Here is a 109730-nt window from a genome sequence, read left to right on the forward strand (position 1 = left end):
AGCAGGAGCAAACAGTCCTTCTCCTGCCATCCAAATGCAATCCGTGCCCTCAAGCACCCACTTTCCTCTGCAAGGTGGAGAATTACATCCTCCAGAAGTTTTTGCATGTTTAAACAGACCGCTAATGGTGGCTGAACGATTTTACTTCTAAATAGGCTAATTAGCCTCTCTACTTACTGAAGCTGACAGGATCATCTTCTTCTAACATTTACTTTAAAAGATATGATTTCTGTAACAAACAATCCACATCTTTTGTTGGTTTTTTTGCTGTTTGCACAGTGGCAATGAGCAATCAGGTATCATGAAAAATTGACAGGAATCAAAAGCTTTTTAAAAAGACTTGACAAAATTAACATTCCTGATTCCCCAGTTACAGAGCAAGGGCAGAGTCCTGCCAGGCCCATGGAGGTTTAGGGGAATAAACATCTATTTCTATTGCACAGTCACAAAACTTGACTTCTGCCTTCTCTTTTTTCACTCTGGAATTATCTGTATGAACCAACGAAGAGAGACCTCACCGTTTCTCAAGCTCACCATTTCTTTCTTAAGACATAGTATAACAGAGAGCAAAAGGATTGTTTTTAATGGAGGGCATTTAATAAATTAGTGGACAAGCTGCTTACACTGATGACACACTTTCCCAGAGCAGTGCAACTATGTTTCTGAAAAGGCGGATTGGGTTGTTTCTCAGCACAAAGATGGTTTACACACACCAGGATGTAAAGGTGTGTTTGGCCACAGATGATGCAACTCAAGTAGAATTTGCTTCTTTCTCCACGTCATCGTCGTCGTCAACAACCTGAAATCAAATCCAGAAGTGGTTTAGGTAAACAGTTTAAACTCTCAGTCCTGCAGGATTTATTACATCAAAGCCCTGCTGGGCCTGAGAAGAACAGCAGTTATCCCACAGCCTGAACGACAACAGGCATGTGAAGGATGTGAGAAAAACCTGCAACCCAAAATGCCACAGGACACGTGGCTGAAATAATGGAAGCTGGTCAAGTTACCACAAAAGCCAGGAAAACAATCACTACAGGTATCAGAGATTTCATGAGAAAGCAAAAGAATCTGCGTTCCAGGGGACAGAAGCCTGTTGCTTTTTATCAGGTAAAGTCAGCAAAGCACATGGGGAACTGGAAACAGTGTCCAGGTCTGGGCTCCTCGGCAGAAGAGGGACATGGGCATTTTGGAGAGAGTCCAGCAAGGGCTCACGTCCCTCAGGCTGCTGCCAGCACCATCAACAGCTCTGCCATGAGGCACAGGCTGCTCAGGGGCAGCCTGGCACCCTCCAGCACCAGGTCCTTGGCTGCCACGCTGCTCCCCAGCCAGGCAGCCCAGCATGGGGGCTTGGACAGGATTTTGCAGTGTTCCATATCCTTTGCCAACATACAGGTCGTGACTTGGAAACCCTGACTTGGAAACCCACATCTCTCCATCCTGTCCTTTCCCTGAACTGCCAACCTGTGCAGGCTGGAAAGGGCCAAAGCCCTCCTTTTGCACTGAAAAGAAAGCAGCTCTGACCCCTGCCCAACCCACCTGCTCCACGCCTTCCACCTCGGGGATGTAGAACTGCAGCATGTTCTGGATCCCGTTCTTCAGGGTGATGATGGAGCTGGGACAGCTGGTGCACGAGCCCTGCAGCTTCAGCTGCACAATGCCATCCTCAAAGCCTTTATAAATCACATCACCACCGTCCTCCTGCACCGTCGGCCTGGTGGGACACGAGACTCAGTTCACAGCAAGTACACCTGAAATATGGATCCTTCCAGAAACCTTCAGGAAAGCCAAATGTAACACACACAAAATACAGAGTAACTGCAGCCCTCTTTCTCTACAACCACATGGTTCAAATTTCCAACACCTCCTACTTTGCTGGGCTCTCTCATGTTGACAGAAACTGTTTTTCCATAGGACATTGAGCAAAATACTTTTGCAATGAAAGCAGCAGTGTATGAAGGAATCACTGCCATTTTAGGGGAGAGGGTAAACAAACACCTTGGAGCAGGGCTGGATCCAGCCTGCACAGACACACGGGGCTGCCTGAAGGTCCTCACATGCAGGAACTGCCCAGTTATTGCCAGCACTGCTGGGGTGTGTCCTACCATGGGGTGCATGTGCAGCTGGCACCTGTGATAAGGAGTCCTGAAGTCCTTCCATAAATAAATATGCAGTTCTCCACAATTTACTGAGGACAGAAAATAACTGCACCTATAAAAGCTTAATCCTGCTCAGGGGTGAAGGAGCCAGCCCTGATAAGCTCCCCCCAGTGCCATTAGCATTTCTGCAGCCTGCTCTCCCCCTGCCAGCCACAAATGCCCAGCATTGTAGCTGGGTCCCCATAGCAACATTTTTCCAGACCAAGCTAAAACCATCAAGTTACTCTAACAGAAGCTCTTTATACTGATTTCCAAAATAACTCTTTGAGAACTACAGTCCTAAGAGAAAAATCCGTCAACCTGACACATTTATTAACTCACCACAGCAAATTATCTCCGTTCCAGAAAGCCAAAGACCACGATTAAAAATTCCATTTTTCTTATTTGAATTAACTTTAACACACTACAGGACCTTTCAGATTGACATTCCCTCCATCCTGCACCTTCTGACAACTTCTATGCATGTATTTTTGATTGACTGAACAATAAATGCTCTGTGTGTACCCTGGTTTATATATAACCTCTGTCCACTACCCTGCTATGAAATGAAGGAAGATACTTCACTGCTGATATTCTCATCAACAGCTTCTTGGTCCACCAAGGGGTACAGGGGGAAGGAAATGAAAGAAAGAAAAAGGTAGGAAAACCAGAAATTTGGGCAGAAATTCTGTGCCTGTTGCAAAAGGGCACTGGGAAATCAGGGAGTGACATATCACAGGGAGCTCAACCCCCCAGGCCCCCAGCACGGGCAGGGCCTCCTGGATGTCACTGTCACAGCTTTACACAACATCATTCTGCTTTCAATGCCTGGGACATACGCTTGGGAAAAATGTTCCAGCTTTTTTCTAGTTTTCTTCCTCTTTCAGGAAAACTAACCATGTGTCAGCTCTGAGATAACTGAATTTTTGAGTAAAGTGATATCACTTTAAATGCAGCATCTAAGAAAAAAACAAAAAGGCCCAAGTTCATCATAATTTCCACAATTTTGACCCACAAACAAGTTTCTGGTTCCTGCAGTCTGAGCTGGGGAAGATGTCACCATCAGATACCACAGCTCCACAAACACATCAGGCATCTCCTCCTCTACGTAAAATGTCAAGTTGCTTATTCCTTTCAGTTCCTTTGGAAGGCAATTAATGAGCACAAAAATAGCCTTCAGGTAAACAACAAGATCCAGAGCCACTCTTGAGACTTCATTAGTTACCACCAGTTTGTAAATTCGAGCTGTGTTAAAGCACCAATAAAATCACAACAGAATGGAGGCACAAAATCCACTGAAGCCCAGACAGAGAGGGAAACCCACTAGTAAAGACTCCTTCAGATTATGATAGGAGAGTAAAAACTACTTTGGGATACTTGGAAGGGAAGGACGAGAAAAAAGTAAGAACAGATATTAAAACAGAGAAAAAAAGAAGTGCCTCTAACAGCAAATATTGTGTAGTTTTCATCATTTCAACTGCATCCTCAGCTGGGCCAGCTCTGCCCTTTAACCCCCCCAGGTGCTGAGCCAGGAAATCACACACCCCAAGGAAAATCCCACTGCTCCCTAAATAAATCCAGCCCAAAACTGACTCACTGATCCAACAAGGTTCCCTGTTTACCTTATCCTTGTATCCAGCAGCTCCTTAATCATCAGCACAACTTCATCATCTTCTTCAGAAGCAGCTTGGGGAGAGAAAGATGTGCAAGTCAGGACCTGGAGAGAATTCCAGGAGGATGCTAACCCTGGATATCCATGGATTCCAGGAGGATGCTAATCCTGGATATCCATGGATTCCAGGAGGATGCTAACCCTGGATATCTCTGGATTCCAGGAGGATGCTAACCCTGGATATCCACAGATTCCAGGAGAATGCTAACCCTGGATATCCCTGGATTCCAGGAGGATGCTAACCCTGGATATCCCTGGATTCCAGGAGGATGCTAACCCTGGATATCCACAGATTCCAGGAGGATTCTAACCCTGGATATCCACGGATTCCAGGAGGATTCTAACCCTGGATATCCACGGATTCCAGGAGGATTCTAACCCTGGATATCCACGGATTCCAGTAGGATGCTAACCCTGGATATCCCTGGATTCCAGGAGGATTCTAACCCTGGATATCCACGGATTCCAGGAGGATTCTAACCCTGGATATCCCTGGATTCCAGGAGGATGCTAACCCTGGATATCCATGGATTCCAGGAGGATGCTAACCCTGGATATCCACGGTGGCAGAATGAAACAGCAGAAAACACTGCTGAGATGCCTGAAACCGAAAGGCCGAAATCTCATTTCAGAGTATCTTTTCCTGCATTATCCTTATTTGCATCCCAGGCTTTTTCTGGCAAAACCCAGCTGGTTCAGAGTTCTCAAGAGGCAAAGGCCTTGGCAGAGAGCAGCGGTTCCACTTTTTAAAGGAAGCAACAACTAACATTCCATAGGGATGCAGGGGTTAAGGCAGGGTCCTCGGAAGGAAGGCTTTAGCAAGCTAAAAAATTCAGCAGGAGAATTATGCACATGTTAGGGTTTAGCAGCTCTGGATGCAATCTGATCTCAGTGTTAGACTCATAGAAGCATTTCTGAGAGAACCTTTTCAATAAAATAAAGGTTATGTTAATATTAAAATTAAATTCAGATGTAACAGAGAGCAATTCAATTGCCATAATTTTCCTTAAAACACTGAAAAAAACTTTAAGTTGGTAAGCTGCAAATGAGAAAATAAAAGGCAGAATACTACCCTTGAGTTAAATTGTCAGTTACTCTGTTACTTTCTATTACAGTTTGGAAAAGACCTCTTACTATTTTCGTTCATTTAAGACCCCAAACCTATCATTAAGGCACTGTCATTAAGGCTGGGCACTCCTTTTTCTATTTAAGGTGCCCATATAAAAAGGACAGGCAGCAACCCCCCAGGGCTTTCTAAACTCTGCCTCAGTACTTGTAAACACATCTCCCCTCCTGGGGAGCACCAGCACAGGCCCAGGTGCCAGGCCAGCCAGCTCAGCACAGCCCTGGGATGTCACACACAGCACAGTTGTGGTCATGGCTGAGCAGCTCCTCCAGACAGGCTGCTAATTCCACTGGAGAGGGTTTAAATTTAAATTCCCATTCTCTTGCTTGCTCTCCTGAGGCTCTTCTGCACGTCACAGAAGCTGAACCCAAAGGCAGCCCCCGGCCTCTTGCCCAAGTTTCATTTACCCGTATCTGTCCTGGGTGCCTCATCAGTGACCACAGGCAAACCAGAGGCAAAGAAATCCATTATAGCTGCATAAATATCTGGTTTCAGTAAGTTCCAATCCAGGTCTTCACTCTCCTATGGGAATTAAAAGGAAAAAAAAAAAGGAACAGTAAAAAGAAAGTATGAATACCTGCCTCCTAATAGTAATAAGTTACACAAAGATTCTTCTTACATTACAAATACCCTCATGGGCTCACATGTTTACACATGGATTTGATTTCACAGTTTTGTTAAGCCCAGCTTTGCCAAAGAAGTTTAGTAAGAGTCAATTTATCACAGTAAACAAAACAGTCCCCTTGTTTGCAAGCCAAGTGCTATCAGAATATTAGCTAAAAAGGTGTGAAAGTCTCCTAAATACATTATTTGACAGATATTTTTACCAAACTGTTTCAGAGACCCAAGGTTATCAAATTCTCACTCCCTGAATTGCCCTGTGTTCTTCACAGTCAGAGCCTGCCCAGTTCCTAAGGAACTCCTTATCTCTCTGACAGGAGCTCCACACCTTGAGCAAACACCACAGGACCTGCAAGGTTCCCCTCCTGGTCCTGTGCCATCGGGAAGCATTCCACAGGTCAGCCAGCCAACTTCCACCAGGAAGCATTCCACAGGTCAGCCAGCCAACTTCCACCAGGAAGCATTCCACAGGTCAGCCAGCCAACTTCCAAGCTGACCATGTGCACAGGCCCTCAGTCAGTCCAGTGCTGACCATTCCCAAGATCAAAGAATCCACAGCTTCCCTGGGTAGCCTGTCCCAGTGCTTAGCCACACGTTGCAATGATTTATCTTCTTTGCATCAAAGGCAATTCCCTTTAGTCACTCGTGGCCATTGCCTCTGGAACTTCCACTTGCCTGTCCCAGGGCCTGGCTGGATCAGCTCTGTGGCTGCTTCCAGACAGCTCAGCTTTCAGCACAGCTGAGCCTCTGCCCTGCTTACCTTGGTGATTGTGATGAAGTCTGGTCCAAAGAAAACACTTTTAACTCCTTCAATCCTGAATAACTGTCTGTTCAGGAAACAACAACAACAAAAACATGGCAAAAATGCACCCACATTTCAGGCAAACTCGAGATTTATATAATCTGTCACAGAAGTTCTAGAATACACTTCTAGACAAAAATAAGCACTAAACCCAGAGCCATTAAGAGAAACTCCAGTTACCTCCCCATGGCTTAGGCAGAGCCCAGAGTAAAACCCAGCACACCTTACAGGGCTTCCCACAAGACATGTCAGACCTACTCTCTCTCCAGTTCTTTGGGGCAAAATTATATTCTGTGTATTACAAGCTATTTGTTCAGCACCAAAACCAGGAGGCACCTGTTGTTTCAGGCAGGACTAGTGCAAAGACAAGGGAAGTTCCTTAAAGTGATCTGAAGTCACTGACCTCAATAAAAACTGCCACTAAATACAAGGGTTAGTGCTGAGCAGCTTTAACACACCAGCTCACCTTGGGAGGCATCTTCAGTATTTTCAGTCATTAGCAAGGCAAGGAAAAAGGGCATTTAATAAAGGCATAAGACTCATGGTAAACTGCCTGGGGTGGCCCCATATAGAACTCAACATCCAGGTGGTGAATGAGCACACAAGAACTTACATGATAGGAAAGAGCATATTTTGGACAATGGTTTAAGTACAAAAATGAAAATGAGAATATATAACCCAATATTCATAAATGCTTAATGAAAACCCAACAAATTCATCCACAGAAAAAATAAAAAAAAATTAAACCCAAGATGCACTTGGAGGTCAATACAGCACAAGGCTGTAAGAGGGCTTTTTGCAGTTATGGGGGAAAAAGATAAGATATTCTCCTGAAAGACTGCAAAACACCAAAAATGCAATAAATGAAGGAATTGGAAATCTTATCACAAAAATACATGTGATGGAAAATGACAAAAGAGATTTCAGAATACCCCCCTGAAAGAATCTCTACACATGGGACAGTTGCACTGGGTGTTTGCAGCACTAAACCAACTGCATTTTGAAATTACTTAAACCATGAAATTGTGCAAGTGCACCAAACCATCTGAGATCAATTAAAGAATTCTCTCCCCTCCCTCCCCTTCAGGAAGTGTTTATTAATTATTTGGAAAATTAATATTCCCTTTTAAAATAAATGAGTATTCCCTTTACAAAAAACATAATCTGGGCTTTAACAATACACAGAGCAGACGATTCTTCCCATGAACCTGCACAATACCCACCCCCAAGCTGCCACAATATGCATTCCAGCACATAAATAATCTCTGATTAAATTGTCTATTTGCAAATACATGACAACAAAAAGCCACTTTCTGACAGTTGATTACATTCTGCAACCTGATGCACCCTGGCACAGTGAGATCCTACAGCTGCAGCCCTCTGCTAACACATGTGGATGTCCTCAGAAACCTTTCACACTGGATTTATGATTTTAAGTCACGGAGCTTTGCTTGCAAAGATCCTCTTTGCTCTCAAACAACCCTGCAAGAGACAGAGCTGCAGCTCCTGGAGGCAAAGCCACGTCCAGCAGCTCCTGCTTTTGCCCACAATCCTTCCAATCTAAAAAAGATGCCTTAAACTGGTGACATACTGTGGCATTTCTGGATCTCACCCCCACACTGAAGCCCCTCCACCCAGAGAACACTGAGTTTATTTTCAGAGACTGATGTGAAAGCACTGACACACGTGCACACTCCCAGAGACTTGTGAGGGTGCTCCAAACCCCTTCTATACCAAGGTGATATAAACAAAGTCTGTGCTCAGTGGTTCTTACTCCAGATTATGCATTTTGGTACTGAAAGTTGCACTCCCAGGAGCTGTTACAGACCCAGCCCAAAAGAGGGGGCAAACCTGGCCTTCCTTGAAGTGGAACATAAACCTTCTGAAGTTCAGGGCAGCCCCAACACCTGCCAAGGGGAGCTCCTGCATTTATTTCATGGTATTTGGGGACTGTTCACTGCCTGTTTCCCAACTCTGAAAAGTTACATGATTTCCAAGTAACTCCTTGAATTCAGAGTGCTCTGATGACAACGAATTTGTGAAACTGGGGCCAGAGGTCTCGCTGGTGATGCAGCAGCTGCTCACAAACACTGATTTATAACATCTTTCAATCCAGTTGCATAAACTAGACCATGGTGCCTTCTGCCATGACAGAGCTGAGGGGAGGACACATACACAGAACTTCAGCAACACCAAGCCCCAGCTGTAACCTTAAGCACAAGTAAAGCAGCATTAAAAACTCAAATCCAACCAAGCTGCTTCTAAAGAGGAGCAGAATGATCAGCAGTTGTGCTTAAAAGCATCAGTTGTAGGCACAGAGCCCATACCAGCCCCCAAGCCCACCAGGATGTGTTCAGCAATACCTTGCTAAAGGTGAGCAAAACGCTGCAGCTGGTGTGGAAAACTCCATCGTCCTCGACTCCAGCACCTCCCTCCCTGGAATAAACTTCAGGCTATTTGGATTTGGTGTGTCCTGAGTCTGAATAAACATGCCTCTCACTGGAAATACAAAAACAAAGGAGAAAAATAATATCATCAAACCTAAGGAGCTTCAGTGAAAAGTCAAGGCCTGCTGGATCCCTCTGCTGCAGCAGCCTGGGCAGCCACGGGGCTCCGACACCACCACGGGCTCCAGGGAAGCCTCCAGACCCACAGAACACTGGAAAACACAGGCAGGTCATCTCACAGGAAAACCTGGGTTACATGGAACCTTGTCTTTGCTTCTTTTGTTAACTTTTATTTAGTAAAAAGCATCCTGCTGCAACAGCATCGAGCTGCACGAGGCCAGGGCCAGCCTGACCTTCTGCTGAGGGCCCAGAGCTGCACCCTGCAGGTCTCTGCTGCCTTGGCTTTCTCTATTTTATGATCCTCAAGCACCATTTAATCCCCTTTCCAGATTAAAGCAGAATCAGTTTTGCTAACTCTCTCCTGAAGATGCACATGAGTTATGGGGTTTGGGGTTTATCTCATTTTTCAGCACTATAGAAAAGAAAAACCAGTGTAACAAGAGTTACGGTGAAGTAGACCCAGCTTAGATTTTCCACAGGGTAAAAAATTACTGTGAGCCATCACTTACCCTCCAAAAACTGAACTGACCAAGCAATTTACAATAAACTATTTACCATTCACTGGCAAAGTTCTTTTAAAGATACATTTTTACTGAAATTCCTTTTCCAACTGTGTCTGTCTCACTGGAAGAGTGTAAAAAACCCTGATTTTAACTAAAATTTAACACTCTACATTTAATGGTGTACATTTAATAGTATTTTTCTGTAGACATGCCCATGCAGCACATGCCTGATGTCCCACTGAAGGTGAACATCAGTTAGGGACAGTCTCTCTCTCATATTCTAGTTCTTCTTCCTACTCCCTGCACACCCAATAACACAGTGAGATACAAACATGCAGGAAAGAAAAAAAAGTGCATTTTAAACCAAAAAAATCTTCAAGAGCTAATATTTATAAATCATATTTGAGAAACAACCTCACATAAATTTAAAAAACAGACACTAGAAGGATTTAAAGCAGTAAAAAGAGCTGACATTTTAATTTTTCTAAAGTGCCATTTTGCTCATGACTCCCTGGCATTGAATGGCAAATCACACTGTTTATAAATTGCCAAATTGTTGCTTCATGTGTCTGTCATGGTGACAATCCCTGTGACTCAAACATACACAATGGTAAATACGCACACACTCCATTTTCTCTATGTTTTTTAAAAGAAAAAAAAACAAACTTAGGAAGGAAACAGTTTTAAGATGAAAAGAATACTCCTGATAGAGCAAGCAACTAGATTATCCACGGGGATAGAAGAACTGCCCATCTTCCAGATCCAGCTGGCCTCCAAATCCCATCTGGCACAACCCAGACATGTAAATTTGAGTCCCTCTCCCTGTGTTTTGGAAGCAGTGGGACACTGACAGCCACTGGACACTGCTCATCCAGGTGTGGTCCAACACCCCAACCACAGCCAGCCAGATCAGCCCTCCCAGCAGGTGTCCAGGAGGGCAGGCTCTGTGTTCTAAGGTGTGCTCTGCAGTGAAGAGCTGCTTTCCTAAGAGCAGCTTTGTCAATCATTACCAGCCTGGGGAGCTCCTCGCCCAGCTGTGAGGAACTCCCTGGGATTTGTTACTCACAGGTTGGTAACTGGCTGGGTTTGCCTCTGACAGCTGTTCTCTGGAGCCTCTGCAGAGCTCTGGGAGTACCTGCTTGTTATCCTGTTCTCCAGGTGAGGGAACAAACCAAGCTGAGACAGCCTTTACCAGGACACGGGCAGGAAAGGTCAAACACTAAGTCTACTTATGAGAAACAGGTAAAACACCAAGTGTACTCACCAATCTGCCTGTTGTTAGAACTGAAAGAGAGAAAACAGTGCTGCAGCTGCTAAGATTGGACTCTCTGAAACCAAAATTAAAGAGCCTTCTGCCTGAGCAGACTCATTTAAATAATATTTCCATCTGTGACTAATTCCATGCAACAGCACCTGCAGAATCTTTATGTCTCTACACTCCTCAGGCAGCTGCAAAAACATAGTTTTCTGTGGCACAAGTTTCACAGGTTTTTTATATTTTTCTTCCTTTCCTGAGCTTTGCAGCCTACCAAAAAAATGGCAGGTACAACACACTCATCCTCAAACATGGCTTTTTCAGGGTAACACCAAATTGCAGATGTAATATTACTGGAGAATCCAGCTAATGCACCACAGATGGATGCACGGTCAAGAGGTGGAAATTAAAATAAAGAAAATATTGCAGCTCTGAGAATGAAAAGCTTTGCTTTCAGCCTTCCCACGTTCTACCTGGACAGTCAGCAACGTCACCTGGCAGAGTCAGCAGCTGCAGCAGCACAGAAGGCAGCACAAAGTCTTTCCCAACGGACACATTTACACCAATATAGAAAATAAATTCAGAAGTGCAGCAAAGCCCAAATAATGTTCTGCACTAACAAAGTCTTGGCAGCTGAATGGTATAGAAAAACACATATAACCAGCACACAGTGAGCCTCCACATCTCCCCGAGCCCCAGATGTCCAGATGCACCAGCACTGCCTTAAAACCCACCCAGGAGCTGTCACCACACTCGGGTTTCAGAAAGAACAGCAAACTTCCAGCACTACCAAAAGACACAGAAACTCAGACCCTGCTCATCTGTTCCTTTTTAACTGGCACTGACTTACCTGCACGATGCCACACTGCAGATGGAAGAGATGGTTTCTTTTGCAGAAGTTGGTGGAAAGGCTGTCGAGTTGTCCAATTATGATCTTTTAACAGCATCTGACAGAACCTAAAGAAAAATAACTTTACTAAGGATTTCCAAATCCCACGTCTGCACTGCCCCACTGAAAGGGTATTCCACGTGCAACCCCAGGACTCTCCAAGACACACCTGCCTTAAACCTCTCAGGTAATGCAGCAAGTTTGAGGCTGGATCACAGAACATCCCTTTTTTCCCTTTTCAGTGCTGCCTCTCTCTCATAACAAAACAGACATAACTCTCTAACTTTAGCCACCAAAAAATTAACCCACACTCTTTCAGTCACTAAAACCAGGCAGATCACCTTACTTACCTATCACAGAAGGGGATAATCACCCAGAGGGGGCCTCTAGTCTTCCTTTTAACAGTCCTGAGCACCTGAAAATCTCCCTTGGACTAAAAACCTAATTTTCAGAAGATTCCAGATAGCTGAGATCAATCCAACCCCAAGCACCCGAGAATTTACTCCTGTGCTCTGTGGGCTTAGCTGGTCACACCTAAGGGTCTTAGGCATGTAGAGAAGAGTCTGCAAGACTCTTAGAAGGTACAAGACAGGCTAAAAAGGTAACTCAGTAGCTGGTCTTACACAAACAATTCTCATAAGAAAAAAATACCAAGACAGCGCTTGGGTAAAAGATATAAAAACTCTACTAGGAACAAGCCATACCTCAACCCCTGTCCACCTCTCTGTATTTATTCCCTACGGGGAATAAATAAATTCAGTATATTCCTGTACAAATACTGTCCCAGAATTAAACCAGACCAGTTAAAATGAGGCCCTGCTCCCTACTGGCCACATAACTTGTGCTAGCAGTGAGAACAGGGATGGATGAAGGTAAAAGGGGAAGAGCACATAGGAAAAAACCTGAAAACAATAAGAGGAAAACAAGTGGAGTGGTGGAATAACAACAGGCCTCACTTTCACCTGCTTGCACACCTGATTTCTGTAACTGTGTGCACAGCCAACAGCACCCAGGTGTCTGAGAGCAAACTGAATGTCAGAAAATGAAACCAAAACCCACCTCGTGTCACAGATGAATTACTACATACTGAGGAGCAATTATTACCTGGCTTCTCTCCCCCTCATCAGGTACAGATGAGGGGAAAGCAGGTGAACTACATAAATAGCATCTGCAGGGGCTGTTGTCAGAGGAGTCTGGTTCTTTTGGGGGTCATAAACCCAAACACAAGCACTGCAAGAGGCCCAGATTCCTCAAACATGGAACAGGAAAGAAGCTCTGCCTCATGACACTGCTGCAAGTGAGGGAGACATGAACACGGGAAAGGTCTAAATCGTGTTATTTGCTTATTTTTGTGCTCTTTAAAGCAGGTAGGGACCGCAACAAGGTGTGTGAGGAAGGTCGTTCAAGAGAAAAGTTCTCTTTTCTCCCTTTAGCTTTGGGCAATAATGATTACATCCCATTTCGGTGCTCAGCACAGGGCAGCTGTGCCCAGCACTACAGGGTCCTCTGAATTCCCCCTTATTGCTTGATCCTTAGCAACTTGGGAGGAATTCCCTCTCATTTCAAGGCCGGAAGGACACAGATGTGAGGGGGTTAAATGCTCTTCATAGCGTGATCCTGAGCACACGTGGGGGGGAGGAATCACTCCTTCTACCGTGGTCCTGAGCACTTGTGTGGGAATTACCCCTCACTGCGGGGTTCTGAGCGGGTGTGTGTGGAATGGAATTACCCCTCACTGCGGGGTTCTGAGCGGGTGTGTGTGGAATGGAATTACCCCTCACTGCGGGGTTCTGAGCGGGTGTGTGTGGAATGGAATTACCCCTCACGGGAGGGTCCTGAGGTGGGAATGGCCCCTCAGACACGGCGCCCCCGGGGGCGCAAGGCTGAGCCCCTCAGCACCTAACTAACTACTCAGGGGGAACTAACGCCTTGCTGCTGGAAAGGACCTGGGGGAGAGAAACAGTCCCTCCCCGCCCATCTGGAGGAAAAGGAACAACCTTCACCGCCGTCCGCCCGGCTGGGGCGGGGAAGGGAAAGGGAAGAGCGAGGAGCGCCCGGCGCGGCACCGCTCGCTGCGACACGGCCCTAACCCTAACCCTGACCCGCGAGAGGGGAACCCTGCGGGAAAACAGCTCCGTGAGAGCCGTGCCGGGGCAGCGGGAGCCCCGCGGTCAGCGCCCACCGGCGGGGCCCCGCGGTCAGCGCCCACCGCCGGGGCGGTCAGCACCCACCGCCGGGGCCCCCGCGGTCAGCACCCACCGGCGGGGCCCCGCGGTCAGCACCCACCGGCGGGGCCCCGCGGTCAGCACCTACCGCCGGGGCCCCGCGGTCAGCACCTACCGCCGGGGCCCCGCGGTCAGCACCTACCGCCGGGGCCCCGCGGTCAGCACCTACCGCCGGGGCCCCGCGGTCAGCACCTACCGCCGGGGCGGTCAGCACCCACGGCCGGGGCCCCGCGGTCAGCACCTACCGCCGGGCCGGCGCCGCCGCCGCGCTCAGCCGCCGCACCGCCGCCATCTTGGGCCGCTCCGGCCGCGCCCGCCATGGCCCGCGCGCGGCGGCGCCCCCTGGCGGCGGCGGGCGGCAATGGCGGCGCCTGAGGGGCCGGGGCAGGGCCGGGACCCCGGGAATGGCGGCGGCGTTCGGGGTGAGAGGAACCCGAGCCCACCGAGCCCGACCGCTCCCCCAGCACCGCCAAGGCCACCCTAACCCGTGTCCCCAGGTGCCACAGCCACACGCGTATTAAATCCTCCCAGGGACGGGTACTCCACCAGTGCCCTGGGCAGCTGTGCCGGGGCTGGACAGCCTTTTCCATGAAGCAATGTTCCCAATGTCCAACCTGACCCTCCCCGGCACAGCTTGAGGCCGATTCCCCTCATCCTGTCCCTTGTTCCCTGGGAACAGAGCCCGACCCCCCCCGGCTCCCCCCTCCTGTCTCTCTTGCAGAGAGCAAGAATCACAGAATCAACCGGGTTGGAAAAGACCTCCGAGATCAAGTGAGATCAAGTGCAACCCTTGATCCAACCCCGCCGTGGTTACCACACCATGGCACTGATGTCACATCCAGTCTCACCTCTCTGGGCAGCCCATTCCAATGTCTGATTACCCTCTCTGTAAAAACTTTGTTCCTCATATCCAACCTAAACCTGCCCTGGGGCAGCTCCAGGCTGTGCCCTCTTGTCCCACTGCTGGTTCCTGGCAGCAGAGCCCGACCCCCCCCGGCTCCTCCCTCCTGGCAGGGAGTTGCAGAGAGTGAGGAGGTCTCCCCTGAGCCTCCTCCTGTCCAGGCTGACCCCCCCAGCTCCCTCAGCCTCTCCTCACAGCACTTGTGCTCCACACCCTTCCCCAGCCTCGCTGCCCTTCTCTGCCCCTGCTCCAGCCCCTCAACATCCTTCCCAACCTGAGGGCCCAGAGCTGGGCACAGCACTCCAGGGGTGGCCTCCCCAGTGCCCAGGGCAGGGGCACAATCCCTGCCCTGCTCCTGCTGCCACACTATTCCTGAGCCAGGCCAGGCTCCATTGGCCTCTTGCCCCCCTGGGCCCCCCTGGCTCATGTCCAGCTGCTGTCAGTCAGTCCCCCCAGGGCCCTTTCTGTCCCCCCACTCTGGCCCAGCCCGTGGGGCTGCCGGGGGTTGTTGTGGCCCAAGGGCAGGACCCGGCCCTTGGCCTTGGGGAACCTCAGCCCGTTGGATCCTTCCCATGGATCCAGCCTGGCCAGGTCCCTCTGCAGAGCCCTCCTGCCCTCCAGCAGATCCACACTCCCCCAGCCTGGTGTCATCTGCAAATTTGCTAATGTCCCCCCTGAGCCTCCTTTTCTCCAGGCTGAGCCCCCCCAGCTGCTCCTGCTGCTCCAGCCCCTTCCCAGCTCCCTTCCCTTCCCTGGACACACTCCAGCCCCTCAGTGTCTCTCTTGGGATGAGGGCCCAGCCCTGGACACAGCCCTGGAGGTGTCCCGGCAGTGCCAGCACAGGGACGGGCCCTGCCCTGGGGCTGTGACACCCCATGGCTGGGACAGCCCAGGGGCCATTGACCTCCTGCCCCCTGGGCACACCCAGGCTCGTGTTCAGCCTACAGTTGTGTCCTGTCCACAGTCAGCCTGTTGCCAGAAATATAAATACAGAAATATAGACATATAAATAAAAATACGGAAACCCTCCCCCCCCCAAAAAAACCCCAAAGAACCACCCCCAAGGGTAACAATTATTTCATTAATATTTACTTTTTTCTCAGCCCTGCAGCACGTTCCAGGGGGATGAGGCCCCACGTCCTTGTCCCAGCCCTGAAGGAGCAGCACAGTTACCAACAGTGCTCAGAAACAGCCCCTCCAGCCCCCATTTCACCTCCGAGCCTGGTAACACACAAAAAGCCTTTCTTTCCTCCCTCCACTCCCCTCCAGTTCTCACAAGCCATCAAAAATTGCAAATTTACCCCAGTAACATTCCAGACAGGGTGGCTGCAGAGGGAGTTAAGAGGTAATGCTTTTATTTTGATCCAAATGTATTTGAAGTGGAAGCTCTTGGTGCAGGGGCCAATGCTCTGGGCCCTTGAGCAAGAAGAAAGAAGAGTCTTCCCGGGGAGGAAGGAGACACCTCCACAATGTCAGCAAATTAAGAGATCCCAGGTCATGTCTGGGCCATGGCTGCACGTCCCCCCGTTGGTCTGACTACAGTCCTGCCCATTTTGGACCAGAAAGTCACTTCCATCGGTCCGATGATCGCTGCTGCTTCTCGTACAACTACAACAGCCTGAAAACCCCACAAAGTTCCCTGAACAAAACCTCAGCCTGCTTCAGTCATTCCTCACTGGATCTGCTGTACCTTGGCAGGAGCTGCACTCACAGAACACACGTTTTCCTGGGCTTTGCCAAAACCTTTTCCTGGATCCTGTCATTCTTCCCCCATGCCCAGCTTGGCTCGGATGTGGCCGTGGAGCGTTCCCCTCCCAGGTGCTCTCTGGGATGGGTTCACTGTGCCCCTCTTCTCCTGCAGCAGCAGCTCCAGGCTTTGCAGGGTTTTAAATCTCTGGGGTGCAAATTTCACAGCTACTTGGATTTATTTTCTTTCCTGAGCATTACAGGCTACCCAAAACGAACGTTCAACAAATCAACCTCAAATGTGGCTTTTCCAGGGGAACACTAAATTACAGACAACATTAATGGAGAATGCCATTAATGTGTGTCCATGGATGCATGTTCAAGAGGGGAGAAAATTAAAAAAAGAAAATATGGCAGCTCTGAGAATGAAAAGGCTTTGTTTTCAGCCTTCCCAGGCTCTGCTGTTACCTGGGTGTTACCAGCAGCAGCTGCAGCAGAGCAGAAGGCAGCACAAAGTCTTTCCCAATGGACACGTTTACCAAGATGGAAATTAAATTAAGCAAAGTCCACTCTGCAAAGCACTACCAAAGCCCCTTGTAGGTCTTGGCAGCTGAATGATCTAGAAAAACCACACATCACCAGCACTCAGAGACTCAACATCTCCCAAGCCCTGGATGTCCAGATGCACCAGCATTAAACCCACTGAGGAGCAGCAGCTTTGCAGGGAGAGCTCAGTTGCTCTGTGCTGTTTGCAGCTGCAGCTCTGCCCTGGATGGGAAGGACTCTCTCTGGATATAAAAATTGGATATAAACTGGAATATCCACTGCTTAAAGCAACAAGATCAGTTTGACTTCACAGCTGCCAGATAAAACAGCAGGGCCAGACCCAGTTCAGCATCTTGGTAGAAAAAACTCATTAAAACCCAAATTCTCTGTATCCAGCAAAAATATTTTGCAAGGGGAGGGGATAAGGAATGCACAGAGGAGACAATGTAGTGTCATCAGATAGTGTTTTAATAAAATGTACAGAAGTTTACAAGTCAAACATTTCTTCATGATTACCAGAAACAGATGATCCCACCTGGAGTGCAAAACTTGGCCCCACTGATGTGCCAGGCTGAGGTGGCTCCACGGCTGCTCAGGGACCACACAGAGGGGAAACTCTGCTCGTGGGACACGAGTCAGGTTTGTGTCACAGGCAGGGGCCCACAGACACTCCCAGCTCCCCTTCCCGCTCCACGTGGGAACAAGGGAGCTTCCTTCACTCCTGGACTGGGTGAGGGTGCTCTACCCACTGCACCCTACACCCGAGTGAGTCCCCTGCCCTCCCGCCCCATCCCTGGGAGGGATCGGGAACACTGGATCAACATTATCCCTCCAGCTTCACAGGGAGCATTTCTAGGTGTGTGTGAGGGTATTTACCCACCTACAATGGAAACTACAGGCCGTGGCTTATTTTTAGAAACACTAATGCAGCTGTGATCAGGCTTCAGGAATGTGTTTCCCAACTGGACCAAGACTTCACTGTCAGGACACTACTGTAAAAATGCTTTGGAGTCTGTCGGTGTGCTGAAAGGCCTTGATTTAACACCACGAGGAAAACAAACAAACAAACAAAAACCCAACAAAAATTCAACTCCCCAACAGAAGAGTCTTTGGTGGAAGCTGAGTTAAAGTAACCGATTACCACTTTGGAGTGACTGACAGTTCAGCAGCTGAGCAGATCCCGCCCAGTCTGCTGCTGTCCCGGAGGATCCGGGATGTCACGATGCTCACAGGGGTCGAGCTCAGCATCACCTCTGTGCTCCAGGCAGGGTGTGCACCCCAGGCTGGGTGTGTGCTGGCTTCAGGAGGCTGAACTGTAAACTTAACACCAGGTGTGACGATGCCGAGCTGGCTGGAGGGAGAGGAGACACGGGGAAAGCCCCCGGAATCCTGCAGAGCCGGGCAGGACACAGGTCCGGGTCCCCCCACGGCGCTGCACCAACGTCACGGCAGTGAGCACAGAGCCAAGCCAACTGCTTGCTCTATTCACACAGAAACTCTGATTAATCACTTTGAAAAGAGACTTGAAGTGCATTCAGGGAGTGAGAACCAAGAACCAAGAACCACTCCCTCTCCCAGCAGGAATCCCAGATTGTCCAAAGGATCCCTGCGAAACCCTCCGACCGTGCACGAGGGCTCAGGGCAGTGAACAGGATTTACTACAGCTTTACTAAAGAGATGAAACCAGTGCTCCTCTTCAGAAAACTGATTTCAAAACACTGCATTGAGGCTGTACTAGTCTTACTTCATTAGGATCACTGGTTGTGTGGCAAATAATTAGCATCATTCTTCCCTGTTTTAACATTACAACAGCAAGCTTCAGAGACTAGAGAAATGAAATTTCCATTTATAACTCATCACACTGAGGCTGCAGCAGTGGCAGTGCAGGATTAGGAGGAACACAGGCTGGAAATGAGAAGGATATCAGAGTAACAGGCCCTGAAATTGAGTCTTATGACCATAACCAGAAGTCCCATTACTTTATGAGCCACATGCAGAGATACAAACGAGCTGCCTCCACCCTCAGAAGAGATTTAAAACCATTTAAGCACTGGATGTGTCTGGCAGGATTGTGAGCTCTAGGGCACAGTCAGCCTGCAATTTGTGTAAAGTGCCTGAAGGACAAAAAAGCTGCCAAAATGCCAGCTGGAAACTCAGCCTGACCCAACCTAACAGGGCTGGAAATGAGCCCAGACACCCCAGTGTACCTTCCCTTTGAGCACAGAGGAGACAGGCTAATACTCCTCCAGCACCAGCTCCATGGCACCTGGACGTGGCAAGACCAGAAACTTCACAGAATTATCCAAAAGCAATTTTTCAAGTAAAAATGAAGGGCAGGAAGAACCTGAATGCAGTGAGCAGAGGGAACACCCTGAACCCACCTGGGGTTCAGCAAAGCATGTCCCTGTTCCGCAGGTTCATCCCACACTGCCAAGGCCTGGCCTCCCTTCCAGCAGCTTCTGAGTGAATTTAAGAGCTCGAGGCCAAGTGCAGCCTCCTGGCTCAGTGTGGCTGCAACACAGGTTGGTGTTGGGACAAATCTGGGCCCTCACACTCCCCCTCCTTGAATTCACAGTTTGCTGTCACAGTCGCTCTCAGGGCCTCTCACTGACCCTATCCAGCAACAACCAACTTGGGGATACAGAGATTTAAAACAAAAAACAAAACCAACCACCTTTTGGGTGTATATTTAAACAGAAAACTAAAAAACAAAACATAATAAACAGCCTCAGCTTTGCTGAATAAACATCTCAAGGGAAACCCAGAAACTTCTTTTACAGTACTTCTATTTTCAAGAGGTGGTGATGGAGGACAGAAAGCCCCTAAACCACCACTATGCACCAATATTTATTAGCTGTGAGTGCAGCAGAGCAGGGCAGAAGGTTCCCAGCTCCACAAGCTCCAGCTGACCTGTTCACCAGGAACTTGTGCAAGCCAACGTGGCCTCCCTGCTTTCCAGTATTCTCCCTGCCCAGCCCAGGGCTCTCAGACCTCAGCCCAAGCATTTCCCTCTCCCTTCCAGGCAACCCCCGTGTCCAGCAGAACACCTGGCTCATCTCTTGCAACTGGAGATATTTTGGAGGAGATTCAAATTCAGGGAGGGGAAAGGGAACACTGAGCAGTCGGTGATTCCCACTTGCAGACGCTTTGCAGTCCCCTCCCAGCACTCAGGGATTTTCCATCCACCCCTCCATCCTCCCGCTGTGTGGCTGGGATGAAAGGTGAGCAGCGAGTCTGCCCCAGACTGTGCAATGTCCTCTTTTTTTCAGCCTTCACACACATCTTTTCTGTGCCCCCTGTGTTCCTATAACACTTATTATTTGGACCTCGGACAGAGCCATGTGCTGGAAGTGGTCTCAGGGTTTTTTCTCTCCAAACTACACCAAAGTCTATTTTCAGCTGCAGCAGCTCCCCAGGGTGTGACTCCAGTGAGTCAGGAGGAGCTACAGCTGATCCTTCCCTCTCTCCAAGGGCCACTACTCAGGAACACTACTCACAGGACTTGCTCTCTGAGTACAAACACATCAGCAAGTGGACAGGGAGGAACCTGCTCTGCACACAGCCAGTCCTGACCTCAGAGACCAACCCACGGCTCCAACAATTCCCCTGCAAACGTCCAAAGACCACAAACCCACTCGTGGGAGACCCCCAAACACAAAGTGTGTCCTTTACCCTCAGCACAAGGCTCCAGCTTGGACTGGGAGCTTGGACTGGCATCCCACAGAGCCCTGATAACCAGGTCTTTGAGAGCCAGTCCACTCTCACAAGCACCTCTGCAGGCCAGAAACAGCAGATCCAGGGCAACTCCTGCAACCAGGCATTTTGCAAAATAAACATGGGAGGTTCCACTCTCCTCTCTGTCCTCCACTAGTGAGCAGAGCAGGGAGCACAGTCTGCTCTGGGCCTGCCCAGTGCCTGCCCAGGGGATTCTGCCTCTGAACACTCTGGCTGCTCACACAGTAAGTACTTGTCCTTCTCTTTGGGACTGGCATAGAAAACATAATACTTCAGAAGGAGAGCGAATGGATTTTGTTTAAGTTCATCCTTAATCAACAAGAAAACAAAAGGCAGAATTTACTCTGAGTCGAGCTCTGCCAGTACAAACCCATCTAACAGGGCCAAGTCACACCACGTGAGGTACATCAGCACAGCTATGGAGCTGTTTGCATCATAAATTTCCCCCAAAGGTCTATTTTTAATACTGTAAATACACATCTCTCCTTCACCAAGAGCAGATTTCCGGGTCCTACACTTTGGCATAGACCAGACAGGAAATACATGTGTAAAAGTGAAAGCTTTGCCTGATTGTTTGCACAATAATTCGATTTTCCAGCAGCAGGAACAGCCTGATTGCCTCACTGGAGTTCCCAAGACTGAAGGCACTGTGAGTCCTTCCCTGACTGGTGTGGCCCCAGCCCGGGCAGCACTGCCACGTGTCCCACCCCAGGGAGAGCAGAGCCACGGCTCTGCTCCCACCACCCTGCACAGCCTGGCCCCAGAGAGCACTGCAGGGTCTGCCTGGGTGGGCACATCACCCCCAACACCCACCCAGAGCCACAGCTGCCACGGCCACACCGCTGCTGAGCAGCAGGAATAGCACTGACGGCAAAGAAGTCACAATAAGCCTTTAACCTGTGAAATCACGTCCTTTCCAGAGCATTAGCAAGTCCTGCTTGACTTGCTCTGTAATTAATAAACCTTTTAATTCATCTTATAATGCATTTCTCTAGCCAGGACCAGAAAATATGGAATACTACTAGTTTGGAAAAGCATCTAAAAAAATAAATGGGGGGAAGACAGTGAGAGGAGGAAGGTGAGAAAGGCTCTGAGGATCCTGAGAGCCAGGCATTGGGACTAACATAACTTAGAGCGGTTCCACTACCTATCACTGCAAAGAGAGTTCTGACCAAAAATAATAATTATTTTATACATATATATTGCTATGTCGTTCGTGTCGACGCAGAGGCCCGAGGTGCTGTGCGAGGTGTCCCGCAGGAAGCACAGCCCCAGCCCCCAGCACGTTAAGGCTTCTGCTTCCCCGCTTTGGAAGGGAAGGGCGCCGAGGAGAAGGGATCCGCGCCGGGCAGCTCCGTAGTCCTGGAGGACGGCGGGACCACAGAGACAGAGCCCGCTATGGCCTGCCTGTTGGTCTGAGACACCACTTTGTAAGCAGCTATGGGCTTGGCCTCGAGGCCTGGCCTGTCCTCGGGGCTGTAGTGCCGGGAATACTTGGACAGGGACTGCGGACGGAAAGGCTGGTTCCCCGCGGCGCCCAGCGCGGCGTCCGGGGGCAGCGCGGGGCCCTGGCTCCTCTCCCCAGCCACGTCCCCCTGCTCCGGCAGCCCTCCTTTGGCAGGGGAGCTCTCCTGGGCCTCCACAGCTCTCCCGGAGCAGGGATGGAGGCTGCCTGGCTGAGGGAACCCGGCAGGAGGATACTGAGACCTCGCCGAGGCCCCGTGCGCCGCCGAATCCAGGCTGGGGAAGAGCGGGAGAGCTCGGCCATCGCCCCCTTGGCTGAGGAAAACAGGTGCTGGGAACGGCTCCTTATGGGAAGTCAACTCTTCCATGCTTTTCTTCTTAGTGAAAGGGGCTCTCAGAAACACATCTGCTTCTTCTGGATGTCGCAGAGCCACGTTGCCCTTGGAGAGAAAAGGAGCTTTGGTAAAGACATCCCCCTCATCCGGCACTTTCCTGGAGCTTCGGAAAGGAGCCGTGGCAAAAACATCCGGTTCGTTAAAAGCCTCCCCGGCGTGCGACTGGAAGGCTGGGAACAGCATCTCCCCTGCTCTGGACTGGGAGTGGGGATCTCCCTTGGAGGCCTCGTGCCTCTCCCTGGGCACAGGCTGCAGGAACCCTGGGCACAGCTTGCACGTCTCCTCTTCCTCTTCCGAATCCATCAGTAAAGGCCTGGACCCGCTGCAATCCAGAATATCTCCCTCATGGTCTGTCCCCTCTCCTTCACTGCTGTAGAAGGAGCTGTTGCTTGAAGGACCATCTCTGGCTAAATATTCCGACTCCGAGTTGTGCTGCACTTTCACCTCCAGCATCTTGGACTGACCCTTGTACAAAGCGAGTCCGTCACTGCCAGAATCTGCTTTACAGAGCTCAAGAGCTACAGCTGGGAACACGCCTGGATCCCTCTGCAGACCTACAAACACAAGAGAAGAGTGTTACTCAACCAGCTCCATGCCCTTGGTCATCAGTCAGCATGAGAGGTACTTATGACACAAGAACATCACACTGTTCAGATGGAAACCACCACCACGCATGGAAAATGGGCGGGAGAGGGAGGGAAACCAATGGAACTAAAAATGCCAGGAAGGTGTTTACGACACACGAGCTGACACACAACTAACCCAGCCTGGGGACACACAGGCACCACTGCTCAGAGGTGGAGGATGTCTGACACACGCAGGGGCACACGCAGCACTCTCAGCACCACCCCATTCACGTCCCAACGCTGCTGCCCAGAGTGAAGCTCCAGCAGACAGACAAGTTCTGTCACTGCCTGCTGCCCTGCTGGCTGCCCTCTGAGCACAGCCACCGCTTGGCACAGCCTCTGTTCCTGTGAGCCAGCCCACGGATACGTGGAATTACACTCAGGCTTGGAAAATACACAGGAATGCCCCTCAATCTGCTAAAATAACATGGCCCTTTCAAAGACTGAAGGTCAGCCTACAGCTTTTAGTGAATCCTTGTAACTGCAGCAGCATCATTTTAAACTACTGCCAGAGAAACCATTTTTAAACATCCATACCCTGACTTTAAATCAAGGATCATGACTACAATGACCTGGCTTGTTTCTGGATTTGATAACAAGACAGTGCAGGGAGAGGCTGCCCTGCCCTTCTCCAGGGTTGGTTTTGCCTCACGACTCACACAGACAGAACAGAAGATCTCTTACCTTCACAGAACTACTGGCAGGTTGGGAGTGTGTCATTGGACTCATGTTAGCAAGAGGACAGGAAAAAATCACATGAAAACTAAGCAGTAGGAATTGCAGGAAGAACGAGGAGGGTGAGGAGGCTGGTTGGTGCCCACGGACAGCAGGGCACTAACCCACACACCCTGCTGTGCCAGAGCAGCCTCCTCACCCGGGGAAAGCTCTGCCCAGGTCAGTCAGTCATGTTTGCACACCCATCACAGCCCTCAGGGCACTGCTCCATGAGCCATGGACACACACAGGTTATCCCCTTCTCCAGCACCTCTCACAATTAAAGACACAGCAGGCGTTCATTAGGCATCAAAACTGGTATTTATTGGGAAACTCTTCACTTGGATACATGACACTGCTAAATAAAGACAGTGCAGATATGTGAACATTTGACCAGTTGCTCTACAAAAACACCCTCTGTCTTTCCTGAAGCCTCCGTTGTCGCACTGGTTTCCCCTGAGATGCCACCCTTGGATCACAGGAACACAAGGCCCTGGAGGTGGGTACACACTGCCCAGGTGTTACTGGCACATTCTGGGCACACAGGCTGAGGCAGAGCAAGAGCAGCTGCCACATCTCACAAATGCCTCCGAATTCCCCATGAACTACAGATTAAGGAACCAAGGGAAAAAGGTATTTACCATAGAGAACATGATGCCAGTGCAAACCAAGGCCCCCTCTGCACAAGAACAGCACAAACACCCCGTTGGGTCGGTGTTCCCTGCCTGGTTACGTGTGTCAGCAGGTGCCTGTGCCCACGTAAGCCAGGACAGAGTCAGAGGGGGCAGGATCTCAGCTCTGCTCAGGGCAGGAGCAGCACGGCTCTGAACGGGAGGCACCGGACGAGAGGCAGAACACTCTAGCTCAGGAAAATGGCTTTTTCCAATGCTCTCTCTGCCCATCCTAAGAGAGAAGGGCACTGAATGCCCAGAGGCTGTTTTCTCCCTTGCCAAGGCCCGTGCAGGAGCTGTAAGTTACTCTGGGAGATAAAACCTAAGTGATGGCTCAGCAGGAGCCATTTCAGTCAGAGCTGCTGGGCAGTACCACAAGGGAAGGGCCCTGGTAATTTGAACACAACAACAATGGGCACAGAGATGGTCAAGTGTTACCTGAGAGTTTGGGAATTCACTGGCAGGACCGGAGCACCAACTGCACTGCCAGGGTCTGTGTCTCTGATCCTGAACAAGGGAGACCTGGCACTTCCAGACCCCTCCCACTGTAACCCATCTCAGCAGCTTCCTTCCCACATTTCTTGGTTCCCTCAGCTTTTCCTTTGGCAGAAAGCAAAGGAATGGTCCCAGAGGGAGCTATAGCAGCATCCCTACAACAAGGAAGACATCACACCAGTGTTTTACCTCAGCAAACTGTGTGTGTGGCTCAGACACCTCTCACAGCAGCTGATGCCATCTGGTAAAAAAGGCTCTGAGCTAATGCTGGCACTGAGATCCCCATCAAACCCAACCCTGCCGTGGGAAGGGCAGGGCAGAGATAACAAGACCAGGCCAGTGCTTCCCATAAGCAGCCACAACTATGGGTCTTGCAGACCATCATTCCAGAGGCTCCTGTCCCTGACTCTCAGGACAACAGGGAATTCCAGATGCTCCAGCGGGGCTGAGATCAGAGACCAGGGGGGCTGAGGTGCTCCAGGGACAGCTCCCCATGGAAAGGCCTGGATGGCCAAAACAGACACTGTTGTTCTGTTACAGGGCAGGACAGAAGGGGTCACTGCACGACCTGCTGACAGCAAGAGTGAACCCAAGTCTAAATCTCATCAGACTAAGGCAGTGCCTTTTGGTCCCTCCTCCATGGGCACTGGGCCCTGTTCACGCTGCACAAGGGGCCTGAAAAGAACCAGGCCTGGATCTCTTGGGCCAACACACAAAGCACCACAACCCCTCATGCAGAGATGTCCCTTTGGCAGAGGCAGCATTTCCCAACACGTGCCTACCCTGAGCCAGGCTCCTTCACTGGGAGCTCCTTGGCTGTCCCCTCTTCCTGCAGACTCCTGAGGTCTGGGTGTTCCTCCAAGGGGAAGCATCCCTCAGGTTTTCCTTAGTGCTCAGGTTTAAGGACTGCACACTGCAAACAGCCACAAGCTTTACAGCAGCAAATCTTTACAGAAGCTGGAGCTTACAGATGAGGTTTCTCCCTGCCCCTGTACAACACTGGTGTATAATATTTTATTCCAGGGTCAGACATAGGTACTAAAGAAAATTCCAAACTATACTCAAACTCTCTTTCCACAGGGAGAACCATAAAAATAAAACCACTTATCACTCAGTACTCCAGAAATACACCCTTTGTGTATCCAGACAGCAACCTGAAGAAAAGGCCATTTACCCCAGGTTACAGCCCTGACACCTGGACTTTCCCCAGCTTCCAAGGAAAACAGTGCCTTGAAGTGGGAGAGTACTGAAATAACCAAGAGCAAAATTAGAAAATATTTAGTCCCTAAGGCAGAGCAGTCGCCACAGTGATGAGGACCTCACTTCTGGAGCAGAGTCCAAAACAAAGTCAGAGGAGACAGAAAACTCTCCTGATTTCAAGCCCAAGTCAGGAAGGTCTCAGCAGTAACTGTGGCTAAAGATCAGCAGAATTACCAGTGTGCAGGATTAGTAGTTTGGCACTTAAAAAGGGTCAAAAAGCTTCTCCTTCCTTTGTTCTTGCACAGTGGAGTCTTTTCTTGCATCCCAATTCCTAGAAGCAATCTCCTTAAAGGCAATACAGAACCACCCCCAGGCAGCAGTTCCACAGGAGGTGCTACAGCAGGGCACCAGAGGTCAGTGTCACCTGTGTCACTGCCCAGTGCAGACAGAACTCCGTGTTTCTGCCCAAAGCCACTGCACAGGAGGAGACCTGGAGGCAGAGCCAGGGCCTGCAGCTCCACAAGAGAAGGAATTTAATGCCCTAGTTTGGGCACTCATGTACAGCCACCTGCACCATGACAGTGAGACCAGGCATGAGCTACACCAAGCCCAAACCCCACATTCCAGCAGTTCCCAAACTAACACCCTGGACACCAAGAGCATCCTTGTGCTCCCCCCTCACTGGGCTGTGCCCAAACCAGGAGTTATGGACACGAGTCCTCTTTAAGGTACAGCCACTGACCCGCTAAGGAAAACACAAGGCGAGTCCCATGGGGTGAAGGTCCCTCCTGTGCCAGGCAGGAGTCCCACAGCAGGGATGTCCCTGGAGCAGCCCACCCTTCCTCCTGGGAACAGCAGGATCTGGAGCCTGGACCAGGGCTCCTCCCAGCACAGACAGGGACTGCACAGGAGCAACAAATAAATACAAGAAACCCTTTTTTAATTCCCCCCCAGGTCTGTGTTTCCTGCTGGAGGGCAGCAGCTGAGTGTGCAGTGCCCACACACCTCAGCACAGAGACAGGGCACCCACCTCGCCCGACTGCCACGACCCAGCTGAGCATCAGCTCCCTCATCACTCACTGCCCCTGTCCCAGCTCCCACTGATTCCCAGGGGAGCTCCTGAACTAGAGAAGCTGGGCTGAACTTCCACATGCCCCCACTTCAGCTGCTGCAGCTGCAGCACATGGGGCACCCGATGGCGTTTCCTGTAGTTCCCCTTCCACAAGCTCCACATTTCACCTTTGCTTGGATACCCCAAAAGCTGCTGAACTCTGCCCCTGCTCTGAATCACACCTGAACTTTCACTGTAATAACAAATTTTAAAAAAAAATCAATTTTCAAAGCAGGTGTTTTTGGACAGCCACTGGAGGGAACACCCTGCAAGCTTTCAGGCCAAAGAACACTTTCGTTGTTCCTTTGCAAGAAGCCCCCACTAAAAATAACTTTGCTCTGCACAGATTGGCTCAAGCTGCCCTTCACCTGTGGTGAGTGGGCTGGGGGATGATGCAGGTTTGCCATAAAGCCAACGGTGCCAAGATTGTCCCCCCAGCCCAGACTGCCCCAGCTGCTCACACAGCACCCACTGCCCTGGCCAAGGAGGGCCCACGGGACCCCAGGAAGTTTGGACAGTCCAAACCCAGGAAGCTGCACCTTCTGGTTTGGGATGGATGCTCCCAACACAGTGGGTATTGTCAGAAACAACACAATTGGCTGATCTCTCAACTGTGGGGTGACACTTGTGCCCATCTGTTGAAAGGTGAACCAGAAGGTTTCCAAAGGCAGGGGCATTTCTCAGCCCACGTCCCCCCCGAACAACCGAGAACCAATATCGAAATTCCAGCTACTCTCTGAACATTTCCCACCCAATCCCAGTTTGTTCTTGCACCCACAGCACAGCCTTGACGGGAAGGGAAATGGCTCCATGTCCTGTGGTTGTGTTTGCAGTTCCCTGCCAGGAGGATCCACCAGAACAGTCAATGCCACCACTGCAAGCCCCAGAGCCCTCTGTCATCCCAACACTCAGGAACAGCACCGGGCAGAGAGGAGAACACTGCTGGGATTTCACTGACTGTAGGTTTGTGCCATGTTACCTAACACCTCCTGACCCCCCAGCCCTTCAAAGGGGACAGAAACATCTCCCTCAGCTTCAAACAAGGCTCCAACCAAGCTCCAACAGCCTCACTGACACCACCTGGGCAGCACCAGGTACCAGGCACGTCCCACAGGGACACGAGGGAGGTTCAGTCTGTCCCCCCCCAGCAGCAGCTTCCACTCAAACTCCCCAGCTCTGAGCAGCACCAACACCAGCCAGTGCCTGTAGGACAGTCACAGTTTCTGGAGTTTAAAATGAATCCCCAATCTCCACTCATCTCATCTCATCTCTCATCTCCCATTCGCTCCGCAAACACGTGGCGAGGATTTGCTGATGAAGGAGGTCAAAGAACAGACATCTCTAAAATATCATACTTCCACCCACACCCACGAACAGCTACTTGAAAAAGCAATAAAATAAACATTCACATCTGCTTATTTAATAGCATTATTAACAACCCAGTGCATTTGTCATTTTTTTCCAGAACCCTTGAACAAGCGCCATTAGATTTAAAATCTTAAACATTCTTTAAAAGTACTTTAATTCACAGAAATCTTTGTTTCTAATATACAGTAGATGGTTACTTTTTAAAATCCATTCTCTTTTCATATAATCTCAGTATCTGACTATACAATAACTTTCTATCTATAGCGTCTTCATGTTTTCCAGTCCAGCTTGCCTGTGCTTTAGGAATATAAAACAAAAAAATAATAAAGTTCTATCCACAATTTTACTAAGGTCATTTCCATAGTTCTCATGTAAAGCTTCTCTTGGAAAGTGCAGTATACACATGTAATGATACAACACACTTAAGCAATACTTTTATTATTAAGTGTAGGTTTTAAAAGAAGAGTAATGTAGAGACACAACCGATGGGAGATCTATGTACAGAACTGGTTAAACGGAGTGTTGGGGGGATGGAGGGAGGAAAAGGAGGAGTCACAAACTTGGGTCTCTTCCCTTCTCAGCGAGGTCAGCACAGACATTCAGTCGCTCGAACTTTCGCACGTGGGAACTGCACTGTTACTAATACAGCTACAAACACAGACACGGGGAGAGCAGGAAGCTGGGAGAGTCCACTACAGAGGGAGGGACAGTCCTTCTGGGCAGAGAGAGCTCTCAAATACAAGATAGAAATTCCGCACTTCGGGATAAGCCAAGGAAAACGAGGTGAGCGTATCCAGCAAAGTTGACCAACTAAGCATGTGGAGGGAAAAGAAAAGGGAAACCCCATCGAGCTGTAGCAGCACTGGTTTCAAACCACCCGAACCGAGTGCATGCGTGTTCAGAGACCGGGGAGAAGGGCCCACAGGAACCTCTGCTACTGAAACAAGGGGTCCACACTGACCCGGGTGCACCACAGCAGTCACGGGAGAAAGGGGAACCCAGACCAGAGACCAGAGGCTGGACCAAAACCGGGACTGAAAACGGACAGAACGACCGCAGGACAATTTGTTTCATACACAATTTACAGCAGGTCGGGGGGATTTTTTTCTTTCCAGTCAAACACAGAAATCACAGAAAATACATCTGCTGCTGCCACAGTGCCCTTTTCACCCAAAAAAAGGTCAACAAAATGCCAGTCACAACCATACTCACATGGATTTGGTTCAAAACCTCGTTACGTTTCACCTAAGGTCATGTCTGCAGCTTTAACAATCTGGTTTTTTCCTCTTTTTCTTTTCTCTTTTTTTCCTGGTTTTCCCTCCCCCAGGAAGTGCAGTTCATTCCCGAGCAGGATTGTTAAACAGCAAACCATGGGCTGGGGGCAGCTGGAAAACTCTTCATCTGCACCATCACCAGAGTATGGGCTGGGCTGTTTCAGAGGAACTCGGGGCTTCCTCCTCCTCTGAAGCCAATTCAGAGCCATGAGCTCTCCTGACCTGGATCCTGCAGGTGAGGGACGTCCCCACCACTGTCCCCCGGCCCCTTCCTCCTGCCCATCCAGGGAAAACAGGGACAAGCCCAGATCCCAAAGCACAAAGCAGAGGTTGACCCACACCGTGCCCCCCTGCTCTGGGCAGGGGAGGCTCTTGCAGGCAGGGGCCCAGAGCAGCTGCTGTTCCCTGCTCCCCACGGTGCTCCCTGCACACGGGCTACGGGGAGGAGCAGAGGAACCAGAGCAGGCGTTCAGAGCTTTAGGGAGGACAGGCTGCCTGGAGAACTGAGACAGAATCCTTCCCAGGCCATGGGAAGACACGAGAAAGGTGGGTGACTGTCTCCTGTTGGCAGATTTTTCTTTTAATTAAGAAAAAAAAAAAGAGCAAAGCCCCAAAGAAGCACAACGGGAGGAAACTCTTCTGGCAACGGGACGGAGGGTTGGGTACGGGACAGAAACTGCGGCTGCTACTGTGCCACTGCTACAGGTCTATCAGCTGATCCACCAGCAGTAAAGACCTGGCTATGTTGGGAAGACTGGACTCAGAGCTTCCACTGTTGTTTCTAGAATGCCCACCTGAAAGTGTGAGAGATAGGAATTCAGTATTGAACAGGACACACACACACGACAGTTTCAGAAGTTCAAGATCAAGCAAGAAAGAAAAAAGTCAAAGCAAAACAGAAAATTTGCTCAAGCTCTTCTCATTACTATCACAACAGCAACAACAACCCCTCCTTGCTCTTCCACCCTCTCCCCCCAAACCAACCAGCACAGCAGCCAACAAATCCCTACAAACACCAGCTCCTTCCCTGAGGTTTATCCAGGCTGCAGAATCCTGTCCTTACTAAAGGGTCACTAAAGCAATTCCAAGGACTCCCACAACCTAAAGACAGTTCAGAGTTTTAAATCTTGAAATTAAGTTGCTATTTTAAGAGCATCTTTGGTTTGCAGCCGCTTCCAGGAGAGCTGAGCTCTCATGGGGCTTTCTGTAACTGGGACCTGGACACATAAGGAAAGGATCCCAGAACAGGCTGGGGTGGAAGGGACCTTAAAGACCATCTGGTTCCAACCCCTCAAGAATCTTCTCTGTACTCAAGGTAGCCTATCCTGGCCCAGATTTGGGAGAAATCTCCTCTGACTTCCAGCAGGAGCAGGGTTTGTAATGTCTGAACTATGTCTAACAAGTCTTTGAAAGCCAACACGGGTGCAGAGCAGGGGCACAGCACATTCCTGCTGGGGCCAGAAGTGGGAGCTAGGGAAGCCAAAAAGTTCTGTGATCAAACTGAGGGAAAAAAAAAAAAAAAAGAAGAACCCTAGAGTTGTCTTTAAACCTTCACCAGTACACCAGAAGCTGTAATCAAAACTTTTCAACAGTGTGACCGCAGAGGTAGGACCCACTTCACTGAGCAGGCTGTGAAACGGTGCCTGATTCTGTCCCTGAAGAGCTAAAAACACAGCACTGTTGTGGCTTTAAGCCAAAAGTGCTGCTGCTCCTCCATAGCCCTGTGTGAGGCTGGAAGTGCTGGCCAAGAGCTCCTCAACTGAGGGGACACCACGGTCTGAAGTCCCACAGACTCTCCTGCTCAGAGCCCTTCAAAGGAGGTGGGGACCATCAACCAAACCTCACACTCAGTTCCCACAAGCACCTTTGAAAAAGCCCCAATTTCAGCAGGAGTTTTGGGATTATAAAGGATCATTATCATCATCATCAGCCCGTTTGTTGTTCCTCATGCCAAGCTCACTCAAAAGCCAAAGGATCTCCTTTATTGGCCTGGACAGCAAATGGGAACGTGGGAGAGCAGAGTTCTCCCAGCACCTCAGCAAGAGGTGTCTGTGCTCTCCTGGCAGGCTGGGAGCAATGACCTCATGGGATCTGAAATCCTTGCACTTCTTATCTTTTTGGACATGGAATCCTCTCCCAAACAGAGAACCTACAGAAATTTCAAGGCCAGCGTATCTCAGAGACAGACTAAGCTCCCTAAATACCACACTGATGTATCTACAGTTTAGGGTTTGGACTAGTCACACCTGCTGCAGCACCACTGCCCCAGAACTAATTTATATGTTCACTGTTTTCCTTTTCTCCTTCCCTTTTTCACCCCCACATCCTGGCTTACCTTGTGAATTTTTGGATATCAACACTGGAATTGGGTCAAACTCATCTTCTGTCACTTTTTCAGAGCCCTCAGGAGCATCAAAGCCTGATATCAGGTTAGTATCTTCTGCAGCATAGAAGAGAAAGAGAGTAAAGAAGCAAAGACAGCAGAGAGGCTGGTTAGCATTGCCAGGAAGGGTTAGAACATCTCTATGTTTTCAGAAACAGGGTTCAGAAGCAGGAGTTTCATTTAAAAGGTGAAATAAAGTTGGTAAGTCTGGGTAAGAAGGTGGAGAGCCAATTAAATACAGAAGTAGAGGGGATAAAACCAAACCAAACGAAGCCAAGTCACAAGAGCCAGAACAAAATCTGGCCAGTCTGAAGGCTCAGCTGGAGAGTTCAGAGCTGTGGCAGAGGCCTGGGGTTAAACTCCCAAGGACTGAAGGTGTTCTTTGCCATTAGCATGGTCTGAGAGCACAGTCTGGCTCTCTGGCTCCCAGCTCTCAAGCACAGGGAGAGGAAAAGGGCTGGGAAAAAAAGAACACAGAGAAGAAATTCCCATCATCTCTGAGACAAACCCATGAGCGTTCACCCACGGCACTAAAACAGCAAGTGAACATCAAGTCAGATTTCCAAGGAGTTTACACACCTGAAAATGTAACCAGATTTAAAGGCCCCTCAAGCAGCTCTGGGAGATAAATCCACTGATTTCAAACCACGTCAGCCACAGCTCCACACTTGGTGGGAGGCACTTTCAACCATCTCCAGAGGAGATGAACCATTTATCCACCTTATCAGGCAATTATGTACCTTCAGAGGCTCCCTCACTCACTGTGCATCACTGCTTGTCACTTCAGACACCTAAAATACCTTCCAAAATCTGCTCCTCAATTCCTACGTGAAAAGCCCAGCAAGGACACGCACAAGCTGATGGTTTTCACAGAACAGGAACATTCCTGTTGGACTCCTACTGGGGAAAAAAAGCTCTTTACCCAGAGCTGACAAAGATGTTAACAGGTTTGGGGTTGGCTAATGCAAGAAACCACTTGTGGAACTACACTGTGCCCTGGAGGATCAGACCCAGGAAGGACAAACCTCAGATCACAGATTGAGTTAGGCTGGAGAAGACCTCAAGTCCAACCTATGATTGAACACCACATCCTAACCAGACCATGGCACGTTCAGCCCTTCCTTAAAATGTTCCAGGAGAGCAGTGCCAAGAGTCAAACACACAAAGGTGCTTCATCCTAACAGGAAGTCTCATCTTGTCATCACTCTGTCCCTGGAGAGATTTGTTTGTGGCTCTTCCCAACCTACCCAGGAGCCTCTGTAAGCATCCCTTTTCCAGGGCATTTACACCCCCAGCTGTTCCCAGCCCCAGAGGTGCTGCACGAGGTGCTGAAGGAGCACAGCTCAGCTCTGCCCTATCCTGAGGAGAGGGAAAGGCTGGAGAGTGTCCCTGCTTGGTACAACCCCTCCGAAAGCACTGGAGCTCAGCTCAGTGTCACCGGCAGGAGAAAAACCCTCCCCCTCACACACAGAGCTCAGGGCTGAACCAGCAAAGGCAAATTCAGGCACCCTGAAGGCTGAGCACAAATTCCAAGGCCAACAAACAGCCCAGTGATGGACAGAGGAAGGATCCTGTGGAATGGCTGCAGCACCAGACCCTGCTGGGAGCAGGGCTGCTCTTCCAGCCCTCCTGGTCCCACTGGGAACAGGCAGAGCTGCAGCTCCACAGGCTGATGGTGCCCAGGGACAGCAGCTCCTGCCCCAGGGGGGTTTCACATCATCCCCACCAGGACTGGATAAACAAATCAAGGACTGAGACTGATGCACAGTTAATAACCACACCCAGACCTAGAGAATCAGGGGTTGAAAACAAGCCATAAATTAGTTCTGGAAGTTATTTTAATAACTTGCCCCCTCACCCCCTCTCCTGTGCTAACAGAGCCTCATGTTCTCATCAAACATGATCCTTTCCCATCCCAGAGGAAACAGCAGGGCAGCCTGGGAGGGCCCCACAGGAGCCTGTTAATTCATTTTCTCATTAAGCCACACCAACAACGTTTGGGCTTTGCTGTGTTCCAGGAGGGAGCAGGAACTGCTCCACACACAGCTCAAGCCATTTACACAAAATAAAGTGGCCCAGAAGTGTATTACAGCACTGAGCAATTAGAACAACTGCTTGTTTAACCCAAAAGCTCTGTGGAACACACAAACTCATTCTGAAGTGCCATCAAGTGTAAAAATTGATTACAGACTGTTTTCACAGCAATTCCTCTGAGGACAGATCGTTTCTATTGCTATAGGGATACTCACCAAAGGAGCTGAGCACAACCCAGCACCAAGGGGCACCCAGAAATCAGCACTGCTGCTCGGGGCCTCTCTTTTCAAGGCAATAAATAGCCCAGAAGTCCAGGCTTTCCCCCCCACCCGGGTATTATCCAATATTCCCTGCAAGCCTGGCTTAGGTGAGTCAGCCTCCAGCCCCTGTCACTGTCCCCAGGGGACACAGGCCCTTCTCAGAGCTGCTCCAGCCCAGGACAGGGATGGGCCAGAGCAGGAGAAGGTCCTGTGCACACCCCACTCCAGCTGACAGCTCCTCACAGCATTCCTGTGCCCCTGCTCCAGCCGTGGAGAGGGCCTGGATTTCAGCTTGGGAAAAAGAAAAGCCATGTGAGCTCTGCCCCAGCTCCAGGGTCCCCCAAGTCTTGTTTAGCAATGGCCAGAGAGCAGAGCTGTGATCACTGCCCAGCACTGCTGCACTGCCAGGGCTGGCCTGAGCTCCTGGGATCACCACACAGATGCTCTGCTTCTCCTCTTCCCTCTGCTTTGTGCTCCCAGGACACTGTTCCCTTTCTCAGCTGGACATTGCACCTGGGCTCTCCTGTGTGTCTGCTGGGACACTGCAGTCTGACTCCAGAACTTCTCCTGATATCCTCTGGCAAGGAAAACATTCTCTAGAGCTGGAAGAGCTCAGTCATGTGCCTGGGATGGCAACTCCAAAAACCCCACCTTTTGATTCAAAACCCTGGGACAGATGATTATCAGGCTCCCTTCCAGATTTAGTCATTTAGCATAAAAACAGGCCTTAAATCCCATGTGGAAAAGCAAAAGCAGAGTGCATTCCCTGAGGAAGGGCTGCACACAGAGCCCACCCTTCATGCCTGCTGGATCCCTTCTGCTGGGGAACTCCCTTCCCTCTTCCATGAGAAATGTCACCTACTTTGACAAACCCTGTCTTTACAGTCAAGCTGAACACTTTATGCTTTTTCCCTTAGTACTTCAGTGTACATTCTAAGTTTGGGAAGAAAACAAAACAGTGGCTTGGGGGAAAGAAAAGAAACCACCACCAGAACATGGGGCAGAGCATCTGCCTGTGTAAACCAGTCCCTGCCTGTGCAAACCAGTACAAGCTTTGCTTTACATCAGCTCCAGCCCACACAGAAGGAGGGCTCAGGGCAGAGCAAGGGGCCACTTTACCTTTGTGAGGCTGAGCTGCAAAAGCTACAGGAGCAAACTCATCCAGGAGATCAGCAGCAGGGTTAGAGAGCAGAGAACAGTCAAGCAGAGAGTCTTCCCCAGTGAGAGAGTCTGGATCCAGGTGAGCATCCCAAGGAAGCATTGAACAGGACACAAAGAGTGTTAGGCTCACATTCCCACATTCCCATTCACACACACTTAGAGCAGAGTTTCAATCCAAGCCATTTCTTGTGATGGAAAACATTCCCTTCAGTGAGGGCAGAGGGGCCCAACACCTCCAGAAACATTTCCCACCTCCTCTGGGATGCCCTGCCCTCTGAAGCTGAACAGACAAGGAAGTCCCACAGGGACAAGTTCAAGGGGGGCTGTGCAGGGAGGGGAGAGCTGCAAACCAGACATAAACTGCCTGTTTTCAGAGACCTCTGAGAAGAGCTCAAGTCCATCTGCTGTGAAGAGTGGCCTGCTCAAGGCCTGTATGGTGAGAAAGGGGCAGGAACTGGCTGTGGCCATCCTCCCTGGGACAGCAATCAGTCCTAAAGCAGCTCGTGGGAGTGATGCTCCAGCACCTACAGGTCTGTGATGGGGGCTCAGGGAATGTCCATGGGAGCCATGGAATGTCCTGAGCGGGATAGGACCCACAAGGATCATCCAGTCCAACTCCTGGCCATGCACAAACACCCCAACAATCCCACCCCGTGCCTGAGGGCGCTGTCCAAATGCTCCTGGAGCTCTGGCAGCCTTGGTGCTGTGCCCAAACCCTGGGGAGCCAGTTCAGTGCCCAGCCACCCTCTGGGGGAAGAGCCCTTCCCTGAGGTCCAACCATTCCTCACAGGCAGACCAGTGACATGGACCTTGGAGGAACCACCCAGAACCCCTCGCGGGACACAGGGCAGGCCCAGCTCCTGCTGGTGGGCAGAGCAGTGAGAGGGAGACACTTCCACGGGCACAGCCAGTGCTCCCTGGCTGCCAGTGCTCCCTGGCTGCCAGCCCCCCTGGCCCCAGCCCATCTGCCCCACCAACCTGTCCTGGTGGAGGCGACCGACTCGCTGTGGGACACGAGGCGCTGGGGCAGCGGCGCCTCCAGCCCCGGGATCAGGCTCTCCACTGCCACGTCGGGTTTGCCTTCCAGGGGGCACAGCAGGGGAGAAGCCAGAGGTTAGTTTGCAAGGACAGGCAGAAGTAGGAGCTGAGGCAGCAGCTGTCTGAAGCCCTTAGTGACCCTGTAATTTGTGTCAGCACAGGAGGCTGCAGTCCAACGTTAATTTAATCAATTTAATCACAAGGGAAGACTGTAACTCATCAGTGTTTGGGGGTGAGTCTTTATTTGAGTTTATTTATTTGTTTTAATTTATGCAAGCCCAATTTGAAACACCCAGAGCACAGAACAGCAGGTTAATAACACCTGCCCTGCAGCCAAGCAGGAGACTTGGGGCTGGGCAAATATCCACAAGATCCTTGTCCAGGAAAAGGAGAACCCCTGACCATGACAGAGTCCCCTTGCAACAGGAGTAACAGGGCTTAAAACACCTGCTTTGGAGCCCTTAGCATGGTCCCAGTTAAGCCTGTAAAAAGCCAAGATGTGGGATCTTTGTTCCCATTTAAGGGGCCAATGGAGCAAGGATTGCAGAGCCAACAGGGAGGTGACAAAGTTTTGGAACTTGACATCTCACTGGAAGGCCCAATCCCCAGTATCCATCTCACCCATCATGTGGAGACAACAGGAGATGTTTACAAAGGCTGGATGCAAAGATTTGGTTTACAAAAACCCCAAAGGGAGGGGAGAGCCATGGCAGGTACCTGCCACAGCAGCCACATGCAGTGACTGTCTGGGTCTCCTCAGGGACCAACAGCAAGGCAATGATCACATTAAATTAAAGGACAAGGATGCACCCAAATGCTAGAAGCAGAAATGGCCTAACTGGTCAACCTAAGAGAGATTAATGACCATTTCTGTTTTCACAGCAGCGTGTGCGTCTGTGATTTGCAGGATCATTATCTAAGAGCATTCAGACAACTGCCAAAAATTGCAAAAGGGAGTAGAAGTTTTACTGTTACAGTGACTCATTTCCTTCCTCTCTATTCCAAGCCACAGGTTGTAGCCAGCTGGCCAAGGGACCCCGGCTGGGACCCCAACCCACACCATCAGCTGATGGCAGCCACTGAGCCTGCAATTATTTGGCAAGTAGATGAAAACAGGATTCTGCAACGCTCCAGAATCTTAGTCCTGCCTGATGCCTCCTGCATCCAGGCTCACAGCCGCCTAGCATATTATTCCCAGCATTCCCCAGGCCTAGGGAATGCTGTCCTTCCTCCTCCTGCTGCTGAGGGTCCATGGAGAGACAGACCAGCTCAGTGCCCGGGTTGTGCTTGAACACAAAGTCTTGACCAGAAGGGGAGGGATTTTTGGCATTTCCCCTTCAATCAACAATTAACTTTCTTCTACCAAGAGAACACACAAGGCACAGCTGTGCCACGTTGCTGTGCCAGATCAGTACCCCTGGATTCCAGACACAGACACCAAACCTTCACTCCTCAGGTGTTCACCTCATGGAGAAAAGGCAGATCTGTCTCAGCACAACCCACAAGTTCCTGCACGTGTTTCACCAGCAGCAGGGGCTGGTTTGGGAGCTGGGGGGTGCCTGTGGAGTTACCATGCAGGCCAGGCCAGGCCAGGCCAGGCCCAGGGGAGGCCCTGGGTGTGTGGTTACCATTGCCAGCGTCGGCCGTGCTGCCGAAGGGGTCAGCGAGGGGCAGCAGGTCGGGGAGCAGCAGTGCAGGCTCAGGAGATTTGAGTCCCTCAATCAGTTTTTCTGGGTTAAGCAGGAGAAGGAGCAAGGGAGGCAACAGAGAGAAAAAGCAAAAAAACAGAAAAAGAAAAGACAACATTAATGAGGTGCTCAGTCCAGGGCTCACGTGGCAGCCTCAGGAGCATCTGAACCACTGGGAGCGAATGGCTCCAGCACGGGATCCTGGGATGGGATGGGCTGGGAGGGACCTTTAAGTTCATCCAGTCCAGTTCCTGCTTTGGGCAGGGACACCTGCCACTAGCCCAGGGTGCTCCAACCTGGCCTTGGACACTTCCAGGGATGGGGCAGCCACAGCTTCTCTGGGAGCCTGTGCCAGGGCCTCCCCACCCTCATTGTAAAAAAATTCTCTCTTTTATCTAATCAAAATCAACCGTCCTTCAGTTTAACACCATCATCTCTTGTCCTTTCACAACAGGCCCCGCTGAAAAGTTTGTCCCCCAGTATGAGACACACAGAGGGCAGCTGCTCTCCAGTGGCCAGGTCACCTAAGGCAGGTGAGAATGTCCTCCCCCTCTGGGTGCTGCTCTCCCCAAGGAGCTTAACCCCCTACCCAGAACCTTAACATGACCCACTGAAGCCCAAATTTAAACAATTCTCCCCCCTCTCCCCTTCCTATGCTGGGGATTCCTTTGTTAGTCTTCATCTAATGAGGAGAAACAGCAGAGATGACCAGCTCAGGCATGAGAGCCACAGCTCTGCTCAGGAAGGGAACCTCAGAGCCCTTCAGAGCTGGAGCAAAACCAGAGATGGAGACCCTCCAGCTCCAGCCCTCAGCACCCGCCCTGGGGTCACAGAGCTGCCCAGTCACCAGGCAGTTACTTCACTCTCAGATTTAAATCAGACACTCTCAGCAGCACAACTCCTGAGGCTCCCATTATCCCTCACACAGAGACACCCAGATCACCTGGGCAAGAAGTTAATCTCAGTTATTCATCAGGTGGATGAGTGATTTCCCAATCACTAACCAGGTTTGCAATAACCAGATTAATTACTCGGCTTTCACAAGGGGTGCTGCACAGAACAAGAGGATAAAGAACAATGTCAGGACTTACTAGAAGTAATCACCTGCAGTAGAACAGCTCTGATAACATTTGCTCCACATGGACAAATCTGGCCATTTCAACTTGTTGAAATTACTCCCATTTATAATCTAACATTAGAAAGTTACAAAACTGTTACATGTATATTTTAATTCTTGAGTTCAAAGGCTGGTGTAATTATTTATTATCCAAAGAAAACATGCTCACAACTGCACAAAAGCACAGGAATCCTGCTCTATAAAAGACTTACCATGCTGAGAACACCAAAGGAAAGCTGAAGTTGCACCGTTATATATATGGTAATAATACCCATGGCTTTTATTGCCCTATAGAAATAATAAAATAACCTGGAGGCTTTGGAACTGCTTATTCAAAGCAGGACAAATTCTACTCCCCATGAAAACCTTCACAAGCCAACACACTAAAGCAACCAGGAGGGGAGGGAAACCTAAAAATCAGCCCAAGAGGCAGCTGTTGGATCATGAAAGGCCTGAAAAAGGTCAGCTGATGGGAACAGCAGCCTTAATGTGTCTGAACCCCTCCCACCTCTGTGAGGAACACTCCATTTTAAAAGGTGGAGTTGCCAAAGTCCCTCCAAGTGCAGAGGAACCATCCCTGGCTTCTGTGGCACCAAGAGGGGCTTTTCCCTGGGATGAGGGGAGAGGCTTGGGAGCAGGGGCTTGTCGACAGGGAGGTGTTAATGCTGTCCAAGGGGGGCCAGGAAGGGTGGAATGGTCACGGTGTGCTGGGAAAACAACCCGGGAAGGAGCCGTGGGGACAGGGAAGGGAACAGCCCAGCTCAGAGCAGACCCTGCCCAAGGCTGTCAGTGCCCAGCTCCTCCCAGGGCACTGCACCAACCTGCACCTTCAAACCCACACAGCCAGCACTCATTCCTTCCTCATCCCATTCCCAAGGGTCCTGCTCCTGGAATTCTCCCTCCTCCCCCTCCCATCTCAGCAGTGTCCTCCTGTCTCACAGCACAGACTGTCCCTGTGGCACAGTGGCACAGTGGCACTGCCCCTGGGCAGGCACTGGAGCTGCCTGGTGAGCTCAGCCACGCTTCTGAACCACACACAAATCACAAGAACAAACATGCTCTTCTCCCTACAGGTTCACCTTCCCTCCTGTCCCCCAGGCCCAGCTGGTTTTAAGCAAAGCTTTAGGCTGTCAGTGGTTCTTTGTCTGATTTTGTTACTTGTCTCATGAGATCTCCTTCTCTGCTTCCTGCACTGCTGGTGCTGAGCTGTCCATGCTGCTTCAGGCAGCCACTGCAGCCCTCAGTGCACAATTAAAAGGAACTTTTATCCCTTTTGAGTGAGGCTGAGGAGTCCAACAAAAACAAGAAGGTGGCAGGAGAGATGGGAAAGGAAGTAAAGTAACAAAAACCAAGTGCCTCAGCCTATCTTGAGGCCCAGCAGTTCATTCCCTGGTTTCTGGGCTGTGTTGCATCTTGTACTAACCTGTAGGAGTAAGAGATGAAGTAAAGGAACAGTTTTGTTAAGTGGTGTGAACTTCACCTTCAACAAGGAGCAAAGGAAAGGTTAGAGAATTCCCAGTGAAATCCATCTGTGTTAATCAGCAGGAATTCCTTCTCCACAGGAGTGAGGGCTGCTCTCCTCAGCACAACATGCTTATAAAAACACCCTTGCTAAAGCAAGGTTTTCTGAACCCACAGCAGATGCCCAAGCCCAGAACACCTCGTGCCTCTGCAGTGCCAAACAAGCCCAGCTCCAGCTCTGCTTCCCCACAGCTCCAGCATGGGAGGGACCTCCTGCTCCTTCCCTGGGCACAAACACGGGCAGCTGCAGTTTAACCACAGCCACATCTGGAAAGATTGTCACAATCCCTGGTGACAATGAATTGCAGCTTGGGTCCTGCCACCCAGGGAATTCCCTTTAGTTTCCAAGGGAAAAGCTGCTCCACCTGCACGTGGAGTCCTGGCTGAGATGAGGAGAAGCCAGCAGGGACCAGAGTGAGTAAAGAAAGAAAACTGGGATAATTACTCTCGTTCCTGTGACCTGTGCAAAGACAGCAGTGCCAGTCACATGTGCTCAAAGTGCCCACCAGCTGCAGAACAGACTCCACGGGCAGAGCCCCAGCACGGGGCACATTCCTGCCTTGGCAGAGATGTGGGTGACAGCCTGGGCAGGGACTGCTCTGGAATATCCCCTCCCTCCTGCCATCCTCACACACACCTTGGGCAGGAACATCCCCTCCCTCCTGCCATCCTCACACACACCTTGGGCAGGAACATCCCCTCCCTCCTGCCATCCTCACACACACCTTCTGCTGGGGGAACCAGCACTCCTGGGGGGGAAACCAGCACTGGGGGGAAAGAAACCAAGAGAGATGTTCTGCCACTACAGCCCCAGTTTCTGTTGACTCCTCAGGTGTGTGGGCACAACCCCAGGGTGGTTTTAGGAGAGGTCATGATGGCAAAGATGCAGCAAACAGCAATGGAACAAGAAATAAGAGTAATTCCCTCGATGCTGCAGTTTCAGGACTCATCACAACCAGTTCTGTGCATGGATGAAGCTCAGAGTGGAGGGTGACAGGACAACACCATCTGTATCAATCACCATGCAGGGAAACTCGGGGGTTTGGAGTATCACAGGTGCCTCTGCCTCAAATCCAAGAGACAAATGCAGATCATTCCCACGCAGACACACGAACAAGCCCGAGGATAAACAAGGTTAAGACAATGTAACCCCACACAAAGGTGTTTGATCTCATACAGCTCCTGGAGAGCTCCCAGGATGGGCTTTCATCAGCTGGGAAAGGTGAGCTTTAACCTACAACTGTGTTCCCACATGGAGCTGCCTCTTGGAGACATCCTCAGTCAGCCTCCCAAAAACCTGCCAGATGCTTCCCAGGTCACAGGAACCGACCCTGTCCCAGGTTCAGGAGAAGCTGGCCAGGGGTGTTTCCTTTGCTGTTGGATTTTCTGCCATGCCCATTTCCAGCCCTGCCAGGGCTGTGCAGCCCCAGTGAGGAGCAGGGCTGGGCAAGCAGGGCATTAGCAAGCCTTGAGAAGGTGTCTGAGCTTAGAAGCACACAGAGGGATTAGAAAGTGCCCCATCAACCCTCTCCAGAGGTAAAGCCCAGCCACACACTGCAGCCTTTGGATGAATATTTCACGTTCTTCCCAAGTTCCATGCTCCTCACAGTAAGAAGTGCCAGATTGTTTCCTGTCAGAGCAAGGAGAACTCTGCAGACAAAGCAAAGCAAGATTTTACAGCTAAGGGGTGTGGAGGACCCCCAAATGCCTCATGCTGGTGGCTTCAGGGACTGGAATATTAAATCACTTCCTCCAGGAATGAAAGCAAGAGCCTTTCCTTTGATTTGTACCAACATAAGAAGGAAAGGAAGCCACTGAATTAACTATGGATTCGTATCTTGGAACAAGCAAACACGTTCAAACACCATGCAGTGGTTGAGAAGCACAGCTTTGGACCATCCACTGAGAAAATGCTGCCCTGTGTCTTCAGATCCCTGTTCTACCACATGCACAGGTCTGACTGAGGGTCACCATCAGTCAGTTTGCACAGACTTTGCATCTGCAACACCACCACTCCAGACTCTCCACTGACATGCTGCAGTTATTGGGGGCCACACACCCCTGAAGCAACAAAGAAAATGCAAAAAGCACTTCAAGAAGGACTAGAGTTAGGAAAAAATATAAATTAAGAGAAGAGGGAGGCAAATGGGCTTATAGTCAGAGCAGGCTATTAGAGAGAAAAAAGATTCCTGAGAAACTTGCAAGTTAAAGAGGGAAGGGAGGCAAAAATGTGCCCCGAGCTGAGAACACACTGAGCAAGATGCACCATCTCCAAGGCAAGGAGGGGCAGCAGCACCACACACAGCAAGGCTGTTACTCACTGCAGGACTGGAGGGAGAGCAAAGGGAAAGACAGCTCAAGAGAGGACACAGCAGAGTCCTTTTCCTCGGGTGGCAACTGGGAAACAAAGACAAGGTTGTAAAACTGCTGCTGGGTGAGCTGTGCTGGGAGCAGGAGGGCAATCACCCCGTGGGCAGGGATCAGGCACTGGGGATGTTTCTGCCTCCTGACTGAGCCACTGCTACAGATTAGAGGAGGCCCTGAATGTTATTCAGCAGAGGACTTGGGCTGACCAAGGAAGGCACTGGAGTTTAATTTTCCTAATGGGCTTGCTGTGAAATGGGATTGTTTCTTACAGAGCACAAACAGGAAGAGAAGCTGAATAAAGGCAACTGGAATGCTCCAAATACACAGGACTTTGTAAACACCATGGAGGATAACTGGACAACATTTAACAGTGGCTCCTTAAGAAATCAAAATCAAGTAATTTTAGTTTCACACTCAGGATCTCAAATATTTGTAAAATAATAAATTATACCCCCTCAGATCAAGCTCAAAGCCCTGGCAGAACAACACTAGATGCTGTTTACACCCATTTAGTTGTGATTCCCAAGGTCTGTTGGCCCCAAATCACCACAACACCATACTGTCCTCTCAGTTAATGCAGCAATTAATCCATCAAGTTCCCAGATGAGTAACTGCCCTTTTGCATCTTCCCAACTCAAGATGCAAACTCAGATCATTAGTACACACCAATATGTGGCTGTGCATGTCTGTAATTACTTTATCTCAATGTGTCATCTTGGGACAAATAAATTCTCACTGGAAATACAGTTTTTGTTACAGTTGCTGTGAACACTCTGACATAGATGGGCACCCAGTTATCAGAATTTATGGGCCTGGGGCAGAGTTATGCTGATTAAAAACATCTCATCAAGTATTTTGTGCCACGAAATAAAAGACCCTCCTGCATTAGTAACAGTGGCCCTGTCACAGCAGCTGAACTCGTGTGTTTTGACAAGGCTGTCGGTGCTTTCAGTCCCAGCTTGTGCTTCCAGGTGCCACAAACTGCCACTTCCAGCACCCTCATCTCAACACTTCACAATTCTGTCCCACTTCCAGCTCTTCAACCATTGCAAAAGCCTGACCCTCCCCCCAGCTCTCTGGGCTGCCCTGGGACAAAGCTGGGGCCCAGCTCCTGAGGCTCCTGAAGGCCACACATTCAACACAGTGAGAAGAGTCATTTCTTTGCTTAAAACTCTGCTTTTTGAAGCCAATTCCATTTTGAGCAGGAATGGTTACCAGGGCTGACCAAATCTCTAGATCAGGGCAGGGGTGTGGGCATGTTTTGTTTGGAGGTTGCACTGCAGGACATCTACTTCCTTACCCTGATGAGCATCCTCAGGGTAACGTGGAAACACACCAGTCCATGAGCATTTGTAAGGAACAGAAGGCAAACATCATCCCTAAAGTGCTGTTTAAAGGCTTTGGAGAACCCCAACGTGACACTAAGCAACAGTGTTTGCCCTTCCATGAAAACCAAGAGTTCAGTGTGTGCCCAGCTGGCACAGACCTCCTTCCCTGGCCTGGGCATCCTCCCCAGCTATCCCTGCATGGTTTCTGAGCTGTGCTGGATGTGGAATTCCTCTCAGCTTGTATTTTTTAAGGGCAAGACAACGTGGCAGAGGCTGGTTGGTGCTGCTGCTCCTCAAACAAGTCAGTCCCTCCACCACAGACATGTCTGTCTCTCAGCTGCAGCTGATGCTGAATTACTGCAGGGAGGAAAGGGTTGTGTGAATTCACAGAGAATGATCAAAGCTCTGTTAAAAAAGGGGTGAAAAAGATTGACTCCTGGTGCCACAGCAGCATTGAACTCAGTACTGACACGGAGTTTATCTGGAAATAAGACAAGGAGGAGACGCCCCTTCCACCCCAAACCAACCAACCCCAAACAACTGAAAGGGACAGTTTTAGCAGTATCTCAGAGGGCATTTCCCTGGGCCCAGCCAGCACTTATCAAAATCTTGATGTGAGCAGATGCTTTTGAAGTCAAAAGGATGTGTGTGAAACCTCATCTAATGGATGGCTGACGTGGGTAACCACATCAAGACAGCATTTAACACTCCAACTGCAGTGGGAAATAAGGGACATGGGCCAGAGCAGCAGCACCAGGGGCTCTGGGTCAAACCTCTCAGTCAAAGCTCTGCAAAGCAGGTTTAGAAATCCCAGACTTGGGACCACTCAGGGAGTGAAACCTCAAGGACAGAGACTTGTCCTGAACTGAGTTTAATTTCAGGTGCATAACTCAGTTGAATTCCTCCAGAACACCTTCTGCAAAGAGCAGCCCCCTGAGCTCCAGGAGCTCGATTCCTGGGCACAGACACTCAGTGGCCCCACGCAGAGTCACCACTGATCAACACTCCATTAGGATTAGTCAGTGCTGACTCCTGCAATAAGCTCATTAAGAACAACTTGGCTCATTTTCCTGCACATACACAAGGAAAAATGTTTTCAGCATGAATATTTAATTCCTCCTTATTTTAACAGATGTTTTACCATATTTTCACATCCCCCTTGCCAGCTCCTCTCACTAGTTACAATTCCATTAAGAATTGCAGCCAGTCCACACTGGAGGAGGAGGAACACACTGAAAACCATCCCACTGCCCCCGATGACATCTGTCCTTCTGAGCACGCAGAGGGAAGGGGAGAGGCCCAGGAGGGCTCTGGCCAACACCCAAGTGATGCCACCCACACCTCCAGGTGCCACAGGGAGCAGGGCTGTGCTTTAGGCAGAAAAAGCAGCTGAGCCTTAGCCAGTCCTTCAGCTGCTGCAGGTCTGGAGGGCAGAGAACTCCCAGAGCTGGCTCTGTGTGACAAACAGGGAAAACACCCAATAAAACCTCACCTGGGTACTGAAAGCCCTCCTCAACAACACTGCCCTTGCCAGCACAGGGTGAGGGCTCACACTGGAACTTCTGCAAGGGCTGTCCATCCTCCCAGCCTAAGGTAAAATGTTTTCAAAGCAAGGACATTCACTATTATCAAGGTTTTCTCAGGAATAAAAATACTCCAAATGAAAGGAAATATTCAGTAAGCATTCCAAGAAATTCAGCTGCTCCTGCAAAGAACTGAGGCAGCTTGGTGAGGTGCAGCTGGAGATGTTGTGCAACTGGAGGTGAGGTGCAACTGGGAGACTGGAGTCACTCCCAGCTCTGCTGACTCACAGGGCACCACTAAAACTCCTGTTCACCTGCAGTCAGCACACCCCCCTCTGTGCTGGGGGATGGTTCTGCACAGGTAACACAGAAGAACAAAGAGGACTCTGTCCTACGTGACAGACACAGACTCAAAACCTGAGTCCAATCCCAGGATTTTTATCTTTTCTGTTGAATTTACAAGTGCAGGCAAAACCCTCTTGGTTTTGAAAGCTAAGGGTAAGTCCACAGATGTGGCCCTTGAAAACACTTATGAGCTCCTGGCCTCAAGTTTTATGTTAAAAGGTGAAAAATAAACGAGAGATGCCTTGGCAGGAACCTGCAGGAAGCCAACACAGCCACATCTCCTGCATCCCCTTGGCCCCAGGGAAGGGGATCCACTGAGCTCAACGGGACCAGACACGGGGAGAGCAGCAAGAGAGCACAAGCACAGCCAGGCAGGGCCAGCCCTGTGGGCTGAGCAGCCTGGCACCACAGGAACTGCACCAACTGCTGCTCTGATGAGCTGCCCCCAAGGGCAGGGCTGGCAGGCAACTCCTCCACAGGGTTCCTCTGCCACAGAGAATTCCAGAGCTCCCCCAGCTGGAGCTCACCTGCTGCTCCCTGGGGCTGTGCTCCGTGGAAACGCAACAGGCAGCAAGGAAAACGTCCTGGGGTGCAACTGTGAGAGCTGGGAATGGTGCTGGCAGGGAATTACACGGTCTGGGTGACAGACTTCAACCAGGAAAAACAACATTTCCAATGGCATTTCAGGGGGGAAGGAAAATGTGCAGTCAGGTGCCTCCTGTGGGCTCTTTTCAAGTCACAGCTGGGCAGGTCACTCCTGGCACGTGCCCACACAGGGGACAAAGCCTCCAAGTTCCTTCTACCCTCAAACTGCAGCATTTATGTAAAATCCCTTTTGGACCAAACCACACTCCTCATGCTCTTTGAGCATCCACCAGAAGGAAGCAAGTTCCACAGACTTATGGACAAAAAGGGATTTATTTTTCTCCTGAATTGCTCAGCTCTCCATGAAGAGATGCCACCTTCACAAAGACATTTTGGTTTGGGTCACAGCCCCAGTAATCCCCAGCCTGGGCTAAGGACAAGGGTGGGAGCTGCCACGAGCACTTGTCTGGGGCTCAGTGACAAGGGACCTGTCACACACAGTCACTGGAGGCTTAGAGAGACTCCAAGATAAAAACATTCCCATTTTCCAAATCCCACCAATTTGCAAATAAGCTCCTAAGCACTTACATAATCTTGTGCTAAAAAGTGTTGGCTGCTGCAGGCAGAAATGTGCACAGAGGAAAGACAGAAGCAGCACTGCAAAGGAAATGGAAATAGCACCAACTGCACCAGAAAACTTTGCCAAATCAGAAAAGGTCACATGTAACTTGTGCTTCACATGATGCACGAATTGGTAGCAGACTGTGGAAGCCAAAGAAACATGGACTCTCCCAGGAAAGAAGGATTAACAACAATAAAACCTACAATTTCAAAGCTGGAGACCAATTTGAAAAGAGCTTAGGTCAGAGGAGGTGATTAATTACCTGATGGTTATTTTCCACAGAATCATGGAATGGTTTGGGTTGGAAGGGATTGTAAAGCTCATCCAGTTCCAACCCCCTGCCATGGACAGGGACACCTTCCACTAGCCCAGGTTGCTCCAAGCCCCATCCAACCTGGCCTTGGACACTTCCAGGGATGGGGCAGCCACAGCTTCTCTGGGCGACCTGTGCCAGGGCCTCCCCATCCTCAGAGAGAGGAATTCCTTCCCAATATCCCATCTAACCCTGCCCTCTGGCAGTGGGAAGCCATTCCCCCTTGTCCTGTCCCTCCAGGCCCTTGTCCCCAGTCCCTCTCCAGCTCTCTTGGAGCCCCTTTAGGCCCTGGAAAGGGCTCTCAGGTCTCCCCAGAGCCTTCTCTTCTCTTCCCCCAGCTTTCAGTTTTTCCTCCTAGGAGAGGTGCTCCAGCCTTTGAATACTGAACCTTTAAAGACACCAACACTGGCATCAGGAACAAGGAGACAACCCTGGGGTCTGCCAGGAAAACCAAGCACACACATCAGCACTGCCCCCAGCTCAGCCCCACTGGCTGAGCCCAGGATCTCAGGGTGCCTGGAAACAGAACCAGAACATTAGGAGGACAAAACCAAGCCCAAGACTCTGCCCCCCTCCACAAACTCTGCTCTGTTACCTGGCGTGTCGGACAACGGGAGAGGAATGAAAGGATCAGGCACAGTCAGAAGAGGAGGGCTAGAGTCCAAACTCAGAATGTCTTTCGTTTTTTCAGCTGGGAGAGAAAAGGAAGAGAAAAGGCAGAGTGAGAGAGAGAAGAGGAAAGCAGAAGGCATCGAGCAGTCTCAGCACAGGCACAGCTCAGTGTCAGAGCCCAACAACAGCCTGACAGAACAACACACACACACTCAAATCCAATTTATGTTGCCAGTGAAAAGACTAAAAAACCAAACAACAAAACCAAACAGCTATTACCATGTAGCTCTCCAACACACTTTAACCAACAGATCTCAAACCACTCCCTGGCAGGGAAGGCCTGTTATCTCCCTTCACAGCAGCACAAAAGGTGAAAAGCCTCAGCAGAGGATACACAGCCCACGTCAGGCCTCTGTGTCTGCAATAAAAGATGCAGCATCTTGTACCAGACAGGCCTGGAGAGACTCCTGTTTGAGGAAAGAAAGAGGAGGGCTGGAAGGGTCCAGCCCAGCACCGAGGTTTCCAAGACACCTTCCTGTGCAAAGCTCAGGACAGGAGAGTCGAGGGCACATTTCAAAGACAGCCACTGAAAGAACTGAACACAGAACAGTGACTGGAAAGCCCAGAACGTGCAGAGGCTCCTCAGGCTTTCAGAAGGTACATTACAGCTGAGTCTGGGGCTGCTGCTACTCAACACCCCTCCACAAAGGCTGATGGAACACCATAAATTGCTCACAGCTGGACAAACGCAGAAAGCAACTCCCCAGAGTGCTCCTGTTCCATGGACTTAACTCCTTCACTCTCAGGTAAGAGCCGACAGTACCAAGCTCAGTTACAAGCTCCTCTGAAGCTCCTTTTATAAACAGAAGTAAGTGTAAGTGGATCTGTCACTTCTTGCCCCACAAAGGATTCTTCAGCCTCTTCCCAGACTCCTCTCACCAAGGGCTGTTTTGCTCTCATGGGGAGGCATCAAACAGCTGCATTTGTCACCAGTAACAAGGGCTGCCCAAGGCAGGGAGAGGATCACTGGCATTTGGAGCTCCTGAAGCAGCTTTCCTACACTGTGCTTGGCAGGTCTGGGCTGCACTCAGTGAGAGCTGATGCTGAACAACTACAAACAAGCAGCAGCACTCACTGAGGTTTTTGGGCTGCTCAGGGCAAAACCTTGGGACCCAAGGACCAAAGGAGACCCCAGACAAGGTCCCACACGCAGAGGCCTCTGCAGAGTAACCCCTCAGACCAGCCAAGGACTCGGGGCCTCTGGACCCACACAGCACAGCCAGTGCAGAACTCACTGCCTTCGTCATTTCACATGTCAATTATGAGACTGTGCTGTCCTCTGAGGACTTTCCCTGCTCACTCATCCCTGCCAGCCTCCTTCTGCAGCAGAGACATTCCTATCCCTGCTCCTCTCCTCCTTCCAACAGCTCGACAGCTCCAGCGTGTCCGACCAACATCTCCGAGGCCAATTCCCTCAGTGCACAAAACATGTTTTACCTCTAATTATGAGCTCCATGGAACTCCAACACCCTAAGGAGCTTTCTTGTGAACTTAAGGGGCTCACTTAGTTTCTTTCCTCACCTCTGCCTACAGGCAGTGCCTCCTGCCTCTGCCACCCACCTGTGACAAGGACACACACACCTTTCCTTTCTCCTGCAGTGCCAACCTATTCCCTACAGCTCTTGGTGCCAAGGCCCAGCTCAGCTGATATCAGTTTTACTTCCCTTTCAAAGAGATCATGACCAAGAGCTGCTGTTTTCCTGCAGTTCATGTTCACACACTCACCTGACCCGGCGGTGAAGGAGGAGCCCCCGAACGCGTCCGCCTGGGCTGCAGACGAAGCCGGCTGGAAACCTGGAATCAGGTTCTCTGTGGAACTGCCCACCTTCTCTGGAGCTTTCCCTGAAATGCCAGACACTGAGTTAGGGGAAAAACTTCCATTCTGAAAGCAGGCTGCTTATCTATATTGGTTAGGACACTATTTCAGTGTGTGACTTAAGCCCCTTCCTGCAAATTCCAACTTGCAGATGAAGCAAAGTTTAAGCTACAGCTTCTACAGACAACTGAGCAGGGCCAGTGTAAAAGCAGCTGGTACCTCTGCCTTTGAGGTACCACTGAACTGCTGAGCAAACAGAAGGGAAGTGGGAAGGAGGATCACAGTAATAAGGAGCACCTAAGGAACACTGGACCAAAGCATCACCATTCCCTTCCCAGAGCAGGAAGTTAAACCATCCCCACGGACCTACCATCACCCAGCTTTGCAAAGTCCTTGTTCAGCAGCTCCTCAGCTGTGAGCTTGGAGAAGTTATCATCATCAAACGGGTTCCACGTGGACACGTCGGGTGGGTTGTAGACATTCTGCTGAGAGGTCCTTGGGGAGCCCGAGGGTGTGGTGGAAGCAGATCTGGATGTGATCACCCCAACCAAACAAGTCATTAATAACCCATCTGAAATCCTCTGGCCAGCACTACCAGCTGCTCCAAGCTACTGCATTGTAATTACTTCCTAACTGAAACACTCAGCACCAGTTGCTGCACTTGCATGCCCAGAAATTCGGGAACAGTTTAGCCTGAGCTGCTCCTCAGCTGGATGAGCATCCTGGTCTCAGGGGTTAAAACAAGCATCCCCTTAGAAACAATCACCTGCAGTGCTCAGGTGAAGGTTTCTTGCCTGCAGATACTACAAAAGTGACCTGGCAAGTACTCCTGGGGAATTACAGAATCATTAAGGTTGGAAAAGACCTCCAGGATCATCAAGTCCAACTCCCAGGAAGCACTGATGCCAAGCAGGAAGCGTGAGGAGTGCACCAGGGCTACTGGGGAACAGCTGAAATGACACCGGCTGATCCATGGGAAGGCCCTGGGCTTTGGGAGGGTGTGGAACCCCCCAGAAGGACTTCTTGGCAAGTTTTTCAGCAACGTTCTGCCAAGCCCTGAGCTGGTTTCTTGGGAAGGCAAAGACTCGTTCAGCCCTCAGAGGTTTGTGCCCGCCTCCATCTCAGAGGCCTCAGAGGCAACCAGAGGCTCCCCAGCCCCCTCCCTGCCCTCTGAGGCCACATCCCCAGCACCTACTTGGACTTGTTGAGGCTGGCCTCGGCGGCCGCTGCCTGCAGGAGCTGGGTGGACTTGCTGGCGGGGACGCCGAACACGGCGCTGTGGGTGACGTCGCTGAGGATGCGGCGGTGCCCCGCGCGCTGCGCCTTGGGCGACGACGGCGGGGTCAGGGAGCCCAGCTTCTGCCCCTGGGCCGTGGGAGACGGGCTGCTCTGAGCCTGCTGCTGCTGCCTCAGCTGGGCCTGGGCCTGGGGAGAGAGCAGAGCAGGGCGGCCTCGCTGGGGAGCTGCAGCCTCGAGGGGAAAGCAGGGCCGTGCTGGAGGACAGGCTGGGGACGGCTGGAGGGGACAAACAGACACGCAGGAGAGTGGTGGCGGGGGGGATTTGCTGCTTTGCAGTCTTTCAGGATTACCACGGTTCCACAGGCAGAGACTTTCTCCCCTTGCTGTGGTGCAGCTCTGGAGGCAAAGCCTCCATCAGCATCTGTTAAAGGCTGGCTGGGCTCAAACTCGCTCACAGGCAAAGGGGCAGAGATCCAGAGCAGAGGTAAAACAAGAAATTAGACCACAGCGCACAGGAGGCTTCTCATGGGGACACAGGGAATGGGGATTTGGTGAAGGGCAGCACTGCCTTCAGCAGGTAATGTGTGACTGGGACCAAATCCCTAAGGGGGGGAAGATTTGTGCAGAAATCTTGTGCAAAAAACTTTCTCTTAAGGGGAAGGAAAAAAAAAAGAAAACAAAAGACCACAGGAGCACCATTTATCATTAAAATCTGGAGGAGAAAACCAGGCATGTTTGGTTTAGGTGTGAGCCAAGACAGCCCACCTACAAACCCCTTGGAAACTGAAAGGGGTTTCCTCACATTGATCTTATTTTTCCATTGCCTCAGTCTTGTGTTACACTCACAAACCCATAAATACTTCAAATATGGTTTTGTAGTGATAAACAACAGCATCACTTCTGATTGTGTGGTTTTTCAGTCTGTCAGTGAGGTATCATGGTTGGATTTAAAGCAGGAAAACTGGAATGCAAGGAGCAGCAAGCTGTGCATGTCACCTCCCCTGCCTGGCTCCCTGTTCCCAGGCCATTTCCAACCAAGATGAAGCACTTGGAAAGACCTAAGAGGGCAACAGGAAAGTTACACCCCCAGGGTGGTGCTGAACCTCAGCAGGACAAGGCAAACAATGGTGGGCTCTCCTGCTTTTCCTCTGCATTTCTGGCAGACCCAGTCCCTGACCTGCCTCTCCTGGTCACCCACCTCATCCCACTATGTAGGTCACTGCAGAACAGGACATTTGGTGCTGAGAGATAAAAAGGCATCACTGAAATCACCAGAGAAGTGAAGGCAGAGTTTATTAAGTTGAAATCACCCAACGTGAAAAGGTTTTGACAGGTCCTGGCTTGGTATCTTCTGCTCAGAGACTCTGCTCTGCAGAGACCAGGCCTCACTATCATTTTTCAAATGAGCCAACCACTGTTTTTCCCTCCTGACTGCAGGAGTGGAAGTGTCCAGATGTGTCCATTCTGATCAGCCTACCAGGGGAACAAGGCTCATTTTCAAGCCAGCTGATTTAATAAAATTAAGGCTGTTCTCGTGCTAGCAAATCACAGCAAAGCTCCTGATTCAATGCTCCATTTCAGGCACTTCTGCTCTAAAAGGAACAGGGTAATAATGGGCCTCACTCAAAACCTGTCTGCACATGCTGAAAATCTCCCACCAACTTCAATAAACTGACCTGCCCTGGGTCATTCAGCAGAACAGGAACAAGAGCAGGAACACAACAGCTCCAAGTGTCCCCCACTCACAGCACCAGCTTAGGGCTGAAAATGCAACAGCAAGGGGGGGACATAGCAGAGCCCTGAGGCACATCAGGGAGCAGAGCAAACTGCTCCCCCAGCACTGCCCAGGTCAGGGCTGATGGAGCTGATTAGTCAAATGAATTCCTGGTGTCACTTCAAAGGAACCACTGGAGAGATTAATTCATTGGCAACTCACGAACAGCAAGCACAGAGTGACCCTCAGCCTGGGCTCCAACAGTGTGGAACAGAGTCATGGAATAGTTTGGGCTGGAAAAGACCTTAAAGATCATCTTGTTCCAACCCCCTGCCACGGGTAGTGATGCCACTCACTAGCCCAGGTTGCTCCAAGCCCTGTCCAGCCTGGCCCTGAGCACTTCCAGGGATAAGTACCCGAAGCAGGTTGTTATCAGATACAGTTTGTTGTACCCCTGCAGCCTGGCACAGCACAGTAACAGGGCTGCTCCCTCCTGCCTGCTGGCCATGCTTTCCTCCCAACACACCCCTAGAGTTAGGGACACTCCTCTGAGCTCCCCAAACCAGGAGTGGATCAGATTGCACAGGAATGGAAACAAAAGCACAGGTTCCCCCCACAAGCTCTGCAGAGCACTTTGGCTCCAGGCTCCTGCCCCTCTCTGTGGGCAGCTGCTGGTTCCTCCTGCACAAGGCCATATTTTCCATCAAGTAAAGAGCATTTATTTTGGATGCACTTTCAGATGATTAGTAAAGCGGATGATTGATCTATTTATTTTTAGATACGGTGCTTTCAAAAGTCTCCTTTGAAAGGTCTCCTTCCCATAGCATTCATTAAAAAGTTATCTCAATGCTGGAAACAGCCAGGAAGCTGTTTTGTGCCTTCCTCTGAACATCAGACAGAACTTTTCCAAACAAGGAGTTACCTCAAGTAATTCCTTGTGCCTGGTGCCCATCCTGATGTGTTAAGTACAACTAATTTTTAAGAGAGTTTCTCACATGCCTTCTGTGGCAACGTGACAGGGTAGGGATGGAGAGAAGCTGCATTAAGCAGCCACTTAGATCTTCTCATTTGCTTTTACTCATCCATTACTCATCTTCTTTCTGTGGACCCAGAGCACAACTCTGGAGTCCAGTATACCATTGGAAAAAGAAATCCAAGCAACTGCACATCTCTGAGGCGGCAAGGTCAGTGCTGACACGTCAGTATGAACACACTGGGGCCAGCAGGCTCCTGAATCATGGAATGGTTTGGGTTGGAAAAGCTCTCTAAGGTCATCAAATCCAACCACTCTCCAGCACTGCCAAGGTCACCACTAACCCACGTCCCCAAGTGCCACATCCACGTGTCTCTTAAATCCCTCCAGGGATGGGGACTCCACCACTGCCCTGGGCAGCTGTGCCAGGGCTGGACAACCCTTTGGGTGAAGCAATTCTCCCAATATCCAATGTAATTCTCCCCTGGCACTTACTGCCTGGGCTCTGTGGGTCCAAAAAGAGCTGGATGTGGCACATACCCAGCATACAGGACCTGGCAGAGGAGCGCCTGCTAGTGCCCCAAATCCCACTGCCCCGTTCCTTCCCACAGGGCTCTCCCCAGATCCCAGTGCCCCATCCCTTCCCCCAGGCTCTCCCCAGATCCCAGTGCCCCATCCCTTCCCCCAGGCTCTCCCACCTGCTCCTGTGGCTGTGCAGGCTGGGCCGTGCTGGGCTGGGCCTGGGCCTGGGCCGGGCTCTGTTGTTTCTGCTGAGCTGCTGCCACTGTCTTCTGCTGCATGGCTGCCTGCTGGGCCATCAGCTGCTGCTGCTGCTGCTGCTGGTAGTAGTTCTGCATGAGCTGCTGCTGTGCAGGGGCTCCTTGCTGCATCCCTGGGAACTGGGAAACAACCGGCGGTTGAGGTGCCTGAGGTGTGCCTGGGAACTGGGAACCACCAGCAGGACTGGGGGCCAGCACAGCACTGCTTACAGGCACTGCAAGTGGCTGCAGACCCCCTGCAGAGGGGTGGTGGGACACGGCCTCCTGCTCTGAAATCAGATCCTGTCCCTGCTACCCCTGCCCAGATGGAGCTCCCCCAGCACAGACTGTCCTGTGCTCCCCAACTCCCCCAGCACAGACTGTCCTGTGCTCCCAAACTCCCCCAGCACAGACTGTCCTGTGCTCCCAAACTCCCTCCTCCACATTTATTGACTCTAAACCTTTCACAGAATCATGGAATGGTTTGGGTTGGAAGGGATTGTAAAGCTCATCCAGTCCCACCCCCTGCCATGGCAGGGACACCTTCCACTAGCCCAGGTTGCTCCAAGCCCCATCCAACCTGGTCTTGGACACTTCCAGGGATGGGGCAGCCACAGCTTCTCTGGGCAATCTGTGCCAGGGCCCCTCCACCCTCACAGCCAAGAGTTTCTTCCTAACATCCAGTCTAACCCCATCCTCTGTCAGTTTAAAACCATTTTCCCTGTCACACTCTGCCTGTATAAAAACTCCCTCTCCTTCCTTTTCATAAGCTGCCTTTAGGCCCTGGAAGGGGCTCTAAGGTCTTTCCAGAGCCTTCTCTTCTCCAGGTGAACAGTCCCAGCTCTCCCAGCCTGGCTCCAGAGCAGAGGGGCTCCAGCCCCCAGATCATCTCCATGGCCTCCTCTGCACCTGCTCTAACAGGTCCACATCCTTTCCCCAGGACAGGAAGATTCAGACTTCCTTTGCTTCCACTGTTAAACATCCTTTAGCAGAGATCTGTGCTGCTATGAACACCTCAGATAAGCATGTGAGTGTCATCTCTGTGTAATACATCATGTGTTCACAGACCTTCTTATCACCACAGTCTACCAAAAACCAGACCAAATCTTACCCTTGAAGAGGCACCCCAGGCTTCTGGAAGCACAAAAAGGACATAAATTGTACCCTCTGCTCATCAGCTGAGCACTGAAGTGTTTCAAGACCCTGAAACACTTGGAGCTGTAACATCTCAACCAGCACCGCTGATTTTATGTTTGTACATGACAAAACTATCCCAAGGCCTTCCACACTGACAGCTAAAAATGCCAGTCTTGTGTAGCACAGGATCATCAAGTCTGGAAGAGACCTTCAAGATCATTCAGTCCAACTGTGAACACATTCCACGACCTGACTACTCATTCAGTGAAAAACCTTTCTTCTAATATCTAATCTGAACCTCCCCTGGCACAACTTGAGGCTGTTTCCTCTTGTCCTTTCACTTGAGACGCGGCAGAGGAGACCAACACCCACCTCACTGCAACCTCCTTTCAGGGAGCTGTAGAGAGCAAATCTTACTGGAGAACTGGGGCACTCGAAAATGCCTAAAACCTGCCCCTATTCCCCCCCAACATAATATACCTCTGTAAAATGCCATAAATACAAGGACTCAGCCCTGCAGACGCCGCAGGCACACACCGGGCCGGCCGCGCTCACCCACCTGCTGCGCCTGCATCATCTGCTGCTGCTGCTGGTAGTAGGCAGCTTGTTGCTGCTGCTGCTGCTGCTGCAGGAGCTGCTGCTTCAGGAAAAGCTGCTGCTGATGCTGAGGGGTGGCCTGGGGCTGTGTTGAGGGGACCTGGGGTTGTGCCTGCGGGGCCGGGGCCGGCGCTGCCTTGGCCTGGGGCTGGGCCGGGGGCTGCTGGGGGGCTGCTTTGGGCTGGGGGGTGCTGGCAGGGAGCGAAGGCTGGGCACTGCCCAGGGCAGCCGGGCCTGCAGCTGGGACAGAAAACCCAAAAGGGTGTTAGATCGAGGTGCAGCACAGCCCTGGGGGGCACAGGGTCCACAGGAAGCACAGGGGGAGAGAGCGGCCTCACCTTGGGGCTGAAGGGCTGCTGGGGCCGTGGGTCTCTTCCTGGGTGTCAGGGCTGGCTGGATGGGCAGGATCCCAGGGTTGGGCTGGGTCTGCCCTGCTTTAGGTCTCTGCCGGGGGGCTATGGATGTTTCTGTCGTGGGGATGGGATCTGTGAGCCTGGAAGGAAGAAAAGGAGAGCACTGAGAGCACAGCCAGTGCATGGAATACACACCAGGTTAAACACTCCTCCACACTCCAGCTGGGTGTGCCCAGGAAAGGGGAAACACTCGTGGGCATCTGGACACACCACGCACAGCAAAACCTCCCGGATGCACTCACAACAATTAACCCAACACTGGCGCTCTGACTTCTCTGCCAGCTGTGGCATCTTCTCCTGTTGGACAGCTGGGACTTGTCAAAACCACTCAGTTCATTCAAATATTTGATACAACATATTGTTAAATCCACTCGGAGTTCTGAGGGAGCAGATGAAGGACACAAATCAGCTCAGGAGCAGCTGGTACCTTTGGGCAGGGTTGTCTAAATTGCCATCTTTAGATGCACCTTAACTTTGGTACGTTTACCCCAGAATGGGGTCATTGGACTCCTCTGAGTTTACTGAGCTCCAAAAATGCAGAGCAGGAGAGAGAAGCAGCCTCTGCCCTTCTGTGGATACAGTGGCTATGACAGGAGATTGTTCCTGACACCTAACTGACCTGACCAAAGTGAGAGTAACTGCACTCAGTTATGAACCCAAACACACCATGCTGGGACTGGCAGACAGGAGACATCCCATTTCAGAGCCTGAGGAGAGCAGCTGGGTTTGGAGTGCCCACTGTGCACTGCTCACTCTGCACCAACACCACACCCGAGCTTTGTCCAACACAATTTACAAGTCTCAATCACAGAACCACAAGCAGAGCAAGCAGCAGCAGGAGAGGATAAAACCCACAGAGTACAGTGGTTTCCCCACTAACTGAGCACTTCAGATGGAAGCAATTGGGCTTTTGTGTTTTCCCCCAAAGGAATCACAGGACTCTTGCAGAAATCCCAGTCATTTCGTGCAGTAACTCCTGGCTCAGGTTATGGTCTGTCGAGGGTCAGACTCAGCCACAGTCCCTGCTGAGTCTCTCAGCAGATCTGTGTTCTCTGGGGCCATTCCAGGCCCGCTGCAGTCTCTGCCCTGACTCTGCTCTCAGGTATTCCCGTGCCTCTGGAAGGATGGCATGCTGGATCCATCCAGGTGCAGGAGCTCCAGGAGCTGCTGTGGAGCAGTGCCTGGGGCACAGAGAGCTGCTGAGTCCTGCTGAACATCCCCCGTATCCCACCCCCTGCAGACAAACCCCCCCATATCTGCATCTGCTGCCCTCAGATCAGAGAGCCCGGGGTCGTTCCTGCTCTCAGGACCGTGGTGTTTGTCCCCAGGGGAGCAGCAAACACACCCCTGCTGATCAACAGAGAGACACGACAGGCACAACACAGAGGGGAGCACAAAGCAGGGGGTACCTGGCCTTGGGCTGACTCTTCTTTGCAGCAGCTTCACTTGCTTTAACCGGGTCTGGGAGTTTAGCAGGGATTGGAGAGTTCTGCAGATCCCAAAAAACACCCAATTTGGTATTGTGAGGGCAGAAAACAGTGTCAGAAATAATTTGCAAAAGCATCATAATAAAACAGGGAGATTGGGGGATCCCCAAAGCAATTTTTCCTCATGCTGGACACACGACAAACTCCTCAAAGTTCATGTCATGGGAAGACAGTAGATTGGGAGAGTCTTTACAAGGGGGAAAAGAAAAGGTTCATCTTTTTGACCATTTACTACACAGGGAACACGAACACAAAGGTTCATAGCACAACCTGGGCATTTTTAAAAGAAAGCCTGCTATAAAACACAGGCAAAATAGTACCAAAACCATCTCTTATTCATAAAGACCATAAATAACCACCTGAACATGGGGAGAAAAAAGCAGGTTTCTATTTACCTGGAAACAACAAAATAAAATGTCTGTCACAGGTGTCCACAACACCGTAAGAAAATAACTGTCAACTCTATTTTTCAGTTGAGCCTCTAAGAACACACTGAGAAGGGGCAGATGGCTGTGCAAGGACTGATGCAATTGAAATACAAGTCCCAGCCAGCCAACAGACCCCAAACTGCTGTGTTTAAACCCAACTGCACCCAAACTACACACGCTGTGACGAGTGTGCCTAGAAATCAAATTGGTTTCCCAAGCATGGCCTAATTTTCCATGTTCACATGCACAAGATCTCTTGGTTGGCCTCCCACTTGGTGACTGGGTGAGGAGGTAAATCAGGGACAAACAGGAATAAGTAACATATGAAAAACCCTGATTCCTGCCCTCATCCTCCCAAAAATCTAAATCAAACAGCACTGATAATTACAAACACAAAAAAAACTACTCTCCTAATTGCAGAACTGGGGAATAACCTACAGAATACAGCAAAATGTTCAGCATTGAGCAGCTGCCCCCCAGTCTCCTCCCACAGAGGCCTCCCTCAGTCCCCCCTCTGCTCACCTGGACGTTCTGCACTGGGCACTCCTTCTTTGCCAGTTTGAATGCAAAGTAGGAGACCTGATAAATGTCAGGTCTCTTATCAGGGTCTGGCTCAAGCATATACCCTGGAAGAGGCAGAGATGTGACATCAGAAACAGAGCAGACAGATGCACATGAGCCAGCTGTGGCAGCTCCTCAGACTGCACAGAATGAAGGAATTTCTCGGGATTGGGGTGGGGAGGCCCTGGCACAGGATCCCAGAGGAGCTGTGGCTGCCCCATCCCTGGGAGTGCCCAAGGCCAGGCTGGACAGGGCCTGGAGCAACCTGGGACAGTGGAAGGTGTCCCTGCCTGTGGCAGGGGGTGGGACTGGATGGTTTTAAGGTCCCTTCCAACCCAAACCATTCTGTGATTGTACATTTGGTACGAGCAGGGCTAACAGGGTGCTCTGCCTCCTTCAGAGCACCTGGTCAGGTCAGGGCTCAGCAGGGCTGAGCTGCTCGTGGGCTCAGCTGGGAACGGGGCAGGACAGACAGCCAGGATGGACCAGGACACGTTTTCCAACACAGCTATGACCAATCTGCCTCCAGGGCAAGGAGGGGAAATGCTGCCTGCTCAGGGAATAGCAACTGGGTTTGACTTTGTACTTCCCAGTAAACCCACGGGAGAAGAGCTTGATCCAGCCCCGGTGTGTCAGGGGGGCAGGAGGACAAGGCAGCCACAGACACCACTGCACAGATACCCCACATGAGCAAAGAAAATACCAGGCTGCTCTGCAAACACATCCAACTCTGCATGAGTCAAGATTGTGGCTAGGAAGAGAAAAAATCAAATGCTGTGCTGGAAACAAGAGAGCTGCCCCAGCTTTGCCAAGAGTAGTGCATTGTACACTTAATTACACATTCACTCTAGTCAGTGGGTTATTTATAAATCATTTCAGTTCTGCTTCCCAGTTCACAGAAGATGAATTCTTATCACTAGTCTAAGTCACTGTGGTTCTTTTCAGTTCCTTATCCAAACAGATTTATTACTGGAGAAATACGTTTCTGCATAAATAGGCTTATTGTGCAAGTTCCTGTAGGACTCAAACCAAACGGTTGTCTGTGTTCCTGCCCTTCCCCAGAGCTCACCCCAGCCTGGCCAAACAGAAACCCCTTTGTCACAGCTGGCCCTCCAAGAGTGATCTCCTAAGCTTCTAAAAGATCACTTTAACCAACCCCTGGGCAAGCAAGTCTCCTAAAAGGAGGGGAGAAGTGCTGGTTTTCCTGTGGGAGCAGGGAACACGAGAACAGAACAGCTGTGCTGGGTTTTGGCCCCTGGGAGCTGCCTGTCCCTGTCAGCCACTCACGGATGAGGCAGTGCATGTCCTGCGAGTGCCGCGAGTTGTCCGGGATGGTGAAGGTGCCGTCACAAATGGCCACCTGGCTCTCCCCAAAGGGCAGGGTGAAGTAGCACAGCTTGTACAGCAAACAGCCAAGGGCCTGGGGAGAGAGAACAGAGCAGGGACTGAGCAAACAGCCAAGCACAGCTCAAACACCACGGCACAGACAGGGAGGGGGCTCCAGCCTGGGTATCCAAGTCCTGTGTGATGTCAGGCCTGCACCCAGCACCCCTGGGATGGACCTGGAACACGGGTACAGGGCAGGACACACCCATGGAGAGCTCGGCTCTCCCCTGTTAGGGAGACACTGCTCTGGGGGACTGTGTATCATCAGCCCCGCAGGCTCCGCAGAGCACAGCCCTTCATGTCACTGAGCAGGCAAAGCCTCTTTCTGCCACACACTGAGAGGAAAAAGCAAAGGAACAGCACAAATAAATGGCAACCATCATCATTAATACATTTATTCTGACAAAGAGAAGCCCAAACTGTTTCCAAGCTTAAGTTCAAACAACCTTTCAGCTGTTCTAAATAAATGCCAGGGAAATACAGCTCATTCTGCAGCCTGCCAGGCTGTACCACCCTTCCCTCCACTGCCGTGCTGCTTTTGGCAGCAAGAACCACCACCTATTGCAAAAGAAAACACAATTTCTGCACAAAGGGCTAATTATGAAACACTCCCACCACCTCAGAGGGGAGAATAGGAAACATTTCCTAATCCTAAACTAGTCATCATCAGCTCATCTCCTCTGTCACAGGGTTTCTCAATTAAACTGCTCTCTGGTTTACAATCACCTCAGCAGGTTTGAAGGGAAGGGAGGTTTTCAGCAGGACAAGCACTGGAACAGGGCTGGAAGCTGAGGCTCCCTATGCCCACCAACACACACACTGGTCTGGACACTCCAAGGGTCACAGGAACAGAATTCCTACCATGCCAGGAAGAGCAGAGCCCCTGGATCTCCACCTTTCCCATTATCAGAGGAAGGAGTGCAAATCCTGGCTCTCCTCAGGCTGCCTCTGAGGCCCGGACTGTCCTGTCACAGCTGGACCTTCCCTCTCCACTCCCACCCAGTGCTGTGCCTGATCCCACAGATCCCTGCTGAAATGTGCTCCCACAGGAGCTGCTGCTCCCAACTCCAGCTGAGCTCCCTGAGAGCAGGGGACTCTTCCCAGCAGGTGTCACACCAGCAATTTTCCCTCTTGTACATGCACAGCTATTGTACATCAAAACCCTTTTTCTGCTTCTGCTGTGTTACTTCCTAGCTCAGGGCTCCAGAAACCACACAAACACGCTCCCAGTTACCGCTTTAAACACTTCCAGACACATCTGCTGAACTGCCTCTACGCTCCAAACAGCACAGACTCTTTTCCACCACTGTCCCACCCGAAGGGAAGCCTTCCACCCTGGATCAGGTTAGCCAGGAATGGATTCCACTCCAGCTGGATTCTGCTCTCGCCATGAAGAGCACGGCAGGATTGCCCTGATCAGCAGGAATAGCAGTGCAGGAGTTTGGCCTTTGGCCAGTTTGCCAACCCAGCCCTGTGTTACACAGGATCACCCACTCCTGCTGTGGGGAGCAGGTCCATTTGCTCGGGTTTCTATTCAGTTCTGAACAGTAACCTCTATCTCACATGCCTACAACCCAACCCAGGCACGAGAAACTAAAATATTCCAAATTTTCTGCTTTAACTCTTCAGATATGAAATCAGGTTTGCCCTGTTCAATCCTGGAGCTTCATACATAAATTCAAACCACACGAGAGGAGCACACACATCTCATCCAGCAGCCCCCCTGCTCAGCAGGAACTCAGACACATCAGCAGAGGAACTCTTCACTCAGAAATGCCCAGGCTCTTCAGGAAAGCAGGTTAGCCCAGTTTCCTGCCCTCATGGCAGTGAAGCAGCTGCAGCCTGGCTGGGGGTGTCAGTGGTTTCCATACGTACCCATATGTCTGCTTTTGTGGTGATGAGTTTGCCACTGTACAGGTTGACCATCTCTGGTGCTCTGTAGGATAACGTAGTGTACCTGCAGAGAAACATCCATCAGGGAGCTCAAAAGGGGTATCAGAAGCATTTTCACTGTGTCACAGTTCCAAATACATCCAAATTCTCTCTTTCCCTATTCATTTTAGGGAAAAAGATACTAAAGATATCTATTTAAAAAAATCTTTAACAGCATCATGTGCTACATACCTCAAACACTACCTCTACCTCTAACAGTAAAACACCCCTGCAAACTGCCCTGGAAAGCCAAAACAGTAACCACAATCCATTCTAAAACAAGGAATTCACTCACAAAAATGCACAGTCATTTTATGAACTACAACAGAAATATTCAAGGATGCAAAGTATTAACAAGGTCAGTAATCAACTGTCCTCTGCAGTGTCCTCACTGCAGGGCTGTGGCCAACTGTATCACAGATTGTAACTGAATATGTGGCTCCTAAAAAACAGATTTCACACCAGGACTCCTGCTCAGAGCCACTGTAAGCAAGGGAAGGGCCATTGTGTACCTCAAACCAGAGCTGGAATCTGCCTCATTTGATCAGATCCCCACAAACAGGAGAGCTGGAAACTGCACCAGAGTTTAAGAGACTCTCCTGATGAGATTTCCTATCAGCAAGTCTGTAATTTCTGCTGTGGCACTTTGCCTGCTGCTTACCTTGATCACAGGAAAGCATCACTAAAGGCAGAGGTTTTGTAGGCTTAAGGGTACAAACAGGGCATTCCAAAGGGACTGCAACACTGGATTAGGAGAGCTCTGATGACTCCAAACAAACAAATCTAGGAAATCCAAGCAGGTGTAGCTGCATTCTAACAAAAAGGAGGCTCTGCACACATCTCTAACCAGCCAGGATGTTGTACTGACAGAGATGGCAAGTTGGCAGCAGTGATGTTGTTAAAACTAAAGCAAGACCAAGGACCAGGAGTGTGCTCCATCCCTGATCCAGGTCCTGCTGAACTGCAAGGGAAGTCCCCTTTGCAGAAGCACCCAGGAGCACCAGATGCTGCCAGGACAGCTGGCTGTGGATGGGACAGGAGAAGGAGCTGGATTAAACCCCTTCCAGGGCTTGACACTTCCCATGCAGAGCCGAGATGGGGCCCTGAGTCATTGCACGGGTTTGTGAGGAAGGACAGGGATTGTGTCATCCCTGCCTGGCAGCTCAAAGGAACCAAGAGAGATGAAGGACAGAGACAGAGTGACCCCACACAGAACAGAACAGGTCACTGCCTGCAAGGTGGGGCAGCTCCTCTGCATTACACACTCAGTCCTTCAGCTCCAAAGCAATTACATCAAACTCAATTTACTGTTCCACCTTCCCCCGGGCACTCATTTACCTGCAGCACACACTGCCATGCAGCACGGCCAAGCTGCTGCAGCAGGCCTGAGCAGAATTAATCCCAGCACAAGACAAAATTATCCTTCAAACACAAACTAGGCCCGAGCTGAAAAGGCAAAGCACACTTACTTTTTGATCTCCTCCTCGACCGCGTTCACCCCCTCCGTCTGGGGGTTCTGGAATTTGTTGGTGGCACTCCCGAAGTCACACAGGACATAGTGGCCACGGTCGTGCAGCAGGATGTTTTCAACCTACAAGCGTCACAGACAGACAGACACAGAGTCTCTCAGACACAAAAAATATTCCGGGTTTTTTTTCCACAAGCCAAGGTTTTCAGTGCCTGAAGACATCTCAGACACATCTGACATGAAGGCGTAACACGACAGCAAAGCAAACAGGCATCGAGCCTCTGCCACAGCCCCTAAAATAGAAGTCAAATGATGGAAGCACAGTTGTAACACTGCCTTCCATTCTGCCACCCCTCCCTTCTCCTCCTGCAAGCACACTTCTGCCTCTGCCAGGACTACCAGGACAAGAACAGTGGCCTGGCATCTCTGGTGCTCAGTGTCCTTGTGCTGCTGTGCCCCTGCTCTGGCATCTGAACGGGGGACAGCAAATCCAACTGTCCCCAGCTGTGCAAAGGGCTGTCCACGGGACAGAGAGGAGGCAAACACATGACAGCACACACACTTCTGTACTGTATGAAATTCAAACACATCTCTAGGCCTTTGCTTGCACTCCCCCTGTCCCTGAGGGTCTCGTTCCAAAATGCTCACACTTTAGGTGCCCCTTCTCAGAAGGTGTTGGGTACCCCTGAACAGGGGCTGGAACAGCCAAGGTTCCTCCAGGCTGCTGAGATGATCCCTTTCCCTTCAAATATTATATGGTACCTTGAATCAGGCAACTGAAACAAACACCTGGGACAGTTGAAAAAATAAATAAAATCAGCAGAAACACTGCCTTTCCCTCAATACTCACACTTAATCATGCATTAACAAAAACCTAGCAAACTGCCTGAATGTTTCAACACAGACTTAAAACGTGTAAAACCCTGGGTTCAGATCTCTGCTTCGGCAGAGCAGCCCTGTGTTCCCACTCCTCATCTGTACAGAGGCATTAACAGCATGTTCTCTCGAGGGAACACACAATTTTTCATGTCTTTATCTTCAATCAGTGTCAAATGCTCAGATACAACAGCGAGATAAGACACACTGCTCACACAGTTCAGAAAAAAAACCACATAAGCGTTTGCTAACAAAACCCTTTGGAAGTGGAGCTCCCCACCAAGGATGAGCCTTACAAGAAGGAAAGAAAAAGGAGGAGTCAGCATTTTAAGCATCAGAAAACGCAGCCAAATTAGAGCAGCTGAGGGGGAGAAGGCTGGCTTGGAACCAAGGGTTAAACACCCCCCTTCTCCCCCTGCCATCCATCTGCTTTGAATAAAGCACTGCACACAGATGTTCTCCCCAGCACATCCACACTGACTGTTATTCCCTCTTCCCTGCAAATACTCCTCAAGCATTGCCAGAAGAGTCCTCCCTCTTTATCTGGTTGAGAAATCTGAGGTGATTTTTCACTGAAACATCCTACAAGGTTTGTTAAACATCAGCACTGGACTATCCAGCAACCAGGTTTGGTCAGTAACTGCCAGCAAAAGGAAAAAATAAATACAGCAAAACAAAGCTCCTGAATCACTGCTACTGCCTGCCAGGCCAGAGAAAAGCATCTTTAAAAGGAGTATGGAGGTGTCTTCTTCTGGTCAAACTCCCCAAAAGCTGCACTCCAGCTCCCAGCACTGCTGAGCATTTACAACTCTGGCTGCAACCTTCGACACAAAGTCAGACTTAGACCCCAAACAAAAATCTTTAAGGGAAACAATGAGTTGCTTTAAGTTTTGTTGATTACAGAGCGTAGCTTCAGTCTTTCCAAACTAAATGCTTCTTTGCTAAAACAGAACTCAAGTATAAAACCCCCTGCACAGACATGCTGGGAAAGGATAAGGACTGGGGCTTTAAGTAGTAAATTCAACACCCATTACCCTCTCCTGAGAGCAAGGGCTTTAAGGCAAGTATTCCTAAGCTCAGGTGGTGATTTGGGAGGGATGCATGACCAGGGCACACTTCCTGACTGCTTTCCAGCACCTTCAGATCTCTTCAGAGATGTTTCAACTGCCCTTTCTCCCCTGGCACCGCTCACTGTTCCCCCCTGACAGCTCATGGAGCATTTCCTGGCACGGAGAGAAAGCCACGTGGAACCTCAGAGCACTGACTGATTTTGGCACAGGAACACTCCAAACATGGCCAACAGGAGGGTTTTACCATTACAGGACTGAACAATTCTACATATCACACTCCACAGATCCAGCCAAACAAATCCCAGGCTTGTTGGTGGCATCAGGGCAAGACTTGGCATTCCAAAGAGTGATGGAAGGCAGAGAGGTGACAGCAGCACAGTGGGACTGTCTGATCACACCACACAAGGGCTAAGAGGAAAGCAGGTGAAACTAAAGCCTTATCCTGAGAGCACAACCCCCTGGGCATTGCAGAAAGCAGGGGAAGGAAAGGAGAAAGAGGTTTGCATCAACAGCATCCTCTGGGCTGCCTGACACGGTTTTTAGTGCATCCTGCTGTGTAGCTGCTACAAGGGAAATCATCTGCTCATCTGCCATCCAGTCACCTGCTCCTGGAACCGGGGGGTTCAGACCACCAGAAGCACCACAGGTAGAAATGGGTGCAGAAATCCAAGCTGGTTCTAAGCTGGTGCTCTGAACAACAGGAGTTATGAGATGTGAGATTGGAAAGACGAGGTTAAATATAAAATAAGCCACGCAAACAACTGCCCCAGGTACGGGGTAGTTGTGTAAATCAGGATCATCAGCCCTAGGCAGATTTTGCCCTTCCTCCACCTCACTAAACCCTGCTCCTCTGGGGTCTGACAGGTCTAGTTTCTTACCGAGATTCCAACACAGCAGCAGAGACTTCCCAGCCAGGGTGATATAACAGATTGCCATAAGGTTTGGCCATTTGTTCTGCACTGTCAGAAGGCCTAAACTAAAGATACAGGAATTGATCTTACCCCAGAAAGGAGAACAAAAATAAACTTTTTAGGACTGACCTGCAGCAGCAGCGGCCCATGAACCCTAAGGGTGAGGAAAGTCCCTGCAAGAGTCAGTAAAGATTATACTGCCAGTGAATCCTCCTCAGAGGGGTCCGGATTGGGGCACCAGCAGCACACAAGAGGCTTCTGCATTTTAGGGAAAAAGCTGCATCAATATACACCTGGTTTTGTGGCAACCAAAGCAGAAGAAATGAAACATCCCAGCCTGAACTGGCAGCTGGCACAGCACCTGAGTTACTCAGACCAGGCAGGAAAACCTTAACACACAGGGGTGACACACGGGATCCTCTCGTGGCCCTCACTCGCAGTGAGATGGCCCCTTTCACCTACAGAAACTCTGGGGAAAGGTGCTGTTGTCCCTTGGTCACTTCCCACCAGGGAGACTGTGCCAACAGGAGGTGGTTCTGCTGCAGGCAAAGGCTGTTGGGTTAATTCAAAACCAGAGCCACAGGCCACTGAGACTCCTCCAGCTGCGCTTGTCTGAAAGGGCTGAGAGCTCATTCACAGGATCCCTGCTGCTGGCAGGAACCTCCAGCACCAGAGTCACATCAAAGAGCTGCAAGGCAACAAAAGGCCTCCAACCCCCAGGCAGCTGCCTCCAAAATCAACATCTGCGCCCTCTTCAGCAGGGTTGTGTTCACCCCAAGAAAACACCTAAGGATGGACACCCTCCTTGCACCCAGAGCCTGTACAGATCTTCTTTGGCCCTTAGTCTCTCTTGGCTTTGCAACTCCCCCTTGACAGTTTTAACTCAAATAAAGTCAAAATATATATAAATCATTAATTCTGCATTCGTGCCTAGATCCCCAGAGGTCCCCACGACAGAAATAGTACACTATTCAATCAGAAAATGATTCCAAGCAGAGAAGAGCCAACTCTGACTCTGGGCACAGCTTACCAAGAGCCAGGCCTAGCAAAACCTCCCCGATCTAGGCAGTGGGAGCTGGCTATCAGACCCCAACAGCCCATTTCAACTGCAACTCAGGGCAGAAAGTAACACTCAACTCACTAACCCAGCACAGATGTCCCAGATTCATTCCCAGGCCACACAATGAGTTTGTTCTTTGTGAAAAACCCCAGGGATTCACTAGAAAGGTAACAGCAGGGGTTGATGTCAGCTGGAGAGGTTCCTGTTCCTCAGAGGATGAGGTTCCTCATCCTCTCATCCCAGTTTTCCTGGCCTACACAAACTTCTGCAAGATGCCCACAGACTTTACCAGCTCTAAACCCAGGCCTCAAACTGATAGGAGACCACCTGTTTCCCTCTGGAAAAACACACACAGGAGTTATTTCTCTGTCCAAACCGACTGAGCAGTGGGGTCCCCATCACTTCCAACGTGCCCACCCACCCCAGAGCCCGCGGATTCCTGCCCCTGCCCCACCTGGCTCTCCCTGCACACGGGGCATCTTTGGCTCCCACAAAACAATGCGGCACAAACAAACATCTGTGAGGGCTCTGAAAATAGAACCTGCCCCACAAAGCACATCTGAATTTCAAATCTGCTCAGCAGCCTCCTTCCTTCTTGGCTGAATATTTTATTCCGGCATTTTACAAGCTCGTTGAGAGGAAAGGGAACATCTTTTTGTTTGCTTGATTACAGGCATGGGATTTTTCCCAAGCTCTCCTTGCAGGCCCAGCCCTGTTCCCAGCTAAGCATGCACAGTTTTACAACACACTTTCATGGTCAGGGCTCTAGAGGCCAGTTCCAAAAGCTCCTAACAACTCCTGCCCCACGGCCAACACCTCCTTTTAATGTGGGTCCAGGTAACAACCTCATAGCATATTTTTTGTGAACAACCTTAAATCATCCAGGGCGTTTCAGGGGGTAGAAAGTCACTGTGAATAATTCATCAAGTACACTCTGGCACGTGTGCAAACCAGAATTATTCACAAACATTTGTGTTTAAAGAGATCTATAGATGGTAAACATATGGTGAGCAGCAATGAGAGGCTCATTTCTTTTTTTATCTTCCAATAGAGAGGTGTATTCATGCCCACTTTTCCTCATTACTAACGAGGGAAGCACAGCACTGGCACTGGCGTAGGCAGCAGGCAGACAGTGAGGATCACAGAATCACAGAATGTGCTGAGTTGGAAGGAACCCACAAGGATCATCCAGTCCAACCCTCAGCCCTGCACAGGCCCATCCCCAAGAGTCACCCCCTGTGCCCCAGAGGATCAGCCAAACCCTCCCTGAGCTCTGGCAGCCTTGGGGCTGTGCCCACTGCCCTGGGGAGCCTGGGCAGTGCCCAACCACCCTCTGGGGGAAGAACCTTGTCCTGAGATCCAACCTGAGTCTGCCCTGACACAGCTCCAGCCATTCCCTGGGTGCTGTCACTGGTCCCCCAGAGCAGAGCTCAGTCCCTGCCCCTCCTTAGGGAGTTGGAACTGCACTGAGGTCTCCCCTCAGTCCCCTCTTCTCCAGCTGAACACACCAAGTGCCCTCAGTGTTCTCACACAGCTTCAAATCAAGGTCCTTCCCCATCCTCGTTGCCTCCTTTGGCCACTCTCTAAGGGCTTAACATCTTCCTTATATCCCAAACTGCCCCCACATCCCGGGTTATTCCGACATTCCCTGCTGGCCCCTGGAGCACAGAGCTCACCTTCAGGTCCCTGTGGATGATGGGAGTCTTGCACTGGTGCAGCCTGGCCACGGCCTCACAGGTGTCGCAGAAGATCTGCAGGACCTCGCTCTCGGAGAAGCCGGTCTGCAGGCGCTGGTTCATCAGGTTCACCACCTGCCCTCCTGCACAAACAGCACACAGGGTGAGCTCCCATCACACAGGCACAGGGTAAGCTGGGACAAACAGGCACACGGGGTGAGCTCAGACAAACAGCACACGGGGTGAGCTGGGACAAACAGGCACACGGGGTGAGCTGGGACAAACAGGCACACAGGGTGAGCTGGGACAAACAGGCACACGGGGTGAGCTGGGACAAACAGGCACACGGGGTGAGCTCCCATCAAACAGGCACACAGGGTGAGCTCAGACAAACAGGCACAGGGTGAGCTGGGACAAACAGGCACACGGGGTGAGCTCCCATCAAACAGGCACACAGGGTGAGCTCCCATCAAACAGGCACACGGGGTGAGCTCCCATCAAACAGGCACACAGGGTGAGCTCCCATCAAACAGGCACACAGGGTGAGCTCCCATCAAACAGGCACACGGGGTGAGCTGGGACAAACAGGCACACGGGGTGAGCTGGGACAAACAGGCACACAGGGTGAGCTCAGACAAACAGGCACACGAGGTGAGCCCCAGTGCCCCAGACACCCTTGTCCTGCTCTGCTCCCCACACTGGGGCTCTGCAGGTGGCACATGAGGAGCTCATGAGTTCAAATTAAGCTCATAACAAACCTTCCCCAGTGGCTTTTTGCAGTCTGCTTACTCAGCTTGTTTTGTTCTCATCTCCTCCCTTAAATCCCAGGGTTTGCATAACGTGGGCAGGTGCTACAGCTCACCTGGGCAGGTGTTACAGCTCACCTGGGCTCCAGGCAGAGCTTCCAGAGCATCACACCAGCTCCCACAGCCCACCCTCCCCTGGCTGTGTCAGTATAACTCAAGTTATACTGACTAAGCCACATAATTTTCTCTTTTTCTTCCGAGTAAGACTTATTTTGTCCAACTAGAGGAATAAAAGGTTGAATCTGGGGCATCCACAGCCCACAGATTAGCTTGCCACATGTAAGCAAGAGGAGGGAGGGAAGGAGACACTCAGAAAACCCACACACTCAGTGGCTTGGCTGAAGTTGTCAACTGGCAAAGAAATTAAAAATCCATCTGTAACAAGGGAAACTCCAGACAAACAAAACCAAGTTTTCATGAACGAGTCCTGAATTGGCCTCAACTTTGAGGTTTTGTTGCTGTCAAGGCCTTTCCAAAACAATCCAGAGGTTCTTTCCCTCTCAAAATGCCCCATATAGACAAACTCCCTTCTGAGGCTTTGGCCAAGCAGAACTGTATCACTCCACATCACAAGTGTCGGAAAACTTCCATGGTAGGAAAGAAAAACTCAGTTTAATAAATAGTACAGCTGTGAACATTTTACACTCAAAGTGAGTGTGGTTCTGCACACAAAGACACTGATTTGGTTTGGAAACCGTTTGCCACAAAAGGAAAATCCATGTGTAACAACCATTCCAGTCTGAGTGCTGCAGACAGAGGCAGGCCTGTGCTCAGCAGAGCATCTGGCAAGAGCAAGCCACGTCAGAAATGCCATCTTGCAGCTCTCCTCCTTTCAGATGGAAGGAAACTCCTTAGAAAGATGGATTTTACTTATCAGCCCCAGCCTTGGCCAATGCAGCTGGAGGAAGTGCCTGTGAGTCGCTCAGTTTGCAGTTCCCCCCACGGTGGGCTCTGCACATGGAGCTGGGCAGGGATCCCCTGGCACTGCCAGGCCCACTGACCACACTATTCCTTGGGAGAGTTAGGTTTGAGCTTACAAAGAGCTTACTGAATGATTCCTTCAGCCAAACTACACAGTAGGGTCTTCCTTTCAGCACCAAACAAACCCAGTGCAAGGCACTCAAGATTCCTGCATGACCCAAAGCAGCAAAGAGGACATGGCAGAACAGAAACCTGCACTGCTCATGTTTAAAGGCATTTTAACATCTAGATGCCCTTGCTGCAATGCACTCAGCTTCAGTCAAAAGCCAGACAGGCCCAAAAATACTTATTTGCATTGACTGCCACCATCCAAACCAGCCACAGACTTCTGAGGTCACCTGGCCAAAACATTATTTTTGCTAAATGCTCTTCCTGAGAGAGGCACCTGAGCCCAGCACACACGTCATGTTCCAAGCACCACATCCCAGCCACAAAGATCAAAGCTTTGGGACGGCTGGAAGAGCCTGTCTGGCTACAGAAAGCCAAGCAAAAAGGTCAGAGGTAAGAGGAATGCTTTTTGGCTTCACATTATCCATGTCACACTTCTTCCAGAACAACCCTCAGTCAGGCTGAAATGGAACAAAGCTTGCAATGCAACATAAAGAGAAGAAAAATTTCATTCCACAGTCTGGGAGCTTTAGAAGAGCCACTTCTTGTGTGGACCAGCCTACAGACAACAGCAACATGTACTTTAGGGTTCTCCTTCACAATGGAAAGGATCCAGGCCTACCCTGGGCAGGAGTAAAGGTGGTACCAATCCCACGAGTAGAGTCCCCACAGCCTCACATGTCAGTCCACTTCTCCACCCCCAGTTCTGGCTTTGCTTTGTTCAGAACAGCTTCCTGGCAGCCAAGAAAGGGCCAGGCCTAGGAACAGCTTTTATTTTTGAAGGAAGATGCTGTGCAAGTTCCCTGCAGGCACTGAAGGAGCAGCCCACCCATGGCCAGCACGCCAAGCCCACACTCACCCCGACAGAAGTCCATGAGGATCAGCACCTCCCACACGTCCCCGCTGCTCACGGAGTTGATGCTGGAGTCGATGTACCCGACGATGTTCTTGTGGCCAGACAGGTCCCGCTGCAAGGCACAGAAATTCCAGCCATGAGCCAGCCATGCAGGGCAGCAACCTCCTGCTCTGGTTCCTCCACGCTGCACAGGCTCCTGTCACTCTGGGTTAATCACAACGCAGAGCCTGAACAAACCTGAGCTCTGTCTCTACCTGTTTTCCTTCCAGAAAGATTTGAGACAAACAGGAGAGAAACAGCCAGCCTGGTGCATTAACCTGTTCAGGACTGGTCCAGATTTTGGCACATCCCCAGGCTAAGCCCCCAGAGCTCCTCCTCTGCACAGGGCAGATGGTGATGGTGGTCATGCAGGACATGTTGTACTTACTTGTCTCGTCTGACAAAAAATATCCCGAATCTTCACTATAAAAATCCACTAAACCAACAAAATAAATCTTAACCTTGCTTTTCAAAGTGCCTTATTTTAAGTAACCCAATGGGTTAAAGCACAGGTTCTCGTATCAATGACTTTTCATAGAATCACAGCCTGGTCTGGGTTGGAAGGGACCTTAAACATCATCCAGTTCCACCCCCCTGCCATGGGGACAACATGCTAAACCTGCAGGGAGAAGTCATTTCTTTGGGACTCCAGCTTCACACACAGGTCAGTCTGATGCTCAGCTTCACCAATAAAGGAAATCAAGGTTCTGCTGGACACATCCTGCTCTGACACTGTAGGGCTGCAAAAACCGAAGTTTAAAATAATTCCTTATTGCAGAAAAGCTGGGAAAGAAGGAATTGTTTCCCTTTAGGACAAAGATGTGCCTAGGATCCAGTCCAGGAGCAAGAGGACCTGCTGAGTAAGAAGGGTCCTCCTCACCCTCACCTTCCAGGCAAGCCACACATTCCAAAGGCACCAAAGACACGGAGACAACAGAAAGCACCAGCAAGTAAAACCCAAGTAAACAAGGTCTGTGAGCACAGCTAAAACCTTTGATGTGAGATCTGATCTCAACTTTTCCCACGGAGCCATGGGGATGACAAACCATGCCCAAAGCTTCATTGTGCTATCACGAACACCAGCACTTCCATTAAAGCTACTTCAAAAATCACACCCAGAATTGCCACAGGTAAGAGTTTCTGATCTGATCATCTACCTCAAACCTGTACCTTATGTGGTAAATTCACAGAATGAGGATTTTATAGATTTTATATTTCCTTCCCCACCTGCAGCTGCTCTAAACATTCATCAATATCTTTGGATACAACTTCAGAAGTGGCACTTCTCATGTTTACCAGGCTGCAAATCTATTTGGATCATCTCCATTTTGTCTTTGTTCAGAGATGCAAAGTTTAAAACAGCTACCCTATCATACAAGTCCTGTATATATATAATCTAGAGAAATATCCCAGAGCTCATTACAGACACTTTCCCATTTCAAAAACCCTGACAGTAACCACCCCACAAACACTGTTTAAATCTCCCAACCCCATCGATGCCAAGATAACCTTCATCCTGCCCCAAAGGAGGAGAAGCTGCTGTGATATAGATTTATCTCAGGATGGGGGTCTGCCATTCCTGCACTGATTGCAGTTCAGACACAGCTACATCAGAACCATCAGCCTTTTCTGATGAGGTCTAACAGGCTGAAGACTTTAGCTCTCAACTGAAGACTGTCAGACTGAATTCCAGCACCCCCAGCCATGCTTGCCTCTTCAGCTCTTCCTTCTCCCATTAAGCCTGTTGACACAGGAGCTTTTTTTCTCCCCCCATTTTCCTGAAACTCCCTGGGTTTTTTAGCTATCAGGTTTTGTTTGGCCACTGGAACATTTGAAATAACTCAATATTAGACTTTCCCGGTCACATAACTCCAGGAGTCGGGTTTTGCTAAGAAGTCAGTTTTGCTAAGAAAATGCAGTTTGTGACCCGATGTTACAGAGGTCAGAGGCAGAAGGTGACCAGGCTCTCCCAGCACTGCACTGCAGTGTGGTGTCCCAGCACAGCCCAGTGACTCACCATGATCTGGATTTCCCTCTTGCAGACCTGCAGGTCGTACTCGTTATTGACGTACATCCTCTTCAGGGCACACTTCACCCCATTGCTCGTCCTCACCAGAAACACTATTGCAAAGCCACCTGTGGGAGACACAAAATCACCCTGTTCATTAACAAAGAAACCTCTTGGTCTTCGCTTCCAACCCCATCCCTGCCTTGGAACAGTCAGGAGAGGGAGGGCACTGAGCAGCTGCCACCACTCCACGGTGGGAGTGCTCCGCCTGTGCTTGGCTCCAGAGCCTCCAGCTCTGCCCAGACAGTTATTTCTGGGAACTAAAAGGGATCCAAGGGGGTAAATCTTCAATCAACGGCAGCAAAGTTAACATTTAACACCTCCATAAAACCACACAGTTACACCGGTTCCTTATCCTGCCACACACTGCTCCATTAACTCCATCATGAGAAGAAAGCTGAAGGACAGCAACACTGCCTTGGACAGAAATCAGAGCTACAGATCACCCACTGAACCACCACAGCCCTAAACTTAAAAGGCTCCCCGACTCTGAAGCATCCAAGTTACATTACAAAGCTGATTTGTGCAAGAAGCAGAAGAAACATCTCCCACACATGGTTTGATGTTTGTGCTCTTAAAAGAGGACAGAAGAACAAGGGACCAAAAGCCACAATTCATTCTGTGGTCATTGCTATTAGTAAAGCCAGGACTCCCAGGATAAATTGACTTGTTTAGGATGAAAGCCTTTCATCTCTGTCAGCACTGCACCCAAACACAGGGTTTGTATTTGTGGTTCTGGCAGACACAGGAAGGTGACTGAGGATGGGGAATAAAGGCATCAGAGTTTCACACATGGCTCCAGAGATCGGAATGAATCAGAACAAAGAGGCCCAGGGATCCAAGGAGCCAGAAGTGCTGCAAGGTGGTAAAAAGGGAGGCACGATGACACTGCTGGTGCCACCACCCAACAGCACCTCATTTGCTCTCTGGTACCTCACACTGCACCACACACTCCAGTTAAGCTGCAGCACTTCTAAAGCATCAGCTCACCAGTGAGTTGTGTGTCAGGGCTGCCGTGGCCTTCAGAAGTCCCACAGCAACGAGGGCAGCAGTTGCACACCACAAAAGGCAACTCACACCCCAAAGAATTCCCCTGTCAAAGTCTGAGCCCGTCGGTGAATCTCGTTCTTCACCAGCTGCCAGAAACCAGCAGACCAACCCCACACACAGTTCCACCAGACATGTTTGTACCTGGTGGTTACTCAGCACCTACAGGAGTTGCCTCCACCATGTGACATGTCACACGTGACAAACAGAAACTAAATCTGAGTAAAACTCAGCGTTAAAACAGGCTGCACGTGACGACTCCACTCTTGCAACCACCAGTGCTTACAAGCTGTTAACCAACCAACCACCACAGCCAGAAGGCCCACTGAAGCTTTCACTAAAACTGGGCTTTATTTTCACTAAGAAAAGACTGAAGAAGAGCAAATGGCCAGATCACACTGCTGTGATCAATGCATGACCCTCTCTGTTATCAAATGGCTCTTCTGACATTACAGCCCATCTGCCAAAACAACACAGGAGGTACAGATGCAAACAACACACCTGTCGGCTCCAGAGCTGCCGACCAGAAACCTCTCTTGGCATGCAACCCCCTGTTTTATACACCACAGTTTGCCACAGGAACTAGAGCAGCATTTCCTAGGAAGCCCCACTGACTTTTAGGAGCAGCCCCAGAGATGTTGCAAAAATATGCAACAGAAGGAGGAGAGGAAAAAAAAAGGGGGGGGAAGGAAAAAAAGCGTAAAGCATCCAGACTTCAACTAAAAGTCTTAAAAACTACACCCCGGCTGCAAAATGGACATTCCCATGGAGAAAACTGGGACATGGCCCTGGGATACAACGTCCCACAGCTGCTTCCAAGCCCTCGGAGCCCTGCGGGGCCTCCCTCCACACTGCTCACATTCAGACCCCAAAATAACCCCGACTCTCTCCCTGAAGCTGCTGCAAGTTGAGGATCTCAAATTACAAGTCGTTTCTAAGAGCTCCTGAACCCGCAGCAGTAGCTTTATTGTTCTCCCCAGCCACATTTGCCTCGTTTTTGGAAGAACAAATCCCCACATCCCACTGGGGATCTTTAGCCCAAAGGGTGGCTGCTGAAAAAAGCAACACAGCACTACTGATTTTAATTCCCCCTCTTATAACCCACAGTGGAGCCAGTAAGAGATAAGGGACCCATAACCAACACAGCTTCCCCAATCCCTACTGTCTTAACATTTTACATTTCCCAAAATCACTGGAGAGATCAGGTTTGGATTCTTTTTTTTCAATTTCTGTACAATACTTCCATCAATCTCAGACACAACCTAGAGAAAACATTAAGAAAAAAAAAGGGGTTTTTTCCAATTTATTACAGCTCAGTCATCATCAAAATTTTTTTGTAATCACAAGACTTTTTTGGGAGGCCTTTTTCCCCAAAAATGAGAAATCAGCAGTGACCTATGAGAAGTCTCCCCTCCTCTCCAGGGGTTCAGTTCTCTTCTCCCAGCTCCTGGTCAGGCCTGCAGGATCCAGGACCTCTGTTTACAGTGCTGTGCTCAGCAAAAGGAAACACGAGCTGAGCAGCAAAAATAGAGCAATTAAACTTTAGGAAAAAAAAAAAGCAGCTCCACTAACCCCAAGAACCTCCTCCTAAATCTTTGCTTCAGCTGGGTGGGACTGGTGCCTCTTCAGACCAACTGCTAATGCCTCATTAGCACAGGTCCTTTTCCTCTATCTGGATCCTGGGCTAATTAACAAAGTCACCTCCAGAGCACCCTCGTTAGAATATGCACATCATGGTATTTGCTTACAAGCCAACTGGCACAGAAAACTACATTCTGTGCAAGGGAGAGCACAGCTAAAGCATCCCAAGAGCTCAGAGGAGAGAGACATTCAGAATATAAAATATATATATATTCAGAATATAAAAAATAAATAAAGTAATAAAAATTAAACTAATGCTTTCTGATACAGGAGTGAAACATCAACACAGACACATGGCCTGGAGCATCTTCCAAATGCAGCAGTGACACAAATACATTCAAGAGGATCTTGCAACATCTGCACTTCTACAAGTCACCCTCGTGCCCTCCTCCCCCTCACCTTTGACTCCTGCAGCTTCAGCTGAGGACACCTCACACCAGCTGTGCACAACCACTGAACCCAGTTGGTTACTTTATTATTAAACTCCCTCTGGCTGCACATTAAAGCAGGACAATTTTGCCCCTGGGAAAAGCAGCAGAGCTCCACCGAGAAACAAGGGCTGATTCCATCAGGGACACAGAGCTTTCCACACAGCGACCCAGAGAAAGGGACTGTGCCAACAGAGAAGCAGAATCTGATGATCCACATCCATTGGGGAGTTTTACTTTCAAACAACTCAAACATCCCCTGGCCCACCTGCCTCAGCTAAAGCAGACCACAACATTCCTTCCCAGGTTTTGATGGTACCCAGGATTTAGTCCAGAAAGGCACAAGAGAATCAAGGATGTCTAACTCCCCTCAGGTGGTCACTCCACATTTAAACCAGAAGGTGTGAAAAATACCACCCAAATTTGAATTTCTCTGCATTTATTACACCTTCCACTGCTAATTGGCTTCAGCACTCCCAGTCTGACATGCAGAGAACGGGGCTGCAAAGAGTAAAACTGCAGGAGGATGAGGGAAGAGGGTAGAGACACTCCTCACACACAAATGGCTCCAGAAATCCAAGATCCAAGTCCATTGGCAGGACACAGGTCAGTCTGAAGGTTACTGAGAACCCTCTCCCACAGCCTGCCCTCCAAAGGAGCATGGGCAGGGCACAGCATTCAGGCTGTCACACATCACACACATTCACAGGAACGGGGCAGGCACAGCCACCTGCCAGAGCACAGCGGGGCCACAGCAGGAATCCTGCTCCCTCCAGGAGTGCTGGGGCCTGCCAGGCCAAGGGCAGAGCTGAAGGTACATCTGCTCACGGGCTGCTCATGCCACAACCACTGTGTACCTGAGGGTCTGAAATGGCAGGGGTGTCCTTGGCACTCCGTGCCCAGACCTGGAGAGATTTCCTGTCAAGTTTTCTGTGCACAGAAGATGATTTGGGAGCTTTGGTCTATCCTCCACCTCCCAAATCCCCCAAATGTCTATTACCAACTGTGCAAAGCAAATGGCACTGGCCCCAAACTGTTGCACTGCAGATAAAAGTTGAACACATTAAGGCTGGAGTGAAGGTGCACATGCAGGTTATTTGAAGCATTTGAAACCTTTTTATGGCAAACTGCAGCCAATACTTCAGATTCAGGCCCAAAGAGCAGCTCAGAAGGAGCTGTGCCCCTGGAGGGAGCTCAGGAGCAGCACTGCTGGGGTCAAGCAGCTGGCATCAAACACAGCTCAGGTTTCCCAGCCAGGTGTGACAGGAGAGGGGCAGCAGGACCCACCAGATGCCTGAAACATTCCCTCAGCAGCATCAGCCAGCCCAGCACAGCCCAGGGAGGGACAGAGCTGTCAAGCACCTGGACTGCAGCCAGCACTGCCTAACCAAGACTTTCTAATGGATTTAAGAGTTCTGCTTCCCCCACCAGCAGCATCACCCAGCAGAGGAGGAGCTGTTCCCCAAAGCTGGTGGATCTATCCCAGGGGTTGCAGGGTAAGGGTGGGAGCACCTGCCTGGTCACTGCCCAGCCCACAGCCAGGCTTTGCTCAGACAAGCACTCAGCACCCTCTGAACTCTGAAAGTCTCTCACAGCACAAGGCTGAAATGAATACCCTCACCTTGGCTTTTAACTTCCTAACAGCTGGGTCACCCTTCCTCCTTGCCCATAACAGATCTACAAACCACCACCTCCTCAGCCTCAAGGACCTTCAGCTTCCAGAGCCTCAGACCACAACCAATTTCTCCCTCCTTACTCCAGTCCAACCCCCAACTTTGCTAAATCTGGGCAAAGCTGAAAGGCAGTAGATGAAAGACAAATGGACAAGCAACGATGCTGAAGCCCTGCCAGATGCACATTACAGGACCATTTACTGGTATTCTCAGAGAAGGCAGGAGCAGGCCAGGAACAGCAGCTCCAAGGGAACAGACATCCTGGGATCTGTGGGACTCCCAGCCTGCCAAGGTCAGCGCAGGAGCCTGAGCTGCCTGGAGTGGAGGCAGATCTTTGTGCCACATGGGGCCAGCAAGGGTGGGTCCCACACAGGCAGAGCTCAGAGGCAAAGTATTCCAGGCACCAGGAACATCCTGGGTCTTTGCTGGTAGAGCCTCTTTTCCAGTGAACATATGGAAAGCAAAAGGCAAGAGATCAGTCCAGGCTTCAGCTGCGAATAAATCCAGAGATTTGCAAGCACCAGAAGGGACAAAAGCAAGAACTAAGCCTGAGTGTCAGCTCAGAGGACAGTTTTCCCCTGCACAAGTGCCTGTGAGTTAAAAGTTCTGAAGGAAATTCAACTCCTTTCTATACCAGCCAGCAGAAGCTGTATTTTAATATTATTCTCATTCTAAGATACAAAAAGATATTTATATGCTCATTCTTAAGACACATTAACACTGTTGAGCAGGCAGCACACGGTCAGTGCTGGGATCACCATCAGCTCAGAGCCAGCACCAGCCACAGCTCTCTGGGGAAACATTTTTTGTGCCTCTTTGGCACTTTAGGCCTGTGTCAACAGCAGGGAAACATGGTTATCATGCTACACACTGCTGGCCTGACTGCTGTTCTTGCTAAAAGGTTTTAGGATAAGCTGAAAAAATACTGGCAAGTTCCAATTATCTCCAGTCAATACAGATGCCAAAGCAATTTTCCATGCAGGTTTGTGTCAGGGCACTGGCCCGTTGCCAGCACTGGTAGTTATGTTTTCAGCCCTTCTGTAATTTCAGCAGGATGCAGAGCTGTTCACAGCCAGGCAAGCACTGCTAAACTAGGTAAGAGCAGCTGCCCAGGGCTGCACGTGATCCCCCCGAGCTGCTCCAAGGTAAGGAGATAGCACAGGGCTCAGTTGAAGGGATTCACGTGGATTGCACGTCTGGAATCCTCCTGCACCCAGCAATGCTGACCTGCAATCACCCACAGCATTGCTGTTCCACGGAATCTGCACTAAGTGGTGTTATGGTGAGGAAGAGCACAGACAAATGGGTTGCTTCTTCCATCACCCTGTTGTGACAAGCTCCTCTAGAGGTGCCTTCCACCAGGGATCCCATAAATCAGCCAAGCCCAGTAAGTGCTGCCTCTGCAACTGTAGTGTGAACAGCACAAACCTCATCCTCCATGGACACCCCTCATCCTCCATGGACACTCCTCATCCTCCATGGACACCCCTCATCCTCCATGGACACATCCCATCCTCCATGGACACCCCCCATCCTCCATGGACACCCCTCATCCTCCATGGACACCCCTCATCCTCCATGGACACTCCTCATCCTCCATGGACACTCCTCATCCTCCATGGACACATCCCATCCTCCATGGAAACATCCCATCCTCCATGGACACCCCTCATCCTCCATGGACACCCCCCATCCTCCATGGACACCCCTCATCCTCCATGGACACATCCCATCCTCCATGGACACCCCTCATCCTCCATGGACACATCCCATCCTCCATGGACACCCCTCACCCTCCATGGACACCCCTCATCCTCCATGGACACCCCTCATCCTCCATGGACACCCCTCACCCTCCATGGACACATCCCATCCTCCATGGACACCCTTCACCCTCCACGGACACCCCTCACCCTCCACGGACACCCCTCACCCTCCATGGACACATGGACACACCTGCTCCTTCTGGGATGGCATGCTGGGGGTGGTAAGGGAACCACCTGAGAACCCCCTTCCTACCACCACAAATGTGCCATCACCACCACCTCCTCAGCCCCGCTCCACATCTTCACCCCCTCAGGTAACTCAAACACAGCATTCCTGCAGGCATGTGTTGTGCCTGCCAGACAGACCCTGTTTGCAGAGAATCACAGAATATCCTCAGTTGGAAGGGACCCACAAGGACCCAAGTCCAACCCCCAGCCCTGCCCAGGACAGCACAAGAATCCCACCACGCTTTGTCCATGCTGGGCCAAAATAAAGCAAGTTCAGCTGGAGCTAGGCAGTGTTTGAAGCCCCAACTCAAGAGACCACTTCACCTGAGTTAATCATAGTCCAGGAGCAGGGCTGGACTCTGCCCTGTGCACACAGAGAAAAGGAGGTTGGACTTCACAGGATCTGCAGAAGCAAAGGCCACCAGTGCTCCCAGAACACATTCCTGTGTTCCCCACCTCTGCTGGTCCCCTGCTAGAGACAGCAGGTACGCCAACAAACAGGTACAGCCTCATCCAAAGGCAATTAGGCAAAGCTCCCTCTAAAATCCTGCTCAGTGTACCTCCAGAGACACCAAGTGCTGTTTGCACAGGAGCAAAGGAGACACAGCACGATGATCTCCCAGCTGCACGTCCGAGCTCGGCAAGAGCAGCTACAAAAACATCTCCATGGATATGTCTTCCCTCTGCAAACATTTTCAAGGTTTGTCTCCAATCACATCCCTCATTTTTTTCCAGGGCTGTGCTGAATAACCCAAAAGCTGTTGGGTTTGAGGAGGAATTGCTCCCCTTTTCAGTTAAGTCAGTCAGATCATCAGCCTTGAAACTGTCTAATCATCAATTCCCACTTTCAAAATTAAATAAGGAATCAGTGTTTCATTTTGAATTTTCTCCATCACCCTTCTACAAGCAAATTAACAATACCTGGAATTACCACAGCTGCTGATAAACACTGTGAATGCCACTAAAAACTTTATTCTTCAGGGGTGAAATTCTTTTCTGAGCTGGACAAACAGTGCCTGTGGTTTTCCACGGAATTGGTCCCAGTTTGCTGTGTTTTAGCTCCATCTCATCCCCCTCCAGACTCTTGTGCAGAGAGCCCACTGTGCCCCAGCCCTGCAGCTGAGGGGACAAGCCAAGTGCTGTTCAGATGTCCCCAAAAGAGCCCCGGGAACGCTCAGCCTCCAGGGAGGGCCGGTGAGGCACTCTGAGCTCTGGCTGTGCCAGCAGGCACTTCAAATTAAGTGTTCTGCTGAGCCAGGCACAAAGCCACTCCTCAGCTGCACAGTTCCAATACTCACTGATCCTTATCCACCAAGAATTATGTCATGTTTTGCTTTATCTCACAAGCCAGAAGAACTTCCTTAGCATTTACCTTCCTAAGTACAAGGGGCAGGCTCACTCAGGTTTGTTTGTTCCCCCCACAACCAGGATGCTGTGAGCCAGTTACAGGAAAATCACAGCGATTCCCTTGCATGGGGTGTTTCCAGCTCACCCTTCCCAAAGCTTTACTAAAACACAGTAATTCATTTTCCCCCCCAGACATGGCCACAGCCAGCTGAGACACCGACACTGCCTGTTCCCTATCACTGGACACCATCCTCTCACAACACCAGCACCATTTGCTCTCTGCTGCTGTCCCAAGGAAGCCCATCCTGCACCTCTGACACCTCTAACTGGACTAACACACAGTCATTTAACAAAAGTAGGAGTTTTTTCCTAGTTCTGTATATAGTCACTCCTTCCAACCCAAACCATGCTATGATGCAATTTTTGATCCTAAAGTAGCAACATTTTGGGGCATCTTTAGCAGGGACACAGATGGCTACAGCAAACCTTAGCTCTGGAGTCACTCACAAAGCAGAGTCACCACAAAGAAGAAAGGCCAAGGAAAACACTTTGGCCCAAGTTGAGCAATGCAATCATCTGTAATTACTTCAGCCAGCGTTCACAGAGCTCTGCAGGCACACCAGGGAAAAGCACTTCGTGTGCCAGTGCTGTTCTCCCACAGCCCTCCAGGCCAGCTTTCAACAGGGGTGAAGGAATAACCCAGGCTTGGCTCCCCCAGCTGTAAACCCAGGCTGGAGGTGGACAAGTGACTCATCTGTAGGACAGGGGAGAGCACCGAGGGGCCCTGGGATCCTGCCCTGGAGCAACTGGGGCTGCTGAGCTGCAGAGACCTCCAAACAACCTTCCTGGGACTGCTGGGAAGTGTTACTGGGCACCACACCACGAGTCTGGAGAGACTCACCCAGCAGCTCCTAAAAAAGCACCAGACTGTCCCAAAAGCAGCAGTAACAGGAAGGAAAGCAAAGGGCCACAGTCATGTACTGATCACGTCTCTGGGATGAGCTGGTGTGACCCCCCCAGGTCTGCTGGTTAGTTTTGATATGGGCCTTTGATTTTCCCTACAGCTCCCCCAGCCAGCTATGATGGCAGTAGGATCCCAGGGCTATTTTTGTGGCTATTCATCTGCACCAATATATTCTTTCTGCTGTCTTTTATTCCACTCTTCCACTGCCCAGCAGGAGGGTATTGCTGCACATACCTGCTGAAAACACACCATCTCAAATCCCATTTTCCCCCTTTGGATGCCACTTCTCCATCACTGCTGAGCTATTTGTTTTCAGGATGGCATATTTCACCCCAAATTAAGTTTTCTGTTCCAGCATTATTCCTTTTTATTACCAAGTGTGCCCACAAACTGGGAGCAGCACTGAGAGGTGTTCTGCTGTGATACATGACAAGGAATTAGAAGGATCAGGATCACTGCACATTGCTTTTTCTGCTTTATGAAGCATCTACAACACCTTTAAAGTCACAGAGCGTCAGCATTAACACCTTTAAAAAAAATACAACTCGTTTTGTTTTTAAAGTGGTTTGAGGTGTAATTAAGAAGCCACAGTAAGAGGCAGGGCTGTAATAGCCAGGGTCATAAAAATATCAAAGGAAGCAAAGACAACACTGGTACAATCTATGATTTACTGAGCTCAACCTGGAACGTTATCTCTGCTCCCACTTCCTTCAGATGGAGACAGCCAGAAACACCAGCAATTTGCAAATTAATTTCTCTGTTCTTCAAGTCATGGTCTTAAAATGGTGCTACTAGGGTGGGAAAACCTGTGATTAACAAACAAGGCAAAAAACTGAGAACCTGACTAAAGAACACGTGGGTCAGTGTGACAGCACAGCACTCACTGACAGCAGCAGCACAAGCACAGGCCCTGCTCACACAGCTCAGCCAGAGAGCTGCTCTGCTCACAGGAGCTCTGCAGCCTGTCCCCAGGAAGCAAATCCATGCTGGAAGGGCACCTTGGGGTGTCCAAGTGCAGAACAGACCCTCAAACCACAACATCCATAGTAAGAGAGAGGAGCAAGTCACCCCACCAGGATGGGACCGAAGGTTCACCTCTCATTCCACTTTGGGTACAGTACAACAGGTTACCCAGAGGAAGCAGCACTTTGTAGAGGTTTTCCAGCACTGTCAGGTGTCACAAAGGGCCCTCCCTGTGGCCACCAATCCAGTCTGGAAATGAACATTAGATCTGCTGTTCCCAAGCTTGCTGTGGTCTGGTGAGGGATTAATCACTGACACAGCCAGAGAGTATTTCCTACCCCTCTGTTTCTGGCAGGCAGGAGGGGGTTGGCTGCTCCTCTGACCCTGCAGGTCAAGGGGCACTGCAGTGTTCCCAGAGAGAAGATACCAGACCCGCTGCAGTCCAACAGACCCTGCAGGATCACCAGCAGGATCTCTGGTACTGAACTCCTTTCTCATGCTCATCTTCCCCCAAGCAGCATCCCAAAGGTGAGCACTCAGGGCCTTCAACCTTCCCTCCCTCTCCCCAGTGGTTGTACAACTTTATGACTAACACAAAATCTGCATAAAAAAGCAGATTCTATTCCTGCCCCGGCGGATTGAAAGGAGGTAAGTTGAGTATGCCAGGAGGAGAGGACAGAGGGAGGCTTTCCCCAGCCTCATTTCACCCTCTCCAGGCTCTCTGAGCCACACAGGCCACGCTGGAAGTGTCACCACATCATCTTGGCACAGGATTTCACCTGACTCGGCCTCTCGCTTACAGGCACGACTGACACTGCCCCAGTCACTCCCAGCACATCTTTCACCCTCTGCTCACTCTCTCTACATGCTCTTGGGCAGTTTATTCCTGGGGTGTTGTCACCCTGTCACCACCACAGTGTCACCAAACTCTCCACTGACTTGATTTCAACCCCAAATTCTTACCCTACACGCCACAGACATCAACAAGCTAAAACCAGTCCCTTCTCCAGCCCTCTTCTGGGTATCTGGAGGGATGCTATCCAGTCTTTTCCAGATCCCCCAGCACAAAGACTAGAGGGACTTGGAGCAGTGGTGGTTGTACTGATGTTCTCCTTTGTGTGTGCATTTTGCTGGTTTAGTACTACACGTTGGAATGACACGACACTTGGGGTTTGGGATTTAATTAGTGCCTATGACTCACTCTCCCACCCAATTCCATAATCCTCTGGTTGCATTTGGGTACTGATATGTTATTTTATATCCATATAAGTGAAGATTATTCACCCTCAAGTTGCACGCACAGAGAACACCGAGCCTGTCCTGGAGGCTGCATCGTGTCTCAGGAACACACGGACATCACCAGGGCTTGCTTCCCATGATCCAGGCCCCAAAATTGGGCTGTTCTTCACCCAGGCTGTGCCAACAGCCTGCAGGCTGATGCACAAAGCAGTGACAGAGGAGCTCAGCCACAGGCTCACACACAGACCCACAGGTGCCACTGGGACCTGCAGGACTCGGCAGGTGGCAATGGGGACAGAGGTGACACAGGACACACCACACAGACAACAGCAGCAGGTTCTGCACAGCCAGGAGGGCCTGACTGTGCATCTCCCGCTCTTACTACACCCAGATGTCTCTAAACAGCGTGTGTGTTTGTGTACATGTGTGTTATAAACCAGAGGCCAGCTCTGAACAAGAACAAAACAAACCCTCGTCCCCGGCCAGCAGCTGAGAGCAGCAGATAACAACACTCAACTAAACAGGGCCTCCCTCAGCCCAGATCTTCTACCTCAAAGGAAATAACAAGCTTTACTTCCTTGGTTTTTGCTGTATTTTTTTAAGTCACTTGACTTATCTAAAGCATAACAGTGCCAAGTTTAAGGGACTGCTTCAATCTAAAGGCCTGTCCCAGCACCTCCCAGAGCAGGATTTGAAGCAACTCTCCATGTCAGGAACACAACCCACTCATCTCTGCAGAGTACACAGCGGGGTCCTCTGGGCAGTCCTGAAGAGGGTCTCCTTCAGCTCAGGGTTCTAAACTACCAAGACATAAGTCCTTACAGTCCATACAGGCCTAAAAGCTACAAAACAAATGAGATTACAGAAAACAAAGTACCACAAACCACCTTTCACGCACAGGAGCAGTCCCTGGGAAGCTCCCTGTGCTCATTTCCAAGAGGAAAGGTCCAGCTCTCAGTGTCTGACCTCCCCATATTCACCTGTGCAGGGAGAGAAACACCACTAAACCAAAAATCAGTGCAGCTCCTGGGTGGTTCACTGAGCTTTCAGTTGTGGGTTCATCTGTTCCTCTAGGCTGTTTCCACTGCCCCTAAACAGCACTTTAACAGGCTGCATCCTGGAGTGGAGATAAAACTGCTCTGGGAAACTTATCAAATCAGATCTTGAGACATCAACCACCATTTAAATAGTCTGAACATTTAAGAGTTATCTTGAGGGCAAAGAAAAAAGGCAAACCACTAAGTCCAGCTGGAAGAGCTTTGCCTGTGTAAGGAGCAATGGTCACAGTCACTCATGTTGCAACCCTGTCCTGCACATTTAAAGTGGCTGTAGGAGGGAATCAGAGCTCCAGAGCTGCAGGGAAGTAGATGGCAGCTGGATAAAGCATAAAGGACACCCAGTATTTCATGACAGGAAACCTGAAACGGGCACAGTATCAGGAGAATCAGCTGAAACCTGCATCTCCCCAGACGGAAAATTAGCTAAGAAGGTATTTTTGCAACCAGATCAGGAATTTCACAGTGATCATACTCAAAGATTATAACAGTGACAACTGTAAAAAGTCAGGAGAGCTCAGAGCTAAACTGAATTTACAGGAAATGCAGCTCCTATTTTATAAATGTTTCTAATGATATTTTAGTTCAAGAAACTATACAAGGGATACAGGTACAGGTTGTGTGTCAAGCCAGCCAAGGAGAGCATCCCTCTGGCATAGGACAAAGTCTTGAAGAATATTCAAGCTTTGCTGGGCAAATCACCAGCTCCCCTTCCCTCCTTGCAGAGCATGTTCACAGCTCACTTCCTCCTAGCAAAGGCTGGGGCTTCCCAGGCTTCATCCCTGTCAGAGGAAAGCAGTGCTGGGGAATCAGGGTGGAGTCTGTGCTCACCTGGTCCATATTCATATCAACTCTGAGCAGAGGAGGTCATAAACTCACTGTTCAACACAGTCTGTGGCAGAGAGACACACGTGCAGCCCTTCAGCCCCAGAGGTCTCAAAGTTTAGGCAAGAGGCTCCACGCTCTCCCCCAGTAATAACCATTTTAAGCAGCAAGAAGTTCTCCATGGAGCTCACATCAGAGCTGGAAAGAATGTGATCTCCACAAAGTGAATTTGCACACTAGCAATGCAGTTTCCCTGTTCTCTTGGCTCAGAAGCAGAGCACAGAGGAGTCTCCCTGGCTGGCCAGCAGCAGTCCCTCAGCAGCCCCATGCTCAGTGAGCTCCCCGGGCACCGGGAGCCTGGCATCTGCGCCAGCCTGGTGCCCCACACAAAAGGCAACTGGGATTTAATGGGAGGGGGGGAAGAAAAAGGGGAAAAAACCAAGCAACCAGCTACAAAGATTCCTCCAGAGTGCATTGGACAACACACACCATAAGGGCAAAGATCTGCTTCCAACAGAGCAAAACAGCTCAGGCAAAGCCCTGCTTTTCACAAACCCCTCTCGCTCCCGACTCCAGCAAGCAGCAGCTGAAGCACTGCCTAAGCTTCAGGCTTTAAACACCACCAGGCAAACTTAACATCCAGCACATCTAAGAGCAAAGGACCTCTCTCCACGTTCAAGCTTACGTGGAGGTCGTGGGTCAGACTCTCAGCCAGGGGAAAGCAGGGCCACAGTCAGCCCTACACAGATTTACCATAGCTGAGAATCCTAATGTGATTATCCAATATTACCAACACAATTATAGGGCCTTTGCTTAGTGTCACTGCTGCCATATCTAGGCCACGACAGGACGGATTTAGATTTCCAGGCTCCACCCTCTCCCTTTAAACAGGCAGAGCGTCATCGGTAATGTTGGTGTGGCAGCCCCGGCCACGAGGGCCTGAGCTGTGCAAAATAACACAACCAGGAGCCTCCTCCAACACAGAACACAAGCAGGGCCTCCACCTCTCCTCATTTTAGGAGAGCAAGACTGGCTGTCGAGGGACTGTGGCAGTTCTGGAAGTTGGTGTTTAGTTCATTAGCTATGACGTTCTCAATAGCAAACAGACACAAAATATTTACACAGTCAGGCATTTTCACAGCATGGATAACATGGGAAAAGCTTAACTGCCTCTCCTCACTGCTCTGGGGGTTTATTTTGATAGAGCTGATTTTGAGCCATTCAGCTTCATTTCTTTCCATGTTCCAGGACCCCTTCTCATCACAGAGCTCTACAAGCCGCTCCTCTCCCCTCCATGATCCCCCTGCAACTCCCAGCCCGTGCCAGGGGAAAGACAAGGGGGAAGCTGGAAATCATAATATAGCAGGGAAAGGAGGGGAGAAGGGGTGTGAGGGGGCAGGAAATTAATCTCTGCCATTCGGTGAAACAATCAGTGGGCAAGATCCAGTCTGTGCATTAACTCTGCATTTCCCTTTCCAGAAGCTCCAGTCCAAGGGCAGCAATAGCCTGGCACTGCCCACCTCCGAGAACACCAGCAGAGCACAGCCCAGACACCCCAATTTAGGGGTATTAAAGTCTCCAGTGTTTGCAGTATCTGTGACAGCAATTTCATAACAAACAGCAGCTCACTGGAGGCGATGGAGCTGTCCTGGCTGTCACAGCAGGAAGCACGTTTAGGTGTTCACGTGGGGAGGTTTGCTGGGCATGTGCTCTGCTTTCCAGCCATGTGCATCCACTCCACTCCCCCTTGACAGGCTGACTCGGAAACCCAAAGCTGATGGAACAGTGTTTTATTGCTCTGCAGCAAGACACGCTGCCTCCAAACACATTACTTGGCAAGGCAGACTCAGTCCCTCTCTATTGTGACAATTTTAGTCCTTGAACTTCCACTGTAAGCCTGAAAAAAAATAAAAATTAATGGGTCATGAATAACTCACAGCTTAAAAAAACCTGAAAAAGAATCATTTGTTTAGTTATCAGTCAGCCCCTTAAAAAGCACATTTCAGCTGCTATTATTCCAAGCAGCTGCTAATAGCATCTGAGCCCTTGTTCATCTCCAAGTGAAATTAGCACTGGCATCAACATGCTGCGGAGCATGACGGGCTCGGAGTGAGCACGGCTGGAACTGCAAAGCCAGCAAGAAGCTGCAGCAACTGCAGGCAGCTGAAAAGCTTCCCTGGAAAGGCAAGGAAGCAGTGAATCATGTCAGGAGAGGAGAGGAAAAGCCAAACTAGTGGAGCAGAGAGCAGGTTGTAGCTGGAGGTGCAGGGGAAGGAGAAAGCAAGATGAAGGCCAGGGCTGGGGCTGGTTTTGAAAGGGACTCACAAGGGGCAGGCAGAGCAGGCTCCTGGAGACCTGGAGTGCCATGGTAACAACACACTCCATTTGGGAAGCAATTATGCAAGGATCCATGCTCGTGGCAACAGGGAAGTTCGACATTTAGGAATTTTGATTACTATGGTAGCACCCAGACATCCCTCCTGCGCAGCACGAAAACCACAGGAGACACCCAAACACATACATTCTAGCAAGAGCCCAAGCTTCCAGCTCACAGGATACTGGAAGAGCTTCACAGCAGTGGATGGAGGTTTGTTTCAAACCAGTTTCTTCTGCTTAAACCCAGGAACCCAGATTCCAGCCTTTCCAGGTCTCCCATGTAACTACAGGTGTAATACCCGTGAGCCACAGAAGTGCCATCTCCCTGAGTAATAGGGCTTAAGGACCACATCCCATTCCTCTGGAAGAGCATATGCAAATCGACCCCTGAAGACAGCAGTGAACTTTTCAACTCCTCAGTACATGCCAAGTAGGAGAGAGGTATCTACTATCCCGCCAGACAGCTCTCCGGGAATTTAAACCCCCAGGTACAGCCAGGAGCAGTCAGCATCCATCACTCAGCATTTAAAGAAATAAAAATCAGCCCTACATGAAGCAGGGCTTTGAATTTCCCATAGGTGAGGAAGGAGGGATGTGAACATTTGTCTGTTCATCTGTCAGATGTCCAGGAACAGGAAAAGGTTGCAGGGGTCCAGAACCTGCAGTCTTGTGACTGTTACTCACCAACCCCGTAACCGTCGGGGATTTAATTCATCAGCTCAAATGAATTTAAATAATTGCTAACGAATCCCAACTTACATGCAATATATCAATTAATGCATTTCCAGCCTGCTCAGCAGCAGAAAAAGTTTCAAAGGTACAATGTCAGGGCTTCTCACGCTGTTAAGTTTAAAATAAAAGCAAAAGGTAGAAAACCACCATCTGTCCCCCTCCAAAAATAGCATCATTTTAATTTTTACAAAAGTCCAATACATTTAATCCTGTCACATGTTCTGCTGAACATTGGGTGAGCAAGGTTGAGTTGGTGTGTTTGCTGTGGTCTCTGAACAACACCAGACCTTCAGCAGACCCCGTGTGTCAGCTCTCCTGCCGTGCTCAGCTGTGTGGTCACAGCTGCTGGCACCTCATGGCTCTCTCTGAGCAGCTTCACGGCAGCAGCACTCAAGTGGATTTTGGTACCAAACACAGAGCTGAGCCTCAGCAGGCACAGGGAAGGGCCAGGAATCTCCCAGGAGCATGGACAGGCTTTGTTCTCTGCCTTTGCATTCTGTGACACGGGGCCCTGGTCCCTGACACAAGTTCCTGGATACTATGGTGACATGAATATTAACGACCCTGTGGTTAAAACACCAATCAGTTACATTTGCATTTAATACAAGGCTCTGTCACTGCTCTCCTACACCGCCCTTATCAAATCACTACATCTTCATGGCTTCTCATCGGTACAATAATCTGGTAAGGCTCCCTCCCCCCTGCTCTGCAGAGGGGGGACAGGAAGAGCCACACACAGAACCACAGGTTGTGACACCTCGTCCACAGGGTCCTCCTGTTCTCCAGGGAGCAGACACAGCTCCACAGATTGAACTATGACTGGTAACCAGGCACAGACACAGAAAGGTAAACTCACATTCTCATACCCAAGTACATCTTCTAACTCAAAAGCAACAGGTAAGGACCAAAGCAAAGGCTCTGACTTTCAGCAGATTTTTTTTTCTTGCCAAAAACATGCACTCAAGGACCCCAGGGCAGAATCTGACCTGTGTACTGCCCCTTCCCTCTGCCACTGTCCCTCCTTCATCCTTTGCCACCCCACAATCCCCACATCAGTGCTCTGCCAGGCATTCCTTTATTGCCTTACAAACACGACCAATAAAAACCAAACAACATAAGAACCAGCAGGATCTCACCAGCTGACAGCTGGGGCTGGCCTCCTGTGTCATCCCACCCCGACTGTCCTGTGTAAGGGCTGTGACAAATACACAGCCACCAAAGAGCTCCAGTGGGAACACACTGCCCTGGGCAGCAGCACTGGCTGGAATTCCCAGGGAATACCCAGTGCACACCAGCTGAGGCCACATCAGCTGCTCCCAGCCAGGCCAGGGACATCATCCTGCTGACAGCACCTCACTGCAAGGGCGGAGCAAGGCACAGAGACATCCCAGGTTAGCAGCTCCTCTCAAGTGTGTACCTGCCTAATGGGACATTGGCAGAACTCATCACAGCAACAGGGATCCTACAGAGAGAACCTTTCCATCCCAGCCCCTGAGCCATCCTTGGTGTATCCTGCCCCTACCCAAAGAGCACTGCCTCTTCCCTCCACCCAGCACCTCCTGCCAGGTTGTGCTATTATTCAGGGCTGGTTATTCATCTTGTTATTCATCTGCTCCCTCCCCACCACCTGAATGCCTGTCCAAGGAGAGCTGCTACAAAACCTGGGTAAAAAGGCAGGTGTGTCAGCACCTGAGTATCTGCACTCACACAGGAGCTTCCACAGATCCCTCTCCTAACTCCAAAGGATGTTTCTTTAACAATCTCCCTGTATTGTTCATGCTACCTGCTATTTGCATACCCCTGGCATTAGACACTTCTTGCCAAAGGTCATTAAGAGTTATTAGACCAGAGCCAGGGTCAACAGCAGCCACAAACAACCTTCCTGTGGACACACTGCAGCCATAAGTGAGGATTTCCCTCCTCCCAAGCAGCAGCTCAATGCCAGAGAAAAGGTCCTTACAGCTGAAGCACTTCCCAAGTCAGAAGCAATTAATCCTTCACAGGTTCAGGACAGGTAACTAAAGTAGCACTGACTTAGCAGGGAGGTCAAGCACATAAGGCAACAGATCTGCACTTCTGTGCTTCTCACATCAGCACTGATGGTTTGTGTTCATTTTAGGTATTTCAGACCTAAAGTCTGAGTTTTGATCACAACTCCCACATACAACCCAGGATAGCAGTGAAGTCACAAAACAGGTATTCAACACCAAACCAAGGGTTCCTCCTGCTTGCTCTGGTGCTTCCAACAGACCAGTGTTCAGGGACAGCCCACAGGAAGCAGCCACATCGTGTCCTCATGGAGCACTCAGTGCTGCTTTGAGACAAGCCTGAGTTTATTTTACTGCTGCCACTTGTGCAGTAAAGCACATGTCAGTCTTGCAAGCCTCAATTCCCTTACAGAAGGAGATACAAGCTAAGATATCATCTGAACAACAGCTGGGCTATTAGACATCTTCAGAAGGTCTTGCATTTTGCAATCACACCCTCGAGAACAGCATGCCAGATTGCTTTTGAAGTTCACACAGGCACACTTTGGGGTCACCAATACAGCTCTGTGATCACCAAAGTAAAGCTAGAATGCTTCTATCAGGTAATGGAGATCAACTGTACCTGTCCCTGTCCTCACCACAGCACAGCCAGCTCCCAGCTCAGCTGGAGGGGATGCACACACAGTCTCTGCTCAGGGAACTCAACTGCTGATGGCTTTATTTTTAATCTATGAGATCACCCGTCACTGGTACGTAATTTGTTTCTGCAAAATCATGAAGCAAACCAGATGCTATGAGCATCCTGTCCCAAAAAAAGTCTTTAATCCAATGCTGTGACACATGGCCCAGGGTCCTGGTGTCAGCAGAGCTTCTGCCACAGAGTAGGAGCAAATTTACACCCGAATCACAAGTGTGCCAAGAGCATGTCCACTGAAATCATAGAGAGGCAGCACTTGAGAGGAAACACAGACTGCAATTAAAGCACCCAATCTGGAAGGCCAGAGATCAGCTCCTGACTTGGCCACACACGCTCTGCATTGCTTCACCTTCCTATCTCAGTTCCCAGCAGCCCTACAAGGGATGGAAGGACACGTGCACAGGCTGTGCCAGGGCTCAGACACTCTGGGCAGAGAGAGCTCCTCACCTTGGAGGAGCTGCAGCAGCTCCCCTGTGCCTCCACTCTGCTGCATCACCCTGGAGGCAGCCAACAATAACCTTCACTGCGCTCCGTGGCAATTCCTGGACCTCCTACAAAAGGAGAAAGTTTCCATAATGATAAAAAGCCACAAGTGAGAGACAATTACCTTGCAGTGCCTCACTTAAGCCTTTCCAGATCTTTTCCCTGTGCTTGTAAATCACTGTCAGTGTTGTTCCCACACTCCCCAAGTACAGCAGTCAGTATGTGATCCAAGGAGGTACACCTCCAGCACGGTACCACCACAAGGACATCCTGTGCTTCCCCCATCCAAGAAGGCAGGCAGGCAGCCTTTCCTGGGAAACTTATTTATCCAGTTACCTCTCGTTATCAAGAGACAACTCCTCCATAAACTGAGTTTGCTTATGGCATGTTCTCCTCAGAGACTTCCTGTCTCCTTCCACATGTGGAACACAAGTAAACACTTCATCCAAGTGAGGACAAATTGGTTGTGACTTTCCAGAGAAGCAGCACAAACCCTGCAGTTGGCACGCTGCCCTTCCAGCGGGCACAGCCTCAGCTTGGCCAAAAAACACTGTTTTCACTGAAAAAAGTCACCTTCAAAGGAAGCAGCTCCCAGTGCCAGTGCCAGTGTGCAGCACCTAGTCAGTCCTGATGCCTTATTAGTCATGATTAATGCAGGTGGGTGAGCTTGGAAGGCAGCAAGTGCTAAATCCAAAGTGGATTCCAGCTTGTCTTCAGCACATTTGTAACTTCCCACCTGCTCTCCTCAGCTGCTGACAAGCTCCTGCACAAAGGGGAGAAGGCCCAAGACACAATAAAAACATCATGGCAGTACCTGTTCTCCTGAGACCCACAGTGCCAGTGCTGGTGTTGCAACCAGACAACAGCAACCTGTTTCTAACCTCTAGGGCACTTCTGCAAGATCAGAGTTGGAGAGTTAAACCCTGTGCTTCCCCCAGCCCCCCAACTTTTGGAATGGCAGTGTTGGGATTTCCCTCTCTCTGTCAGAGCTGTGCCTGGTCACCCAATCCCAAAACTAAGCTTCCTGATACCAACAACTTCATAAGGCTGTTGCAGGACTGCTTGAATTACAAACTGGTTTATCAGGGAAGGTTCCTTCCTGGGTTGCTGACTGCAGAGGACTCACCCTCCCATGACTGCACTAGGCTGACACTGCCCTTAAATGTGCTCTTAGCTACCCCAGCTCTCATGGAAGGAACCAGCCACCCCAGGTACGACCCCAGACGTCCTCTCTGACACGCTGCACAAAGCCCACAGGCCAGGCCAGGCCAGGCCATGTGAGTCTCTGGGCTACACACCTCCTTACACTCTTAAATCCACTAACACCTGCTTTTCCTCCCTGATTACATCTCAGGACACGGCACACGCTGTCCCAGCAGAAGCTGTGCTGCTGAAAGCACCAAAACACCTGGGAGACCTCGACATTTACCAAATAACTCCCTTGGGACTCTTTGCAAATTTGCCTTGAGGGCTTGTACCCTCAGAAAACCAGACTGCAGGAACACAGAGGATCCCACATCCCACCCAGCAGTGCAGAGCACAGGGTACATGTGCTGCCTCACACGGAACACAGGAAAAGCAACGGGGAAAAAAATAAAAAAATAAAAATCACATGGCCCATTCCAAGAGGAGAAACAGTTTAATTCCTAATCCAAATGTCACTGGTCAGCTGATTAGCAGCTGGCCCTCGGCTGAAGCTAGAAAGCAAAAACTCACAAAATGCACTTCAAAGCGACGTGTTGAACCCAACCACACCAGAATCGGGCTGAGGGCCACGAAAATCTGCACAACTTACCTCAGATGGGGCTTCTTTTACAGTGTGATTATTTCAGAAGAAGGTCAGGTGTAATTTTAGTGACTTCATGTCACAGCAGTGCAGGGGGAGGAAGCCCTAAGGGTGAGCTGGGCAGAGCCCCCTGCAAACAGCCCAACCACACAATTAGGCAGCCCAGGGGACCCCCCTCCCCACCAGGCACAGGTTGGGCACTCACAGCCTTTGCTGGCCTGCAGTTCTGCCAAGGGAAGTCAGGATGAAACATTCCCACCATGTCCTCCTTTTCAATACAGAGGAAAAAACACAGCTGGCAAATGTAAGCTGACTTTGCACTGGTTTATAATGTCTGCCATTAAAAGCTTTGAAATCTACACTAGCAGGCAGCACACGGGCATGAATGTGAAAAGCTTCAGTGAGATATTTGACAATCATTAAACCTGAATCCCCTACTTACTCATTTTCAGGGGAAAAGACCTTCAGAAAAGATACTACTAATTTTAAAAGTGACTTTTCACAGACGTGAAGAAACTCAGCCTGCACCTTTTGCTAGAAGCAGAGCAAGACAACCAAAATCCTGCTCACACATGTGCCCCAACAGCACTTACACACCTTGGGTCAGCTCAGCACTCTCTTACAATACTGTGAGTACACAGAGTCACACAAAACACAGCCTCCCCTCAAAAATGGGACACTGGGGCAATCCCCACCTTGCTTTAGCTCAGGAGTACCCATGGCTTGTGGTACTTTGCCACACATGCACATCCCTCAAACTCCTTAGCAAATTCCTGATTTATGGCAACATCCCTCTCAGTGTTTCTTTGATCCTTCTCAGACAGACACTGACCTCCTTACAACTCCAGTGTGGGGTTTGGGGGTGGGCTTTTGTTGTTATGGTTTTTTTCTCCCTACACACAGGCGGAAACAAAGAGCAGCATCTGATTTGATCACACTGTTTTGGTTTCTTTTCATAACAAAACAGCAAGACAGCAGCCCGACTCACCCACACACTCCAGCAGCTCCTGGGTATTCACCTCAGCTCAGTGAACACCCCAAAACCAGTAACAACACCCCTCACTGTGTGGCTTTAACCCAGCCCCCGCAGACCCCAAGGCCAGCAGCACTGACCTCCCACAGCAGTTAATCCCTGTGCAAACTTTGAGGAGAATTTTAAGAGATTATTCGTGCTAATATAGAGCAAGACAGCTACAAAGACTCAACTGGGAGTTGAGTCAACACACTGTAAAAAACCCCACTGATTCACGGGTACCTCAACACCTCAGCCAATCACTCAAATTCCTTCTATGTTATTCCCATCTACTTCCTTCCCCAAGGAAGGAATGATCCTCCCTGCTCAGGAAAGCAGTAACCAGACACAACTATTTTTCAGGGGTGGGGGTGCACTCACAGCAGATATTTTGGGGAATCTATGCAGAGCCAACGAGCACGTGGAGCCATTTGCCACCTGGCACACGCTGGTGCTGCATCCAGGCCTCCACCCCAGGCAGGGCACACCCCTGGCAGCAGGGTTGCTCAGCAGAATTCAGGGTGACCAGGCACAGCTCTGACAGAGAGAGGGAAATCCCAACACTGCCATTCCAAAAGTTCTGGTTCAACCAGTTCCTCAGTCATGCAACTCAAGTCTCCCCCACACCATCCACCATCATCTCAGAGATTCCTTCTTTGAAGCCACTTTGCACCTCGTTTATTTTCTAGGCTTCACATGCACCAAAACACAGACCTCCCATCTGCCTCCTAAAGCAACGGGACAAGAGGTGTTCCTTCCCAGACAGGATACTCCTCCTACAAAGTGCTTCCCAGGGGACTTTTCCTTTTAGCAGAAATAGCCAAGAGCTCACAAGCTGCCTTTTCAAAACTGCTGAAGCACCACTGCAGATACAAAGAGGTTTTCCAGCCGCGGATTCAGACGTCAGGAGTGCAGGGACCAGGCTGCCCTCGAGCTCCCCAGGCCTCCAGCTGAGTCAGGGAGAAAATGCTGTTCACCAGCTCTCAGGCACACGTATGCAGAGCTGCAGCACTTCTGCCCCACGCTGCCTCCCCAGATGACCTCCCTTTCCTACAGAGGAAATGGCATTTTCACCTCTCTGTTCCCATCAAAAGGTGACAAGCTGCAAACCCACAAAGCCACCTTGCTCTTGTCCCCTTGGAGGCTTCACTCAGCAGGCAGAAGGATTTCAGACTGCCCACAGCAGAGTCTAAATGTGAGGACAACACCTGTGTAGCCCATTGCACCACAAAAACTTCCTCTGCCTCGCAGGAACAGATCTCAGCACCTGTATTACAGGCCTTGCTCAGCCTGTGTGGATCCAGGAGCTGCAGCCAAGCCTAGGCTGTGCTCCCTCCCAGAGGCCAGCCAAGAAACCAGGAGTGGCAGGGAAAAGCCCCCCCAGGGAGCAGCTCCTCCAAGACAGCAAGGAGGGAGGGGAGGAACCTCTTTCCAGGCAATCTGTGCTTCCACCTCCACCTCTGCCGAGCAGGAGGGCCCGGTGACACACGGGCTCCGCTCCCCGGTGCTGTCAGCACGGGGCAGAACCTGCCAGCAGATTACTCATCAGCACAAACAGCCTCTGCCTTCCTATGTTACCAGGATGAGGCCACCCCGCGTTAAAAAAAAGACTCTGACAGCTCCTCAGGTTTAGCTCGTGTAGTTCCTGAGCTTCCAGGACCAAAAGGGCCTTGGAAATACCAGCCAAGGCGAACCTACAATGCAAATTTCAGGAAAAAAAAATAAAATCACTATAGTTACTAGTTAAAAGCCCTGTTTCAGAGCTCCTCTCAGCAGAATGCATCAGAAATCACGCCTGAAAGATGGTCACAGACCTATTTTTTTGCACGCTGTGGTGACTTCTTACAAACCTGAACATTGGCAGCGTACACAGAGTCCCTTTTCCATTTTAGGGCTCTTTCTGTAGAAGCCAACACAGGTCCTCCCACTCAGCTCTCTCACAGCAGCTCCCCTCTCCTTCGCAATCACCAGATCAAAACAAAACACTGTTTTGACTGAAGTGGCCCAGGATGCTGCAGGAGGGACCAGGAGCAGGGCTAAGGAGGCCAACATCTCTCTGAAGGTCGAGGCTAAGGTTACCAGCCAGAGCCAGCCAGGAGGCTCCTCACAGCTCCAACAAATGAAATGTAAAATGATAGTTGAAGCAGCAGAGCTGGTTACAATTAAACAAATGCCACCAGCAGCTTTGCTGCACTGCAAGGGCTGCACACGTCATGAGTTCTGTAATCCCCACGGCTCATTTTTAGTTCTTCCACCGTTTTATTTGGGGGGAAAAATACAGCAATTGGGATCAGCACTTCCCCTTGCAGAAACCCCCCACGCACAGAAATCCCTCATCCCAGGTCACAGCCTACCTATGTGCATGACAGAGCTATCAGGAATTGACTCCAGCCTATAATCCTCCCTGCTTAAGGTAGGAGAGGAGGTAACAACTGAAAAAAGTTAAAGAGTGAAGGCCACTGCTTTCATTATTTACAGCACCTTGTTCTGCACCAAAGCATTTGATGGTTTTGGGGTCTGCTTGGGTTTTTTAGCTCCCACTTTAGGAGAGGTGGGAAACGATTAACTTTGAAATCCCCTCGATTTCTAAAGCATTAAAAAAAACCAAATCTAGCAAGCTCGCACTGTATTTACACATGAGAAGACCAGAAACGTCAGCTCGGAGATGCCACTGGACTGCAATTCCACCAAGGACAATGAAATATTCGGGGACCCGCGAATCGAGGGGGAGGCGGGGTGGCCGGGAGAGGCCAAGGCCTCCCTTCCCAGCCCGGGGAGGCAAAGGGGCAGGGGAGAGCAGCGCGGGCAGAGCGCTCCGAGAGGCGCCCGGCTCACCTTCCGCCAGCACCTCGTCCACCGTGACCTGGTGCCGGCCGATGCTGAAGACCCGGCCGATGTAGCCGCTGCCCGGGCCGCTGCTGCCGCCGCCGCCGCCGCTGGTGCCCGACCCGGGCCCGGAGCCGCCCTGCTCCCGGCGCGAGTCGAAGAACTTCTTCATGTCTCAGAGGCGGCGGCTCCGGCGCTGGGGGCGATGCCGGTGTCAGTGCCGAGCCCCTCCCGGCTCTGCTGAGGGGCCCCGGGGCCGCTCTCCTGGCGGGGCCGCGCCGCGCTGTCCTCGGGGGACTCACACCTGCAAAAGCACAGCTGGTGACGGGGGGCGGCGACACCCCCGCGGGGACCCCCGACCCGCGGGGAGCCGCGACCCGCAGCGCCCGTGCCCGGTACCTCGCAGCGGGCGGCGGGAGCCTCCATGCGCCCCGCGGGGCCGGCGTGCGCAGCCCCACCGGCTGGCTCACGGCGGGGGCCGGCTGCCGGCAGGGCCCGGGGCCCGCATCGCTGCCTGGCGGCGTCACCGACGGCCACCGAGCCCGTCAGGGAGCAGGACGCGGGCAGGGACCGACCCCGCCGCCGCCCCCCGCCGGCCCCATCCGACCACGAAACGGGCCGTCACAGGAAGTCCCGGCTGCCGGCCGGAGCGCCGCCCCCGCGCCTCCGCCAGCCGCAGGGCCGGGCCCCGCCGCCGCGGGCTGTGCCGCTGCCCGGGGGTGCCCCGTCCCCGGGTGCCCCGTCCCGGGATGTCCCGCCCGGCCCGGCCGCAGCCCCCCAGCGCGGGGCACCCGCGCCCCACAGCGAGGCGCGGGGGGAGCGGGGGCTCGGCGGAATGGCGGCCCCGCGCAAGGCACGCTGGGAGCGGTAGTTCTCCGGCGCCGGCGGTGGTGGTGCTCTAAGCGCAGCGCGGACTACAGCTCCCGGCGTGCCCCGCGGCCCCGCGGCCGGCAGGGGGCGCTGTGTGGCGGGGCCGTGGCGGAGCCCCCGGGCCGGGGTCGCCCCTCAGAGCGGCCGGGCCGGGCCCGACGGCGGCCCCAGGGACAGCGGAGGGGCCCCGCGGGACGGGTGTCCCCCTCGCCGCGAGGGACGGGTGCAGGGGTCCTGTCCGTGAGCATCCACGGCCCGCGCTGGCGCTTTGCCTGGTGGCGGCTGTTTTATGTTTGGTTTTGAAATAGTGTGCTAAACTCGGTGGTTTTGTGATATAATAATAGAAGGCCATTGCTGTGACATCTTGGTTTTTGACCTGAAGCACGAGGCTTATCTTCGCACAGGCCCTGCTGCCTCGTTTGAGATCCCCAAAAACTCTATAAAAGAGAGGTTTTCCAAGCTCTCAAAACGTGTTTAGTGTTTTAAACCTGGGAGCTGGTTTTGCAAAGCCTGCGCCTTGGATTGACTGTTAAATGACATGTCCTCCCCACCCCAGTACCTCCCACAGCTCATCCACAGAGCCCAAAGCCCCTGGGTTAAGCTTTGGAGAGGTATAGATTAGCTCAAATCTTGTGAAATGTCCTTTAAATTTAACCACTTTGGGTTTTTTTCAGCCTCTTTCCCTTCAGAACCCATGAGATTTTCCCAGCCCATGACACCCACAGCAGCCGACTCCTCTCCACCAGCATCAGAGACGACCAAAGCTGGGATTTGAAACAAAAGAGGGAAACATTGAAGTGGCAAAAATTGGTTTTCCCAGAAGGAGGACCCAGATTAACAAAGCCCGAGGAGCTCGTGGCTCCAGAGGAATTCCTCCATGACGCACCTCTCTCCTTCCTCCCTCCGGCTGGGACACAAGAGGAAACAAAAGCACGCTCCCATTTTCCCGGTGACTATTATTTCCTGTATTATGGCAATAACTACAGCCATCCTGCAGACAGCCCCTGTCCCCAGGCCAGGCCTGCTTACTGTGGGATGACAAAAATGTTTCCACATACACGGCCCTTTTTCTTCATCCTGCCTCTCTTTTGGGCACAGGCTTCCAGCAATGCCAACGAGATTGGATCAGCATGTTGTAAATGGATCTAATTGGTTTTGTCCCCTGGTGTTTGATGACTTTTAAGATGGGTATGGCTCTCAGAACAGGCAAGTAGAATTTGTTACCACAGGCTGGGGGTGCTGTTTAGCACCTGGATCTAACAGCAGGTCACTGTACAGTTGTTTCTCTGCTGAGCCACTGAGCCTCTTCACTGTGGGTAAATGCTACACCTCTTCATCATCCTTGTCCTCAGCAGCTCTGGTAGGTAAGGGCCCACCAGCCCACCCTGCAGACCTCAGAGTCCTCCTTGACCACCTTTAGCCACCCATAACTTGTAGGGTGCTTCAGAGTGGCTCCTGGCTGCACTTCATTTCCAAGTGTCATGTACAAGACACCCCAAATGCACAGAGCTGGAACTGCAGTCATTTCAGCCAGGCAGCCAACACACGTGTGAAAACAGTCCTTTTTCATCTGACAGGCTTTAATCTTCATCAAACCTGCTCGGCTTTAATCTTCATGAAACCTGCTTGTGGTTTGGGGCTCTGTGATGGATTTCCAGTGGTCAATACAGAGGGTTCACTTGCCCTTCAGAATAAGTATGAACTGGGTGAAGTCTTGGCTGCTTCTATCCATGTTTTTTTATTATTTTTTTAATTCCTCTACCCTGTGAAAGATCCCCAGGCATCTCAAGACTGAGGTAAAACACACAGTGCAAAAAACTGAGTCCCATCATCGAGGATTTCTGGGGACTCTGCAGAACTGAACAATTTCCAAGGAAATTGGGCATCTCTGTACAGTACAGGGAAATGACTCATTTCCAACCGAAGCAGATAAAAGCCTCTGCGTGCAGAGAGCTGCAGATGCAGTGCTGAGCCTCCTCCCTGGCTCCGGGAGGCTTTTTTTAACTGTACCTGCAGTGCAATGCAGTGTCAGCCCCACGCACGGCTGGGGCTCTGGGGCTCTGGGGCTCTGGGGCTCAGCCCACGGCCCCCAGCCCCACCCGGGACCACTGTGGGGAGCAGGAGCACGGCAGGAGCCCATCCCCGGCTGCAGATGCTGAGGAGATTCGTTATTCCAGAAGGCACGAGGCTTGGCTGCACTGCTGGAATCCCAGTGACCTTCACAGGGATCAGAGGGAACTGAGCCTGAAAGCTCTTAGTGAAAAAGCTGATCAGGGGCTGCCAGCACAGACATGGCCTGTGCTCCTCCCATGTGAGCCTGGAACGACTCGAGAGTGCTCCCAGAATTGTCCCACTGCAGAGAGGAGCCTCATTCTGACTAACACAGACCATTCTAAACACCAAACTTCAGCTGCTAAAATCCCTTGACACGAGGTTTAAAATACCCGAGCCCCAGTGGTGTGGTCAGCAGAACTGCTTCCCTGCACATTGTCTCCCTGATCCCTGCTTCTCCTGCGCTGCACAGAAAATGCATTCAAATCCCCAGGAAGAAGCACATTAATACAGCTGCATCCCTCTCCATCAAACTTTCCAGACAGCTCAGCGTTTTCTAAATAAAAACACGCGCTTGGAAAGGCTTCCTGCAGCCCCCGAAAGGCGAGGGCAACACTGGCCTCTTCTGGAGAGCTCGAGAAGCGGCAGCGAGGTAGAAAAGAGCCAGCACAGCTTCTTGTGCTTGGTGACACTTAACTGTCCAGGGGAAACAAAGTAATGGTCACATTTTCCTGAATTCAGCGCATAATAATTAAGCCTTATCACCCGGTTATTTTTACCGTGATAAGGACGTTGGGAGAGCGACTTTTCACACAGGCAGCCAGTGATAGGACAAGGGATATCAGTTTTAAACTGAAAGAGGGGAGATTTAGGTTAGATATTTAAGAAGAGATTCTTCCCTGGGAGGGTGGGGAGGCCCTGGCACAGGTTGCCCAGAGAAGCTGGAAGTGTCCAAGGCCAGGTTGGATGGGGCTTGGAGCAACCTGGAGCAGTGGAAGGTGTCCCTGCCCATGGCAGCAGGTGGGACTGGAGGGGCTTTAAGGTCTCTTTCTTCCCATGATTTTCTGGAATCCAAGGATTTCTTTCCAAGTCCAAGTGACCCCTAAACAATACCAGTATGACCAGAAAAACGACTCTTCTTAATCACTCTCAAGGAAAGGTCAGTTCTCAAGCATGCTGTCACAGAGATAGGAATTTGGCTGGGTTCAGATTTGTGCAGAGGAACAAAAAGACTCCAAAACTCACAGCTGTATTTTCCTGTGTAAAAAATGGAAGTTTCCTCCTCTTTAGTGCTCCTATTTGCCCTTGTGGGAGATACTCACTGCTTCCAGCAATGGGTGCACTTCTGCAGCTGGAAGCCAGCACCTTCCATCCAGTGGTAATGGCAGTGCTGGCCTGTAAATGAATATAGAGTGGGCACACATGGAAATAATGGAGCTGACTGAGCCCTGCAGGCTCGTGCCTGTCAGATGCAATAGCCTGGATTGACATCCACAGGATGGACCACTGGGTCACAAAGAGCCTTGTTTCCCAAGGAGCATCCCTTTGCACCACAACTCCCCACTCTTCTTGAAAGCAGCTGTTGTGATGCTAAGGGAAACGTGCAGGTTGGCTCTCCCTGAGAAGGGATTTATCAGCTGTGTTTCAAGTGTCTGGGTCCCCAGTGGCCCCTCAGGCTCCCCTTGCCCCAGGCAGCCCCACCTGGCTCTGCTCACACCCTTTGCCCACCGACCATGACCTTTGTTTAAATGCAGGGCCAGGAGAGCCCCTTTTTTTTTAGGGAACTGCAGGCTAGGCCTGGCTGTTGCTCTGAGATTAGCTCAGCTGGTTGGAGCTAATAATGCCAAGGCTGGGGGTTTGATCTCTGTATGGGAAGTGAATGCACTTAAGAGTTGGACTCGATGATCCCGTGGGTTCCTTCCAGCTCAGAGTGTTCTGTGAATTTTGACTTTGCTGGGTGAGCTCTGGTGCCCTGTTGTAAGTCCCCCTGGTTTCTCAGTGTGTCTGCCTTGGTTTTCTGGGTAGGCTCTGGCCTTGCTGCCTGGCTTTGCCTCCTGATCCCTGTGTGGCTGATGAGGCTGGTTGCTGCCCTGACTATGGGAGAACTAAGTCCTATGGATGAGCTTAACTGGCAGCATCCTGTGCTCCTGGTTTGTGTGCTCCTGTGCAGCAGCTCTGCTCATGTTGCTTTTTAGCACTAGATCCATCATGTTAAGATCATAGAATCCCAGAATGGTTTGGATTGGAAGGGACCTTAAATATGATCTAATTCCAACCCCCGCCATGGGCAGGGACACCTTCCCCTAGACCAGGTTGCTCCAAGCCCTGTGCTTAACGTTTTTTTCCTTGCTCCAAGCACTGCATCAGCCAGTGTTTCTGTCCCTTTTACCTGAAGGAATGACTGTGTGTGTGCCTTAGAAGCCACCCTGAGCTGGGCAGTCAGAGCTGTTTCCATCCCCTGGAGCTGGGTTACAGCCACGTTGCAGAGCAGTAAGACAGAACTACACAGAGGCAGATATTAATTAAGAAGAAAAAAGTGAAAGCTACTTGTTTCCTCTTCAGAACTATGTGTATGCTAATTACAGTAAACATTCATTAAGCCCATTAAATGAAATTTTGGGTTGATAATGCATTTAAGGCTGCAGGAAGCAGTGGTGTAGCAGTTCATAGCCTGCAGCTTTGGGGAAGGGGGGTCAGGTTGGACCACAAATAATATCCGGCCTCCACAGGGCACTGGGAGTTTCCCTGACTGAGCATCTCCAGGGAGCTGGCAAATGCCCTGAGGCCTGGGCCTTAAATGATATCAGTTAGTCTTGGTAGAGAGGATGTTGAACATACATTACAGTTTGTACAAATAATTATAAGTGCAACTGCAGTGGTCTAGCCTGTCTCTTGTCCTTGATGTAATCAGGCTATACCACAACATGCAGTGTAATTCATAAAATCATGGAATGGTTTGGGTTGGGAGGAGCCTTAAAGTTCATCCAGTCCCACCCCCTGCCATGGGCAGGGACACCTTCCACTGCTCCAGGCTGCTCCAAGCCCTGTCCAGCCTGGCCTTGGACACTTCCAGGGATGGGGCAGCCACAGCTTCTCTGGGCAACCTGTGCCAGGGCCTCACCACCCCTACAGCCAAGAATTTCTTCCCAATATCCCATGTAACCCTGCCTGTTGGAGTTTAAAGCCATTCCCCCTTGTCTTGTCACTCCAGGCCCTTGTCCAAAGCCCTCCACAGCTCTCTTGAAGCCCCTTTAGGCCCTGGAAGGGGCTCTCTGGTCTCCACAGAACCTTCACTTTTCCAGGCTGAACAACTCCAGCTCAGCCTGTCTCCATAAGGGAGGCACTCCAGCCCTCCCAGTGAGTAATGGCAGTGGCTCATCAGGCAGCCCTAGATCCTGTGTTGATTCCTGTGCCTTTTGCCACAGCCTGTGCCTCAGGCTCTGCTGGGGACATTACAGCAGCCCTGATTTCCCCAGCTCACTTTGAACAGTGGAAGGTGGGACAACACAAGGATCAAAAGCAAAGGACAACTTCTATGACTGCAGGGGGCTTTTTTGAAGGTAAAAGTGTCACCCCACAAGCGCCTGATCGTGCTCCTCACCCCACTCTGGAGGTGTTTGCTGACTGCCCTCCCCCTTTGGATGGATCCACGGACACAGGCAGCCCACCACACAGTCAGACCGTGATGGCCCTGGGCTGTTTGCCTTCCCTGCTGTTTATAGCTTCAGGGCATGAAAGAAAACAGCAGACTGGGCTGGTGGCCACAGTGCCCTGGAGTTCCTCTGTGGGAGGAAGGCAGAGCCTGTGGGCACCTCGGCCAGTGTGAGCACAGTGTGTGCTGGGGGACAGCGTGGGGAGAGCGCCCAGAGCGGCAGCATCCGAGGTGCTGTGGGAGCTGTCAGTGTGAGGAACTGTGAGAGCAGCCAGGATCCCCTCCTGTGTGCTGCACAGCACCCCCAGACCACACCCCTGTCACTGAAGCACACCTGAAACAGGGAGTTTGACTCCTGGCTCTCTCACACGCTGCTCGCTCCTGTCTCCCCTTACATTGTCCAAGGCTTTTGGGCCACCAAGTGGGCTCTTGTTTTACAGGCACTTTGGGTTACAGGGACTTCCTCAAATCACTTCTGCTCCCCAGTCCTTTCCTGGCCTTGTGTGACATGTATGTTTATGTAATCTACCCAGAGAGCCCTTGACTGGCACAGCAGTGCTGGTAGGCTGTGCTAAGGGCTCTAAATCTGCCTGGATTGCTGAAGGGGGGAGTGCTGCACATTCCCCTGGAAATACTGACTGTAAAAACAGTGTTTCTAATGGTTGTGGTGAGTAATGAAGAGCTAAAAACTTTCATTTCTTACATGAACTGGAATAGTTCAGTCTTCCCACCTCACATAAGCACTGCTTACCTACTTCTGGGAGTGTGTTTCATCTCCCTTCTCTCTTGTGTTAAAAGGGCTTTGCTCCAATCATAGAACAAAAGCTTCAGGCTGGCTCTTCCTAAGGTCTTCCCCAAAACACCTCTGCTTCTCCCTCTGACTTGTGGAAATGGACATTTCACTTTACATGGTGCTGAACTGGAGACACCCTTGCTCTAAGGGTCAGAAGTGCCCCTGCACCTCTGCAGTGAGCCCTAACAGCTGGGATTCACTTTGGGGTTATTATGATGTTCATACACAGAACATGAGAATTCTTTACCCTCTTACCACCACACAAAAGTCAGTGCTTTAGAAAAGCAAGGCTGGTTTTCAGCCTCCACCCCACCCTCGGGTGCTGCTGCTATGGAGACAGCACTGCCTGAGCTGCAGCATCCAACACAGCTCCCACAGCACTTGTGCAACCCTTAAATAGCCCCATTGTAGGGGCTGCTGCTTGCAAACTGCTGGTGCTCCTGTATAAAAACGAGCACCTTCCTTATGAGCTCCTAAAAGTGCCTGCTTGATCCCCAGAGGCCCAAATTCTGGCCCCCACTTGGTGAATGACTTCATTAGTGCCAAGATTTGGAGCTCAGTGAGTGGGTGAGGCTGTTCTCTAAAGCTAAAGGCAGGTACTTGGTAATCATAGGACACACTGAAAATCTCTCCTTCCAGCACAAGGCTCCTCTGCTCTCTGAGGTGCAAATTTAAAGGCCAGGTCCTTTGGGCAAAAACAAATGCTGCCATTTTCAAGAGGCTCAGCTCTGTTGTCATTGTGGGACTTTGAATAACACCCCCTTCCTGATGGGCTGCTGCTTGAGCTCAATTTATTTACAAAATACACACTGCCCTGCCTTTCTGTGACCTTTAATTTTTATTAGGTGTTTTGTAGAAGGGAGAACAGCAGGATGGAGTGGGAACAGAGAGCAGGTGTGTAACCACATAGAGTCTGGGGCTTTGAGAGCTTTATTACAGAGGGGCAAACAGGAAATGTCCATGAACAGAAAAGCAACATGCTCTGTCACTGCACTGAGAGGAACTGTGGGCTTGTCCTTTGCTGTCCCTCTTTCAATGCAAGGACAGCAAAGCTATGCCAGACAGTCTTCAGCTGGAGACACTGAAGGATAACCATAGCTTCTCCATCCTTTCAGAGATGAAAACACATGGAAAGCTGAGCAGACTCCACACAAAGGGCTCCTGGAGAGACAAAGCTTTGTCACCTGAGCCTCAGGTAGGAAAGTACAGCAACAACCCTTCGCCTTCCTGAAGGGAACAGCTCCTGTAGCAAGGTACAACAGGGTTCCCTAAATCCCCTGCCCTTCCATCCACCTTCCAGAGAAGCTCAGCCAACTCTCAGCACACTCAGAAGCTTTTGTACTTTTGTTTTCCTTTCTGGTCCAAATAATCGTGACTGTCTGAATCAGATGGCTCCAGAGCCAGCATCCACAACCAGCCAAGATTACAGGGAACTCAGCTGTGTGTTGCATCAGGATCAGGCTTCTGAATGGACTACACTTACATGACTGATTCTGGGTGGCCAAAACCATCCACACAAACACTATGTATCGGCAAGTATTCCTCCTCTCCCTGGGGGAAAGAAAAGGTTAAATTATGCAAATGATGAATGGCAGGATTGGTGCAATACTTAAAGGATAAATAACTTGCAAAGAAAATTAACAACTCATGGTCTTAAATAATTACTCTTGCACATACCAATGACTGCAGTGTCAGAGCCTTCCAGTCCTCGGGGCTGAAGAGGCTGGGAAGCAAACAGAAGGATGAAGCTTTTTAAAATACACGGGCTAAAAATATCCCAGGCAACATAAAATGGAGAAACACAGCAGTTCTGCTGGTGGATTAAAACAGGCCCAGAGCAGGGAATGCTGACGTGAGAGGAAGGGATGAGAATGGAAACTTTCGTAGACGTAGGAAAGAGAAGTTTCTCCTTAGCGACAGTTGGCAATGTGTACCATCCCCCTGAATCCTGCTCAGGGGAAAGTGCCAGATTTTGCAAGGAAAGAGGCT

General features: G+C 50.6%; 2 protein-coding genes across 13 annotated transcripts; both read right to left on the bottom strand.

Moving 5' to 3' along the window:
- Positions 1 to 575: 575 nt before the first annotated feature.
- On the bottom strand, positions 576 to 14146 carry NFU1 (NFU1 iron-sulfur cluster scaffold). The gene is made up of 8 exons (XM_051812065.1): positions 14041 to 14146; positions 11532 to 11638; positions 8720 to 8855; positions 6315 to 6381; positions 5341 to 5455; positions 3758 to 3821; positions 1537 to 1711; positions 576 to 799 (listed from the first exon to the last, which is right to left on the bottom strand). Exons 1-8 carry the CDS (start codon positions 14085 to 14087, stop codon positions 752 to 754), a joined length of 759 nt encoding a protein of 252 aa, XP_051668025.1. The 5' UTR covers positions 14088 to 14146; the 3' UTR covers positions 576 to 751.
- Positions 14147 to 17373: 3227 nt separating this feature from the next.
- Positions 17374 to 101081, bottom strand: AAK1 (AP2 associated kinase 1). Of its 12 annotated transcripts, none has more exons than XM_051812055.1 (22): positions 100774 to 101080; positions 100384 to 100678; positions 75248 to 75366; positions 73195 to 73303; positions 70441 to 70583; positions 64849 to 64970; positions 63323 to 63404; positions 61349 to 61481; positions 60023 to 60126; positions 58995 to 59074; positions 57511 to 57665; positions 57135 to 57412; positions 55379 to 55579; positions 51950 to 52179; positions 51125 to 51282; positions 50664 to 50780; positions 48862 to 48957; positions 38486 to 38587; positions 36798 to 36899; positions 35778 to 35888; positions 32317 to 32421; positions 17374 to 23076 (listed from the first exon to the last, which is right to left on the bottom strand). In XM_051812055.1, exons 2-22 carry the CDS (start codon positions 100544 to 100546, stop codon positions 21950 to 21952), a joined length of 3837 nt encoding a protein of 1278 aa, XP_051668015.1. In that variant the 5' UTR covers positions 100547 to 100678; positions 100774 to 101080; the 3' UTR covers positions 17374 to 21949. The 12 variants fall into 12 exon arrangements, with proteins under 12 accessions (XP_051668015.1, XP_051668004.1, XP_051668005.1 ...); XM_051812047.1 differs by lacking the exon at positions 17374 to 23076 and adding an exon at positions 28740 to 30775 and having other exon boundaries at positions 100774 to 101002; XM_051812044.1 differs by lacking the exon at positions 32317 to 32421 and having other exon boundaries at positions 100774 to 101081.
- Positions 101082 to 109730: the final 8649 nt, after the last annotated feature.

This window comes from Manacus candei, unplaced genomic scaffold (genome assembly GCF_025592945.1).
Source record: "Manacus candei isolate 608988 ecotype Guabito, Panama unplaced genomic scaffold, ASM2559294v1 h1tg000084l, whole genome shotgun sequence".
NCBI classification, from domain to species: domain Eukaryota; kingdom Metazoa; phylum Chordata; class Aves; order Passeriformes; family Pipridae; genus Manacus; species Manacus candei.

Bases quoted from the DNA above. Each gene is read 5' to 3' on its own strand.
- NFU1 (XM_051812065.1), bottom strand. From the start codon at position 14,087: ATGGCGGCGGTGCGGCGGCTGAGCGCGGCGGCGGCGCCGGCCCGGCG. The intron at 6,382-8,719 runs GTATTGCTGAAC...TTTCCTGAACAG, and splicing joins TTTTGCTCACCTTTAGCAAG to ACAGTTATTCAGGATTGAAG. The intron at 3,822-5,340 runs GTAAATGAAACT...TCTCTCCCCAAG, and splicing joins GGCACCCAGGACAGATACGG to CTGCTTCTGAAGAAGATGAT.
- AAK1 (XM_051812055.1), bottom strand. From the start codon at position 100,546: ATGAAGAAGTTCTTCGACTCGCGCCGGGAGCAGGGCGGCTCCGGGCCC. The intron at 57,666-58,994 runs GTACCCCCTGCT...TCTTCCTTCCAG, and splicing joins AAGAGTCAGCCCAAGGCCAG to GCTCACAGATCCCATCCCCA. The intron at 55,580-57,134 runs GTGGGTGAGCGC...GTTGTTTCCCAG, and splicing joins AGATGATGCAGGCGCAGCAG to TTCCCAGGGATGCAGCAAGG.